Source organism: Melospiza georgiana, chromosome 26 (genome assembly GCF_028018845.1).
Source record: "Melospiza georgiana isolate bMelGeo1 chromosome 26, bMelGeo1.pri, whole genome shotgun sequence".
Classification (NCBI taxonomy): Eukaryota; Metazoa; Chordata; class Aves; order Passeriformes; family Passerellidae; genus Melospiza; species Melospiza georgiana.
Window position 1 is genome coordinate 6,369,557 of NC_080455.1, and position 121,896 is coordinate 6,491,452.

The window sequence follows — 121,896 nt, forward strand, 5'->3', positions numbered from 1 at the left end:
TGAGGATGGGGATGAGGATGAGGATGAGGATGGGGATGAGATGAGGATGAGGATGAGGATGGGGATGAGATGAGGATGAGGATGAGGATGAGGATGAGGATGAGGATGAGGATGAGGATGAGGATGAGGATGAGGATGAGGATGGGGATGAGGATGGGGATGAGGATGAGGATGAGGACGAGGATCGGGGGGTGTCTCTGCCTCGTCGCGCTCGGTTTTGCCTCCGCTGTTTCTTTGGGCAGCAGCCAGGGCTCGTTGTTGTTATTTTTTTTTGGGGGGGGGGGGGTGAAAAGGAGGGGTCCCTCTGTGCCCCCCACCCCCGGCAGCCTGGGCTGGACTGGGGGGGTCCGGCCAGTGCAGCCCCCAAAGGGGAGCAGCGAGGCTCAGCCTGGGGGGGCTCGGTTGTTGTGCCCCCCCCCAATAATCAGGGCTGGGTGGGGGGCACAGAGAGACCCCCACAAACACAGGGGGTGCCCGGCTCTGTCTCGGGGCCGAAACTTGGTGGGAACAGGAGTTGGGGGGCAGCCGGCAGGAGTGGGGGACCCGCCGTGCACGGGGGGGGGCTCTGACACCCCCCCGGTACCGGGGCAGGGCTGGGGGGGCTCCGTGCCCCCTTTTGGGGCTCGGCACCGCCGCACCGAGCCGAGGGGGGACCCCGAACCAGCGCGGCTGGGGGGGCTCTGCCTGACCCCCATCCTCCCCTGCCGCCCTCGCTTGGGGTGTCCCGAGCACCCCCAGACCCAGCAGAGCCCCCCGCGCCCCCAGCCTGCCCTCCGTGCCCACATCTCCCGCAGCAGTCGGGGACGGGGGGCGCCCCGAGCCCCCCATGGGGCAGAGGGGAGTGGGGAGCCCCTCCCTGCGCGGGGGGTTTGGGGAGGGGGCTCAGCACCCCCCGTTAGAGCGGGGATGGGGGGGGGCGATGCCCACGGGGCTGTGCCATCGGCACGGGGTGACCTTGGGTGAGCTCTGCCCGCTGCCGTGCCTCAGTTTCCCTTTGCCGAACCAGGTCATGGGCTCGGGGGGGGCTGCAGAGGGGACCCCCAATCCATCCCCCGGCCCTGGGGTGCTGGGGGGGGCAGACACCAGCCATGAGTGACCCCCCCGCGTTGGCACCGCTCGCCTGGGGGGGTGGGGGTGGCAATGGCACCGCCGTGTCCCCCCCTGGATCTGTGGGGGTCCGGCAGGGCCGGGTCCCACCCTGGGGATGTTCTGGGGGGGCACAGGGGGGGCAGAGCTCCCTGCCCTACAGACACAGCCCGGGGAAGGGTTGGGTCGCTTTGGGGGTCCCCCCGGGCTGTGTACCCCACAAAACGACACCAAGGGTTGGGGTCCGTGCCAGGGTGCCAGGTCCGGGCAGTGCCATGTGTCCCCCGCACGGGGTGGGTGCTGTGGGTGTCCCCGCTGGGTGCTGGGGTGCCATCCCGGCGTGTCCCCGGTGCTCTGCAGCCCCCGGGCAGTGTCCCCGGGGTGCCACGGAACTGGGTCACCGCTGCCACCGCTGCCACCGGGGCACGCGGCTGTGTGGGGGGACAGGAGGTGGCCCCGGGCTCGGGTTCAGCTCTGGGGGTGCCAGGGGCAGCTCAGCCCCCAGCAGCAGTGCCAGGGGTGTCGGTGTGGGGGGCACAGCTCATCCCCCCTCCCCGGAGCCCCCCATGGTTCTGGTGAGGTTCCCATAAACAAAGGGGGGCGGCCCAGCTCAGCCACAGGGGTGCCCATGTGTGCCCCCCAGGCAGAGCTGTGCCCTCTGGGGGGGCTCCTGTGCCCCCCAGCCAGGGCTCTGCTGGCTCTGTGTCCCTCCAGCCCCAGCAGGAGCCCCCAGGCACGGGACAGGGCAGTGACACTGGGCTGGGTGTCTCTGTCCCCACGGGCTGGCTGTCCCTGTCCCCATCGTGCTGGCTGTCCCTGTCCCCATGAGCTGATGTCCCTGTCCCCATGGTCTGGATGTCCCTGTCCCCATGAGCTCGGTGTTCCTGTCCCCATCGTGCTGGGTGTCCCTGTCCCCATGGTCTGGCTGTCCCTGTCCCCATGAGCTGGGTGTCCCTGTCCCCATCGTGCTGGGTGTTCCTGTCCCCACAGACTGGCTGTCCCTGTCCCCATGAGCTGGGTGTCCCTGTCCCCTCAGCCCTGGCTGTCCCTGTCCCCTGGGCCCTGGCTGGTTCGGCTCCCAGTTAACCCAGTAACTGCTGCGCTGCCACCCTCGCTCCCCTGGCACCGCTGGGGCACGGCCGGGCCCTCCCGCCAGGCCCTGAGCTGGATGCAGATCCCTCTGCAGTGCCGGCTGCGGTTTGTGTCCCCAGACAAGCTGGAATATTTTTAATTAACCCTGCCAGTTTGGATGCGATTTCGTTCTTCAGCGGGCTGGGCTGCGCCGGGCCCTTGGAGCATCTCCCAAAGCCGGGGCCGGATCCCAGCTCCTGTCGGGGGGTTGGCACGGGGCACGGCGACACGGGCGCGGGGCAGGGACAGCGGGCATGGTGACACTGGCACCGCGCTGCTCAGGGTGGCTTTTCCTCGCTGTGCCAGGCCGGCAGGGTCGGGATGGTTTTGCTGTGGTGGCATCTGCTGCGTTTGGGGGGCATTAAAGAGTGGCAAAGCAAAGCAGGAGCGATCCCAGCTCCATGCAGGAGCCCAACCTGTTGGTGCCCATCGTGGATTGGCACCGGAGCCTCGGGATCTGCGTCCCAGGGAGCTCCGGGCTCTGCCCCCCGTGCCCAGGCTGGGGCTGGAGGTGGAACCAGAACAGGGCACCCCAAGGAGGCTCTGCAGCCCTGGCAGTGCCCGCCCCAGCAGCAAAGGGCACACGATGGCCTCGGTGCCATCCAGGGACCCCCAGGCTGTGGTGGCATCCCCCAGAAGGGGGTGATGAGGGGTTGGATTCCCTGGGTGAAGCAGGGGGTGAGGGAGAGCAGCGGGCTGGCACAGAGGAGCTCCCAGAGGGGCTGCCGTGTGCTAGCGGGATTTTGCTCCCTATTTAATTACAATTTTGTCAAATTGAAAAAAAAAAAAAAAAAAAAAAAGAGGGGGATAAAGAGATCCCTCTCGTGTCTGTGTGGCGGCTCCCAGCAGCCGGTTAATTAAACAGCAGCGCTGAAGCCACCGCTCCTGGAGAGCCCTGCCAGGCTGGGGCTTGGCACCGCACCCGGGCTCCAGTTGGGCCCAGTTCGGGCAGGTGGTGGCACGGCAGTGACAGTGGCAGTGGCAGTGGTGGCGGTGGCAGTGGTGGCGGTGGCAGTGGCAATGGCAGTGGCTGTGGTGACAGTGACAGTGGCAATGGCAGTGGCAGTGGTGGCGGTGGCAGTGGCAGTATCTGTGTCTGTGGCAGTGTTAGTGGCAGCAATGGTGGCAGTGGTGGCAGTGACAGTGGCAGTGTCTCTGTCTGTGGCTGTGGTGGTGGCTGTGGCAGTGACAGTGGCAGTGTCCTGTCAGTGCAGTAGCTGTCGCTGTGGCAGTGACAGTGGCAATGGATGTGGTGGCGGTGGCAGTGACTGTGGCTGTGGTGGCAGTGGTCCTGGCAGTGACAGTGGCAGTGGTGACAGTGTCAGTGGTGACGGTGGCAGTGGTGACGGTGGCAGTGTCGGTGGCAGTGGTGGCAGTGGTGACAGTGGCAGTGGTGACAGTGGCAGTGTCTGTGGTGACAGTGGCAGTGGTGGCAGTGTCTGTGGTGACAGTGGCAGTGTCGGTGACAGTGGCAGTGGTGACGGTGGCAGTGGTGTCAGTGGCTGTGGTGGCAGTGGTGACAGTGGCAGTGTCAGTGGCAGTGGTGATGGTGGCAGTGTCTGTGGTGGCAGTAGCAGTGGTGACAGTGGCAGTGGCTGTGGTGGCAGTGGCAGTGTCGGTGGCAGTGGTGACAGTGGCAGTGTCAGCGGCAGTGGCAGCGGTGTCGGTGGCAGTGTTGGTGACAGTGGCAGTGGTGACAGTGGCAGTGTCGGTGACAGTGGTGGCACTGTCGGTGTCGTGCCGATGCGCCGTGGCTAATCCTCACCCTTGCCGTGTAATCCCGCCCGCCGGGATAATCCCATCAAACCCGGAGCTCAGCGCCGCCTTTGGCGCCGGGGGGATCTGGGAGGGACACGGGAGGGGACACGGGAGGGACACGGAAGGGACACGGGATGGGACACGGGAGGGACACGGGAGGGACACGGGAGGGGACACGGGAGGGGACACGGGAGGGGACGCGGTGGCCCCGGGGCAGCGGTGGCTGCGGGAGGGACCGTGGGGGCTCCGGTGGGGAAACTGAGGCACGGAGCAGGAGCAGGAGCAGGAGCAGAGGGAGGCAGCCCCAGGGCGATGAGGAGGGTGGCACGGGTCACCCGGGTGGCACGGGTCACCCCGAGGGACGCGTGGAGGGAACCCCGCGGGCATTTCCGAGCGCCCCATCCATCGCCCCCGCCGGGAGAGCGGGAAGGGTCGGGGGGGAGCTCTGGGAGCTGGGATCCGTCCTCACCGTGTGCCCAGAATAACCCGGCCGTGCCAGGCTCCGTCCCGCGTGCCAGCCCTGCGTGTGCAGCCCCGGTCACACGCGGGACAGCCGTGAACACACCTGTGCATGTGTGACAGCTGTGAACACACCTGTGCACGTGTGACAGCCGTGAACACACCTGTGCATGTGTGATGTGTGACAGCCGTGAACACACCTGTGCACGTGTGACGTGTGACAGCCATGAACACACCTGTGCACGTGTGACACACAGCACCCCATTCACACCTACACACGCGTGACGCCCCCTGCACAGACACACCGGTGCCCGCGCGCTGCCACGCACAGGTGCCAGCTGGTGCCCACATTCCTGCGCGTGTGTCACCCGGTGCCTCCTGCCAGCCCTGCACACGCACGCTGGCAGTGACATGTGACACGTGTGACACCTGCTGTGCACACCCACACCCGCACACACGCACACACGGCACACACGCGTGGCACACGGTGACACCCCCCGCGCACACGTGCCACCTCCCCACACACAGATGGCACCTGGCACACCTGGCAGGGCCTGGCAGGGGACAGGGACGCCCTCGTGCCTGAGGCTTTTGGCGCCGGCGGTGGCGGTGGGGGTGGCAGTGGCAGTGGCAGTGACAGTGACAGTGGCAGTGGTGGCAGCAGTGGCAGTGACAGTGACAGTGCAGCAGTGGCAGTGGTGGCAGCAGTGGCAGTGGCAGTGGTGGCAGCGGTGACAGTGGCAGCAGTGGCAGCAGTGACAGTGACAGTGGCAGTGGCAGTGGTGGCAGCAGTGGCAGTGACGGTGACAGTGCAGCAGTGGCAGTGGTGGCAGCGGTGACAGTGGCAGCAGTGGCAGCAGTGGCAGTGACAGTGACAGTGGCAGTGGTGGCAGTGCCAGTGCCAGTGACAGTGTCAGTGACAGTGGCAGCGGTGGCAGCACCGCCAGGACGAGGAGCGGCTCCGGGGGCGGCTCGGCCGCTCGGACGTTCCGGCGAGGCGGCAGCGCGGAGGCGGCGCTGGGAACAATGGCCCTTTGTTCTGAGCCGCTGGCACCCCGGAGCCGGCCTGCATCCCAGCCTGCATCCTGCATCCTGCATCCCATCCTGCATCCCAGCCTGCATCCTGCATCCCATCCTGCATCCTGCATCCCAGAGCCTGCATCCTGCATCCCAGCCTGCATCCCATCCTGCATCCTGCATCCCATCCTGCATCCTGCATCCCGGAGCCTGCATCCTGCATCCCAGCCTGCATCCCAGAGCCTGCATCCTGCATCCCAGAGCCTGCATCCTGCATCCCATCCTGCATCCCAGAGCCTGCATCCTGCATCCCATCCTGCATCCCAGAGCCTGCATCCCATCCTGCATCCTGCATCCTGCATCCCAGCCTGCATCCCAGCCTGCATCCTGCATCCTGCATCCCAGAGCCTGCATCCTGCATCCCAGCCTGCATCCCAGCCTGCATCCCAGCCTGCATCCTGCATCCCATCCTGCATCCCAGCCTGAATCCTATCCTGCATCCTGCATCCCAGAGCCTGCATCCTATCCTGCATCCCAGAGCCTGAATCCTGCATCCCACAGCCCTGCCTGCATCCCAGAGCCTGCATCCTGCATCCCATCCTGCATCCCATCCTGCATCCCACAGCCCGGCCTGCATCCTATGCCCTGACCTGCATCCCACTCCATACCTTGGCCTGCATCCCAGTCTGCATCCCATCCCACATCCCACCCTGTGTCCCCTAACCCAGCCTGCATCCTCCATCCCTCCCTCCATCCCTCCCTCCATCCCATCCTCCACCCCATCCTCCATCCCATCCTCCATCCCATCCTCCATCCCATCCTCCACCCCATCCTCCACCCCATCCTCCATCCCTCCCTCCATCCCATCCTCCATCCCATCCTCCACCCCATCCTCCATCCCATCCTCCATCCCATCCTCCATCCCATCCTCCACCCCATCCTCCATCCCATCCTCCATCCCTCCCTCCATCCCATCCTCCATCCCTCCCTCCATCCCATCCTCCATCCCTCCCTCCATCCCATCCTCCATCCCTCCCTCCATCCCATCCTCCATCCTCCATCCCATCCTCCATCCCTCCCTCCATCCCATCCTCCCTCCCTCCCTCCATCCCATCCTCCATCCCTCCCTCCATCCCATCCTCCCTCCCTCCCTCCATCCCTCCCTCCATCCCATCCTCCATCCCATCCTCCATCCCATCCTCCATCCCATCCTCCATCCTTTCCTCCATCCCATCCTCCCTCCCTCCCTCCATCCCATCCTCCCTCCCTCCCTCCATCCCATCCTCCCCGCTGCCTCCAGCCCACGTCCCCCTGCACATCCCACATCCCCGCTCCATCTGCACATCCCCTGCACCCCCTGCACCCTCCTTCCTCCTCCTCCTCCTCCCCCCGTCCCCCAGCACTGCCAGGGCCCATCCCAGCCCCTCTGGGGGGCTCAGGGGCTGGGGGTCACCCCACAAACCCCCACCTGTCCCCAGGACAGAGCACACTTCCAAAACAGACAGCAGGATGGAGAGGGTGGGGAGGAGGAGCAGGAGGGTGAAGGCTCACGTGCTCTCACCCACACCTTGGCACCGGATGCCACTTGTCACTTTGTCACCCTCTGGGCACAGCAGGAGTGGCAGGAGGAGATTTGTCTCCTGTCCCGTCTGGTGTGCCCATCCCGGGTGTCCCTGGGAGGGCAGGAGGGCACCCTCAGTGCCACCTGCAGGGCCATCGTCACAGCAGGGGACAGCACTGGGTGACACTGAGGTGGCACTGAGGTGACCTGCCACCCCCAGCCCCTCTCTGCCCATGGAAGCCAGCAGATATTTCTATTTTAACTTATTTAAACACAAGTAGGAGTTTGAAGATAATCCCGATGGGAACTGCTGGTTCTGGGCCTGCAGAGTGGAGCAGCCCCATCGTCCCCAGCAGGGCAGCGTGGGTGACATGGGGAGGGGAGCTTGAATCCAACAAACCCCCAAAATCCCCCAAACCAGCTTGGTTAGGGATTAAAAACTGACCTGGCTTTGGGGCTGACCCTTGGTCCCAACCTCCCAGAGCCTCCCCCAGCTCCTGTGGCTCTGGGATGGGTGGGTTGGGATTGTGGGGCTGCTCCCGGAGCACTGGGGTGGCTTTGGGGTGGCTTTGGGGTGAATTTGGGACGGGTTTGGGGTGGGTTTGGGGTGATTTTGGTGAGTTTGGGGTGGGTTTGAGGTGGGTTCGGGGTAGGTTTGGGGTGGATTCACGGTGGTTTTGGGGTGGATTCAGAATGGGTTCGGGGTGGTTTTGGGGTGAGTCTGAGGTGGTTTTGGGCTGAATTTGGGACGGGTTTGGGGTGGGTCTGGGGTGAGTTTGGGGTGGGTTTGGGGTGGTTTTAGGATGGGTTTGGGGTGGTTTTGGAGTGGGTTTAGGTTGGGTTTGTGGTGAGTTTGGGATTAACTTGGGATGGGTTTCGGGTGGTTTTGGGATGGGTTTGTGGTGAGTTTGGGATTAATTTGGGGTGGATTTGGGTGGGTTTAGGGTGGTTTTGGGATGGGTTTGGGGTGGATTTGGGTGGGCTTGGGGTGGGTTCGGGATGGATTTGGGTGGGTTTGGGCTGGGTTCGGGATGGATTTGGGTGCCTGTGTGTTCCGTGGGTGCTGTGGGTGTGTTCAGCAGCCTCCCATGCCCGGAATGCCGGGGCTCCCTGTCCTGCTGTGATTGCAGGGTTCCCTGAGCCGGATGTAAACACTGCAGGTGTTGTTGTTGCAGCGGGGCTGAGCCGGGAGCTGCTGCCCCTCAGGGATCCCTCAGGGGAGGGGACACTGGGGGACTGTGGCACCCTGGGGACGGGGACTCCATCGGGAGGTGACAGGAGCCCCCGGGGACAGGGACGGGACAGCGGAGGTGCCATCCAGGACTGGCATGGCTCTGGGCGGGGGTTCCAGGGCGGTGCCAGGCTGGGGCAGGAACAGGGGGTTCCCTCTTCCCTCCCCAAAGGGGAACTGAGGCACGAGGCCGGAGGAGGTGACTCGGAGCTGCTCCTGTCACCGCCCTGGGGCCATGCGGGTGGCAAAGAGGGGTGGCAGGGTGACACCGAGGGGACCCCGCCAGGGCACAGAGCCCCTGGGGTGGCACAGGACCAGGGTGAGTGCCCTGGGGACAGTGGGAATGAAGGGAATGGGTGAAGTGGGGCTTTGGGGACAGGGGGGATGAGAGCAATGGGTGTTTCGCAGGGACAGGAGGGTCAGGCGTGTGCCTGCCCTTTGGGGACAAGGGGGGTGACAGTTTTTGGGGGGACAGGGGGGGATGTGTGGCTTGGGGAGAGCAGCAGGACGCGGGAGGATCCTGTCCCGTGGAACTGAGGGGGACAAGGGGACAAAAGCAGTGAACTGGGGGGACAACAGGGGACAATGGCTGTGAATTGGGGAGGGGGGACACACAGCCCTCCGTCTGCCACCCCCTCTGTCCCCCCCCCCGCTCCCCGGGGTTTATTTCGGCGTGACGCGTGATCCTCCTCGCTAGGAAACCGTTCTTAATATGCAGATGAGCCTGGATTTAATATGCAAATCACCATGCGGCTCTGGCCGGCCACCAGCGCCGGCGGCCGCCGGAGGGGACGTGTCGGGGCACCCATGGGTGGCACCCGGGGGGCATCGAGGGGGCTCCCAGCGACCGGGGCCACCCCTGGGCACCCACGGTGGGCGACAAAGCCGCCCAAGGTGACCGCGGGGTCCGCACCGTCCCAGTGCCCTTGGTCGCCGGTGGTGGCCTGGGGGGCTCGGAGCTTGTGTCCTCACCCGGGGGGCGATGGGGAGGGGACAGCGACAAGGGACAGGGGACAGCGACAAGGGACAAGGGACAAGGGACAAGGGACAAGGGACGGGGAGCGGGGCTATAAACGGCAGCTGTAAGCGGAGCCGGTAACCGGAGCGGGAGGCCCGGGGGGACATTTGAGCCGCCGGCGGGGCCGGGGAAGCGCCAAGGTAAACGGTGGGTGCTGTGTGCCCCCCCGGTGACCCCCGCGGCCCTGGCACCGCCCGGGGACCCCCCCGGTGCTGCTGCTGCCCCGAGCTCTGGGCAGCTCCCGGCTCTGGGGGTGCTGCCCGCAAAGGGGGGACCCTCGGCAGGGGACGGGGACGGGGACAGGGGCAGGGACGGGACGAGGCCAGCGCGCCGTGCCAGGTGGCCGGGGTGACATTTGCTCCGGCCCCGCCGTGGGGACAGCTGCTTCCTGGCTCTGCCATCCGAACCGGGCCCGGAACGGAAACCGGGGGGGCTCAGCCCCCCGGCCCCGGCGGCAGCTGGCACTGGGGAGGGGGCAGCGCTTGGGGGGGCTCTGCTGGTGACCCCCAAACCCTCCGTGGCGATGGGGGTGGCGCTGTGTGACCCCAGAGAGCGAGCGCCTTTTGGGGGGCTGGAGCATGTGGGGGGGGGGGGGGGGTGTAAATGCCTCATTAGCATAACTAATTACCGATTTCTTCTTGGCGTTGGGCGCCTCCTGAAGGAAACGACCCCAAAATCCGGCATTAGACGGACGGAGAGGGATGCGGATATTGAGGTTACAGCAGGGAGGGGAGTCCCAAAAAGCTGAATTTTCAGGGATTTCATTGTTGGTGCGCTGCGCCTTTGCCACCCCCCATCCCTCAGGGTACCCCCCCTTGCCAGATCGTCCCCTTCCCAACGTCCCCCCCATTCTTCAGTGTCCCCCCCATTCTCCAGTGTCCCCTCTTCTGCACTGTCCCCCCCTTTCCCATTGTCCCCCGTGTTTCCCGGGCTGTGTCCCCCTTCCCTGGTGTCCCTCCCTTCTCGGTGTCCCCCCCATTCCCGGCGTGTCCCCCCCTCTTTCGCACTGCCCTCCCAAGGGCTTTATGACAATGGGGGACCCTTGGGGGTGTCCCCGCTGTCCGTCTGTCCCCGCTCCGTGTCCGGGGGGCTCTCAGGGTCCCTCCGTGCCGCTGTTTTCCCGCGGTGCCGCTCGGGGGGGGTCCCAGGGGTGCCCCCCCGGTGACAGCTGCCGGGGCGGGGGGGTTTGGTGGCTCCGGTTACGGTGACATCAGCCCTACCTTGGCACCTGGCGCGGGCGGGGGGCGCGGGCCCCCTCCCCGGGGGTCGCGGGGGGTTGGTGTGACAGCTGAGCGCCTCTCGGGGCGTCCTGGAGCGGGGGTGGCACACGGGACCCCCCCGGCAGCCCCGGGGACAGCGGTGACACCGCGCGGCGGCGGCGGAGGCGGCCGGAGCGGCTCAGGTGGGCAGAGAGCGGGGCTGGGGGGGCGGATGGCACGGGAGGGGCGCCCACCCCCCCGGGAAGGGACGGGAATGGGGGACCCCCGGCAGGGACACCCCTGGGTGGGATCAGAGATCCCGATGCGCTCAGAGCCGCGGGGATTGCAGCAAGAGGGGGACGCCGGGGCTGCCCCCCCCTTTCCTGCCCCATTCCCCGGTGCCGGGGGTCGCGGAGGTGCTGGGGAGGGGGGGTGGGACAGACCAAGCAGCTCCGCCCGCCCCCCGAAGTTTTGTGTGTGGGGCGAGGGCTGAGCGCGCTCTGCCGTGGGGAAACTGAGGCATGGAGCGGGGACGGGGATGAGGGACACACCCGGGGCCGCTCCCCCGCTCCGTGTCGGGGACACCCGAGTGGAGACCCCCCCTCACCCCCGGCACACCCGCCTGTGCCCCCGCGCTGCCTCAGTTTCCCCCCAGCCGCTCTGGGGATCGTCCCCCCGCTCCGCCGCCGCCATGAATGGGTCCCTGTTTGTCACCCCCCCCGTGGCCGTGCCCCCTCCCCGCCGTGCCCCCTCCTCCCCGTGCCCCCTCCTCCCCGTTGCCCCCTCCTCCCCGTGCCCCCTCCTCTCTCCGCTGCCTTTTCTTTCCCCGCACAATCGCGGGCATTTATGGCGCCGGAGGCTGCGCTCACCCCGCGCCGCTCGCTGTCCCCGCCCGCCCGGGCACGGTGGCACCGGAGCCCCGCTCGGGGTCCCCCCGAACCCCCCGGGGAGGATCCCCACCGAGCCCTGCCCTGCGGCGGCTTTTGGGGTCCCCCTTCACCCCTCCGGCTGTCGGTGCCGCTCTGTGACAAACCGGGCACAAATGGGCGTTTCCTGAGATTTGGGGACACCGTGGGGACACAGCCGGGTGTCACTGGGAGCTGTGGCACTGTGGGGACGGGTTTGGGTGGCCCGGGGTGGTGACACCCTGAGGATGGGGTCAGTTGTCCCCAGAGGGGCTGTGACACCGGGTCGGGGTCACCTCCTGGCCCGGGCTGTGACACAGCAGGGTCGGGGCCAGATGTCCCCGGGGGCTGTGGCACTGCCAGGGGACGGGTTGGGGACAGTGCTGGGTCTCACGGGGGGCCGGGGACACCGCGGAGGGGCTGGGGACGTGTCCTGTGACCCCCAGAGCCCACAGTGTCACCGTCTCGGTCCCCACAATGTCACCGTCCCGGTCCCCACAATGTCACCGTGCCCAACCCCACACAATGTCACCGTGCCCACTCCCCACAATGTCACCATGCCCGGTCCCCACAGTGTCACCGTGCCCGATCACCACAATGTCACCGTCCCAGTCCCCACAATGTCACTGTCCTCAACCCCACACAATGTCACTGTCCTGGTCCCCACAATGTCACCGTGCCTGGTCCCCACCATGTCACCATCCCGGTCCCCACAATGTCACCGTGCCCAACCCCACACAATGTCACCGTGCCCGATCCCCACAATGTCACTGTCCCGGTCCCCACAATGTCACCATCCCAGTCCCCACAATGTCACTGTCCCGGTCCCCACAATGTCACTGTCCCGGTCCCCACAATGTCACCATCCCAGTCCCCACAATGTCACCATCCCAGTCCCCACAATGTCACTGTCCCGGTCCCCACAATGTCACCGTGCCCAACCCCACACAATGTCACCGTGCCCGATCCCCACAATGTCACCATCCCGGTCCCCACCATGTCACTGTCCTCAACCCCACACAATGTCACCGTGCCCAGTCCCCACAATGTCACTGTCCCGCTCCCCACAATGTCACTGTCCCGCTCCCCACAATGTCACTGTCCCGGTCCCCACAATGTCACCGTCCCGGTCCCCACAATGTCACCATCCCCGGTCCCCACAATGTCACCGTCCCGGTCCCCACAATGTCACCATCCCAGTCCCCACAATGTCACCATCCCAGTCCCCACAATGTCACCGTCCCGGTCCCCACAATGTCACCATCCCAGTCCCCACAATGTCACCGTCCCGGTCCCCACAGTGTCACCATCCCGGTCCCCACAGTGTCACTGTCCCGCTCCCCACAATGTCACCGTCCCGGTCCCCGCGAGGGACGAGGGCGCCGCTTCGATCGCTCCCGCTGCCGGCTCCCATGGAATTAATGATCAATTAATTCCCTGCCCGGCTGCTGATTCCCCAGCCCCTCGGGGACGCGCGGCAGGGTGGGCACGGTGGCTCCATGGTGGGCATGAGGGGACACTGGCGGTGCCACCGGGGCCGTTGGGCTGTGGGGGATGCTGTGACACTGAGGCGTCCCCACAGGTCTCCCACGACATCCCGGTGCCATTTCGGGAGGGGGAAGAGCCTCTCCAGCTTCCCTCTTGTCCCCGTGTCCCCGTGTCCCCATGTCCCCATGTCCCCATGTCCCCATGTCCCCATGTCCCCATGTCCCCATGTCCCCGTGTCCCCGTGTCCCCATGTCCCCATGTCCCCGTGTCCCCATATCCCCATGTCCCCGTGTCCCCGTGTCCCCATGTCCCCATGTCCCCGTGTCCCCGTGTCCCCATGTCCCCATGTCCCTGTGTCCCCATGTCCCCGTGTCCCCATGTCCCCATGTCCCCGTGTCCCCATGTCCCCATGTCCCCATGTCCCCGTGTCCCCATGTCCCCATGTCCCCTGTCCCAATGTCCCCGTGTCCCCATGTCCCCATGTCCCCATGTCCCCGTGTCCCCATGTCCCCATGTCCCCATGTCCCCGTGTCCCCAGCCCCTTCCCCACGTTCTGCGGGTGACAAACCCCAGCGCGGCCCCGATGAGGGGAGGCACCCGCTGAGGGTTTGGGGTGCTCGGGGGGGCTCCCTGTGGGTGCCGCCCCCTCCCAGCCGCCCACCTGTGCCCGCAGGTGCCCTGGCAGGGCGGGGGCCACCATGGCACCCCCGGCCCGCGTGCCCCTGGTGCTGCTGCTGCTGCTGGCGGCCGAGAGGACGGCGAGGGGCACCTTCCCCGAGGAGCCCGGGCCCATCGCCACGGCCCCCCCGGACTGTGAGTGCCCCCCGGGGCTGGGGGCATGGGGGGCACTGGGCATGGGGGGGCACTGGGCACGAGGGGCACTGGGGCATGGGGGGCTGCACTGGGGCATGGGGGGCACTGGGGCACTGGGGGCACTGGGCACGGGGGGCACTGGGGCATGGGGGGCACTGGGGCACGGGGGGAACTGGGGCATGGGGGGCACTGGGCATGGGGGCACTGGGGCATGGGGGGCACTGGGGCATGGGGGGCACTGGGGCATGGAGGGCACTGGGCACGGGGGGAACTGGGGCATGGGGGGCACTGGGGCATGGGGGGCACTGGGGCATGGGGAGCACAGCCTGGCATGGAAAGGGAGAGGGGCTGGGGCACTGGGGGCACAGCCTGGCATGGAAAGGAAGAGGCCCTGGGGCACAGGGGGCACTGGGGCATGGGGGCACAGCTTGGCATGGAAAGGGAGAGGGGCTGGGGGGAATTGGGGTGAAGAGGGCACCCAAGAAGGAGTTTTGGAATAGGATAGGACAGCGCCAGGGCTGGGCACGGGGTGTTTTTGGGGGTACCTCTGGAAGGGGTTCTGGGGTGCTTTGGGGTCAAGGCAGGCGAGGGGCACTCGTGGGAAGGGATTTTGGGCTGGTGGCAGCAGGGAGGTGACCCGGGCTGTGTGGGGGTGCCCGTGTGACCCCCGTGCCCCCCCAGATGTGAAGCACTACCCCGTGTTCGTGGGGCACGGCGCCGCCCGCCCGGGGGGCCCCGAGATGGGGGGCACCCAGCGCCTCAACATCCAGCGCATGCTCAAGGTCAACAGGACCCTCTTCATCGGGGACAGGTCTGGGGCCGGCACCCCGAAACCTCCCTTCAATCATGGGGGGCACCCCACACCCCCCCCACTCCTCTCTGCTGGGGAGGAGCCTGCCTGGGGCACCCCAACCCTGCCAGGGGGCACTGGGGGGGTCACTGGCACTGACACTGCCCTGGTGATGGTCACTGTCCACCCCAGCACCCCAAACCTCCCTCAGTGCCCACCTCAGCACCCCAAACTTCCCTCACTGTCCATCCCAGCACCCCAAACCTCCCTCAGTGTCCACCCCAGCACCCCAAACCTCCCTCACTGTCCACCCCAGCACCCCAAACCTCCCTCAGTGTCCACCCCAGCACCCCAAACCTCCCTCACTGTCCACCCCAGCACCCCAAACCTCCCTCATTGTCCACCCCAGCACCCCAAACCTCCCTCACTGTCCACCCCAGCACCCCAAACCTCCCTCAGTGCCCACCCCAGCACCCCAAACCTTCCCGGGGTGGGTGGGGATGGATCCTGTAGCCCCAGTGCTGGGGGCACACCCCAGCTGGGGGGTGGTGACACCCGTGTCCCCCTCCCCAGGGACAATGTCTATCGGGTCAGCCTGGAGCCCAGCGGGGCTGCTGAGATGCGCTACCACCGGGTGAGTGCTGGGGGTCCAGGGGGTTCTGGGGGTCCCAGGGGGTTCTGGGGGTCCCGGGGAGCTCTGGGGGGTCTCAGGGGGGTCTCAGGGGGGTCTCAGGGGGTGCTGTTGCCTTGTCCCCGTCCCCACACTGCTTTTCCCCGCCCAGAAGCTGACGTGGCGCTCGAACCAGCACGACATCAGCATCTGCAGGATGAAGGGCAAGCACGAGGTACAGCTGTGGGGTCTGCACCCCTGGGGACCCTCCGTGGCCGTGTCACACCCTGTGCCCTCCCCAGTGTCACCTCCCCACTCCCTCCCAGCGGCTGAGTCACCGATTTATTGGCTGATTGGCTAAATTGGTTTGTAATTAATTATTTGGGGGCCAGAAATCCCATTGCCAGCTCCCGTATGTGCAGTTCTGGGGTGAGAACAGCCCCCCCAAGCCATCCCCCGGCAATGACGAGGGCCTGGGTGGGGTGCGGTGAGGTGAGGGGGGTTTTGGGGTGCTGAGGGTGACGGTCCCCTCTCCTGGCACAGGCAGAGTGCCGCAATTTCATCAAGGTGCTGCTGGTGAGGAACGAGAGCCTCCTGTTCGTCTGCGGCACCAACGCCTTCAACCCCGTCTGCGCCAACTACAGCGTGAGCCCCGGGAGGGGGCACCGTGAGGGAGGGGCTGGGGCCAGGGCAGGAGGGGGCACCCATGGGAGGGGTTTTGGGCACCCATGGGAAGGGTTTTGGGCACCCATGGGAAGGGTTTTGGGGTGAAGGCAGGAGGGAACACCCATGGGAAGGGTTTTGGGGTGAAGGCAGAAAGGGGCACCCATGGGAAGGTTTTTGGGGTCAGGGAAGTGTTTTGGGCACCCATGGGAAGGGTTTTGGGCACCCATGGGAAGGGTTTTGGGCACCCATGGGAAGGGTTTTGGGGTCAGGGAAGTGTTTTGGGCACCCATGGGAAGGGTTTTGGGCACCATGGGAAGGGTTTTGGGGTGAAGGCAGAAAGGAGCAACCATGGGAAGGGTTCGGGGGTCAGAGAAGGACAGAACACCCCTGGGAAGGGTTTTGGGGTCAGGGAAGAGTTTTGGGCACCCATGGGAAGGGTTTTGGGCACCCATGGGAAGGGTTTTGGGGTGAAGGCAGAAAGGGGCACCCACGGGAGGGCTCTGCAGCATCAACACCTTCAGCCCTGTCTGTGCCAGCTGCATCCAGAGCCCCCCTGGGCATGGGGACTCCGGGTGCCCCCGTGCCCGGTGCGTCCTCACGTCCCCCTGTCACCCGCTCTAGATGGACACGCTGGAGCCCGTCGGGGACAACATCAGCGGCATGGCCCGCTGTCCCTACGACCCCAAGCACGCCAACGTGGCCCTGTTCACAGGTCAGTGGTGGCACTGCCAGCGTCACGGCGGGCGCGGTGTCCCCAAACCCCGCTGACGCCTTGTCCCCTGCAGGGGGGATGCTCTTCACCGCCACGGTGACGGATTTCCTGGCCATCGACGCCGTCATCTACCGCAGCCTCGGGGACAGCCCCACCCTGCGCACCGTCAAACACGACTCCAAGTGGTTCAAAGGTGTGTCCCCACCCTGGGCCGTGCCAGGACAGGGCACGTGTCCCCTGTGACCCCCGCTGGGCCATCCCTGACCCTGCTGCCCCCGCAGAGCCCTACTTTGTGCACGCCGTGGAGTGGAGGAGCCACGTCTACTTCTTCTTCCGCGAGATCGCCATGGAGTTCAACTACCTGGAGAAGGTGGGACCTGTCCCGCTGGGAGGGGGATGCACAGAATGCACAGAATCCCCCAAATTCTCCCAAATGCACAGAATGCGCAGAACTCACAGAATGCACAGAATCCCCCAAATTCTCCCAAATGCACAGAATGCACAGAACTCACAGAATGCACAGAATCCCCCAAATTCTCCCAAATGCACAGAATGCGCAGAATTCCCCAAATTCTCCCAAATGAACAGAACGCACAGAATCCCCCAAATTCTCCCAAATGCACAGAATGCACAGAATTCCCCAAATTCTCCCAAATGCACAGAATGCACAGAATGCACAGAACTCACAGAATGCACAGAATTCCCCAAATTCTCCCAAATGCACAGAATGCACAGAATTCCCCAAATTCTCCCAAATGCGCAGAACTCACAGAATGCACAGAATCCCCCAAATTCTCCCAAATGCCCAGAACTCACAGAATGCACAGAATTCCCCAAATTCTCCCAAATGCACAGAACTCACAGAATGCACAGAATTCATAGAATCACTGGGTTGGAAGAGACCCTAAAGGTTGTTGAGTCCAACCCTGCCCCAACACCTCAACTCAACCCTGGCACCCAGTGCCACATCCAGGCTTTGTTAACACACCCAGGGATGGTGACTCCACCACTTTCCCAGGCAGAACATTCCAGAACTTTCCTGTAAAACACTTTTTTCCCAATATCCAACCTGCATTTCCCTTGGTGCTAGACGGTCCCACAGCTCCCTTCCAACCCGAACATTCTGGGATGCCCACAGGGACACCCAGGGTGGGGACAGGGACACAAGGGTTGGGTGGTGACGGGCGTCCCCCCGCAGGTGGTGGTGTCACGGGTGGCCCGGGTGTGCAAGAACGACATGGGGGGCTCGCAGCGGGTGCTGGAGAAGCAGTGGACGTCCTTCCTCAAGGCCCGGCTCAACTGCTCCGTGCCGGGCGATTCCCACTTCTACTTCAACGTCATCCAAGCCGTGACGGACATCCTGGAGCTGGATGGGCGCCCCGTGGTCCTGGCCGTGTTCTCCACGCCCACCAACAGGTCAGAGCCTCCTGTGCCCTGCCCAGACTGCCCGGGCTCAGCGGGTTCTGAGCTGGGTGCCAGCTGGGGGCTGCGTGGGATCAAAGCTGGATCCTGAGTGGGATTTTGGTGGAATCAAAGCTCGATCCTGACTCGGGTCTGGGTGGAATCAAAGCTGGATCCTGAGTGGGATCTGGGTGGGATCAAAGCTGATCCTGAGTGGGATCTGAGTGGAATCAAAGCTGGATCCTGAGTGGGATTTTGGTGGGATCAAAGCTGGGTCCTGAATGGGATCTGTGTGGGATCAAAGCTGGATCCTGAGTGGGATCTGGGCGGGATCAAAGCCGGATCCTGAGTGGGATCTGCGTGGAATCAAAGCTGGATCCTGAGTGGGATCTGGGTGGAATTAAAGCTGGATCCCAAGTGGGGTCTGGGCAGAATCAAAGCTGGATCCTGAGCGGAATCTGGACAGAATCATAGCTGGATCCTGAGTGGGATCTGGGCAGAATCCAAGCTGGATCCTGAGTGGGATCTGGGTGGGATCAAAGCTGGATCCTGAGTGGGATCTGGACAGAATCATAGCTGGATCCTGAGTGGGATCTGGACAGAATCAAAGCTGGATCCTGAGTGGGATCTGGGCGGAATCAAAGCTGGATCCTGAGTGGGATCTGGGTGGAATCAAAGCTGGATCCTGAGTGGAATCTGGGCGGAATCAAAGCTGGATCCTGAGTGGGATCTGTGTGGAATCAAAGCTGGATCCTGAGTGGGATCTGGGCGGGATCAAAGCCGGATCCTGAGTGGGATCTGGGTGGGATCAAAGCTGGATCCTGAGTGGGATCTGCGTGGGATCAAAGCTGGATCCTGCGTGGGATCTGGGATGGGTCCTGGACAGGAAATGGGCTCGTTTCCATTTGGGATGGGCAGGGCCCCTGGCACTCTCTGGGGCCTCCCCGTGCTCACCCCACAGCCGTGTCCCCACAGCATTCCCGGCTCCGCCGTCTGCGCCTTCGACATGACCCAGGTGGCCGCCGTGTTCGAGGGACGGTTCCGGGAGCAGAAATCACCCGAGTCCATCTGGACACCCGTGCCAGAGGACATGGTGCCAAAGCCACGGTGAGGGACAGGGCTGGGGACAGGGCTGGCAAGGACTGTCAGTGGCAGGGACAGTGGTGGGACTGGGGAAAGGAACAGGGATGGGGACAGGGACAGGGATGGGGACAGGGACAGGGATGGGGACAGGGACAGGGACAGGGATGGGGACAGGGATGACAACCATGGCAAATAGCAGCTGGGAAGGGGACAGGGGTGATGACAACCACAGTCAGCACCTGCTGAGAAGGGGACAGGCATGGGGACAGGGGCCAGTACCTGCTGAGAAAGGGACAGGGATGGGGACAGAGATGGGGACAGGGGTGATGATAACCATGGCCAGTGCCAGCTGGGAAGGGGACAGGGGTGATGACAACCACGGCCAGTACCAGCGGGGCTGGGGACAGGCTGGGGACAGCGCCACTGAGCCGTGCCCTGGCTGCAGGCCCGGCTGCTGCGCGTCCCCGGGGATGCGCTACAACTCCTCCAGCGCCTTCCCCGACGAGATCCTCAACTTCGTCAAGACGCACCCGCTGATGGACGAGGCGGTGCCAGCCCTGGGCAACGCCCCCTGGATCCTCCGCACCATGACCCGGTGGGTGCCCGGGGGGCTTGGGGACACTGGGAGGGCTGGAAGGGGCTGGGAGGGGCTGGCCAGAGCCTCCCGTGCTGCCTTTCCATGCTTGTGTCAGCGCTGGGAGCGCTGGGAGAGCTGATAAATCTCATACACTTTGCAGTCAAGATTGTCTCGTCCTAATTAAATCTGCCTTAATTGCTGCTTGATGGGGAATTAATCAAGCCGCGCTCTTGGGCCGCAGCCTCCCGCCGGCAGGGCAGCCGGGGCGTGAGCAGGAATGGGGACAGGGACAGGAATGGGGACAGGGACAGGAATGGGGACAGGGATGTGGGGCTGGATCTGGGGACACAGGGCTGGGGATGGGGACATGGAGATGGGGATGTGGGGCTGGGGGTCTCACTCTTTCCCCCTCCCTGGGACCCCTGGATTCCCCCACGCCCCAGCACTGCTCCCTCCCCCACGCAGGTACCAGCTCCGGAAGATCGTGGTGGACAACGCGGCGGGGCCGTGGGGCAACCACACCGTGGTGTTCCTGGGCTCCAGCACCGGCACCGTGCTCAAGTTCCTCATCCTGCCCAACGCCACCAGCAGCCCTGGGCCCGCTGCCCCCGGCAGCCAGAGCGTCTTCCTGGAGGAGTTTGAGACCTACCAGCCCGGGAGGTGAGTGCCAGGGTGCCAGGGGAAGGGGCAGCAAAAGGGGTGGGTGGGTGCTCAGATGGATGGATGGATAATGGAGGATGGATAATGGAGGATGGATGGATGGATGGATGGATGGATGGATGGATGGATGAGGGATGATGGATGGATGGATGGATGATGGATGGATGGATGGATGGATGGATGGATGGATGGATGGATGGATGGATGGATGGATGATGGATGGATGGATGGATGGATGGATGGATGGATGGATGGATGATGGATGGATGGATGATGGATGGATGGATGATGGATGGATGGATGATGGATGGATGGATGGATGGATGGATGGATGGATGATGGATGGATGGATGGATGGATGGATGATGGATGGATGGATGAGAGGGATGATGGATGGATGGATGGATGATGGATGGATGGATGGATGGATGGATGATGGATGGATGGATGATGGATGATGGATGGATGGATGATGGATGGATGGATGGATGATGGATGGATGGATGGATGGATGAGGGATGGATGGATGGATGGATGATGGATGGATAATGGATGGATGGATGGATGGATGGATGGATGGATGGATGGATGGATGATGGATGGATAATGGATGGATGGATGGATGGATGGATGGATGGATGGATGGATGGATAGATGGATGAGAGGGATGGATGATGGATGGATGATGGATGGATAATGGATGGATGGATGGATGGATGGATGGATGGATGGATGGATGGATGGATGATGGATGGATGGATGGATGATGGATGGATGATGGATGGATAATGGATGGATGGATGGATGGATGGATGGATGGATGGATGGATGGATGGATGGATGGATGGATGGATGAGGGATGGATGGATGGATGGATAATGGATGGATGGATGATGGATGGATGATGGATGGATGGAGGGATGCAAGGCTGGGGGGAATGGATGAGAAAGCCTCCTCTGGACTGGGCCAGGCTTTGGAGGGCCCCCCAGCACTGGGCCACGATGAGCTCTGCCCTGTCCCCAGGTGTGGCCGGGACACGGAGGACGAGCGGCGGCTCCTGGGGCTGGAGCTGGACAAGGCTGCGGGGTCCCTGCTGCTGGCCTTCCCCCCGTGCGTGGCCAGGGTGCCCGTGGCTCGCTGCCAGCAGCATTCGGGCTGCATGAAGTGAGTGCCTGGCGCGGGGAGCGTGCCTGGGGAAACTGAGGCACGGCACAGGCCGGGGTGCTGCGTTCCCCCATCAGGGCTGACCCTGACATCTCTGCTCCCTGCCAGGAACTGCCTGGGCAGCCGGGATCCCTACTGTGGCTGGACACCCGAGGGCTCCTGCATCTTCCTGGAGCCCAGCCCCAGGTAACGCTGCCAGGCCTGGGGACGTGTGGGGGACAGTGGTGTCCCCAGAGAGCTCCTGCAGCCCCCAACCAACTGACGGGAGCTGGGAGACCCTGCCGGGCCATTTGGGACCCACTAATGCCCCCAGTTTGTCCCCCCAGGGTGGCCTTCGAGCAGGACATCGCCGGCGGCAGCACATCCCACCTGGGCGAGTGCGAGGGTGAGTGCGGGGCCGCGCCGGGCTCGGGGACGCGGTGGCGGCGCCCGCGGGTCCCTGACGTGTCCCCCCCGCCAGGGCTGGTGACGGAGAGCTTCGTGGACGAGCCGGACGGGCTGGTGTCGGTGAACCTGCTGGTGATCTCCTCCGTGGCCGCCTTCGTTATCGGCGCCGTCATCTCCGGTTTCAGCGTGTGCTGGTTCGTCGGGCACCGGGACCGCAAGGAGCTGGCGCGGCGCAAGGACAAGGAGACGATCCTGGCGCACAGCGAGTCGGTGGTGAGCGTCAGCCGCCTGGGCGAGCGGCGGGCACGGGGAGCGCTGCTGGCCCCGCTCATGCCCAACGGGTGGCCCAAGGAGCTGGGCAAGGTCACCCAGCACGACCTGGACTCGGGGGTGCTGCCCACGCCGGAGCAGACCCCGCTGCAGCAGAAACGCTGCCCCGGAGCCCTCCAGAACTGCACCTGGGAGCAGAGCCACAACATCATCAACGCGGCCTTGCGGGACCCCGGAGGCGGCTCCGGCCCCGCGGGCACCGGGCGGGGGCACGGCGGCTCCGGCCGCCCCCCGAGGGGCATCCCCCTGTCCTGCCACGCCATCCTGGTGGACCAGGAGCTGGAGGCCGAACTCAGCGACTCCTCAGGTGACGGGCACTGGGCTCGAGACGCTCAGGAGGGGCCCCGCGCCCGGCAGCACCCGCCCGCCGGTGCCCGCCGCCAGCCCCGCAGCTCCTACGGCGATTTCGGGGGCACGCCGCGCCCCAGCCCCGAGCGCCGGCGGGTGGTGTCGGCACCCAGCGGGGACGGGGGAGACTTTACCGAGGGGCCGCCCTGGCACCCCGAGCAGCTGAACTTCAACGCCAACAACGGCACGGGCCGCCCCGGCGCCCACCTCAAGAGGAACCACACGTTCAACAGCGGCGAGGCGGCGGCGGGCGGCTACGGGCGGCACGGGACGGGCACCGGGCACCGGGCAGCGCGGGCACCGGGCACCCCGCGGCCGCTGATGGACCTGCAGCACCTCCTGCGCTACGGCGTGGAGCGGACTCCCTCGGGAAAATAGGGTGGCACCTGTGCGCGGCCCCCGGCCAGGACACTGATGGGGACCCGGCTCGCTGGGCACGGGGACGGGCACGGGCTGAGGTGCTGCGTGGGTGAGGGGGGACAGGCACCCCCTGGGTGCCCCCGATAGGGTTTGGGGGTGTCCCCGGCTGGCGTGGGGCAGCGCCCTGCGCTCCGGCTGCGTTGTTGTCCCTTTGCCGGGGTGGAGCGTCCAGCGCGTCCCCTCCCCAGGCCGGAGCCAGGGCCCGCAGCACCCTGGGGGCAGCAGGATGGACAGACGGACACGGGCACCGGGCTGGGCCCCCCAGCCCCGCAGCCCTGCAGTGGCACCCGGGGGTGCTTTGGTTGTGGTGATGGAACCTGGTGAGCGTTTTGGGGGCGGGGGGCTGGGGGCCCCCCGAGTGTGGCGATATCTGGGGATGGGGCACAATCCCACCCCCAGTCTGGGGTCAGCCCTTTCCCAGTGCCAGCCTGGGGGTTGCCCATCCTTCCCCCCCCCCCGGCACCCCCTCCTGGAAAGCACAGCCGGGGTGGGGGGCACGGCGGGGGGGTCCCCACCGAACCCACTCTCTGCTGGCAAAGGGTGCCCTTTCGGTGCCACCCCTGCCCGGCACCCACCCGGGGTGGCGTGTCGCGTCGCGGGGGAGTGGCAGGTCCCCAGGGGGTGGCAGGCTGTAAATAGGGCAGGGGGCGGCGGGAGCCCCCCCCCAGCGGCCATGCATGCGGCCGCCCGCGGGCTGTACCCCGCGGCCCCAATAAACACCCGGTTACCGGAGGCGACTCCCCCGCCGCCGCCTCGGCACCTTCTTCACCCCCCGGGAGGCGGGGAGGGGGGCACAGGGCTGGGGGGGCACAGGGTGGCACCCGCTCCGTGGGCACCCGCGCACCCAGCGCACCCACCCCCGCATGAGGGTCCCCACCCCACTTCCCCCACGAATCCCCTGGGCATAAGGCGGTGACGGTGCCCCTGCCCGTGCCATCCCACACCCCCCGTGTCCCCCGCCTGTCCCCTTTCCCGGCTGTCTCTCGCCCCACGATGCCACCCACGGGCGTCACCCGCGGCCCTCTGTCCCCGGCCTGAGCACCCTGAAGGGCTGGGGACAACTGGCACCCTGAGGTGGCACGGGAACACCTGGGGTGGGCACATCTGGCAAAGGGACACTTGAAGTGGCGTGGGCACGGCCGGCTTTGGGTTCCTTGGTGTTGGGGACGCCAATCATCGGGTCCCTTGGCGTGGGGACACCAGGCCTGGGGACATCTGCCGTGGGGACACCGGGCTGGTGGCTGTCGGGTCTCCTGGAGTTGGTTCACCTGGAATGGGGACGCTTGGAGAGGGTGGGGACAGCGGCCATTGAGTCCCTTGAGGAGGGAACGAGGGGCGAGGGCACACGTGGCGAGGGGACACCTGCGGTGGGGACACCGGGGGAGGGGACAACGGGGGCGGAGACACCTGGGGCGGGGGTGGGACACCGGCCACGGGGTCCCTCGGCGGGGGACACGTGAGAGGAGACCGGGGACCCGTTCCCGCCGCCCGGGCTGGGCTGTCCCCGCTGTCCCCGCTGTCCCCGCTGTCCCCGCTGTCCCCGGACCCCTCACGAGCGCGCCCCAACCCCAAGCCACGCCCCCGGGTCACGCCCACCAATCCTCATTGGCTGAGAGCCGGCCCCGCCCCTTCTCTGATTGGCTCCCGCCGCTCCCCGCGGTCCGGGCTGGGCGGGGCCCGGGGTCGCGATCTCGGCCGGGGGTCGCGACAGAACCCCACCCCCACCCCGTGAGTACCGGGCCCGGGGCTGGGCGGGAGCGGGAGGGCGGGAAACGGCGCCGGGGGCGTCCCGGGAGGCTCCGGGGGGGGCTCCGGGTGGTCCCGGGGGGAGTCCGGAGGTCCCCGGGGGCCGCCGGGGGGTGCGGGGGTGGTCGGGGGTCCCAAAGTCCCCGGAACACCCCAGGGACACCCCGAGAAACTCCGGGGAACAGCGCAGGGTCCCAGGGGAGCTGTCCCCCGCCGTGAGCTGCCCAAAGCCCCCCGAATCGCCCCCCGAATCCCCCCAGAACTCGTCCCCGGAGAGCGCAGGGCCGGGCCAGGGGGGACCCCAAAGGGCGGAGGGGCTGCCGGGGGTCCCGGGGGGCTGTCGGGGGTCCGGGGGGGCTGCCGGGGTCTGGATGGGCTGTCGGGGGTCCGGGGGGGCTGCCGGGGTGTGGATGGGCTGCCGGGGGTCCTGGGGGGCTGCCGGGGCTCGGTGCCCTGCCGGGGCTGCCCCGGCCGAGGCGGCGCTGACGGGCGGCACGTCCCCATCCCCAGCGCGGGATTGCGACAGACCCGTCCCGTCTGACCTCGCTGAATCACCCAAAAACCCCTCCCCGGCGCAAAGAGAGGGTGGGGATCCCAAGAGGAGCTGAGGGGAGCCGGTCCCCCCCGTCTCCTGCCAGGGGAGGAGGGCAACCCCATCCCAAAACCCCTCTCAGACCCCTCAAAACAGCCCCAAGAGCCCCCCAGAACCCGCCGGCCGCTCCCACTGCGGTGATGAGCTGGTGGCTCTCAGGGAGCAGGGGCTGGGGGGTGCTGGGGGTGTCATCCACGGGGGGGGGGGTCCCCACCAGTCTCACCCACCCACGGCCCCCCAAATCTCCCCCCGAAATCTCCCTCTCCTTGCTCCAGCCGCCGCTGCCATGTCGGCCGAGAGCGCCGCGGTGCCGGCCGAGCCCGGGCCGGACGCACAGGTACGGGGGCACGGAGGGTTCGGGGGGCTGCAGGTGGCTCTGGGGACCCCATGTCATTGTCCCCCACCCCCCCCAGAGCGTGGTGAGCCGCGTGGGCAGCCTGCCCCTGGTGAGCTGTGCCTGCGGGGCCGTGGCCGCGGCCTACGGGCGCGCCAAGGAGCGGCACCCGAGCGTGGGCTCCGTCTGCAGCGCGGCCGAGAGCGGCCTGAGGACCCTGAGAGCGGCGGCCGCCAGCGGGGCCCGGCCCCTCCTCACCCGGCTGGAGCCCCAGAGTGAGTGCGGGGCCGGGGGAACCCCAAAACTGGCCGAGGAACCAGAGAGGGAGGACCTGGTTTCACATCTCCAGTTTGTATGGGCAGTGAATAAACACAGGGCTGTGCAAGCCGGAGGGTTGGAGGGGAAGCACCCCACAGGTTTTGGGGTACCCCAAACCCTGGCCTGGCACAGCTCCTGCGAGCAGCAGGATGCTGAACTCACCTCTTTGCACATCCCCAGTTTCCACCGCCAACAAGCTGGCCTGCAGAGGGCTGGACAAGCTGGAGGAGAAGCTGCCCGTGCTGCATCAGCCCCCCGAGAGGGTAATGCCACCCAGGGGGCACGGGCAGGGCTCCGGGGTGGCTGAGCAGCGGGCACGAGCTGTCATTGAGCCGTCCCCTGCAGGTGGTGGCCGGGACCAGGGCGCTGGTGTCGGGCACGGTGAGCGGGGTGGCAGCGAGGACGCGCTCGGCGCTCGGGGCCGTGGTTGGCACCCGCGTGGGGCGGCTGCTGGCCTCGGGCGTGGGCACCGTGCTGGGCCAGTCAGAGCAGCTGCTGGATCGGTACCTCCCCGGGATGGACCGGGAGCTGGGTGAGTGCCCACCATGCCCAAACCTCCCAGTGCCAAGCCCTCCTGGGGCCCTCACCCTGGCATTGGCCGTGCATGGTGGTGGTCCCACAGCGGTGCCAGTGAGGCCACCGTGACCCCAGGCAGGGGCCAGTCCCTGTCTGAAGGACACGGGATGGCACCGGGTGAACTCTCACCTGGAAACCCAAGAGCAAATATAGTCCCGTGTGCCCGCCTGGGTATTTATAGCTTGGCACTGGGTGACATTAGCAGAGCTGGCCCCATGTCACAGCTGAGCTGACCGCAGAGGCCACCTGGCGCTCAGGGTGGCATCTCCACATGACCTGGTGGCCAAGCATCCTGTGGGTGCTCACACTGGGCTCCAGTGCCCAGCACAGGATGGCCCAGCCACGCTGCCCTCACCCCTGCTCCCACAGTGGCAGCGGCAGCAGGCACGGAGGCGACCACGGGCACGGAGGCGACCACAGGCACGGAGGCGACCACGGGCACGGAGGTGATCAGGGGCACGGAGGTAACCATGGGCACAAAGGTTACCAGGGGCACGGAGGTGGCCACAGGGACAGAGGTGACCACGGGCACGGAGGTGGCCCCGCAGGAGCGGCAGAGGCGCTGGCAGAGCTACTTTGTCCGCGTGGGCTCCCTGTCGGCCAGGCTGCCCCACCGGGCCCTGCGGCGCTCGCTGGGCGACCTGCAGCGGGCACGGCTCCGTGCCCAGCGGCTCCTGGGCCAGCTCCACCACGTCATCCGGCTGGTAAGGGTGGGGCAGGGACCGTGCCAGCCCCGTGCCGGCCCCGGGCACCCCCAGGCGTGCTCCCACCTGGCTGAACCTCCCCCCAGATCGAGGAGGGGCAGCAGGGCACGGACGGGCCCTGGCACAGCGCCCGGGAGCACCTGCACCAGCTGTGGCTGGAGTGGAGCCAGCAGGACGCGGTGCCCATGGAGGACGGCGAGGTACGGGCTGGAGGGACCGGGGGGGACAGATGGCACCATCTGGAGAGGGTGGGGACAGCGGCCATTGAGTCCCTGCAGGTGGGGACACGTGGCGAGGGGACACCTGGGGTGGGGACACCTGGAGCAGGGGTGGAGCAGCAGCCACGGAGTCCAGCTGTGGATCCATCCAGCTGTGGGTCCATCCAGATGTGGCTCCATCCAGCTGTGGGTCCATCCAGCCATGGAGTCCAGTTGTGAGTCCTTTCAGCTGTGGATCCATCCAGCTGTGGATCCATCCATCTATGGAGTCCAGCTATGGGTCCATCCAGCTGTGGGTCCATTCAGTTGTGGATCCATCTAGCAGTGGGTCCATCCAGCTACGGAGTCCAGCAGTGGGTCCATCCAGCTGTGGCTCCATCCAGCTGTGGCTCCATCCAGGCAGGGCTGGGGTCCATCCAGCAGTGGCTCCATCCAGCAGTGGCTCCATCCAGCTATGGAGTCCAGCTGTGGCTCCATCCAGCTGTGGCTCCATCCAGCCATGGAGTCCAGCTGTGGCTCCATCCAGCTGTGGCTCCATCCAGCTATGGAGTCCAGCTATGGATCCATCCAGCTGTGGGTCCATCCAGCAGTGGGTCCATCCAGCTGTGGCTCCATCCAGCTATGGAGTCCAGCTGCGGCTCCATCCAGCTGTGGCTCCATCCAGGCAGGGCTGGGGCCCATCACCCCCAGCCCCGCTGCCCTCTGCCCACCCCGCAGGTGGAGGCTCGGACTCTGGCCATGCTCCAGGGGCTCCTGCAGCAGCTCCACGCCGCCTGCTCCCACCTGGCAGCGGGCGCACGGGCGTTCCCCAGCAGCGTGCAGGAGACGGCGGCACACGTCCGGCACGGCGTGGAGGGCGTGCAGGCCTCCCTGGGCAGTGCCCGCTCCTTGCGGGAGCTGTCGGGGCCGGTGCTGGCGCGGAGCAGGGAGGCGGTGACGCGGGCACAGCTCGGCCTCGAGGGGCTGCTGGAGCACGTGGGGCAGCACACGCCCCTGCCCTGGCTCCTGGGGCCCTTCGCCCCCGCGCTGGTGGAGTACCCGGAGGACGCCCCGGTGGACATGTCCAAGTGGGAGGGCTGCGTCACCGCGGGGGGCACGCGCCGGGTGCCCGCTGCCCCCCAGCTCTGCGGCCGCCACTGAGGTGTTGCCGAGCGGGGGCACCCGCCCGGGGGCATGAGCCCCAATGCCATCAGGAACGAGGGGGTGACGGAGCTGGTGACCCGGCGTGGGAGCCCATTGCCCCTCCTGTGGGGATGGTGGCGCGTGGAGGACGCGGCGTGAGCCCGTCTGGGATCCAGCGCTGCCCTAAGCCCCGGGAATACTGGAATTTTGTGTCTTAACAGCTTCAAACCGGTTTAAAGAGGAAGAAAACAACTTTTTTGGCCTTAAAATGACTCAGAGCCTGCAGTGCTGTGGCAGAGCCGCCGTGCCGGGCTCACGGGGGGCTCTGAACGGGCGGCAGAGCCGGGGGCGCCCCCGAGGGGGCTCAATAAGGGGGTGCCAGGGTGGGACAGTGGGACGGGGTTCCCTGGGGTACTGGGACAGAGGGTGGCACAAGGTGCCAGGACACCTGGACTGGACTGTGCCCCGCGGCCGTGTGGCACTGAACTTTGTCCCACTTGTCACCGTGGAGGGGCTGGGCCGGCCCGGGGTATCCCCGACGTCACAAGCGCAGCAGGGTCACAGCACCCGCGGGGCGACACCGGGAGCTCCGGGACCGTCCATCGTCCCGCCGGGGCCAGCCTGACCAACTCCACCGGGCCAGGTGTGCGGGAGCACCGGGAGCACCGGGAGCACCGGGAGCCCCGGGCTTGGGAGGGTCGGGGCGGGTCTGTCCCGGGGATCGGTGCCACGGAGGGGCGGGGGTTCTGTGGTTCCGGGCTCGGGGTGTCACTGCAGAGCGGTCCCGGGGCTGTCCGGTCCCGGGGGGCTCAGTGCAGCCCAGTCTCGGGGATCCGGTACCGGGGGGGTCAGTGCAGCACCGACCGAGGAACGGGGGGGTCCCGGGGGGCTCAGTGCAGCCCAGTCCCGGCGGATCGGTGCCGGGGACTCGGTGCAGGCGGTTCCCGGGGGTTCGCTGCCCTCCCGTTCCCGGGGGTTCGCTACCCTCCCGTTCCCCGCCGGTCGCTGCTCCCGGTCCGCCCCGGGCCGGCCCCGCTGGGCGGCCCCGGTCACATGCGCTCGGGGCGGGCTCCGGGCTATAAAGGGCGGCGGGGAGGAGCGGGCCGAGCCCGGAGCCGAACCGAGCGGAGCAGGACCGACCCCAGCCGCCAGCGGTGAGCACGATCCGGGGCCGGCCCGCGATCCTGGTTCCGATCGCGATCCCGGTGCCGGTTCCGATCTCGATTCCGGTTTCGATCGCGATCTCGGTCCTGTTCCCGATCGCGATCCCCGTCCTGTTCCCGATGGCAATCCCGCTCCCGCTCCCGGTCTCAATCCCGGTCCCGATCGCGATCCCGGTTCCGATCCCGCCTGTGATCCCGACCGTGGTCCCGGTCCCGGTCCCCCGGACCCCCCTGTTCCGGGATTTCCCAACCGCGTGGGAGCTGCCCCGTTCCGGGGGCGGTAACGTGGGGCAGGAGGGGCAGGAGGGGGCGCTGGGGGGGCCTGGCCCCGCTCACGGTCCCGTCTGTGCCCCCAGACCCACCATGGCCACCAGCGAGCCCACGCCGGCGCAGCCCAAGGCAGAGGAGCAGCAGGTGAGTGCGGGCAGGGCGGGGGATTTGGGGACAACCCACGGGGTCCCTGTTTGGAGCCGGGGATCGGGGTTCTCCCACCCTCCGATGGGCTTGGAGAGCCACGGGAGCGCCCCCAAAACTACCCCCGGGCTGGTGGGAACACGCACCACACCCTGTGAGATTTGGGGGTCCCTCAGCCCCACGCTCACGCTGAGCCCTTGCGGCCCCCAGAGCATCGGGACACGCGTGGCCAACCTGCCCCTGGTGAGCTCAGCTTACGACATGGTGTCCTCCGCCTACACCTGCACCAAGGAGAGCCACCCCTACGTGCGCTCCGTCTGCGATGTGGCTGAGAAGGGCGTGAGGACGCTGACGGCGGCAGCGGTGAGCGGGGCCCAGCCCCTCCTCACCCGGCTGGAGCCCCAGAGTGAGTGCAGCGAGAGGGGCAGCGCCCCATGGGGATGGGGGACCCCAAAAGTGGCTCTCACTGAGCTCTCGTGAGGAGCCAGGAGAGGCGGGACCTGGTTTTGTGTCTCTGGTTTGTGTGGCTGAGGGGTAAAGAGCTGGAGAAGCTGGAAGATGTGGGGGCAGCACACCCTGAGTTTTGGGGTGATGGAAAATTGGGCCTGGCAGATCTCCTGCAGGGCAGCAGGGCGCTAAACCCACCTCCTCTTCCAATTCCAGTTTCTTCCGCCAATGAATTGGCCTGCAAAGGGCTGGACAAGCTGGAGGAGAAGCTGCCCATCCTGCAGCAGCCCCCCCAGAAGGTACCAGGGTGGGCTGGGCTGGGCTGGGGAGCACACCTGGGCCCCCCCCAGTGCTTAACAGAGCTTTGTGTGTCTGCCCAGATCGTCTCAGACACCAAACTGCTGGTGACCTCCACGGTGACGGGGGCCAGGGATGTGCTGACCAGCACCGTGGCCGGGGCCAGGGATGCAGTGTCCAGCAGAATGGCTGGGGCTAAAGATGCAGTGTCCAGCACGGTGTCTGGGGCCAGGGATGCAGTGTCCAGCACGGTGTCTGGGGCCAGGGATGCAGTGGCCGGAGCCAGGGATGCAGTGTCCAGCACCGTGACCGGGGCCAAGGACGCGGTGGCCAGCCGAGTGACCGGTGTGATGGACATGACCAAGGGGGCAGTGCAGGGTGGCGTGGAGATGACCAGGTCAGCGGTCAGCAGCGGTGTCAGCACCGTGGGCCAGATGGTGGCCAGCAGGGTGGACTCCGTGCTGGGCAAGTCGGAGGAGCTGGTGGACCATTACCTGCCCATGACAGATGGGGAGCTGGGTGAGCGGCTGATCCCAACCCTACAGGAGGGTGGGCAGAGCCTGGGCAGAGCAGGGGAGGCTCTGAGGGGTGCTGATGGTGCTGCTGCACCCCCTGAGCAGCTCCCGTCCCACAGCCCAGCTGGCCACGGCCGTGGAGGGCTTCGGGCCGGAGCAGCAGCGGCAGCAGCAGAGCTACTTCGTGCGCCTGGGCTCCCTGTCCAGCAAGGTGCGGCAGCGAGCGCTCCAGCACTCCCTGAGCAAACTGCAGAGCTCCCGCCAGAGCTGCCAGGACCTGCTGGCCCAGCTCCAGCGCACCCTCGACCTGGTAAGACCCGGCCCCGTGCCCCCTGTGCCACCCCGGGGTGTGCCCCCGTGGTGCCCTCACCCAGCCGGGCTGTGCCCCTCTGCCAGGTGGAGACCCTGAAGCAAGGCGTGGACCAGAAGCTGCAGGGAGGGCAGGAGAAGCTGCAGCAGCTGTGGCTGGAGTGGAGCAAGAAGCAGCCGGATGGTGGCAAGGACCAGGTGCCACCGGAGGTAGGAGCGGGGCACGGGGTGCCCGGGGTGACCAAGGCGTCCCCAGGGCCTCACCCGCCGTGTCCCCCCGCAGGCGGTGGAGTCGGGCACGGTGAGCATGCTGCAGGGCCTGAGCCAGCAGCTGCAGAGCTCCTGCCAGCCGCTGGTGAGCAGCCTGCAGGGCCTCCCCGCCGCCGTGCAGGACAAGGCGGGGCAGGTGCGGCACAACGTGGAGGGGCTGCGGGCGGCGCTGGGCTCGCTCCGCTCCCTGCAGGACGCGACGGGCCCCGTGCTGGCCCGGGCCCGCGACCACGCCGCCCAAGCCCGGCTGCTGATGGACGAGCTGGTGGAACAAGTGGCCTTCAACACCCCCCTGACGTGGCTGGTGGGACCCTTCGCCCCCTCGGGCAAGCGCCCGGTGGAGCCGGAGGCGGAGTAGCGATGCTGGGCTGCTTCCCTCCCCAGAAAGCCTCGTTGGGAGTCTTTGCTACACGCCCCTCACCTTGTGCCTGTCTCTGTGGGGACCCTCCTGCCTGCCCCAGCTCTGTCACTTGTCCCCTTGCTGGGGACCTGCAGTTGTGTGCCTTGGCTGCCCCAAGTGCCTCTTGGGGGTCCCCCGTGTCCTCGGTGCCTTCAGACTCTCACCCTTGTAGGGTCACAACAGCACAAGCAGCAATAAACTCTGGTTAGTTTTGCACTCGACTGAGGTTTCTTTGGGGGTGTGGGAGGGAGGAATTGGGCTCTGGAGGAACAACCCCCTCCCCAGGAGCTGGGGACCCCCATGTCCTGAGCCCCCACTCCCCAGCCTGTCCCTGCCCCTGGGAGGAGAGGAGCTGACAGTGGGATCAGGAGCGGGGTCCTGGAGGGAACCTCCCACTTCCAGCACTTGGGCAAGAGGCACTGGGGATGGTTTGGGCTTTGTTTAGGTCTTGTTTACGGAGCGAGTGTGAAATCAGCCCTGGAAAAAGCCAAAGCCGAGTGTCCCCAGGGCAGAGTTACTGCAGCCTGCAGGGGAGGGGGGTCGGGGCATCCTCGCCCGGGGCTCGGGCACAAAGAGCAGGCGGCGCCGGGCGGGGCCGGGAGCTCTTTATTGGACTCTGACAAAAGCTCGGGAGCCTTGCAACACAGCAAAACCACTGAGCTGCTGCCCAGCAGGGGCAGGATGGTGCCAGGCTCACACCCTTTTCACCCTTATTTTACCCCAAGGAGTTGGTGCCCAGCCCTGCTGCCACTCCTGGGGCAGAGGGATCCAATTCCAGCAGCTGCCTCTGGATGGAGAGAGGATTGTGATGGTGGGGAAAGGGGCTTGGAGCAGCTCCTGAGTGCCTGACCCTGGTCAGAGGGAATTTGGGGATCCATGGGGTGTTCTCCAGCCCTGGGCAGGGGGTTGAGGTTCTCCCCTCGTCCCAGCCTCAAGAAAGACACACTGGGGGTCCTTGTGCTTTTCATTAGAAAACCCTTTATATTCATTTCATGTCGGTTGAAATCACAAGAAATTAGGTAGGAGGGGAAAAAAAAAAACAAAAAACAAAACGAAAATTAAAAACAGGGGAGGGGGGAGGGGACAAATACAGACACCAGCACAGCCCCCCCGCGGGTGCTGCCTCCGCAGGGACGGGACACGGGACACGGGACACGACCAAGGACATCGGCTACGGTGGGACAGAGGGAAGTGACTCAGGCAGGAGATGAGGCAGAGGCTGCTCTCCCTTCACAGCCTCTCCTCCTCCTCCTCCTCCACGTGGGAGCTGCTTCCTCAGCTCTCCTCCTCCTCCTCATCCGCAGCCTCCAACTCCCCGCGAGCTCGCTCCGGCCCGGCCTTGGGATAGTCCTGGACACTGCTGGGGGAGAGCAGGGGCAGGGAGAGCTCAGCCCCACGCCCCTCTGCCTCCCCTGGCCCCTCTCCCACATCCCAGCTCCTTGCCAAGCTGGGAGAACCCTTTCACAACCCACAGGATGTCCCCAAACGATCCCTGCAGCCCCCAGCCCCCCACACTCACTTGTTGTGGGGCTCCTCTGTGGGTGCCTCCAGCTCCACAGCTCCTGGCCCTTGGCTCTTGTCCTTCTCCTCTGTGCCCTCTGACTTTTGGGACAGGGATTCTCCATTCACAGGACCTGACAGGTCTGAAGGGAAGAGAGAGAGGCTCAGGCTCTTGGACCCCCTCGTGGACTGAGGATCCATGACCACAGACACGGGTGGACCCCAGTACTGGCCTGACCCCCACAGCTGCAGGAAGGGCCCCAAAACCTCCATCCCCCAGCCCAGAGACACCATCAGGGTGGATTTTCCCTGTCAGTTCCTCTGGGAAGGCTCTTGCAGCATCACCAGGACGGCCCCAGGCAGAGACCTGGCTCCGAGGGTGGAAGATCCCAGTCACCACTCCCTGTGCAACAGCCTGAGCCAGTGTCCAAGGACATCTCCACATTCCTCCATGCCTGGACCAGAGCTCAGGCTGGCAGGGAGGAGCTGTCCTGAGCCAAAAAGCAGCAGGGGAGGCCCCCAGAGCCCGGGCGTGGGGTTTGAGGTTTGCCCTCTGCTCTCACTGCATTCACCATCCAACCCTTTCCCTCTCCTGGCACTGCAGCAAAGCAGGGCCTGGAGGTGCTGATCCCTCCACCACGAGGCCAAGAGCCACCTCCCCATGTCCTGTGTCCCCAGCAGGACAGGGCATGCCCCGAGGAGGGGGCTGTGACCTGCCCAGACAGGGCAGGGATGCTCAGGGATGCCCAGGAACGTTACCAGCATTTGTCTCCTCTTCCCCCTTCTCATTCCGTGTCTCTGCTCCCGACAGCTTCTCCTGGCCCTTCTCTGCCTCCCCCTTGTCCTTCTCAGGCCCAGCTTTGTTGGCTTTCTGCATGGATTCCATCTTTGGTCCCAGCACACGCGACTTCAACCGGGTGTAGACTTCGGCCGCCTTTTCCATCACGTCCTTGTTGGCTTTGTAGCGCCGGATCTGCCCCGGGAGGAGGAGGAGGAGGAGGAGGAGGAGGAGGGAGCCCCTTAGAGCTGGGCCAGGCAGGCTCCCTGCTCGCCCCAGGGAGGCCTCAGCCCTCTGCTCTACCTTCTTGAGTGTAGCCACCACATCCGTGTGCTTCTGGAGGATGTGGGAAGTGACCTGCAGCGTGCCCAGCTCCTCGAGCGCGTTCAGACACCGCTTGATGTCCTGCAGGGGTGGCAGCGGGGTCAGGAGCTGCCCTGGGGGCACCTGGGGCCTCCCAGCACCCCCAAAGGGAGGAGGAGGAGCATTCCTGGGCACCACAGCAGGGCAAGCATGAGCAGGAATGTCCCAGGCCGGGCACTCACCGGGTTATCCACCTTCAGCGCAAACTTGATCTCGCTGTGAAGTTTCTGCAGTTTCTCCTCCACTGTGGGCTCTGGAGCAGACAGAGAGACACAGCTCGAGATGTCAGGGCACCAGCAGAGCCCAGGGTCTGCTCTGGGGCCTGGAATCACTCCCAGGCAGGGCTTTGTGTCCTCCTGCACTTTCAAAGCTGAGCTCAGCCCCAGGAATGTCTCTGGAGAGGATGTGCCAAGACAGGGAGGGGATGCAGGGAAGTGATCAAAGCAGTGCTGGGAAAAACCCTGGCACGACCTCACTGATCCCTCCCTGTCCCAGGGATGGGGGAACCAACCCTGAAGCCCTCTCCTCTCTCTCCTCCCCTCTGTGATGGGAAGCAGTGGGTTTCTCACCCTTTTTCTTCTCCACCCTCCTTTCAGGGATCGGGTCGGATTTCTTCCGGCCTCGTTCCACTTTGAGAGGTCTGCGTGAAGGGAAGGAAAAAGGGAAGATGGCTGTGGTGATCCCTCTGCCCAGCACTGGGCTAACAAGGGGGATGGCACTGGCTGGAGCATCCAAGACCCCTCCACGCTGGTCACAGCTCCCCTGTGCCCCAGCTTCCCAGGAATGCAGACAGGAAAAGCCCCACGAGAAAGAAAACACCACGAGCGTCATCCTGGTAACCCCCAACAGCTCCTGCAGCCCCTTCAGCTCAGGAGGAGGGGAGGAACAGGCCCGGCCCCTCTGCAGGTGCTGCAGCCCCAGGAGCCCCATGCCCACCCCGGGGTGCCAGGGCTGGAGCTGTGCAGGACCAGCCCCATTGCCAGGAGGGAAGGGGAGGGAGCGAGGTGTGGAAATGCTGACTTGTTCCGTGGCTTCTCCTCTGCTCGGCCCCTCTTCTCCTTCTGGCTTGGTTTCCTTGACAACTCCGAGGGCTGTTTCTTCGCCGGCTTCTTTACCTTGGAGGAGAGAACAATGCAGGGAGAGCAGCAGAGCCCTCCCTGCTGCAGCACAGACAGAGCCACAGCCACGCCACAATGGCACCTGTGGCCACCCCATTGCCATGGCACAGCATCACCCCATGGCACACAGTCACCCTACATGCTCCCAAAAGCTCCAGGGAGACAGTGCAGCAAACCCCCTGACTGTGGTGGAAGAGCATCTTGGAGATCACAGAATGGTTTGGGCTGGGAGGGAACACAAAGCTCACCCCGCCCCACCCGTGTCATGGGCAGGGACACAGGGACACCTTCCACTGTCCCAGGGTGCTCCAAACCCTGTGCAACCTGGTCTTGGACACTTCCAGGGATGGAGCAGCCACAGCTGCTCTGGGCACCCTGTGCCAGATGTGAGACCCACAGCTGGATGAGGCATCCTGGGCCAGGGGAAGAGCTCCCACTCCACGGATGGATACAACCCTTCCCAACACCACGTGGGCAGCTGCAGGCTAACCCAGGACCACTCCTGCAGGTCCCTGATGGCCTGACAGGGAGGTGACAGATTGTCCATCCACCCCAGGCCCCACAGCTCTGCACTCACCTCCTTCTCCTGCTCCAGCTCAGAGTCCGAGGAGGACGGAGCCTTGGCCCGGCCCCTCCGGCCCTTTTTGGCCGCTTCATCCTCGGCGCTGCTGTCCGAGTCCGAGTGCACCTCCTCGCCCTTCTCTGCCTTCTCCTTCCTCTTCTCCTTCTCCTCCTTCTCCTGCTCCCGGAGCCGCCGGATCTCCTCCTCCTGCTCCCTCTTCCTCTTCTCCTCCAGCTCCCGCCGCCGCTCCTCGTCGCGCCTCTTCCACTCGCTGATGCGATCCACGTCGCTGTCGCTGTCACTGCCAGGACAGGGCAGGCTGGGACCCCTGCGTGACCCCCGGCCCAGCCCGAGGGTGGCACTGTCCCTGCTGAGCTCACCTGTCACTGCTGGAGCTGCTGGGGACACGCTCTGGCTTCGGTTTCCTGCCCCGGGGCTTGGGAGGGGGTTTCTCAGCTGCAAGACAACAGGGACACGTTCAGCAGGAGCCCTGCAGGTCTATCTGTTAAAGCAGCCCCGAGCTCCAGAAGCAGAGGGGCTCTAGGATGTGCCCAGGATTTGGGATGGAGCCCCAGAGCCTTGGGAATGCCACAGTCCCGTGCTGAGGTGGTGGCAGGAGCAGGAGGAGCCCCAGGGTACCTGGCTTGCGGCCCCGTGGCGCCTTTTTCACCGACACATCCGAGTCCGAGTCCGAGTCCGACTTGGTCATGTCCATGGTGGCATTGCCCATCTCCAGATCCGAGTCCACTTTGGAGTCAGAGTCAGAGCCAGACTCCACTTTCTGCAGGCAGAGAGCAGGGCTGGGATGGAGGGTGGCTGTGGGGTGGCACTGCCCCAGCCCCAGCAACACCCCCAAACCCAGCACCCAGAGCCCCCACAGGTCACCAAGTGCTCAGTGAGGTCCCTCCAGGTGCTCCAGCCCAGGACACAGCCCCGTCACTCCCCCCTCCCCACAGTGCAGACCCTGGCTCCTCTCCAGCCTTCCTCAGATTTGGGGTCCTTTACCTTCTTCTTCCTCCCCGCTGCTGGCATCCTGCGTGGAGCCCTGGCCACTGGCTTCTTTTCAGGAGTGAAATCCTGGAGGAAAACAGGAATATGAGGAAATGTGGAACAGTGTCACCATGGAATCAAGCCAGTCAGGTTCCCTCCAGCCTCTGCCCCACTCCCATAAGGATGTTCTCCCCACAACCCTCCCAGTGTATCCCAAAATCCTCTCACCTGGTCACTGTTTTTTTCCGACTCAGAAGATGTTTCTGAGTTCTCCTCTTCTGTGACAGAGGGGCTGCCCTGATCCAAGTCACTGGAGGATTTCCGAGGCCGTTTTGTCACAGGCATCTGGCAAAGGAGAGGTGACAAGGTGAGAGAAGCCCATTCCTTCTCCATCCTCCCTGGAAAGCAAATGCTTCCTGGGAAGGGCTTTCTCCAACTCTTCCCAACGGGCCCTGCAAGAGCTGCACTCACATCTGCAGCCCTGGATCCTCCTCCAAGCTGCAAACCCAGCCAGGATAGGCATCCCACAGGCACCATGAGACAGCTGCGAGACCCCCAAACCACGCTGAGCCCCATTTCCCACTGGAGAACCCAGAGGCAGTTGGTTTCTCCATCACTTCTGCTGAGGTGGCTTCAAGGCAAGCTCCGTGATGGAGCCACAGTGTCCCCTGGCTGGGCCACCCTCCTGTCCCCAGCCCACACTCACTTTCATGGCCAGGGATTTCCTCTTGAGCCCGCTGTGGTCGCTGCCTCGCTCCGAGTCCTCGTCGCTGTCCACCTTGTCCGTGGGCCCCGGGGCCATGGCAGAGTCGTCGTCGTCGTCCCCGGGGTCGCTGCCCGCCATGGGGTCGTTGTCGGGGACATCGCTGTCCGAGGAGCTCGCGGGCTAAAGGCAGCAGAGGACAGCGGGGTTAGGGGGGCTCTGGGGCATTTGGGGGGCCAGGAGAGGGCAGAGAGGGGGGCACCAAGGGTGGGGAGTGGAGGAGGGCAGAGCTGGGAGTGCAGAGCAGCGCAGGGCAGCCTCCCCTCCCAGCACGGATCCCTGCGGAGCAGCCCCGGATAACGGCACCGACCCTGCCTGGGGAGCGCTGCCCCCTTCCCACAGCCCCACAGAGAGCACCAGTGACACACTGCTGGCATGCTGCTGCCTCACTGCCCTCTGCCCCCCGTCCTCACGCCCTGCCAAAACCCCTGGAGCAGCCTGGAGCTGGGAGCAGAGCCCAGCCCTCCTCTGCCCTGACGGCGCCAGACAAGCCGGGGTGCCCGGGTTCAGCCTCTCCTTCCACCTCCACTCGGATCAGGCCTCTTCCTGTGCTCCTCACACACTTTCCCCATGGGAAAGGTCCACACAAGGAGTCCAGGTGCTCTTCCCACAGGGATCTCCTGTGTCCTGCTCCCTGAAGGTCTTCTTGTTTCTCCAGGTTCCTCGCACAGGACATCACACCCCAACTTCATCTTCTGGGCTGCTCCTCTGTGTGTGGCAGCACTGACATTCCCAGAGCTGAGTTCTTCCAGCTGCTGGGAAGCCTCTCCTCATCCTTGGCTGTGTCTGGCACCTCGCTTCACTCAGGTCTCAAAGCCAAGGAAACTTCAGTGTCTTCTCCTGCTCCTTTTGCCCACAGGATGCAGTGGGTGTTGGTGAACCCTCAGCCTTGCTGGGTCCCTCATGGGTCCCTGATGGGAGTTCCCAGCAGATTTCTGGCCATGGCAGGTGGTGCCTCCCTCACCATCACCAATCTCCAGGTTTTCAAGCACCTCCACAGCTTCACCTTACCCTACATCCAGTTTTGGGTGGAACATTTCCCAATCCCTGCCCCTCAAACCAGACCCTCACTCCTGCCCGGCCATGGCACTGCCTGGGGGGCTCATTCCCTGCACCTGCTGACCTCCAGGGACCACCAGGATCTTGCTGCCCAACCTACAAACCTTCCTCTGCCTCTTCAGCCCCACGGCCTACAAAGCTGACGCCTCCTGTGATGATCTTTACAGAATAAACTGGATCCCAATTATGGTCATGAGATGCTCCTACAAGAAGTTGACAAAGAGCTGTTCCCTGGCCCAGCTCGCTCCAAATCCTGCTGGAGGGCTCAGGAACCTCAGGAATGGATGGAGAAGGGGACTTCCCAACAGTCCACAAGCAGATCCAGGAGCCAGGGACAAGCAAGCCTCAAGTTCTTGCTCTGACAACAAAATCTCCGTGATTTTGGGCAAGCAGCACAAAGCACAACCCCAGTTCCACAGTGACAACGGGGCAGAAGCGCCTTCCTCCAGAGCAAGTGGGAACTTCCAGTGCTCCTGGAAGCCTGAGGGAAACCCCTCCATGGAGGAAGATGAGGAGAGCAGACTCCCTGAGGAAGGGAGAGGGCAGGCAAGCAGAGGGCAGCTAATTCCACCCCAAGGAAGCCAAGCTGGAAGCTGGAAGCAATCGGCACAGCAGCGAGGAGAAGCAGAGACAGGAGGAGCGACTCGGGGGGACTGAGGGGCCGCAGCCCCAGGCCCTGCCCAGCCCACACTCACCGCAGGGGCACTGTAACTGGCGTGGGGGTTGTTCTGGATTTCCCACAAGCCCTCGTTGAAGCCTTTTCTCTTGTTTGGTTTCCCGTATTTGTCTTTGTATTTTTCGTAAGGGAACAGATCTTTAGGGCCCAAGAAGGCGCTGGAGAGAGACAAAGCAGAGGTGAGGCCGGAGCGGAGGCAGAGCCCGGCGGGGGGAGCGAGGCAGCGCTTACGTCTCGTGGGTGCCGAAGAAGAAGATGGGGTACTTGTTCGGGGGGGGTTTCACGGCGCCGTCCGCGATGTCATCGATCTGAAAGGAAACCCAAAGCACCAGGAGGTCAGAGACAGCCGTGACGCGTCCTCAGCCCCGGCAAGCGGCGTCGGGTCCGGCACCCGCTTGGAGCCAAGCGCGGCAGGAAAGCACCCGGACGGGGCCCTGGCTACGGGTCCGAGTCCCTGCGGGGTTTCTACCAGAGAAACGGGAAGGATCCGGCACCGAGGTCTTGTGGGCAACGCGGGCCTTGTGCTACTCCCCCGGGGTCGGTGGCCGGGCCCGGCAGCGCGGGCGGGGGCGATGGACGAGCGGCCGCAGGGTCCGTCCTGGCTGCAGGCCCCGCTGCCGGCCAGACACCCCCGTCTTCTGTGCTCCGGGCGTCTGGGCCGTGGGCAGGGAGAGCCTCGGGGTGAGCAGGGGGTGCTGGGGAGGTCTTCGGGGCGGGGGGACCCTTCCCCAGAAAGCAAGCGAGCTAAAGCAGAGGGGCTGTCCTGGCGGGAGCGGCAGTCCCGGTCTCTCGGCGAGGTGCAGCCAAGCGGTGTCAGCTCCGGCCCCCTGAGCTCCCCGAGCCCGCACGGTTCCACCTGCCAGTCTCTTCCCATCCGAGGGCAGTGTGGGAACCTGCCGTGCCCTCGCTGCTCCCCACAGAGCCCCCAAGCACCCCCCAGCTGAGCACATCCCAAAGCAGCTCCCGCTGTCGTGGAGCACCGCGGCACGACGCTGTCACCCGGCCGGTGGCACCAGCTGTCCCCCTCCCCAAAGGCTGCAGCATCCCAAATAACCCCCCCAAAGCGCAGCAGCACCCGCTAATCCCGCACCGTGAGCGCTCACAGCAGCCTCCCGTCCATGTCACACAGTGTCCTCACAGTGTCCCCTCGCTGTCCCCAACAAGGGACAGAAGCCCAGGCCCCCCAGTGCAGTGCTGAGCTCCCATCCCGACATGAGTTCCCATAGGGGATCTCTGAGCCGGTGCTGGACCCCAATCCCAGCACAGCCGCTCATGTGGGGTCCCCATTCCGGTACAGGACACCCCATTCCAGTACTGGGCCCCCATGCCAGTGGAGGGGCTGGAATGGGAGCTCCCATCCCAGAACGGGACACCCCGCACCGGTACCGGGCCCCATCCCAGTACAGGACATCGCAATCCGGTACAGGTGCTGGGGGGTGACCCCACATCCCGGTCTGTGTGCTGGGACGGGTCCCTCAGGCCACCACCGGCTCCGTGACAGACACCGACCTGGGTCCCCCGTCCCGAACGGGACACCCATCTGCAGCCGGTACAGAGCCTCCTATCCCGGTACAGGTACCGTTACAGCATGTCCACCCCGGTACCAGCTCCCCGTCCCCGTACGGGTCCCGTTATGGCATCTCCATCCCGGTACGTGTTCCCACACCGGTACCGTGCCCCCATCCCGGTGCGGGATCCCCATCCCGGTACAGGTACCGTTATGGCATCTCCATCCCGGCAGGGGCCTCCGCTCCGGGGACAAGGCTCGGTACGCGTCCCCATCACGTCTCGGGTACCCCCTCCCGATCCCGCCCCCATCCCGGTCCGGGACCCCCGCCCCCCTCCCGCTCCGTCCCCCCGCGGCGCGGCCCCGCGGTCTCACCCGGGCCGGCCAGTGCGGGTAGCCCTTCATCTTGGCGAAGACGAGGTCCCCGGGTTTGAAGCTGTGTGGCATGGCGGCACCGGGGGGCGCGGCGGGCGCGGGGGGCACCGGGCGCGGGCAGGCCCAGCCCAGGCCGCGGCAGCACCGGGCAGGCGGCGGGGGCGGCCCGCACCGCACGGCACGCAGGATGTCCCGCCCTCGGTCGCGACCGCGCCGCCCATTGGCTCCACCGCACGTCGCTCAGTCTACCCGACCAATAGGAGCGAGGCGGTGGCTCGGCGGGATAACGGGATTGGGCCGCGCCGCCGGAGGCGCCGAAGCGGGGGGCGCTGGGGGGCGGGGGGGCGATGGGGATGGGGACAAGGCCGGAGGGGGGACAGGGATGGGGACAAGGATTGGAATTGGGACCCATAGGGGGGCTGGGGACTATGGGAGGGTGACAGCGCTTAGGGGGACAAGGGTGTGGGGACAGGGTCAGGGCTATGGGTGGGACAAACGCTGATCCTGCCCCATCCACTGCCCCCAGCTCAGCCCCCAGCCTGGAGATGTGGCTCCTGGCCCTGGGGCCATCCTGGGACTCCAAACTCATTCTGGACAGCTGAGGGTGGTGGGTGGCCATGTCTCTGGCCCAGGACAGGGCCACCAGGAGAGTCACTGGGGCCTCATGGGGGGAATCTGACCCAGCGGGTTCCAAAGTCGGGCTGAGCCTGGCTAAGCTGGAGCAAACACTGTGCAGCTGGCCTGGGAGCTGCACTGGGGCTTAACCCGCTTTTAACCCAAACTGGCTTCTCTGCAAGGTCATGGAAAGGAAAACAGTCCCTGCCCACACTGGGCTGCAAAACCCAAACCACAGCCCTGATTCTGGGGAGAAACTCCTTATTCCCGGGGGCTTGGGGGGAGGTGTGTGAGGAGGGAAAATCGTGAAGGTGCTGCGGGGGTGTTGGGAGTGCTCCCTGTCACACTGTGAGTGAGGCCTCGCTCCTGCCAGGCTGTGCCACGTCCCTGCTGTGCCACATCCCATCCATGCTGCATCCTGACCATGCCACATCCAGTCCGTGCCATATTCTGGCCTTGCCGTGCCCCAGCTGTGCCGTGTCCCAGCTGTGCCGTGTCCCAGCTGTGCCACATTTCGGGCTGTGCCACATCCTGGCCGTGCTGTATCCCAGCTCTGCCACATCCCAGCAGCGTCAGGGCTCTCTCTGTACATTCCCCTCAGCCTGTCCTGTGCCATGGAGGTGTCACTGGAGGGCAGGTCCGTGTCTCAGTCTGGGACTCCCACTGGCGATGCCGGTGCGTGTCCAGCCTTCATCCAGGTGCTCCTGGCTCTCGGTGCCACCGGAGGGGCAGTGCCAGGTGCCGACAGCCCCGTTCGGAGTGGGGTCCGCCCGATGCCGAGAGTCGCAGCCCCTTCCTCGGCTGCGAGTGTCCCGTGTCCCAGAGGAGGGGGAGCAGGAGCTGTGCCGTGGAAATGAACCCGTAAAACACGCGGGGATGTTCACTGTGTGCATCCTCAGGTTCGGAGCCCTCGGTCGATCTCCCAGGGATGGGAGACACGAGGCTCCTTGTCCGTGAGCTTTACCCGGCTGTGTCCCAGCTCCGGGGCTGCCCGTTTGCCCTGCTTTGCTCACACCGGGGCTGCTCCCGGGGTGCGGCGAGCTGAGGCTGTTCCGTGGGGCCGCGGGTGCAGGTTTGGGGGGGAGTTCTGGGGCGCTCTGGGCTCCGTGAGGCTCCGTGGGTGCCGCCGGGGCTCCAGGGATGCAACCGGGGCTCTGTGGAGGTCCCGCTCCGGGATCCGTGAGTCCCGCTCTGGGGTCCGTAGGTCCCGCTCCGGGGTCCGTGGGTCCCGCGGGTCCCTCTCCGGGTTCCGTGGGTCCCGCAGCCCCCGGTGATGCCGGTGCCGGTGTCCCTCGCCCCCCCGCCGCCCGAGCGGGGCCGGTCCCGCCCCGTTCCGGTGACGGCGCGGGCGGGCCGGAAGCGCGGGGGGGGCGCGGCGGCCCCGCTCCCATCCCGGTACTGCTCCCGTCCCGGTGCTGTTCCTGTCCCGGTGCTCCTCCCGTTCCGGCCCGGTCCCATCCCGGCACCGCCATGCGCAAGTTCTTCCAGGAGATCAAGGCCGACCTGAAGTTCAAGACAGCGGGGCCCGGGCAGAAGCTCTCGGAGCCGTCCCGGTACGGGCTGGGGGGACCCTCCGGTTACGCCACCGCCGGTAACGCCATCCCCGGGCACCCTCCGCGGCCGGTACCGCCCGCCCTGGGCCCGGTACCTGCCCGGGGCACGAGGGGCACGCGGGGAGGGAGCGGTGACAGCGCCGGGCCCGAGCGCCGCTTCCCCCGTGCCCGCGGTGCCGCCGGCGGCTGGGCGCGCACGGGCGGACCCGAGCCGTGTCCTCCGTGCCAGGGCCCCCCGGGAGAAGCCGAAAGCCGAGGTGGCCCCGAAGCCCCGGCAGGCCCCGACGGATGAGGCGCAGAGGGCGGCGGCCGCGGCGCTGGCCCGGCTGGAGGTGAAGCCCAAGGCAGGAAAGGCTCCGTCCGCGTCGCAGGAGGCCATCAGGAACCAGGGTAGGAGCGGCCGCGGGAATCGCGGCTGGAAAAGCGCCCGGGGACGGCTCCCCGTCCTGCCTGTTTAGGGGCAGCTGACCGGGAAATGGGGTCATGCGCAGCCCTGGGCTGGGACGCCACACCTGGGCAGGTGTTTGCTTCCCAGGGCAGCGCTGAGCTGTCCAAAAGGCTCTGGAATGTGTTGAGCCTCCACTCCAACCGAGGTTTGTGTGTTGTAGTGAGGAAAGAGCTGATGGCCGAGGCAGCTGCCAGCGAGAAGGGGCTCTCCATGGAGGAAAAGGTGAGGGAGATGCTGCCGTTCCCTGCTAAGCCCCCCTTGGGGCTGCTCTCCTTATCCTGAGAGGATTTATAAACATAATCTCCACCAAAACCTCCCCGTGCTCAGTTTGGTTTCATCTCCTTCAGGAGCAGGAGGAGGAAGGGGCTGCTGCTCCCTCTGTCTCAGGGGTTTATTTCATCTGCCCCTTGACTGGTACTGTTGTGAGGAAAGACCAGAAGGAGAAGCAGGTCCGAGAAGCCATCCAGGCAGTGAGTGCTTCCCTTCAAACTCCTTCCCTTCCCTCTTCAAACTCCTTTTTGTGCTGCGGGTCCCCTTCAGCAGTGACCTTGCCAACTCTCCACCTCCTTCGTGTAAAATCTCCCCCAGGACAATTTCACTTTACCTGTTCAATCATCTCTAGCCCAGCAAATGGGGAACAATTGAGCTGGGCTGGGGTCAGCTCCTCCCTGAGCAGCTTCTCTCCCTCTCCCCCAGTATTTCTCCGTGGACCCGGTGGCTGCTTCCATCATGGAGATCCACACCTTCAACAAGGACCGGGAGAAGGTCCGGCTGTGCGTGGAGACCATGGCCAAGTGAGTGTCACCGAGGGCACGGGCAGCTCATCCCTTCCCTGCTGGGTTTGCTTGCTCTGCTTCTAGCAAAGTCATTTTTTCGGAAGAAAATGGAACTCCTGAACCACCCAATTTGACAGTTGACCTGGAGGAGTTGGTCCCACTAATCCAAGAGGCTTGGGAGCTGCTGGTTGTTCAGTTTGGCCCCAAAACATTTATGTATTTTATTTTCCTGGGTTTCTCAGCTTTTTTCCTCTGTGAGGTCTCTCTTTTCTCTCTGACCTTGGAGGGTCCTGCTTTGATCCAGGCAGTGCATTCCTCTTCCTGCAGGTACCTGGATAACATCTATCTCCATCCAGAGGAGGAGAAATACCGGAAAATCAAACTGCAGAACAAGGTGTTTCAGGTGAGCTCAGGCTCCACAGCTGTTCAGCTTTGGAAAGCCCTTGCTTGGAGCAAACTCCACCTAAATTCTGTCCTTTTCTTCCAGGAGAGGATAAGCTGCTTGGAAGGGACACACAAATTTTTCCAGGCTGTCGGGTTTGAGACAAAAACACTGCCTGTTCCAGGACAAGGCAAGAACTCATTAATGTGGAGTCAGGGGGAGTTTGGGGGATGCTGGGGGCAGCTCTGCTTGCTGACAGCTCCACAGAGGTCATTCCTCCGAGGCTGGAACAAAAACACCCTCTGAGCCTGCACATTCCTTGTCCCAGTGTGACATTTCCTCGTCCCCATGTCACTGCCCCAAAGACCAAGAGCCTCACGCCCCATCCTTGCGTTTTTCAGAGACCACGGAGGAGTTCTACGTGCTGAAGGAGGAGGTGCTGGGCAGGCTGGAAGACCTGAGGGAGCACAAGGAGCAGCTGCTGAGCTCGGAGCCCGTGCGGGCGCAGCTGCACCGGCAGCTGGCCGTGTTCCACCCCTCGCCCGCGGCCGCGCGCTTCGAGCTGCCCCACGACTTCTTCAGCCTCACTGCAGAGGAGCTGCGCCGCGAGCAGCGGCTCCGGTGAGGGCTCGGGGCACAGCAGCAGGGCCAGGGCACAGCAGCTGGTGGCTCTCCTTGGGCACTACGAGGGTCTGTGCCCGCAGGACAGAGGCGGTGGAGAAGGCGTCGATGCTGAGGACCAGAGCCATGCGCGAGAAGGACGAGCAGAGGGAGATGAGGAAGTACAACTACACGCTGCTGAGGGTGCGCTTCCCCGATGGATACATCCTCCAGGGTAAGGGGGACTCCTCAGCCCTTCCTTCGGGCACCTCCAGAAGCTGCTGAGGCTCCTTGGAGTGTAAGGAGGAGGTGCTGAGTGCAGCTGGTGGGATAAACCGCCCCAAAACCACAGCTGGGTAATGTTTCCCCATGAACTCTTCCCACCTCCAAACCCTCTCCCTGCTCAGGGTTGGGATTTTAAGCCAGGATTGGACAGAGAGGGAAGAATCTCAAGGCATCATTAATTAAAGTCTGCTCTTCCCAAGCTGGACTCATTAGATCAGAGTGTGACAGCAGCCAGCGTGAGGCTGCCTGTGTGATGTCAGACTGTACAACAGCATAAATCCTCTTCAAATTTTCCTGCAGAACTCTGGAAATCATTTCAGGCTACCCCAGCTCTTTGTTACAGGCTGGCAGGGGCTCCCAACAATTGAGTATTTTTCTTTGGGGATTCTGCTTTTATAGTTTTCAGTTAAATCAGGCTGGCTGTGTGGCAGGGAAGTCGTTGATCAAGTCAGCATCAGTGGGTGAAGCCCCACGGAACCGACCACAAAAGGTTAGATTTTGGTAAATGCCAGACTCTCTCACCTTGTTTTCTCATGGCAGGGACTTTTTATGCCCGAGAATCAGTGTCTGTGCTCTACAACTTTGTGAGAGAAGCACTCAGAGATGACTGGCTGCCCTTTGAGCTCCTGGGACCTGGAGGTCTCAAACTGACTGATGAGAACTTGGCCTTCAATGAATGTGGGTTGGTGAGTGAAAAAAATTATTGTTGGTACCTTCCAGAGCATCTTGAGGCTGTCAGAGACTTCTGCTGCTCAGAGCTGGGGGGGAAGTTTGTGTTCTTTTAGAGCCCCAAGTTGTGCTCTGCCCCCTCATTTGAAGCACAAAGGAGTTAACCTGGGGGCTTGGAGGTGTGGAGGGAAGTGCAGGGTCCTCCTCCTGGAGCACAGAGCTGTCAGGGGCTGGGAAAGAGGGAAGGCAGCGATGGTGAGGGAGGGCATGAACAGAAAGCCCAAATTAGCATCCCCTAAAAGGAGCTGCTGGCAGAATCCAGCCTTGTCCTTCTCAGTCTGAGCAGTCCCAGCTTTGTGAATGCTCACAAGCTGTTCCACACTCAGGAGCAGAGCAATGTGGGAGTGCCCAGGGATGCACAAGCTGGGGCAGCGGGAGGTGTCCCTGCCCCAGGCAGGGGTGGCACTGGGTGGCTCTCGGGACTCCTGGCACCCTCCCCTGGCTGTGCTCAGTGCTGCTGTCGTGCCCAGGTGCCCTCGGCCCTGCTGAGCCTGGCCTGGGACGCCGCGGTCATGGCGGACGTGGAGGCGGCGGCGGCGGAGGAGCAGCGCAGCCCCCTCAGGCCCGAGCTGCTGGCCAGGGCCCAGCCCCTGTCCTGAAATAAAGGGCAGAGCCTCCAGTGCTGCTGGCTTTGGACTGGTCCCTCCTTTTGCCGAGACTGCTGGAGGTGGCTTTGGTCGGCTCTGCGCAGGGGCCGGGCCCTGCTGTCCCCTCCCAGCCCCAGACTCACAGGGGGCCCCGCCAGCGGCTCCTCCCTGGGGCTGCCAACACCCAACTGGAGCAGGGACTGCCCGAGGTGTTCCCGAGGCAGTGGTGGAGCAGGGATGAGGGGCTGGTAAGGCTGGATGACCAGCCTGAGCCTGGGGAAGGGGCTGGGCGTAGAGCTCAGCTTCCCGTTCTGCTTCTGCGTGCACTGTAACTCCTACTGGGGAGAAGCTACTTGGATAAAGTTACACTTAGTCTGATTAAATGGAATTATTTAAAGACTCGGTCCTGATCCCAGTTGCTTGAGTTGCATTGCTGTTGTAGGTTTGAGATGCCAAACCAGTCTGTGCTGGGGCTGGCACTGGTGTTAGTGGGGCAGCATCACCCCCTTGTCCCTTCAGAGAGTGACAGCAGGGAACAGCCACTGCTGCTGCCCAGGGGAAGATAACAAACCTGAAATTACAGACAATCTTTTAAAGAAGTAACTGATAACTCACCAGTTGTATAAAGCTGAAAGCCCCAGCAAGTTTGTCCTGTGTGTCACCAAGTTTGATGCCAGCTCAGTCCTTTAATACCTCAAGCAGAGTTTTCCTGTGGGACAGAGCCCAGCTCTGATGCAGACAAGAGACTGAGAATCTAGCCCTGACCTCTCCAGCCTGTCCCAAAATAAGAGAAACAAAGCATTTTTCCCTCTTCCAAAGGTAAAGCCCTGCTGCTGTTCTCTGGAGCAAGTAAGACCACAAACAGGATGGTACAAGAGCATAAATTCATATATAATTGTACATCATTTATACCCAAGGCCACGCTGTACAACATTATGAACAGTCATTCCCCAGTGGCATCACAATAAGCTTATTCCAAAATCCCTCAGCTACTTTTAGAGATAACTTAGATACCTTCCATTACAAAGAAGTATCAAAATTTCAATAATGCTTTATTAAGGACAGATTAATATGCAGTATTAAAAAAAAAAAAAAAGCTAAAAAGCTAAAGCTAAAAATTTAAGCTTCCATCTGGTCTGAAGCAGAACAAAGTGCTGTCTTCTCTTTACAAGAAATGTGGAATACTTTCAAGTATCTTCGTCAAAGATACACAAGGTTTAAAACTTTCTAGCTCATTCTACATACATACAGAGGAGTTAGTAGCATTAAAGTCTCAAATTGTATTAGATGGGCTGACCATGCTGCTGTCCTGGTGAGCAGCTCTTGTGCCACTGGATTCTGAAGCTGTGGAACCTGCAAAGGAGAGAATGTGTTTGGTTTGTTTTTATAAATATCCTCATTAATCCAGTAAAATTTGACTACTTTATGTGTTATCTGTCTTAGCTTCCTGCATCTGTTGTGAGTCTCCTTTTCAACACTATTTAAACACTGGTTTTAATACTGGCTTCGTATTTAATATCACCAATCCAGAATAAAAAAAAAATCACTTCAACCATAAAAAGGATTTTTCTAATCTTTTCAGTGCTTTAGAGTCAGGCAGAGCCAAACAAACAGAGCTGCTTGTGTGTCAGCAGAGCCTGAGGGAGGGAAGCTGCTCAGTGGCATCCTCAGAACAAGAGGGGACGAACCTGAGGCGAGGGTTTCATCTCAGAGCCTGGTAATAAGCAAAAGCAGCTTAAGATTAAAGCCAGGCTCCTTGTCAAGCAGTCCCAACGTCTGTTTTGGGAGGGGAGAGGAGCTCAGAGAGGAAGGAGAGCCCAGATAATGCCTGGAATGGGTCAAACACTCCAGAATTTCTGTGCACGAGTCCTTATCTGCCGGAGGAGCTGCCCAACACAAACCACTTTCCTCAGAGCAGGTTGGGAGAGCTCCATTGTGAGCAGCAAGAAAAGAGCCCAGAGCTTTGGAAGGCACAGCACGTGCTTGGAGTCAGCTCACTGATCTGTGTGATCACGGCCAAAAGCTCCTGGAGATGAAAGGAGCTGCTGCACATCCTCCTGCCAGCGTGGCCTGAAAGGAGAGGCTGCAGCACGGGGGCTTTGAAGCCATTTCCAAGGGATAACTGGGACACAAACACGAGCAAGTGCTCAGATTGTGGCTGCAGCAGAGGGGTGATAACCCAGCCCCTGGCAGGCTGGGAGGGCTCTGCATGCCCCAGAGGGCAGCAAGGTTTGCCATCGTTTGCCAGTGGATGTGCTGGCACTGCCCCAGTGCTCACCTGTGCCCCCAGGAACAGGCAGGTGACCCTGGCTGCTCACAGGGGGCTTTGTGTGAGACAAAAAGGGGAGGAGGAGGGCAGAAAAGGCAAGAGCAGCTTAGAGAGGGCCATAAATAGCAAAGAAACATCTTTTAAAAGAGGATAAAAAGCAGCAGTATCTGGAATAAGATATCTATAGAGATAAAAGCCCAAGGAATGGTGAAAAGGGCAGAAAAAAAACAAGTTTAGGGAGTCCTGCTCCCTTGGTACCCATCTCCCTCTTCCCACCTTTTCCTGGCTGTACATCCACAATCATGCAGTCATCATCTTCCTCATCTTCCTCAGTGTCTGCCTGAAATCCATCCATCTCTGCAGCCTGGAGGGAAAGAGCAGGTACCAGGTGTGAGCCAGGAGGTGCCACAGTTGGCACAGGCAGTGCTGGGCACCCTCTGGGCAGGTGGGCACATCTGGAGGGGAGGAAATCTGCAATCCCCAGCTCCACGAGCCGGGACCTGTGACAGGAGGGCTCAGTGCAGTGGCACACAGAGTGGGAAAGGGGCCAAGCTCTGCTCCAGGATCCTTCCCTCTTACACAACTGCTGAGCTGCCCCCGCAGCACAGGCAGCTCGGGCTCCACGGCAATCTGACTCTAGCTGCATTTGTGGAAGGGAAATCTCTCCCCCCTCTGTTTATTATTTTCATAGAATCACAGACTCATAAGGGTCAGAGAGTCCAACTGCTCCCCAGCATTGCCCTGTCCCCAAGTGCCACCACTGCCCTGTCCCCAGGTGCCACATCCCCAAGGATTTTAAATCCCTGCAGGGCTGGGGGCTCCAGCTGTGCCCAGGGCTTTACCACCCTTTCCATGAAGGAATTTTCTCAATATCCAACCCAAACCCCCCCTGGCACAGCTTGGGGCTGTTCCCTCTTGTCCTGCTGTCCCCTGGCTGTGCCCTCCTGGCAGGAGCTGTGCAGAGCCACAAGATCCCCTCTGAGCCTCCTCTCCTCCAGGCTGAGCCCCTTTGGATGTGCTCTCCCTTCTGAAGATGGAGAATTCATGTTGCTTGTCAGGTTTGGACCTTGCTCTGCCCTGTCTCCTCCTCCTCTTTGCCAATCAGCTTTTATTCAGGGAGTGGTGCCAGCTCTTCCCTTGCTGCCCAGGTTTCCTGCCATGGGAAAAGCCCAAATTCCCCATTTGGAATGGAGAACAGAGCCCCAGGAGTGACACAAACCAAAGCTGCCCAGCTGGGAGGCTCTGTTGAGTTTTGTTTTTTTTTCCTCCAGCTGGAACTGGAATGAAAATCCTGATCCCCATCCCCTAAAAAACCCTTCCAAGCCAAGAAAATTTTCAATTTCCATCTTTCAATAAAGTGCCAGCTCTCAAAATGCAATCCCTCCTACACGTGGGCAGGTACTGCCCACTTCAGCACCCAGTTTTTCTCTTATGTAAGAGCACCTTGACTCACACAAGCCCTGGTGTGAGCTCCCCAGCACAGAAACACGTGCCAGAGTGGGGATCTGGCAGCTCCCAGCATTGCCAGGCTCTCCCCGTGCCCCAGCCTGGCTCTCAACACCTGATTGAGACATCAGCCATGAAAAGCTTCTGGGGCTGTGACACCTCTGCTCGGAGCTGCACCTCCCCAGCACAGCTCTGAGGAGCTTTGAAGCATTCAGGCTGGTGATGTAATTCTCCTAAAAGCCTTTGTTTTGCTATTTCTGCTCCCTTATAAGCTGAATTTCCAGTGGGTGCCAAGCAGAGACTTTTATCTCTGCCTTTATTTAGTGTACAAGAAAAAACCCAAGCAGATGGAGTTTGGGGGCTGAGCAGCTTCTCACAAGTCTCTGATCTCTATCAATACCTGAATGCTGAGCTTTTTCAGTAGAAAAGCCAAAAAAGCCAAGAATAAATTGGGAAGGCAAAGCATAAAAAGCATCAAAAGCCTCATCTGTGGTCCATGGGAGGGGGGGTGGAACAAAATCAGCTTTTAGGTCCCTCCCAACCCAAACCATTCTGGGGCTCTTTCCCGAGCTGGTGCACAGGGAAGGAGGAATAAATCCACTGGCAGGGATTTCAAACCCTGCCCTGCCTGGGGGATTGGAAGCCAGAGGTTGGTAACCCCAATTTCCAGCACCTAAAGCCTCCACAGAGCATCCCAAGCTTTGTGGGGACCCAAATGTGGCTCCTCCAGGGCCTGAAGGGACCAAGAGGAAACACAGAGAGAGACTTTGGGCAAGGGATGGAGCGACAGGACACAGGGAATGGCTCCCACTGCCAGGGGGCAGGGCTGGATGGGATTTTGGGAAGGAATTCCTCCCTGGGATGGTGGGGAGGGGCTGGGATGGAGTTCCCAGAGCAGCTGTGGCTGCCCCTGGATCCCTGGCAGTGCCCAAGGCCAGTGGGAGGTGTCCCTGCCATGGCAGGGGTGGCACTGGGTGGGGTTTAAGGTCCCTCCCAAGCCAAACCATTCTGGAATTCCATGCTCCCATTTTTCAGTCATGATGAGGCTCCAGCACTACCTGTGGTCGCCCTGAAAAGCAGAAGCAACAACAGGAAAACCACAACACAGCTCCCAGGCAGCAAGCACTGCAATTCCACCTCATTTTGTCCCTATGAGTTATTGTATTTTTAAACCAGCTCTTGAAATTCAGCTTTATGTGTGTCAGGATGAGCTGGAGCCTTTACAGACTGCTCTGGGCTGAGTTGCAGCACTTGGGAACCACACTTAATCCCTTCACATGCAACTGCTGTAAGTCATCAGCCCGGGCTGCTGTACATCTGGCAGCCACAGGCATACATAAAACCTGCACACAAATTACACCCAGCTGTAAAACCAAGGCCAAGCAGCCTCTCCAAGCATTCACAGCTTGGATGCAATCAGTGCCAAACAGCAGAGAATGGAGGAACAGCAGGAGAGCAACGTTTCGAATGGAACAGAGAGTCCAAGCTGCAGACACACAAAAGAAACCCATCTCTTTAGCCCCAGCATTCCACTCCTTTCCCCATAAAAAGGGTCTGACAGTGTGCAGGACAGTGGCTGGAGGTAACAGGCTGAGCTGGGGGGTGCACACACCCCCAGCACCCCTCACTGGGGCACAAGGAACTCACCTGCTCAGCGCCCCGAGGCCTCTTCATGAACTTGGTGATGGACATGCTTCCCATGGCCTTCCTCTTGGCTGCCAGGGGGGTGGGCTGGGGCACGGGCACTCCTGGCACGCCGCCCCCCTCCTCCTTGCCCGCGCAGGGCACCTGGGTGACGTAGCTCCACTGGCAGGGCACGGGCAGCTGCTCCTGGCCGAAGCTGCGCAGCACCTCGGCGTGCACGTACCAGCACATCCTGAACTCGGGCCTCTTCTCGTACACGGAGCTCTCCGAGATGATCCTCTTGAGCCTGGCCTTGGAGGGCACGCCGCTGTCCTCGCCCGCCCCGGCCTCCGGGGGGCTCCTGGCGGCGAGGCTGAAGCGTCCCTGGCGGCAGCACTCCTGGAACTCCTGGATGATCACCCTGCTCCCGTGCACGTTGCCGTGCAGCAGCGGCAGCAGCTGGGCCAGGACTGCGGGGGAACGGCACAGAAAGGGTTAAAGGTGGGGAAGAAATCGGCACAGAATGGGTTAAAGGTGGGGAAGAAATCGGCACAGAATGGGTTAAAGGTGGGGAAGAAATCAGCACAGAAAGGGTTAAAGGTGGGGAAGAAATCAGCACAGGTACTCCCCAGAGCTGGCCCAGGATTGTGAGAGAAAGGTGGCACAGAATGGGTTAAAGGTGGGAAAGAAATCAGCACAGAATGGGTTAAAGGTGGGGAAGAAATCAGCACAGGTACTCCAGAGCTGGCCCAGGATTGCAGGGGAGAAAGTGGCACAGAATGGGTTAAAAGTTGGGAAAGGTTTGGGATGGAAATCAGCACAGGCACTAACTACAGAGCTGACCCAGCACTGTGGGGGCAAGGTGGCACAGAATGGGTTAAAAGTGGGAAACTACAGGGAGAGAAATCAGCATGGGCACTTGCAGACTGCAGGGGAAAAGTGGCACAGGGTGGGTTAAAGGTGGGGAAGAAATCAGCACAGAATGGGTTAAAGGTGGGAAAGAAATCAGCACAGGTACTCCAGAGCTGGCCCAGGACTGCAGGGAGCAAAGTGGCACAGAGAGGGTTAAAGGTGGGCAATCAGGGGGAAAACACCAGCGTTGGTTTTAGAGATGGAAGCCCAGAGAAGCTGGGGGTGCCCCATGTGTGGAAGGCTCCAAGGTGAGCTTGGATGGGGTTTGGAGCAAGTGGAAGAAGCTGGATGGTCTTTAAGGTGTCCCCCAACCCACTCTGGGATTCCATGACTGTAACAGCAGCTAGACCTGATGTAGAAACAACAGCCTGGAGTGAAATCCCCACCCCCTGCTTGGCCTTTATGTGAGTTATTCACAGCCCTGTGTTAATCAGGTGCAGGAAAAGCTCAGGACTGGAACCAAACACAGAAACCAAACAATTTCCCCCAAACAACAAACAGGCTCAGGCTCATCCTAAATCTGAGCTTGCTCAAGTCTGGTTGGCTTTAGTTCCTAGATTTCCCAGAGCAAGACTTTTTGGAGAGGCAGTGCCAGAAAAGTCCTTTCCAAGAGCTCTCAGAGATTCCTTGGATTCCAGCCCTGTCACAAACAGGTCACTCTGAATGCAGCACTCACTAATCCCCCACTCCCTCCAAAGCAGAGCACAGCACTGTGGAAGCACTGCTCAGCCCTTCAGGTCTTACTTTGCTGATCTTTTGCTCTTTTTTTGCTACATTTCTGTGTCTGCTGCTCCTCCTCTGGCACAGGTGGATCCAGGACACAGGCTGTGAACTGCTGGAGCACCTTCAGGTCGGGGTTGGTGCCGTTGTCCTTTGCTGCCCTGTCCCAGACACAGCCAATCTTCACAGGCTGCAGGACATGGAACCTCTTCCCCTTGGCTATCAGCTCATCCCACTCCTTTGCTTTCAGCTTCTGACGAACCTTCTGGTTCTCTGGGTCACCCTCCTGCAGCCACAGGGGACAAAGGGCTCGTTACAGCCACGCCAGGATGAAAAAGGAGCTTTTAAAAGGCAGCTTTGCCTCGTGTTCCCTGAGCCACGAACTGTGCAGGCACAGAGCACGTGCTGCCCTCCCCTGCCAGTATTGACATGGCACAGTTCACTGGAAACAGATGGCAACTCGGGGACAGCCAGCTGCCTTACCTCTGTCACACCTTCATCTTCAGATAGGTACCCATGGGGTACAAAAAACCCATCGTCCTCATCTTCATCCTCTCCCTCCTCTTCGTCATCCTACAGACAAATGGGTTAGAGTTAGAACCACACCCAGTGGAAGTGGTTCCTGATTTTATTCAGCATGCAGGATCCTCACCTCTTCACTATGGGAGAGACTTTCCCCTGGCTCCTCCTCCTCCCACTCTTCATCACTGTCCACTTCATAGTCCAGCAGTTTCTGCAAGAAATGCCAACATTTCTGTCCATCAGCACCAAACCCAGACTGGGCTTTCAGAGGGAACAAAATGGCTCAGAAATGCCAGGGAAGCAGAGAACTTGGCCAAGCACATTCACTTCTAGAGCACAAAGGATGCAGCAGGCTGAGGTGCTTACAGTGTCCTTGGACCACGGGTTCCTGGCACGGATCAGGGAGGTTCTCTTGTTCCAGGTGCCCCAGTAGGCAGGACGGTGATTCTCACTGAACTGCAGGAGCTTCATCCTGCCAAACTTCTCCCTCTCAGGAACAGCATCTGCCTGGCAGCTCTCCACCACCACCACGTCACTGGGAACACAGGGGAAGGTGGCTGAGCCCCACTGAGCAGCTCCAGCCTTCCCTCCTCTCCAATCCTCAAACCCTCTCTGCAGTTCATTTCGTAAACCAGAAGCAAAGCAAGCCCTCGAGTGCAGACTGACCTGTTGACACTGTCACTGCTGTCACTGACCAAAGTGGGCCCAGTTTTTCGTGGTTTGCGACATTTTAGATCCTTCAAGAAAGAATCTTCAGCATTCTGGGCGTGCAGGAGCTTGTCCAGCTGTTCCAGGTCCTCTGGTTCCAGGGCCACACGGCTGAGGGGGGCTAAGACCATGTTCTCCTTAATTTCAAAAGGAGCAAACTTGCCACAGGAGCCAGCAAGGGTCTGAAACATCAAGTGAGGAATGTCAGGGTTTGGACACTGAGAAGCTGCAGCACCAACACATGCAAGGAACACCTGCTGTTGAGGTGTTGTCTGAGGTGAAGATTTAGGTTAAGTGAAGATTAAGTTAAGCCCTTCCTGTCCAAGACTCCAGATCTTCCAGGCAGTGCAGAAGACAGAGCTGAGATTCACTGAACCAACCACAAATGTCTTCTGTAGCCTCTGCTCTGGGCATTTTCTCAAAATCCTTTGCACTTTTGGGACCAGGAAATTAAGAAAAAACAATATTTTGACTACCTAAGAAGCTGTAAGGGGCAGCTGAGAAGGAAATCAGGGTATTTTTGTTAGGAACAACTGTGAGAGACCAACACACAGAGGCACAGCAGTCCCTCACCTTGGGGGCTTGTGGAGTCTTTGGTTTCTGGAAGAACCTGGTGATCTCTGCTTTCTGGGCATTGATGCGCTGCAATGAGAACCCAAATGCAAATGTGAGGTGGGACAAAGCTCTGGAATGCCAGGTGAGCTCATCTCATGCATGACTCAACTTCAAACGAGGCACAAAGCAAAGTTCAGGCAGTCAGCAGCTCCTGTGACTCAACAGAAGCTCTGATTGTCCTCCCTGGCACCAGCAGGGCTCCAGTGGCACTGCCAGGGCACAGGTCACCTGTGGCCATTCAGAAACACACACAGAGAGGGAAAAAGCAAAGGAGGGCTGAAAGGAACAGGTAAAACCTGCATGGAGCAGCCCCAGCAGGTCAGGGGGACAGGCTGCACACAAAGGAACCTGCTCCACCATTTCACCCCAGAAGGAATTTAGAGACAAGCCAGAGAAAACATTTTTACCTTTTCTTCCTCCTTTAACCGTTTCTCCTCTTCCTTCTTTCTCTTCTCCTCAAGTTTTGCCCTTGAAAACAAAGATCATGTGAATTGTCACACATCAGGAAGGGTGAAGAGGAGGTGGGAAGCCCCAGACCCCACCACGAGGATCATCTGTCAACCCAGCCAAGAAGCACACTTGGTGAAGTGCAGAGGGGACTTTGTTCATTCCTTGCAGAGCAAATATTGACCCATTTCAAGTTCATGGGCTGCCTCCCTCAGGTTTCTCTCAATGCCAGGGAGTTCCAGGGGTTCCCAAGTCCCAGTAACTTCCTCCACAAACAGCCCAAGGGAGCCAGGTCAGGAGGGGAAGCTCAGGGCACTGCTGGGATGGGGGCACAGAGTCCCTCAGGATTTCAGAGCCAACCCCCTGACCCCAGGCCCGTGCTGCTGGAGCAGGACAGGGAAAGAGGGGATGGAAATCAGCACAGGGACCCCCAGGGGCTGCACAAGCCCAGGCACTCACTCCAGAGCCTCCTGCCTCTCCTTGCGCTTCTCCTCCTTCACTCGCAGCTTCTCAGCTTTCTCCTTCTCCTCCTTTTCCTTCTTTTCCCTCCTTTCTCTCTCCTTCAACTCCTTCTCTTCCTCTTTCCTCTTCTTGGCCTCCTCTTTGGCTCGTTCCTTCGCAGCTTTTGCCTCTTCCTTGAGCCTGCCCTTCTCCTCCCTCTCTGCCTGCAGCTTCTGGAGCTTGTCCGCACGCTCCTGGTCCTGGGGCACAAAGGGGACACTCAGAACTGCAGCTCTGTGCTCCCAAAACTGCTGAAAATCAGCATTTATTGCTCAGAAAGGAGGCTGGGCCCACCCAGTGCTTGACCTGCAGCATCACAAAATATCCTGGAATGGGAAGGACCCTCATTTTCCCCCAGGAATGCAGGTGGGAGCACATCCACAGCCCCCCCTGCCTCAGCTGAGCTTCCCTGGGCTGCCTCTCTGAAAGCTTTAATTATTCCTTTCCCTTAGCAAAAGAAAAAAAGGTATTTTCATTTCTCTAAGCATCAAAGAAAGCTTTGTATTGAGTCATCTTCATTACCACAGTGGCATTATGGAAAATTAGATGGGAATTAAAAAATCGTAATTATTCCCTTATTTAATAGGAGATTTCAGATTCTTTCCAAAATATTTCCCCCTGAGCAAAGCTTTTCATGCTGTGGTGTCATTACAGGGCTACAGTGGTGTCACTTCTACAAGTGAATTTGAGCTGGTTTGACATCACAAACCCACCAGGATTTTCTGACTGTTTCCACAAGCACAGGAATCACTTCGATGATCCTTGTGGGTCCCCCCCAGCTGGGCTATTCCATGATCTCAGGGAATAAAGTCATTCTCCAAACCCCAGATTGTGGAGCTTATCCCTTGTTTTCTTCTATTCCAGATCATCAGACATCACCAGTGCCCTGAGATTGTTCAAGGGGCACTCTGGGAACAGATTTTATTGCAAGTGTTGCCTTTTATGGTGTTTCCTGCCAAAACAACTGCAATTCCCACCGTGGCTGTGCTGACACAAAGGAGGAAAATGTCAAATTAAAGAGAAAAAGCTTTTCTGTGCTGCAGGCACCAGTGATGTCACCAGGAAAGGAGGATCTGCCTGTGCCCAGACACTCCCAACTCCTCCCTGGGTATTTTCAGTTTTCTTTTATTGATTTCACATCTCTCCTTGTCAACATCAAGGCTTCCTTGAGCAGTGTCACAACACAAATAACTGCAGAAAGCCACCAACAGCCAAATGGTGCCAATGGCAAGGAAACAACACTGTCAGCCTGAGTCATGGAATGTGCAGGGTGCTGGTGTGAAGCTGACAGCTCACTGGTGGCTCTGCTTCATTCCCAGCATCATTTTTAGCTTCCATTCTCCTTTCCCTCCCTCCCATCCCTGCTATTTTTAACACAGCTATAGAAAGAGAAGAAAACAACAGATTGGAATTCTATATGGGGCACTGGGAAAGGCTGCAAAGCTTTGTAACTACAACTTACATAAAACACACGAGTTTATAAACAAGCCACTGAGAGACACACAATTCCTGAGCACAAACCTTCCCAGTGCAGATAAAAACAAACCAAAAAAGCCCAATTCCTGCAGCACTGACCCTTCAGCCTCCATGAGTGGCAGCAGAGTTTGCTGAGGAGCTGCACCCAAGCAAACAGAACCTGGAGCTTGAGCATTCCCAGTGGTGGCATCCAGTGGTGACATCTAGGAAGCCACAGAGTGCCCCATTTCCCTTGTGTATTAATAAAATCAGAACCTAAATCTTGGGGCTTCAATCTCTCCCCAAAGAGCCCAAAATGCAGCCAGGGCTCCATTCAGGAGCTCTGGAAAGAGCCAAGCACTTTAAGTGCCTGCATTAAAGGTTTTTCCATGCTCCTCAGGGTAAGGAAAAATGGCAAAAGAGATGTTGCAGCTGGGCTGAGATAAAAGGCAAAGCCTTTGTTGGGGAGGTTTGGGTGTCAGGGAAATGCCTTACTCTTTGCAATCTCAGCTTCTCCTTCTCTGCTGAACTTCTGTGGAATTTCTGAGGTACCTGGAATTACAAAGTGCAAGTTTTAGAGGAGATCCTGAGGGACAGGATCCCTGCAGATCCCATCCAGTCACCCCAATTTCCCCCAGAGCAGGGAATGAGGGCCCACAAAGGAACATCCAAATCCCCCAGAGCAGGGAATGAGGACACAGGTCAGGAATATCCAAATCCCCTGAGCAGGGAATGAGGACACAGGTCAGGAATATCCAACCTCCCCACTCCCACCCCAGCCTGGATCCACCTCCTGTCCCCCTGAACAAACCCCTCTGGTCCCCCTCAGCCCTACAGGACCCTTTGCAAGGGGACACCACACCAGGGGAGCTGCTCTGAACCACAGGGGACATGGCAAACTCAATTCCTTCCAGCAAAACTTATATTTGTTTGGGTTGTTTTCTGGTTTTTTTTTTTTTTGTAGCCACCTATCTTGCTGTGATATTTAGCTGTAACTTTATAAACACAAGGACCGTTTTCCACATTTTAACATTTTCTTGTGTTGTCATCACAGTCCACTTGATCTTCCACCAGTAACAGCTCGCTGACCCTAAATTCCAGTCAGGGCACATTTCTCATCTATCTTTTATTTATGGGGGAAGAAAAAAATTATGGTTTTATGCATAGGACCGTCGTTCATAGACTGGTTAAAGGCCTAATTTGTCAATATTTCAGCACACTGTGACTTGATTTACTGGATCCCCCTCCTCCTGCTGCCATTCACAGCATCACATTTAAATTGTGATTAACAGGCTAACACCACCCAACTGCTTTATTTTCTATATTTATCTGACAGAAAACAGGAGTTCTGTCAAGTGGGGGCTTCAGCTCCTCAGGGCTGTTTCCTCCCAGGAAAACAAAGCTCCCAGCTGCACAGCTTTGGGGTACAAACCCTCATTTTGGGGAGCAGCACAGGAGCAAATCCAGCCCCACTGGCAGTGCTGGATTACACCAGGAGTGCTTCCTGCTGTTCTGCTACACTGCAAATTCTTCATGCCTGCTGGAGTGTGTCTGTTTATTTTAGAGAGGGAAGATGGGGAGTTTTCACAGAGGAGGAATTAATTGATCACTTGACCTGATAAACACAACAGAAGGACTGGGAGAACCATCCCCGTGGTGTTTGAGCCACCTGAGCAGGTGCTGCCACCCTTGGAGGCTTCTCTGTCCAAACTGCCCCAAAAATCAGGGTGGCTGAAACTCAGGTGAGCAAAAACCCCCTCACCCAGAGCTTTGTGATGGAACCCCAGAATGATTTGGATTGGGAGAGACCTTAGAGCCCACTCAGTGCCACCCCTGCCCTGGGGCACGTGCCACTGTGCCAGGCTGCTCCAATGCCCACCCAGCCTGGCCTTGGGCACTGCCAGGGATGAGGCAGGAGAGCAGAAATTCAGAGCTGGAAAAGCATCTGCACTGGCTGCTCTGGGGGGAACACCCTCACAGGAATCCCAGCAGCCCTGAGGAGGAAGAAACAGAGCTTGGGAAGAACCACCTGAACACACAACTGCTGCTCCTAAAACACCAAGCCCCAAGTGGGCATTTCACCAAAGAAATGTAACTACAGCAGCAGCCAGAAGCAGGGAGGATCAAGGATTTAGAGATCCCAAGGGATAACAATTCAGTAATTAACTGGTAATGAATCCCCAGCACTTTCCTGCCCTCCTCAGTGCCCCCCTCACCCTGCTCCCCAGAAGCCCAGGAAGCCAAGCAGCACGAAGCAGAGCAGACCCACCTTCCTGGCAGGCGTGGAGGCAGCCAGGGGGCTGCTGCTGCTGCCCTTGCTCTGTGCCAGGAGCTCGGGGGAGCCCCCAGAGCTCAGGGAGGAGTTGGTCAGTCCCGAGTCCCCCTCGTGGGACGACTCCAGGGCCTCGCTCTCCGACGAGGCCGCCTGGGGGCACTTCAGGCTCATGATGTCCTCCAGCAGCACCACGGGCACCTTCCCCTCAAAGAGCACATCCTTCAGTTCTCCCTGAGAGCCTCTCCTGCCTGCTGCATCCTGGCAGGCCGTGGGGCTGGAGCGTGGGGGGCTCCCAGCTCCTGCAGCTGCACGGGGCCCCTCGGTCCCCACAGAGTCACCTGCTGGGCTGCTCTGCACGGGGCTCAGGCAGCCCAGCCCCTTTCCTATGGTGCCATTGCTCACAGCAGCTGTAGAATCCACGGCCCCCCGCTCTGTGCTGTCCCCAGGTCCGTGGGCAGGGCCCCTGGAGGGGTCAGGAGCACCCCCAGGGTCCCTCGTGTCACCTCCTGGGGTTTTCTGGATAAAATGGTCCAAGGGACCCTTCCCGTTCACGAGGTTTGGAGTCAAGTTCCTGTCGGAGCCCAGCTGGCAGTCGTTCTCCACATTGTCCAGGGAGGCACCTGAGGCATCCAGGGAGGGATCCTGGCTGGCAGCAAAAGCACCCGGGGAGCTCTTGACTTTTTTGACTTCTGAGCCGACATCGAGATTCTCCTTTGGCACAGGATTGAGGCGCTTGAAGGGCAGCCGGGCTGCAAGAACAACACCAGGTCAGAGGCAGGAAACACCAAAGGCTCTCACCCATTCTGGAGCACACTGAAAACTGAGATGAGCCGCTTCGAGAATATTTAATCACAACCAAGCCAGTGTATTTGATAAAATACAGGTGTGGGATGTTCTTAATGTGTGCTGGATGAGAGACACTCCCTTACCTTGGACGAGCTTCCGTGGAGGAACAGCAGCTTTGTCTCTGCACTCCATGGCTACGGGAGAAAACGACAAATCAGCACTTGTGGTTGCTCCCAGCGAGCTGTTGCCTCCCCGGGACGGCTGAGGGAGGACAAAGGGGTCCCAGTGTCACCCCCAAGCCAAAGGAACCCCCGACCCAGCGGGTCCCGCAGCCACCCCGTCCCCCGCACACTGTCCTGGGGCAGGAGCGTCCCCAGCAGCGTGTGCCCGCACCCAGGGGGATGCGAGGAGGGAATTCCCGCCTGTGAGGGTGGGCAGGCCTGGCACAGGTGCCCAGATCAGCCCTGGCTGCCCCTGGATCCTGGCAGTGCCCGGGCCCGGCTGCAGCACCCGGGCTGTCCCTGCCCATGGCACGGCTGGCACGGGATGGGCTCTCGGATCGCTCCCCACCCAAACCGCCCTGTGCCTGCACGAGTGCGGCTGCAGGGCGGGCCCGGGCCCAGCCCCGGGGCGCGGCGGCAGCTCCGGCACCTCCTTTGTTACCCCGGGCAGGCCCCGCGCACCCCGCGGCCCAACCGCCGCCGGAAACACCGCGCGCCCCGGCCGCGCCGCACCCCCAGCCCGGCCCTACCTGTGGCGGCGGCGGCGGGCGCGGCTCGCGGCGGTGCCGGGCGGCGGCGGCCGACCCTGAAGCGGCCCGGCCCGCGCAGCCCCCGCCGCTCCGGGCCCGGTCCCGCCCGGCCCGTCCCGCTCGTACTTGGCGGGAGCCGGGGCGACCCCGCGTCCCGCGCCGCTGATTGGCCGAGCGCGCCCCACGTGACCCGCCCAGCCACACTCCCCGCTGCGTCTCGCCTTTGGATTGGCCGCCGGCGTGAGGGCCGCTGATTGGCGGAGGGGGCTGTCGGTCTGGCGCGCTGCAGGCGCTGATTGGGTGGCTTTGTAAAGGGACGGTGGGGCGCCGCTGGGTCCCTGTGCCTGGGCCCGAGGCCTGCCCGCTCGCCGGGCGGGACCGATGCCGCGGGGGACCGGAGTGGCCTGTCCGCAGCAGCGGGCGGAGGGGGCGGAGCCAGCACTGCCGCCCGCCGCGCCGCTACGGGCATTGAGCCAACGCGCGAAATGGCGGCGGCTCCGGCGGCCAATCAGCGCCGGCCGCTGCGAGGCGCAGGCGCAGTGGCTGTCTCAAGGGATGCTGGGAGTAGTAGTTTTCCATTTGGAGTGTCTGCTGCCCCATTTTCCCCCTAGCCCTATGGCGGCGGTCCCAACCCGGTTGTCCCCGTGTCGCACACGCGGTCCGCTCCCCACAGAATCATTCAGGAGAAAGACACGGCTGCATCACAGCCATCTCCCGATATGACCGCCAGTCCCGCGTGTCGCGACAGAACGACTCTATCGCCGCTCAGTCGGTTCCGCCCGGCCGGCAGGGGGCGCGCTGCGCTGGCGGCGCTCGGGCCGGGCCGCTCGGTGGTGGCGGCCGGGGGGGGCGGGGCCGGGCGGCGGCGGAAGCGGCGGCGGGGACGGGCCGGGCTGGGACGGGCGGAGCGTCCAGAGGCTCCCGAGGCTCCCGCCGCCCCCGTTGCAGGTCCCGCCGCCCGCACACCGGCTCCCCGCCGCCACCGGGCCAGGCACCGGCACCGGCACCATGTCGGTGGCGGGGCTGAAGAAGCAGTTCTACAAAGCCACCCAGGTGAGACACCGGCACCTCGCGCCCGTTCCCGCCGCCGTTAGGCTCCGGGGAGGCCGCTGTTCCCTTGGCGGTTCGGAGAAGCCGCTGCTGCCCCGGCCGTGCCCGCTCCCCGCCGTTATCCCGTGCCGGGATCCCGGAGCTGGGCCCGCCGGGCATCCCCCGGTACCCCCGGTATCTCCCGGTGAGGCTCCCAGGGCTCGCTGCGGGCCGTGAGCGGAGCTCAGCAGCCGGGAAGGGCCCGGTTTGGGGGAGCTGTTCTCCGGTGGGACCGGGGCACGGAAGCTCCGGGGGGAGCGGCGGGTGCGGGGCCGGTGACACCGCGGGGATCCCGGGGGTGCTTCCCTTTCCCTAAACCGGGACAGATCCGGCCCTAAACCGGGACAGATCCAACCCTAAACCGGGACGGATCCTGCCCTAAACCGGGACGGATCCAGCCCTAAACCGGCCGGGAGAGGCGGAGGGAGCCCCGGGAGCAGCGGCCCCGGTAACCCCGGGCAGCTCCCGGTTCGTGCGGGGCTGGGGAGCCCCGGAGGTTCGGGAATCGCGGCCAGGACGGAGGAGCTCGTTCGGCCTTGGAGCTCTTCCCTCGGGTTCCCCGCCCTGGAGGTGCCCAAGGCCGGGCTGGAGCGGCCTGGCGCGGTGCAGGGGATGTTCCACGGACAGGAATATTCCATATTCCGCAATTCCCTGCGGGAATGAGCCCCGCACAGGGCTCACGAACTCCTTTCCCTCTCCCAAAACGAGGGGAGACCATCCCCAATCCCGCCGAGCAGAATTCCCCTTCCCAGCGCTTCCTGTTCGCAGCCGTGAGCTTTTGTTGGAGCATTTTGGGAACGGTTCAGGAATCCCAAATCCCCCTCTGCTGCTGCTGCTTTCCTGCCCCTGGTTTGAATTCCAGATGAATTTGGCACGGGTGGTGTTTTCCATCCCTGAATTTAAACCCTCGCAGCTCATCCCACCCCTGTGTGCGGCGTGTGTCGCCTTCCTCCTCGGCTCTGTTTCCCCGAAATCCATTTCATTTACCCAGCAAAGCAAGAGAACAAATTCCTGAAGTCATCCTCCAACCCCTTTCCCACCAGACCCATCCTGGGGTGCTGTTTTGGGTGTTTTTCCACAACTTCCATGGGGAAAAGTCGTGCTGGGGGCTCGCTGTGGGAGGATTTTGCTGTGCTGGGTGCCAGGAGGTGGAAACCCCTCGGTGACTCAGGACTAGCGTGTTCCTAAGCCCAAAAATATCATTTTGAACCCCAGATGAAGCAGTTTTTTTTTGAGGAATTGCAAATTGCCACCCCTTGCAGTGGTGTCCATGACTTGGGGATGCTCTGACTGGAAACTGGAACTCACTGGTTCCAGTTTGGCCATTTTATTTGTCTCCCCCTTCCTTCCCTTTCCCCCCTTTCTCCCCTGTGGTCCCACTCAGCCCTTGGCTGAAGGAGAGCAGGATTAGTTATTTTTTTGGCTCCCTCCAAGCCATCAGAAGCTGCCAAAGCCCAACATGTGGAAGATCTTTCCTAAAACGTTACGTTTGTTCCACGTCTGTCCTCAATTGAGGGCAAGCAGAGCCAGGAGCGGGGTCTGCAGGGACCCCAGAGGGTTTGGGGTCCCTGTCCAGGATCCAGGGGGAGCAGGGCTTGGCTCCTGGGGCTCCTCCATGTAATTCCTGCAAGCCCACGTCTCCCCTGGGTGAGGCAGCCGGGCGCCCACACGCAGGAGAGAGCCTGGAGTATCCTGGATTAAAAAAGAAAATAAATAAAATAAAATAAATCTGAGTCGTGCTGGCAAATGCTGCAGATGGGAAGCAGCTCTGAGTGTGTCCAGAACAGGTTCTGCCTGTTCGCAGCAAACTGTTCTCTAAAAAAAAAAATAAAAAAAAAAATAAAGATGTTTCTGGAGGAAACATCCTGAGGAAGGGGGAGAAAGAAACAGCAGCAGCAGCTTGGAGCTGGGAACAGGGTGGGAAGTGCCTGGTCCAAGGTTCCATCCAGCCTGGGATTCACAGGGACCTTCTGGTGTGCAGACAGCTTCCTTTGCACCTTTTGGGTTTCGTACAAACTGCTGGGAATCCTCAAATCCTGCAAATCCTCGCAGGCCGTGGGCAGGACAGCGTTCCTGGGGAATCCTGAGGGGTGGGAGCAGCAGCAGGGCTGGGGGGATCCTGGGGTTCCTGCCTCGCCTGGAGCAGGAGCAGGGGCAGGGGATGCAGGGATGGGTCTGTGCTGCTCACCTGGAGCAGGAGCAGCTCTCTGGGGATGCAGGAATGGTCTGTGCTGCTCACCTGGAACTCTCTGGGGATACAGGGATGGTCTGTGCTGCTCACCTGGACCTGGAGGAGCTCCCTGGGGATGCAAGAATGGTCTGTGCTGCTCACCTGGAACAGGAGAGGCTCTCTGGGATGCGGGGATGGGTCTGTGCTGCTCACCTGGACCTGGAGGAGCTCTCTGGGGATGGGGAAATGCAGAAATGGGTCTGTGCAGCTCACCTGGAGCTCTCTGGGGATGCAGGGATGGGTCTGTGCTGCTCACCTGGAACAGGAGAGGCTCTCTGGGATGCAGGGATGGTCTGTGCTGCTCACCTGGAGCTCTCTGGGGATGCAGGAATGGGTCTGTGCTGCTCACCTGGAGCAGGAGCAGCTCTCTGGGGATGGGGAAATGCAGAAATGGGTCTGTGCTGCTCACCTGGAACTCTCTGGGGATACAGGGATGGTCTGTGCTGCTCACCTGGACCTGGAGGAGCTCTCTGGGGATGCAGAAATGGGTCTGTGCTGCTCACCTGGAGCTCTCTGGGGACAGGAGAATGCAGGGATGGGTCTGTGCTGCTCACCTGGAGCTCTTTGGGGTCAGGGAATGCAGAAATGGGTCTGTGCTGCTCACCTGGAACAGGAGAGGCTCTCTGGGATGCAGGGATGGTCTGTGCTGCTCACCTGGAGCTCTCTGGGAACAGGCAATGCAGGGATGGTCTGTGCTGCCCTTCCCAGGGCCCAGCTGTGGTGGGAGCTCTGGGATTCCCAGCACAGCTGCTGAGGGTGCTGCCCTGGAGCCCAGCAGGGTTTGGGGTGGAGGAGAGCTCAGGGCTCAGCTCCTTTCAGTGCCCAGGGCCGGGTGGGGCAGTGGCAGGGCTGGGACAGGATGGGATTAAGGTGCCCTCCATTCCAAACTGGATGAACGTGCTCCCAAGGCCTGTGTGAGCTGAGCCTAAACCCTGCCAGGCCTGCCTGGCCTCAGGAGCTCGGGCTGGCCCAAGCCACAGCCCAGCCTCCTCCTCCTCCTCCTCACCCAGAGCCGTTTTCCAGAAGGGGAAAAGGCGAGTGCTAATTAAATCTCAGCAGCCACACACACACACATTTCCCTGTGTTTGATGACGGCTCCCAGGGTTTCCAGGGGTATTTTTGGCCACAAAGAGCCCCTTGCTGCCTGGGCCAGCAGGGAGAGCTTTCCTTGCCCTGGGAGCTCCCTCCAGGTGCTGCTGTGGGCTGGGGATGTGCTGCTGTGTGACACTGAGGGACAGCTGCAGCTGCCACGGAGGGCATTTCCCCTTTTTCTTGGCCTTTGTGGTCATTCATTGCTCTTGGTGCTGCTGAACTGGGGTTTCCTTCACTTCTCCCTGGCTTTCCTGTCTTCCTTCCTCAGCCCAGGTTCCCTCTGTGCTCTGCTTTCGCACGTGGGATTTTTCTTCCCTTTCCCAGGTGAACCTTTCAAAAACTCCTCTTTTTTTTTTGGTTCATTTTGGTTTTTTTTTTTTTTTTTTGCTACTAACTCAGCCATGCTCCCATTGGCCTCTGCAGGCTTTCTCTTGGAGGTGCCTTTGGGGTAGTTTGGGCAGGAAGGGACCTTAAAGCTCATCCCATTCCATGGGCAGGGACAGCTTGCACTGCCCCAGAGTGCTCCAAGCCTTGGGTACTTGCAGGGCCAGGAGTGCTTGGAGGTGCCCCAGGTCCTGGAGAATCCATCAGGAGGGTCTGGGTTGCTCCAGCCTCCAAGAAAAGCCTCAATCCCCCCTACTCCCAGGGCGGATTGCAGGGATGGGGCAGCCCCAGCATCTCTGGGGAGCTGTGCCAGGGCCTGGGCAGCCTGTGAGCAAAGAGGGGAGCAGGGAGTTCCTGTGGGAGGGATTTGGCAGCATCAGCCTCTAAGCTCCTTATCTGTACATGGGAATTTGGACTGGGAAGTTGAGGGATTTTTTTTTTTTTGCTGATTCCTGCCAGCCTGGAGCCTCCTGCCAACCTCTGTCCCACGGCACTGGTGTTGCTGTGTTAACATTAACCTGGGCTGCATTGCCCTGCCTCTCCTGGGTTTATCTTTCCACATTAATCTGCTCCTGAGGCTGGGGCAAAGCTGGATTTGCTGGGGTGGCATCCTGCAGCTCTGCCAGGGAACAAGTGACAGGAGGGAGGAACGGCCTCGGTGAGGCTGAAATTTGATATTAATGCAAATTTTTCCATGGAAAAGCTTGTCAGGCAGTGGAACAGGCTGCCCAGGGCAATGAGAGTCCCCGTCCCTGAAGTGTGGATGTGGCCCTTGGGGACTCAGTGGCCAGCCTGGTGCTGGGCTGGACTCAGGGCTCCTAAAGCTCCTTTCCAGCATTGCCCATCCATGACTCCACGTGTGGCAGGTGGAGAGCAGAGGCTGAGTGTCCCCAAACCTCCTGGAGACAGGGATGAGGTGCCAGGGCATCCCCTCAGGGCACTCACAGAGGTGCTTGTGCCACATCCAAGGGAACACCAGGATGATTTCCTGTGGATTCCCTCTCCTTTTCCTGGCTGATTTCCATCAAATTCTGTCCCTGCTCTGGCTGGTCAATCATTGCTGGAGTGAGCAGCCCCAGAACCAAGCAACTTTCATTTTTCCAGGATTGTTTCTCTGCAGAGTTTGCTATAAATCGGCTTTCCCCCACCACCTTTTAAGGTTGTTTTTGCAGACAATAACAGGAGCTCTGATTCCTGGAAGGCAGAGGCAGAAAGGAGAGCTGGGGAAGTGCAGCTCTCCATATCCTGCCCCAGAACCAAGCAGCTTTCATTTTTCCAGGATTGTTTCTCTGCAGAGTTTCTTATATAAATTGGCTTTTCCCCCACCTTTTAGGGTCGTTTTTGCAGACAATAACAGGAGCTCTGGTTCCTGGAAGGCAGAGGCAGAAAGCAGAGCTGGGGAAGTGCAGCTCTCCATATCCTGCCCTGTTTGCTCCCCTTCCTGTGGCTGATGTCAGCCAGGGAAAGTGTTATCCTGTGCCTGCAGCTGGGGGAATCTGGGCTCGGGGCAGGAGCTGTGACTCAGGGATGCTGAATCCACGTGGTGAAATGCTGGATTTATCCAGCTGCCTGCACAGGGGATGCTTCCTGCCTGAGCAAAAGGAAATCCTTCCTCCCCCTTTTCCCTGCCACTGCTTTGCTTTCCTCCTGGGAAAGAGCAAGATGGGGATGAGCTCAGGCAGCCTGGCCTGCCTTGCAAAAGCTGATTCATTTCTTCAGCACTTTATTTTTTTTTTTTTTCCCTCCTTCTTCCTCCTCTCCCCCATCCCTGTGGGAAAACCTCAGGCAGCTCCTCCCAGTGCCAAAAGTGGTGCCTGCAGGGCTGTGAGGGGCTGATCCCGCCGGATCCCTCCCAGGCAGGATGGAGAGCCCCTGAAAAAGCCCAGAAATGAAAGAAATCCCTAATCCAGATGGTTTTGGCCGTGTAATTCCAGCTGAACTCGTTCACATCCCAGCCTTGGGTGTTTCATAACTCTGAGGTTGCTGTTCCTGCTCCCCCCCGTCCCTGACTGCACGGATTCAGCCAGCCTGGGCTGTGATGCACCGAGTGGGAGCAGGCAGCAGGCTGAGCCTGCCTTTTCCCGTGGATCTGCTCCCTCTGGGCTGTGCCATGGCTGTGTCTCAGCTTCCCTCCCTGCATCAGATGGGAAAGATCCAGCTCGTGGCCCTGGGAGAGCCCCAGAGCGTCCCAGAGCTTCCCTTTCCCTGAGCTGCTCCATGACAGGACCTAGTGCAGGATCCAGCCCATCCTGGCCTCTCCCTGGGCTCACAAAAATGATAATTAATATATTTTTACAGATTTCTTGTTCCCCTCAGCCCCATCCCTGCAGTCAGTGATCCCAGGGCTTTCAGGAAAGGTTCCTCTGGCAGGAAAGTCCTGGCCCAGACTCAGAGCTGGGGCTTCCTCCCTTGCTTTTGGGGCTGGGAGTGCCTGGAGGTGCCCCAGGTCCTGGAGAATCCATCAGCAGAGTCTGGGTTGCTCCTGCCTCCAAGAAAAGCCTTAACCCCCCTCCCAGCATTGCCACCAATAGCTAATTAATAGAAGCAGCCCTTTTAAAGCCATTGGGAATTTTAGGATCTCCTAATGCCTGGCTATTAATAAAGTTCATGGTACTGTCACTAATTAAATTGCTTTTCTGCTCCAAAGGAGAAAAAAAAGATGAGTTAAACATCTCCATAATGAAATTCTGTCTTTGAGACAGAAGGTTAAATTTGCATGATTAAAGCTTTTAAAGGGCTTTTCCTAATTGAGAAAATGCTTCATAATTCATACTAGAGCCTGAAAACCCGGCTGCACCCCCTGGCTGGGCCAGACTTTATTCCCCAGTGATAATTTATTAACCACTTTCCTGACCAAATCTGGTTTGGCATCCCAGGATTGGCTGCATTTGAACTTAATTTTCCCACTTTCATGATGAAAAAGGCAGAAGAAGGGTAAACAATTATCCACACCCGAAGCAGATCCCTCCAGGAGAAGGTGCTGGGTTGTTTTGGGTTTTTTTTCCTGATTTTCTTCCCTGGTTTAGGAACCATCTTTTGCTGCTGCTGTGAGTGTGAGGGAGCAGGGGCAGCACAAATGCAGAGTGCCAGATGTTGGAGGAGCTCCTGTCCCAGTAAAGCTCCTCCTGATTGCGCTGGGAGAGGTAGAAAGGGCAAAAGCTGTGTCCTTTTGTGCCTGCCTGGGATAAAACATCATCCAAATGTCATCTCCCAGCATTTCTGGGCCACCCCTGGCAGTGCCTGCAGGGCAGGAGGGCCACAGTGATGCCACAGTGATGCCACAGTGATGCCACAGCGATGCCAAGTGCTGGGGGGGGATTTTATCCCAATTAAACCATCCCAAAATGAGTCTCAGTGTGCAGTCAGGGAAGAACCAGATCCAGCAGCACCTTGGATGGGCTGGAAGCTTCCAGAAGCCCTGGGACGTGGGGAAGGCCCTGGGGCAGCTCTGGAGGAGCTGATGCAGGAGTTTAATCCAACCCTGGCAGCCTTAGGGGTGCTGGGGCCGCTCCTTCCCACTCTCCCTTTCCTTAGGATGCTGTGCTGTGCTCTGATAGCCACAGAGCCTTTCCTAGAATTCAAAGGAACGAGGAAAACGAGTGTTTACAGTGTCCTCAGCCACTTGTGTCCCCTTTGATGTGTGAGCCCTGCTCCCCGTGTGGGACGTGCTCTCCCACCCAGCCCACACCAGGAGCAGGACTTTGCCTTCCTCTGGGGGGATTTGGAGCTTTTCTGATGTCCCTGATGGCTCTAGAGCCATGTCACCATCTCTGTGTGTCCCCCCAGCCTGGATTGCTCCCATTGTCCTGCAAATCCAGAGGTTTTCTGGCTCCTTCCCAGCTCCTGACTTGCCTCCTGCTGTATCCTCGCTTTGGGTGATCCCAGCACCTCAGGGAGGTGTTTCTCCTGCTTTTCACAGGGAGCAGAGATCCCTTGTGCTGCTTGGTGTGTTCTCTCCAGGGATTTACAGCTGTCCACACCCTCATTTTCCCCTTGTTTTTTTGGGAGATCCCTCAGAGCACCTTGTGCAGCACAAGGCTGCTGCGTGCTCCTCCTGAAAAGGAGGAAAAGGTGGGGAAAAACGAGGATTGCCGTTCCTGGGAGGCTCTTTTAGTGCTTTGCACTTTCCTATCCCATCTCAGGAGCAGCTCCAAGGCTGCAGGGTGAGGAGCCTGTGCTGCCCCAGCTGCTGGGGCCAGGTGGAGCTGCCCAGGAGCGATGGCTCAGCAGCTGTGGGAGGGCCAGGCTGTGATTCCCTGCGCCAGGCTGTGCAGGAAGTCTGGGTGCAAGGCCACTATTCCGTGTTTCCCCTCGATTTACTGAACTTCCTCTCAATTGCTGAAATCGCTGGAAGCCTCTGAGGGGAGATCACTGCTGGGAGAGAGGAGCTGCTGCTGCTGCTGTGTTTGTGTTTTCCCTGGAATTTGACCCAATTCCATGATTTTTTTTATTTTTTTTTTTCCCAGCTGAGTAGAAATTGTGTCTGGTTTGGTTCAGAGCATGTGAGAAATAATAACAGGAGAAAACAGGCTGCTGGGAGGTGCCCCCATGCCTCCAGCACGGGCATTCCAACACTCCTGTGGAAACCTTGGCTTGTGCCCTTCTCTGTCTCCTGCTGGAAGAAGGAGCTGGGGGATCACCCCAATGAGCAGGGAGCTCCCAGGCAGGGTCTGGGCTCTGCCCTGCAGCCCAGGAGAGCAGGAATTGAATTGGCAGAGCCAGGAAGGAGCAGCTGCATTGCAGAGCATCCTCCCGGTGCCCTTGGCTGGCCCGGCCCCGGGGCTGCTGCTGCTGCTGCTGCAATCCCGGGTTTGCCTTTAATTCCCGCTGTCCTCGTTCCTGCAGCCCATCTGCTGGATGGAGATGAGTCACCCGAGCCCGAGGAGGAGGAGGAGGAGGAGGGCTGGCAGGTGGCTCCTGGAAAGCTGCCTGTGCCCGTGCAGCTCTTCCCTGCCCGTTCCATGGGATAAGATTACAGCCCGAGGTCACTGGGAAGCCTTTCCTCCTCTGCAGAGGGAAGGGAAGGAGCTGCTCATTGTTCCAGCCTGACCTTCCTGCTGCAGATCAAGGAATTCCTGTGGTGCTGCAGGGAGGGAGGGAGGGATCCCAGGCTCAGCTGCTGGGGGGGTGGGAGGCTCGGGGTGTTCCGAGCCACGTTTTCCCTCAGCACGTGTCTGGAGGCAGCCGAGCACCCCCGGTGCCTTGGCACGAGTCCTTGCCAAGGCAGAGACTCCCTGGTCCATCATGGGGCTCATCCCCAGCTCTTGGGGGCAAGGCTCAGCCAGGACAGGCCTGTCGTGAAGGTGGGAATGGGAAATCACAGGGAAGGAGCTGCAGCAGAGGGCTGAGAGTTGGGGAATGGGGTGCAAATGTCCCTGGGAGCTGTTTGTGTGGAAAACCAGACAGTGGAGGGGCTGCTGGAGTGTCCAGGCGTCCCCAGGCAGGTCAGATCCATGGGGGTGACATTGGGAGGCAGCAGCAGGGTGTGCTCAGAGGGGCTGGAGCCTGAGAGCAGCCGTTCCTCCTCTTGCTCTGCTTTGCCAGGAGGGGATGTGAAAAATCCCAGAGTGGTTTGGGTTGGAAGGGACCTTGAAGGTCACAGAGCCCCCCCCTGCCGTGGCAGGGACACCCTGGACTGTGCCAGGCTGCTCCAGGCCCTGGCCTTGGGCAGTGCCAGGGATGGGGCAGCCTCTGGGAACTCGGGGTGTGCCTCCCTCTCCCAAGGCTGCAGGGAATTGTTCCTCCCCTCCTCTGCACAACAAACACTGGGATCTGTTTTCTTCTGCTCAAAGTAGGTCAGGAGTTGCTCAGATCAGGGTGAGCTGTGCTGTGGGTGTGCCCAGCTCACCCCAGCCCGGGCTGCCTGCTGCTCTGGGGCAGGCACGGGGCTGGGATCTGGGATGGGATCCAGGGATGGGATCCTGAAATGGGATCCTGGGATAGACTGAGCTTAACAGGGCTGGGATCCTGGGATGGGATCTGGGATGGGATCTGGGATGGGATCCAGGGATGGGATCTGGGATGGGATCCTGGGATGGGATCTGGGATGGGATCCTGGGATGGGATCCTGGGATGGGATCCTGGGATGGGATCTGGGATGGGATCCTGGGATGGGATCTGGGATGGGATCCGGGATGGGATCCGGGATGGGATCTGGGATGGGATCCAGGATGGGATCCTGGGATGGGATCTGGGATGGGATCTGGGATGGGATCTGGGATGGGATCCAGGGATGGGATCCTGGGATGGGATCCTGGGCTGGGATCCAGGGATGGGATCCAGGGATGGGATCCTGGGATGGGATCTGGGATGGGATCTGGGATGGGATCTGGGATGGGATCCAGGGATGGGATCCTGGGATGGGATCCTGGGCTGGGATCCAGGGATGGGATCCAGGGATGGGATCCTGGGATGGGATCTGGGATGGGATCTGGGATGGGATCCAGGGATGGGATCCTGGGATGGGATCCTGGGCTGGGATCCAGGGATGGGATCCAGGGATGGGATCTGGGATGGGATCTGGGATGGGATCCAGGGATGGGATCCAGGGATGGGATCTGGGATGGGATCCTGGGATGGGATCCAGGGATGGGATCTGGGATGGGATCTGGGATGGGATCCGGGATGGGTTGGGATCCTGGAATAGACACAGCCCAGCAAGGCTGGGATCCTGGGACAGGCTGAGCCCAGTAAGGCTGGGATCCAGGGCTGGGATCCTGGGACAGGCTGAGCTTAACAGGGCTGGGATCCTGGGATGGGATCCTGGGTTGGGATCCTGGGATGGGATCCTTGCATAGGCTGAGCCCAGCAAGGTTTGGATCCTGGGATGGGCTGATCTCACCAGGGCTGGGATCCTGGGCTGGGATCCTTGGATAGGCTGATCCCACCAGGGCTGGGATCCAGGGCTGGGATCCTGGGATAGGCACAGCTTTGGTCCAGGGATGGGCTGATCCCACCAGGGCTGGGACCCCAGGACGGCCCAGGACCCTCCCAGGACCCTCCCAGGACCAGCTGGTTCTGCAGGGAGCTCCATGGAGCCGTGTGGGGCACTCCAGGAGAGCCCCCAGGCTTTTCCAGGCCGGTGAGTTTTTCCAGGAGGTTTGGGACCTTTCCAGCCCTGCCACTGCCCAGCCCCACTGGCTGGGTGGCTGAAGGCCTTTGCTGTGCTCCCAAGCCCTCACACACACGCGGGGCTGGGCAGGGTCACCTTGGCTCTGCAGGATGATGGGGATGACCCAGAATGAAGCTGGATGCCAGGGAGTCACACCCTGCTCATTTAGCTTCCATGGAGCATCCCACAAATTAAACTGGGCACCAGCAATCCCATTTAACCCTGGCTCTCTTCACTCCTTCTCCTGTGCCAAACTTGGGGGGTTCAGAACATTCCCACCCCTTTTTCCCTGGGTTTGTGGGCTGGCTTTCTGCCCTGGGCTGGGATGAAGGCAGCCAGGGTAGAGCTGCTCCTCTGTTTGCTCATCTCTGGGTTTGTTTTTGTATTTCTTGAGGGGAACTCGCTGTTGGGAGGGTGGAGGGGAGGAAGAGGAAGGCTTTGATACCCCAGAGTCTGCAGGAATGAGGTTTTCAGTCGACTGTAGGGAACTGTTTTGATTGCAAGGATGGCAAATGTTTGATGTGTTATAAATAGGGCTGACTGCGATGGAAAAAAGAAAGTGAGTTTAAAAAAAAACCCTGATTTTTGGGTTTCTCTTGGTGTGTTTTGCCTGTCTGAGGCTGAGGGAATTAGGGATAATTTTCCGTTTTAAAATATTTAAAGGCTGGAGAGCAAAATACCAAAATCTGTGAAATCCCGTGGGGAAGCTGGTGATTAGCAGAGAGTAACAGAGACTTGTGCTCCCTCATCCATGGGCTGGGCAGATGAGACCTGCAGGGTGGATGTGCTGGAATCTGCCCCTCTCCAGCTTTCCAGGAGCTCTTTGGCTGCTGCCACCTTCCCAGGTTTAATCAGGGATTTTGCTGATGGTGCAGCCCAAAAATCACCTTTTATTCTCCACGTCTTTCCCACCTCTCCAGCTGGCACTGCCCAGCTCTGCTCCCAAAATCTCTCCTGATCCTCCCTGCTCCTGGATTTAGCCCAGCACACCCCAGCCCAGCTGCCAGGGGAGTCCCTGTGCATCCCTCCTTGCCCTTTTCCATGCACACACACCATTCCTGCCTCTCCCCTGGCCACCCTGGCTCTTTCCAACAATGGTTCTTTCATTCCTGAGATCTTCCCCCGCACAAGGGGAGGTCGGGATTGTTCCCATTCCCACGGCCCTGCCAAGGAATCTGCAGGAATCCCCTGTGAGCTGCAGAACAAAGCTGTGGAGAGGGGCTGTGGCCAATCCCTGTGGATGAGCCCTGCCAAGGAATCTGACATGGAATCTGAAGGAATCTGAAGGAATCTGCAGGAATTCCCCCTGAGCTGCAAAACAAAGCTGTGGAGAGGGGATGGAGCAGCTTTGGATGGACAGGGGCTGTGGCCAATCCCTGTGGATGAGCCCTGCCAAGGAATCTGCTGTGGAATCTGAAGGAATCTGCCAAAGAATCTGAAGGAATCTGCAGGAATCTGCCATGGAATCTGAAGGAATCTGAAGGAATCTGCCAAGGAATCTGCAGGAATCCCCCCTGAGCTCCAAAACAAAGCTGTGCAGTGAGGTTGGAGCATCCTTGGCTGGACAGGGCCCATCTCCAATCCCTCTGGATGAGCCCTGCCAAGGAATCTGCCAAAGAATCTGAAGGAATCTGCCAAAGAATCTGAAGGAATCTGCCATGGAATCTGCAGGAATCTGCCATGGAATCTGCCATGGAATCTGAAGGAATCTGCAGGAATCTGCCATGGAATCTGCAGGAATCTGCTATGGAATCTGAAGGAATCTGCCATGGAATCTGAGGGAATCTGCAGGAATCTGCCATGGAATCTGAAGGAATCTGCAGGAATCCCCCCCAAGCTCCAAAACAAAGCTGTGGAGAGGGGCTGGAGCATCCTTGCCTGGACAGGGGCTGTGTCCAGTCCCTGTGGATGAGCCCTGCCAAGAAATCTGAAGGAATCTGAAGGAATCTGCCAAGGAATGTGCAAGAATCCCCCCTAAGCTCCAAAACAAAGCTGTGCAGTGTGGCTGGAGCATCCTTGGCTGGACAGGGGCCGTGTCCAGTCCCTGTGGATGAGCTCTCCTGAGGACGAGCCTGGCTGGGTGCTGAGCTCCCAGGAATGCTGAGGCAGTGCTCCCATCCCAGGCTGGCGCTGTCTGAGCACACTGGGGCTGTGACATTTTGCTGAAGTGAGGGGCGGGAGCTCCTGGCTCTCAGCTGGCTGCCCCAGCCCTCAGCTCAGTTGTGGAATTCCAGGTGAAATCCCTGCCAGGAGCAGCCAAGCAGGAGCAGATGGTATCTGCCCAGTGCCAGCTGCAGCGCCCTGGGCCAATATTTGCTCTGGGAGGTGTTTGGCCAAAGGCTCCAGCTCTCACTGCTCCCAGGGTGAACCCCTTGGAGGTTTCCCATCCACAGACCAGGGAGGCCAGACTTGTTCTGCTCTTCCACTCCCAGGGAATGTTTGGTTTGGTTTGGTTTTGGTTTTTAACCATTCCCATGTCTGCCCTCATCCTTTCCCAGTCTGGCTTCAGGAGAGGTGAGATCCCAGCTGGGGGGAGCAGGGATGTAACCCAAACCTTCTCCTGGCTGCTCAGGAGATCAAAATGCAGAAAAATTGTCAGCACATCCTCCAAAAAGCCCCATAGCTGCTTGCTGGGGGAAGGGCTGCTGGAATCTGCAGCACCAGCATTCCTCCAGCTGCCTTCCTTAGGCCAGGCAATGGATGGATAAACCTTTCCTCCTTTCCTTTCCTTTCCTTTCCTTTCCTTTCCTTTCCTTTCCTTTCCTTTCCTTTCCTTTCCTTTCCTTTCCTTTCCTTTCCTTTCCTTTCCTTTCCTTTCCTTTCCTTTCCTTTCCTTTCCTTTCCTTTCCTTTCCTTTCCTTTCCTTTCCTTTCCTTTCCTTTCCTTTCCTTTCCTTTCCTTTCCTTTTTCCTTTCCTTTCCATTCCTTTCCATTCCATTCCATTCCATTCCATTCCATTCCATTCCATTCCATTCCATTCCATTCGCCTCCCCTGAGTGTGCTGAGGCTCCCCAGGTTAAACAAGAAGCTCATCCAGGCTCATGTCTGGGGGATCTGTGTTGGTTTCTCTCCCTTCCTGGTGGGTTTGGGGGTGTGGGGATGGGGTCCCTCCTCCTTTCCTCCCATGCTGACTCCTCCCACTTTAATTAGAGCCAGCAGGGAGAGAACCTCAATCTCATTATTCCCTCCCAGCAGGGCAGCAGCAGCATTTCTTGGATGTCAAAAGGAGATTAAATTAGTCTAGAAATGAGGGGGTTTTGCTTCCTTCTCTTCTCTGGGCTCTCCAGAGGGTGTGGAGCCTCCAGAATCACTGTGGTGATGGGTTCTGCCAGCCTGGCACGCAGGCCCCTCAGAGCAGAGTCCTGCCAGGGGTTATTTACAGCTTCCCAGGCCACAAATCCAGGCTGAAAAGCGGGATTGGAACTGCTTGGATGGCTGCACCCTTCCCAGGTGTGTTGGGAGCAGTGCAGGCTGCCAGGGCTGTGACCTCAGTGCAAGGGATCTCCGTTCTGGCTGTGGTGGATTCCTGGCAGGGGACAGGGGTGGCAGCTGGGGCCGAGCTGTGCCCTGCTGAGCCTGTCCTGGCAGGCCTGGCAGCTGCTCCTGGCACCTTCTCCAGGCTCGAGGGAGAAGCGTGCCTGCCCAGCTCGGGGCTGGGGCGTGGAGCAGGCAGCCAAGGAAGGCAGGAAATCACACTCAGAGGGGTTCTGGGGGTGATGGGATCCCCTGGAGCTGATTCTGAGGGCTGGGCATGGCAGGGAGCAGGGATTGAGAGCAGGGATTGAGAGCAGGGAATGGGAGCAGGGATTGAGAGCAGGGATTGGGGAGCAGGGATTGAGGAGCAGGGATTGAGAGCAGGGAATGGGGAGCAGGGATTGAGAGCAGGGATTGGGGAGCAGGAATGGGGAGCAGGGATTGAGAGCAGGGATTGGGGAGCAGGGATTGGGGAGCAGGGATTGAGAGCAGGGAATGGGGAGCAGGGATTGAGAGCAGGGATTGGGGAGCAGGGATTGGGGAGCAGGGATTGAGAGCAGGGAATGGGGAGCAGGGATTGAGAGCAGGGAATGGGGATTGAGAGCAGGGAATGGGAGCAGGGGATTGGGGATTGAGAGCAGGGAATAGAGCAGAGATTGCCCCAGCCTGGTCACTCTGGCTGTGTCGTCTGTCCCTTACCAGAGGGTTCAAGTAAAGAGTGAAATCCAGAGCTGGGTTAACAAAGACAGCTTTCCTTTCTCTTTTTCCCTATCTCTTTTTTCCCCTTCCCTTCCCTTCCCTTCCCTTCCCTTCCCTTCCCTTCCCTTCCCTTCCCTCCCTTCCCTTCCCTTCCCTTCCTTCCCTTCCTCCCTTCCCTTCCCTTCCCTTCCCTTCCCTTCCTTCCCTTCCCTTCCCTTCCCTTCCCTTCCCTTCCCTTCCCTTCCCTTCCCTTCCCTTCCCTTCCCTTCCCTTCCCTTCCCTTCCCTTCCCTTCCCTTCCCTCCTTCCCTTCCCTTCCCTTCCCTTCCCTTCCTTCCCTTCCCTTCCCTTCCCTTCCCTTCCTTCCCTTCCCTTCCCTTCCCTTCCCTTCCCTGTGGCTGCTTTGGTGTCTCCAGGTGCTTCTGAACCTGGACAATTCCCTAAATCATCCCTCCCCCTCTTCCTCAGAAAACATCCAGCCCCATTTTGTATCCTCAGGGGAGCAGGAGTGTTCCAGAGGAAGAAAGCCTCGATAAAAATCAAACATTTGATGTTGGAGTAAACAAACCCGATTGTTCCTTCAGATCTGGAGTTTTCAGCACAAACAGGAGGAATCCTGGCAATGCCCGGGGCAGGCCTGGAGCCCTGGCAGCCAGTGCCAGGTTTCCCAGACCACTTTGGATGTCTGGATGGGGAATTTGCTGTTGTTTGGGGCAAAATAATCACAGATTGCTCCCTGACAGGAGGGTGGAGCCAGGTGGGGTCGGGCTCTGCTCCCAGGGAGCAGCAGGACAAGAGGAAACGGCCTCACATTGCACGCAGGGAAGGTTTAGGTTGGAAATCAGGGGAAATCTGTTCATGGAAGGGTGGCCAGGCATTGGCACAGCTGCACAGAGCAGTGCTGGAGTCCCCATGCCTGGAGGTGCCCAGAAATCACACAGATGTGGCACCTGGGGACGTGGGTTGCAGGTGAACGTGGTCAGGCTCAGTGATGGACCTCAGCCATTCCATGGCTCCAGTTTTGGCCCATTCCCCAATTTGTCCTGCCTCCCCAGGCAGTGCAGGGGCTGGCAAGGGAACATTTCCCTGCCTGGGCTGCAGAGGATGGACAGAAGGACACTTTGGGGGGGTTTTGGGGGGCATTGGTCACCCCTGGGCAGGGAATGCTGCGGGTCAGGGGCTGGGGCTGTTCTTGGGCTGAGGGATCCCCTCAAGAGGCTGCTGAGCCTTCCCATGCAATGAGCCCTGACTTCCCAGCCTGTCAAACGTCTCCTCTGACAATTCCAGCCCCTGACCCTGATCCCCAGCTGCCTCAGCAGTTCAGAGTGGTGGCTGTGCTCTCCCCACAGGCTCTCCTGTGCTGCCTGCTGGGAGCTGAGTGCGTTCATTCCCTGTTTACTTGGATTTTGCTGTGTGTGAAACCGAGTTCCTTGGCTCCAAACGGAGCTGAGAGACGTTTGTGCTGCTTGTTTTTTCCAGCAGGCGTTGGAGTTGGAGCCGTGGGCTGGGATTTAGGGAGCTCTGGAGCTCCTGGTGGGTGAGGAACATCCTGGCTGAGCCAAGCTTTGGGTGCTCGGGGATGTTTGGGGGTTTGGTGGGGTATTTTTTGAGGGGCTTTGGGCAGTTCCTGCTGCCTCCTTTCTCTTGCAGGTGCTGTGTGGACCCTCCCTGTTCCCATTCTGTCCCAGGGAATTGCTCCTTGAGGTGGGAAGGGTCAATCAGTGCCTGATCCTCCTCCCTTTCCTTTCCCACAGCTGGTCAGCGAGAAGGTCGGAGGGGCCGAAGGGACCAAGTTAGATGATGACTTCAAGGAGATGGAAAAGGTGAGTGGGGAAGCAGAGGAATCCCCCAAATCACCCCGTGGCTCCTGTGGGATTGGCTGAATCCCTGAGCTGACCCTCACTGGGCTCTTGTCTCTCCTGCAGAAAGTGGACGTGACCAGCAAGGCTGTCACAGAAGTCCTGACCAGAACCATTGAGTACCTCCAGCCCAACCCAGGTGAGGGCCTGCACCTGCCCTGTCCCCTTCCCAGGGAAAGGGGGAGCTCAGGGAGATCCCTTTTGCTCCAGGTTTGGAGCAGGGTACCCCTCTTGCCCTGAATCCAGATGCAGCTTTTGCCTCAGACTCAGAGGGGCCCTAAGGGGACCCTTTTTTCTCAGAATGTCCAGGAAAAGTGGGCTGGGCTGGGAAGGGGTGGCTGGCTCTGTCAGCCCTGCATCCTTCCAGCCAGCTGCTCCAGAGAGCACTCCAGGGACCTGGGAGGGCTGGGGAAGCTCCTTTGGCTTTCCCTATCCAAGCAGTGGGGAACTATTTTTGCTTTGTGTCTCGGAAAAGAACCGAGGGATGTTCCTGGGGGATGGAGACAGTGGAGCCTCTTGGCTTTGGGTGTAGCAGGGGGGGAACAAACCTGCTGAGGGCTGCAGGGAATGCAGAGGGGGCAGAGGCTGAGGTGTTTGTGTGGCAGCTTCCAGAGCCAAGCTCACCATGCTCAACACCATGTCCAAGATCCGCGGGCAGGTGAAGAACCCCGGCTACCCCCAGTCCGAGGGGCTGCTGGGGGAGTGCATGATCCGCTATGGGAAGGAGCTGGGAGAGGATTCCAACTTTGGTGAGTGCCCCCTGGGCCTGGGAGGGGAGTGGGGCAGGCTGCTGGTTCACTGCTGAGCTGGCACTCTGAATTCTGGAAGGGTTTGGGTGAGCTTTGTGGCACTGAACTGTGCGTGGGGCTTAAAGGGGTTCAGAAACTTCCAGAGGGAGGAGACTGCAAGGGAAAGAGGGGAGGTTTAGATGGGATATTGGGAAGAATTCCTGCCTGTGAGGAGGGTCAGGCCCTGGCACAGGGTACCCAGAGCAGCAGCGGCTGCCCCTGGATCCCTGGAAGTGCCCAAGGCCAGGCTGGAGCAACCTGGGACAGTGGAAGGTGGGAGTGGGTGGGCTTTAAGCTCCTTCCGTTCCATCCCAAATCATTCTGTGATCCCAGGTATCCTGGATGCCAATCCACTTTCTTATTAAACACTGAGATAAATTTGTATAAAATAAAAACTTCCCTCTGAGCTGAGCAGCGAAGCAGGAACGGGACAGAGCAAGACTGGGAGTTTCACACAGCTCTGAAGGATCCCTTCCAACCCAAACCTTGCTGTGGTTCCATAGGGAGGCTGAAGCCAAGAAATCTTCTGGCTGTTCCTTGGAGCCACGTGTGGCTGGCAGGGAGGAGGGGGTGAAGCCTTTTGGTGACATCAGTTTTAATCCCCTGGAACCCGGGCCAGGCACGTGATGGCCCCCTGGCAGCACAGCTGGCCCTGCCAGGCCAGGGAGGAGCTGCCTTGCCTCAGGAAAATTAAAAACCTCTGGCTGCTCTTGGAACTGACAGAGGGTTTTGGAGATCCTCCCTGGCCAGCTCAGAGCTCTGCATCAGTCCTGGCTCACAGGGACTGAGGAGAGCGAGGGAAGGAAGCTTTTAGGAGAGCACAGCAAACTCTATTTCCTTAATGGCCTCCTTAAAGCAGCACTGAGGACTCCATCCCTCCCTTCCAGGTTATTCAGAGTTATTACAATTGAAAGAACACTTCTGGTCTATTGATTTTTCCAGCTGGACAGTGGAGAGATGTTTTCCCTTGACCCTCTCTCTCACTCCTGTATTTTCCCGTGTTCATGCTCTGCTGCAATTGTTGTTTTGCCAAAGCTGCACGGGAATCATTTCATCTCTAAGCGTTTCCTCTGCACTAAAAAGCCAGCACTGATTATGCTTTGCTGCAAGCCTGCCTGGCTTAAGTGCCAGAGTGGCCAGAGCCTGAGGAAAGGATGGCACTGAACAGGTTTCAGTGAGTGACACTGAGCTCTGGGGCTGCCCCAGGCCAGCTTGGAGCAACCTGGCACGGCTGAAGGTGGCACTGGATGGGCTCTAGGGTCCTTCCAAGCCAAAGCACGCCAGGATTGTGGGACACACGAGAAGGGAGAAGGAGGGGATGTGAGGCAGGTCCCTGGGCTGGGCTGTGTTTGATGCCCTGTCCCTGTCCCTGTCCCTGCAGGGGACGCGCTCCTGGACGCCGGCGAGTCCATGAAGCGCCTGGCGGAGGTGAAGGACTCGCTGGACATCGAGGTCAAACAGAACTTCATTGATCCCCTGCAGAACCTGTGTGACAAGGACCTGAAGGAGATCCAGGTAACCCCCCCTGTGCTCTGCTCTGCCCTCATCTCCCTGCTCTCTCTTTGGCTGCTGCTCTGCAGTGCTGGGAGCAGGGGCTGCCAGGAATTGCCTGCACTCTGTGTGTGTTTTACCCCTCTAGACTCTCTGGAATTTCCTCCCTGCTCCTCCTGAGCAGCCCAAAAGGCTGCATGCAGCTTGCAATGGTTCTCCATTTGCCATGTTTGATGGTGCCGTGGGAATACATCCCAGCACTCCTTCTGGGCTTGCTGAATTGGGCTCCTAGTGCTGGGAGCTTCCAGATGGGATCAATTTGGGCTCCAAGCTCTGAGCAAGCTCCTCTCAGGAATCTACTCAGCATCCCAAGGAGCCCTCTGGGGTCTCCCTGGGAGAACAGGGAGCTCAGCAGCTCCCAGTGCTGCACACAGACAAGTGCAGGCCCTGTAACAGGATCCATCCCAACCTCCAGTTCCTGAGGGAGTCTTCACTGTCACTGCTGTCCTGGCTGAAATAACCACCAAGTTACCTCAGTGCCTGTCTGTACCCACTTCCATGGGGCTGCTTTAAACATCCCTGCCCTAAGATCCAGGAGTGCAGTGCCCAGAGCCCCCATTCCTGCTGTCCAGAGATCCCTGCAGCTCCTGGGGAGCTGAAAGGAGCAGCAGAGCTCTTCACCCTCCCAAAAAGCTTCTGTGGGGAGCAGACCTGGAATGGAAAGGCTCTGGAATTGTTCCTCAATGGAAAGGGTCTGGAATCATTCCCCCATCACACCCCAGGGCCTCTGTCCCACCTGGAGCAAAGGTGGGAGCCCCAGGAGATCAGGTTTCTGACACCAGTGAACTCAGCCTGTAACTGGAGCTGCCCTCCCAAGCTTGTGGCTTCTCCCTCTTCCCTGCTCTCTCCATCCTCCCCAGCACCACCTCAAGAAGCTGGAGGGGAGGCGCCTGGACTTCGACTACAAGAAGAAGCGGCAGGGCAAGATCCCCGACGAGGAGCTGCGCCAGGCCATGGAGAAGTTTGAGGAGTCCAAGGAAGTGGCAGAGACCAGCATGCACAACCTCCTGGAGACAGATGTGAGCGTGGGAGGGCACAGCTGGGGCCTTCTGTGTCCCTGGGGTGGCATCTCCTGAGGGAGGCACTGATTGCACACCGGTTTCCACTTCTCCCGAGTGTGGTTCTGCTCTGGGAAAGCCCAGAGCTGACAGCACAGAGCTTTGCTCAACCCCTGACCCAGCTCTGCCTGGCACCAAACAGGCTCCTCTTGGGGTGCTGGGGCATCATGTAGGGAGGTAACCCATCTGGGAAGGGTTTGGGAGGGATTTCCCAGCTGGCAAAGCCAGAGTGGCAGGAATGGGCTCTGTCCTGGCAATCCCAGAGCTCCTCCTGGGCTGCCCACGGCTGCCCCAGGGCTGTGCAGGGCTGTGCAGCTGTGGGCAGGTGCTGATGCCAGCCTGCTGTTGCCCAGATCGAGCAGGTGAGCCAGCTGTCAGCCCTGGTGGATGCCCAGCTGGATTACCACAGGCAGGCCGTGCAGATCCTGGACGAGCTGGCCGAGAAGCTCAAACGCAGGTGAGTCCCCGTGGAATCCCCTGAGCCCCCCTGGAATCACAGAATGCCACAGGGGTGGGGTGGGAAGGGACCTTGGGGCTCACAGAGAAGGGACACCTTCACCAGCCCAGGTTGCTGTGAGCCCTGTCCGAGCTGGCCTTGATAAAGCCAATTCCTTTGGGTTTTCCAGGTGGGATTTGGATTTAGTTGGGTGTTTGATCCAGCCCAGATCCTGGCTGAGGAAGGCTCGTCCCACCTCTCCTTCCTCAGCCTCTGGCAGTGCTGCTCTTCCCTCCTGGGAGCAGCTGCAGAGTGGATCCCGTGCCTGCCCTGAGTTGGGAGGAGCTGGGAGGACCCTGCCAAGTCTGAGCTTCCAAACTACAGCACGAGTGTCCTCTGCTGGCCCGAATTCCTGAGCATTCCCCAGCAAAACCCAGCATGCGTGGGCCCTGTCCAAGGGCAGATCCCAAACCCCGAGGAAATCCCACCTTCCAAAGGCTCCAGCACGGGGGTTGTGCAAATCCCAGTCTCCAAAGCCCTTCCTGCCCTGTGCAGCCCCCAGGGGGATAAACACCATGTTGTTCCACTCCTCATTGCACTGAGCCTCTTTTCCTTCCCCTCTCCCAGGATGAGGGAGGCCTCCTCCCGTCCCAAGAGGGAATACAAACCCAAGCCCAGGGAGACCTACGACTTCAGGGAGCCTGACCAGTCCAACGGGGGCTTCTCCTGCACCCCCACCCCCAAAGCCTCAGGTAACCTTGTCCCAGGTGTTGCCTGGTGCCTCTGGAGCAGCCTCCCAGGGAAGGAGGGCGGCTGCTCTGCCTGCACAGGATGTTCCTGCTGTGCTGGAGGCTCCTGCACGAGCCCGTGGCTCTGGAAAACGTCAGGAATGCCTCCAGATGGGGCTCTTTTCTCCTGGGACCCAGGAGCCTTTGCTGTGTTGGCTTTGGGGATGTGCCAGAGGGGTCTCCAGCCTGGGCCTCTCGCTGTCAGTGCCAGACAGGAAAGCGAAGCCTCCATTCCTCCCTCCTTCCTTGTCTTCCCTCCCGCTGCCTCCCTCCCTCCCTCCCTGATCCTGGTGGGTTCCTAACAGCATGGGGGCCCTGCTGTTGCTGCTGACAGACCCCTGTGGGCCCTGCCTGTCCCTGTCTCCCGTGGTTTAAGCATGTCTCTCTTTTGTTTGGAAGCAGCTTCCACCTCTTTCCGGTCGGACAAGCCGTCCCGGGCCTCCGTCAGGAGTATCCGTGAGTTTCCTCCCTCTGCACTGCTCCCCGTGTGTCCCCCCCTGGCTGCTCCTCCCTGCTGCTGCTGCTCCTTGGAGCTGCTCATCCCTCTGTGCTGAGCCTGAGCTGAGCCCTGAATTAACCCAGCCATGCCCCAGGGGGATTTTTTGGGGGTTTTGCACCTCCAAAAATGGGACCTGGCTCGCCCGGAGGAGCTGCAGCAGCTCCCAGCACCCAGACATGTCCTGCTCCCCTGGGATCAACACCAGGCATGTCCTGATCCCCAGGGATCAACACCCAGGCATGTCCTGCTCCCCAGGGATCAGCACCCAGGCATGTCCTGCTCCCCAGGGATCAACACCAGGCATGTCCTGCTCCCCTGGGATCAGCTCCCAGACATGTCCTGCTCCCCTGGGATCAGCACCCAGGCATGTCCTGATCCCCAGGGATCAACACCAGGCATGTCCTGGTCCCCTGGGATCAACACCAGCATGTCCTGGTCCCCAGGGATCAGCACCCAGACATGTCCTGATCCCCAGGGATCAGCTCCCAGGCATGTCCTGCTCCCCTGGGATCAGCACCCACCCAGGCATGTCCTGATCCCCAGGGATCAGCACCCAGGCATGTCCTGCTCCCCTGGGATCAGCACCAGGCATGTCCTGGTCCCCAGGGATCAACACCAGGCATGTCCTGATCCTCAGGGATCAGCACCCACCCAGGCATGTCCTGATCCCCTGGGATCAGCACCCACCCAGGCATGTCCTGCTCCCCTGGGATCAGCACCAGACATGTCCTGCTCCCCAGGGATCAGCACCCACCCAGGCATGTCCTGCTCCCCAGGGATCAGCACCCAGGCATGTCCTGATCCCCAGGGATCAACACCCAGGCATGTCCTGATCCCCAGGGATCAGCACCAGCCATGTCCTGGTCCCCTGGAATCAGCACCCAGACATGTCCTGCTCCCCTGGGATCAACACCAGGCATGTCCTGATCCCCAGGGATCAGCTCCCAGGCATGTCCTGATCCCCTGGGATCAACACCCAGGCATGTCCTGGTCCCCAGGGATCAACACCAGTCATGTCCTGGTCTCCTGGGATCAGCTCCCAGACATGTCCTGCTGCCCTGGGATCAGCACCCAGGCATGTCCTGCTGCCCTGGGATCAGCTCCCAGGCATGTCCTGCTCCCCTGGGATCAGGTGCTTTCCCAGAGACATCAGACACCTCAAGGATTTCCCTGTTCTCACAAGCACCCAGCCTGGATCTCTCCCATCCTGCTCCCCATGTCCCTGTGGAAGGCTGGAGGGAGGAGGCAGAGCCTCAGCTCACAGAGTCTGTGGGGTGATGTGGGGTCTGTGGTTCCTCCTGCAGCAGCCTGGGATGCTGGGGCTTGGAGCTGCTGTGCTGGGCAGGAGCCTGGAGCAGGGCCGTGGTGGTGGGGCCAGCCTGGTGCTTTGGGCAGTTCTCTCAAGGCCATCAGTGTCTGGCTGCTGCTTGTGGTGATTTCTGAGTGCTCCTCCCATGCTGGGCCCTCCCTGCTGTGGGTCCTGGAATCATGGAATGGTTTGGGCTGGGAGGGACCTTCAAGACCATCTCATTCCATGGGCAGGGACACCTTGCAGTGTCCCAGGCTGCCCCAAGCCCTGTCCAGCCTGGCCTGGGACACTGCCAGGGGTGTGCCCTTGCTGCCATTCCCTTGCCCTGGCTGGGACAGCCCCAGCACAGTGGGGAGGGCTGGGGGGTCCTGCAGGTCTCTCTGAGCTCCGTCCCTTCCCACTGGGATTCTCCCAGCCCCAAAGCTGAGCCCCAAAATGCCAGCGCACAGTGAGCAGCAGGAAATCCCCCAGAAAATCCCTTTGCAGCCTAAAGGTGATGCTTAACTCCTGGAGCTGAGCCGGGGGATGAGATTTTGGGCTTCTCCTGACTTTTGAGGGGCTGCTCGTGGATTTGGAGCCCTGTGGCCAGGGAGGCAGCTGCTGTGCTGTCCCCCTCAGGTGAGGGGTGATCCCATCAGAGTCCCACTTCATGTCCAATGTCACCACCGGGCTCCAGGGCAGGCTCTCAGCTCTCAGCTCGTCCGTGATCCCTGTGAGGTTGGGATTCAGGAGCAGCTCTTGGCTCTGGAGGCAGTGTGGGGCCTGCAGGAGCAGTGAGGGGCACTGGAGCCATCCCTGCCGGTCCCGGCTGGGTGCAGAGCCCGTGGCAGGAGTGCCCGGTGTGCCAGGGCACCGTAGGGCGCTGCTGACGTGTCCCCACTGTCCCCGCAGCCCCCCTGGACCAGCCCTGCTGCAAAGCCCTCTACGACTTCGAGCCCGAGAACGACGGCGAGCTGGGCTTCAAGGAGGGCGACATCATCACCCTGACGAACCAGATCGACGAGAACTGGTACGAGGGGATGATCCACGGCCAGTCCGGCTTCTTCCCGCTCAACTACGTGGAAGTGCTGGTCCCGCTACCTCAGTGAGCGTCCCGAGCTCCATTCCAGCCCCAGCCCCGCCTCCCGCCTCCCCTCGGGGCCAGGCGCTACCAGGGAACAAACCAGAAGGGTCCCACGGCCCCTTCCCCCCGTCAATTTGGTTATTTTCTTTTTTTTGTCCTTTTTTTTTTTTCTTTTTTTTTTTTTTTTTTTTTTTGTCCTTCTGGTGCTTGAACTTCGGTACTTTGTGCGCCCCCAGCCCCGGCCGTGCTGCTGGCACTGCCCTGTCCCTGTCCCTGTCCACTTCCCATCTTTCCTGTGGGTCCAGCGCGTGGGTGAGGCAGGGAGCACAGCCAGGATGTGTCCTGGGCACAGGGGGCACAGCCAGGATGTGTCCTGGGCACAAGTGGCATAGCCAGGATGTGTCCTGGGCACAGGGGGCACAGCCAGGATGTGTCCTGGGCACAGGGGGCACAGCCAGGATGTGTCCTGGGCACAAGTGGCACAGCCAGGATGTGTCCTGGGCACAGAGGTGACCTCAGTGGCACAGCCAGGATGTGTTCTGGGCACAAGTGGCATAGCCAGGATGTGTCCTGGGCACAGAGGTGACCCCAGTGGCACAGCCAGGATGTGTACTGGGCACAGGGGGCACAGCCAGGATGTGTCCTGGGCACAAGTGGCACAGCCAAGATGTGTCCTGGGCACAGAGGTGACCCCAGTGGCACAGCCAGGATGTGTCCTGGGCACAGAGGTGACCTCAGTGGCACAGCCAGGATGTGTTCTGGGCACAAGTGGCATAGCCAGGATGTGTCCTGGGCACAGAGGTGACCCCAGTGGCACAGCCAGGATGTGTCCTGGGCACAGAGGTGACCCCAGTGGCACAGCCAGGATGTGTTCTGGGCACAAGTGGCATAGCCAGGATGTGTCCTGGGCACAGAGGTGACCCCAGTGGCACAGCCAGGATGTGTCCTGGCACAGGGATGGCCCCAGGGCAGGGCAGCCCCAGTCCCACCCTCCCGCCCCAGCCAACACCGCCCCTGGCCCCACAAATCGCAGAGGGATCAGGGGAGGGGAGCTGGGGAACAGCAACACTAAAACAGCCAGAGAACACTAACACAGCCCTGCAGGGCAGGAGCTGAGCCCTGCCCGGGCTTTGGAGCCATCCCTGGGGCTCAGAGCCATCCCTGCCCACCCTGCAGGGACAGCAGGGATGTCCCCTGCCCGCCTGGCCCCCTCCCCACTGAGCTCAACCCCATGATGGGGGGCTGCTCCTTCTGCCCATGTTTTTTTCATGGACCTCAGGCTTTTCCTGCTCCACACTCTCCCAAGCCAGTCCCACCTGCAGGATCACCTGGAAGGGGAGGAACTGGGCCACAGCCCAGGGTATCTGTGTGATGGGACAGAGCTTGTGGCTCCTCTGCCCTTCCTGGGAATCCCTCCTGTGGCTGTGGCTGGAGCTCACCTGGCCCTCAGGTGCCTTCCCTGCACCCCCAGCCACCCTCCTTGCAACTGCTCTGCCCCTGCATTGCTGGGAGAAGGGATGGTTCATCTCAGTGGCACCTCTGCCAGCCCTTCTCCCTCTGCTGTGCTTTCCCTGGCCAGGGCGTGGGCATGGGGTGGGCACGGGGTTGGCATGGGGGGCTGCAGGGCAGCGTGTGCTGGGCCCTGTGGTTTCTCTTGCTGCAAAAGTGGGTGCTGCCCCTCGTGGGGCTGGGATGGGCCCTGCTGTGAGCCCCAGCTGTGCAGGGCTGTGCTGCAGCACCCCTGTCCCTGCAGCACCTCTGTCCTGCAGCTCTGTGAGCCCCAGCTGTGCAGGGCTGTGCTGCAGCATCCCTGTTCCTGCAGCACCACTGTCCTGCAGCTCTGTGAGCCCCAGCTGTGCCCCAGCTGTGCAGGGCTGTGCTGCAGCTCTGTGTCCCTGCAGCACCCCTGTCCCTGTCCCTGTCCCTGTCCCTGCTGCTCCTGCCCCGTTCTCTGTAAGGATTTGGTCCGTGCATGTCCACGTGTGTCTGACCCCCCCCAGCAGTGACCCCGGCCCCGGGGGGGGCACAGGGCAGCCCCCCCTGCTCCCAGCAGGGCAGGGAGCCCATGGGACCGGAGTGCTGGGGGCCCTTCCCGCTGTCCCCTCCCCGCTGGGGGACGCTGGCTCCCGCTCAGGTGGATTGAAATTGAAATGCGTTCTGTCAGCTGGGACACCTCGCTAGGTCTAGTTTTGGGGTTTGTTTTTGTTTTTGGTTTTGTTTTGGTTTTTTTTTTTTTTTTTTTAATGGTTTCTCCTGGTTTTTAGGGGGAAAAATGATGACCCACAATTCTTGACTTGTATCTCTGAATGAAAGTATTAAATGTTTTCTTCTTTCTAAGGGCTGCCTTGTGGAGTCAGGGAATGGCTCAGGTTGGATGGGACCTGGAAGGTCGTGGGCAGGGACACCTCCCACTGTGCCAGGCTGCTCCAGCGCCCATCCAGCCTGGCCTTGGGCACTGCCGGGGATCCAGGGACAGCCACAGCTGTGCCCACCCTCCCAGGGAGGAATCCCCTCGCACATCCCCTAGTCCAGGCCACGGCAGAGCCACCTGTCAGGAACCGCTCTTTAATCAAACTACCACTTCCACAAACCACCGAGCCACAGAGCCCGCGGGCACGGCCGCCCCTGGGGCAGGGCGGGCTCCGGGGCGCTCCGGGAGCTGCCCCGGGCGGGCCCGGGAGAGCCCCGGGGCTGCGAGCCCCGCCCGGGCTGCGGGAGGCGCCTGGTCCCAGCGAGGGGCCGCGGGCCCTCACCCGCTGAGCTTCAGCAGGCTGAAGATCTGCTCCAGGACGTGGCTGAAGCTCTGGTCTTTGGGGGTGCGGGAGGCCAGGGAGCCCTGAGAGGGGGGATCCCCGCTTGATTCCAGCGCAGGGAACAGCAAAGCCCCCTGCCCCGCTAGCCCTTCCCACCTTCAGCTTGTCCAGGTAGGTCTGATCCTGACTCCACAGCTCCTGGAACTTCACCAGGTCGGGGGCTCCCTTGTAGAACTCCACCAGCAGCGTCTGGAGGGGGGACAGAGAGGCAGCGGGCCTGGGGGTGCCCCAAAGCCAGGCAGGGGGACCCCAAACCTGCAGCACCAGTGGGGGCTGGAGAAGGGACTGCCACCATCAGCAGGGCTAAGGGCAGGATGGGGACAGGTGGTGGGGCCCCAGCCTGCCCCCAGTGGGCTCGGGGGGGGGTTTGGGGGTCCCCACCCCTCTCTCACCATCTCCTGCACGACGTCGTTGGTGAGGAATCCGTCCTGGATGTAGGTGACCTCCACATCCATGGGGATCCCGTAGTCGTTGGGCCGTTGCTGTGGGATGGGCGAGCCAGGCAGGGGTCACCCCACAGCTCTGGCACCTGGCACCACCCTGGGGGCACCCGAGGATGCCGGATGGGGGGACCCCACCCCAAATCCTCCCCCACTTTACCTCTGGCGGCGGCATCACCCAGAAGGGCGCGATTTTGGACTCCACGCCAGGGTTGCCGTGGTAGAAGGGCCCTGTGGGCACAGAGGGAGCTGGCACAGGGGGGTGGCAGCAGCCCCGGCCCCGGGCAGCCCCTGGGGGGCTCACGTACCGCAGATGAGCCCCAGGCAGGGCTGGAAGCCGTTGCCGCTGCCCTGCAGTTTGAGCTGATAATCCATCTGCGCGTCGATGTCGTGCAGGGACGGCAGCGCCGGCCCGAAGGGGTGGCTGTGGTACCACCCCACCAGCGACAGCCCCCGCAGGAACAGGCTCTGGCAGATCTGGGGGGGCACAAACCGTGGGTGCGGAGCCTCCAGAGCCCCCAGAGCCCCCCAGGCTGGATCTGCCCCTCACCTCCTCCTCCACTGCGCCCGCGGCTTCGGCGTCGCCCAGGCGGGTCCGGCAGGGGAAGGCCCGAAGCACGGTCAGCACTGCGGGGACACGGGGCTGGTGACACCCCCGGGCCACGGCAGGGCCGCCCCCACCCCCCGGACCCCACCTACGCTGGGTGTTGGTGTCCCAGCGCCCCCCCAGGTACCCCACCACTTCGCTCCGCGTCAGGTGGCTGTGGAAATCCTAAAGGAAAAGGTTAAAATCGGCGGTTTAGCACGAAAATAATGGCACAAGGGACACCCCGCTGGCTGCAGGTGTCCCCAGCGCCATCGGCGATGTCCCGGCCTGGGGAGGGGACGCACCAGGAGCAGGAGGACGTTGCTGGAGATGGCCACGTTGAAGGGCTGGAATTTGTTGATGGCGGCAAAGGAGGTCACCTCCACCAGGGTCTGGGGGTTCCTGGAAGAGCCACGGCCGCGCTGTCCCCGCTGTCCCCGCTGTCCCCGGCCCTGCCCCGCGGTCCCCTCGGTGTCCCTACCTGGCCGAGTCGCGGGTGCCCAGGGTGCAGTAGCGGACGGGCACCCGGGGTTTCACCTCCAGCCTTTTCCCCGCGCTGCCTCCATCTGCCAAGGACACGGTCCGGTCACCGCGGCCGGGCCGCCCGGGCCCCCCGGCACCCCCTCGGCAGCTCACCCGTCCCCGCCGGCTCCGCCGGGCCCTTCCCCTGCTGCTTCTTGCTCCTCTCCTCCGGCCTTTTGGGAGCCGCCGGCTCCGGCACCGCCAGCCGACCCTCCCTGGCCGCCTCCTCCTCCTCATCCTCGGGCAGCTCCTCCTCCTCGCCCTCGCTGGCCAAGCTCTGCGGGCACACGGGGCTGGCACCCAGCTCGCCCCGCACGCTGGGGGTGCCGGGGGGAGGCGAGCCCGCTCCCACCTCGTCGGGGGGCGGCACGTTGGGCTGGTGCTTGCGCAGCCAGGCCGCCTTGTACTGGTCCAGCTTCTGGCCCTTGTAGCGCACCGAGGCCCAGCCGCAGCCCGACTTCTTGGCGGGGTTCACCAGGCGCTTGCAGTGCGTGGCCCAGGCGCTGGGCGAGTTGAACACCTGCCCCGTCTCCTGCCAGGTGATCGTCCCGTCCGAGCCCAGGTCCCCCACGAACTTCTTGCCCTGGGGACAATGGCGGGAGTCACGTCCCCTTGTCCCCATTACTTCTCTCTCAGCTTCATCACTCTGTCCCTTGTCCTCATCCCACATCCCCTGTGCTCATCCTGCGTCCTGTTTCCCTTCCTTTTCCCTGTCCCATGTCTCCTGCCCCATCTCTGTCTCCTGCCCCATCTCTGTCTCCTGTCCCACCTCTGTTTCTTGTCCCTCTTCTTATTTCCAGTGCCCATCCCTGTTCCCTGTCCCCATCCCTCTCCCTGTCCCCATTCCTCTCCCTTGTCCCCATCCCTCTCCCTGTCTCCATCTCTCTCGCTGTCCCCATTCCTCTCCCTTGTCCCCATCCCTCTCCCTCTCTCCATCCCTCTCCCTTGTCCCCATCCATGTCCCTGTCCCCTGTCCCCTGTCCCTGTGCCCAGGCTCACCAGGTAGTAGATGGACAGGACGCCCCTGCCCGGCTCCAGGAGCCCGTCTCGGAGCAGGACCCTCAGGGTGATGCCCCTGCGGGTCAGCACCGCTCCCCGGGCCGCCCCCGCCGCCTTGGCCACCTCCGGCTCGGCCTCGGCCTCGTCCAGCCCCGGCTCCAGCTCATCCTCATCCTCCTCCAGCCCCTCGTCCCCGCCGGGGGAGGCGGCCGCGAGCGCTGCGGGGGGGACACGGTGTGACAGCGCCCCGGGTGTCCCCCAGAGCTCCCTCGGGTCCCCCCTTGGTTTCTGCCTGCGGACGGGGACACGGGGACAGGGACGCGCAGGGACACAAGCGCGGAGGGGACACACGGACATGGAGGGGCAGGACACGGGGACAGGAGGACTGGGGGGTGGGAGGGGGGACACTGACACGGGGACAGGGGGGTGAGGGCACAGGAGGGTGGCAGTGAAGGGCTGCGGGCGCGGGCACACGGCTGGCGGGGACGGGGACGGGCTGAGGGGCGCGGGGCCGGGATGTCCCCCCCGCGGGAGCGCGCTCGGGCAGGTGCACGCGCGTGCCCCGGGTGTACGGGAGCGGGGGGCAGTGACCGGTGCGCGTCCCCGGCCGGGGCGCGTGTCCGTGCGCGCGTGTCCGGTTCCCGCTGCGTGCCCGGTACGGGCTGCCCGCTGCGCGCCCGTTGTGCGCGTGCTCGGTACGTGTCCGGTGCCCGGTGCGTGCCCGGTGCGTGTGCGATTCCCCGTTCCCCGTTCCCCGTTCCCGGTTCCCGGAGCCGGTGCCCGGTGCGCCCCCGCCCCCCGGTACCTGCCATGCTCCGCTCCCGCCGCTCCCGCCGCTCCCGCCTCCCCCCGGTGCGCGCGGCGGCGGCGGCGGCGACACGTGATGGGGCGGCCCCGGGCGCCCCGCCCCGCCCGGGGGGGCGAGGGGACACCGGCACCGGGGGGGGGAACGGGGGGGACGGGACAGCCCCGCACCTGCAGCACCGGCGGGGGGACACGGGGACTCAGCCCCGCGCTGACACACGGACACCCCCCCACACACACACACCCACCGGCGGGACCCCGGCCCCGGGAACGGGAACGGGGGGACATCGGCACCGGCACCGGGCGGGGAACGGGCAGGAACCGGCCGGGCTCGGCCCCGCACCTGCCGCTCCGGGCGGGGACTGGGGGGGCTCAGCCCGCGCCGGTCACGGACCCCCAGCCCGGCCGGGACCCCCGGGAGGGGCACGGGGACACCGGCACCGGGAGCGGGAACGGGGGCCTGTCGGGGCGCACCTGCTGCGTGCGAGGGGAGGGACTCGGGGGCTCGGCCCCGCACCGGGGATGCCCCGGCCCCGCCGGGACTCCCCCCCGCCGCCCTTCGCCCCGCGCCGGGCGGGGCCGGTACCGGGAACTGCGGGCGGCGACTCCTGCGCGGCGGCGGGGATGGAGCGGCCGGTGCCGCTGCCCCGGGGGACCCGGCCCCGCGCCCGGCACTACTACGAGGGATTCGTGGAGATGCGGGGGCCAGGTGATCAGGTGGGCGACACCGCCGGGACCGACCCCGGTACCCCCGGGACCGACCCCGGTACCCCCGGGACCGAGCGCCAGGAGCGACCCTCGGGGGTACCCGGGGACCCCGGGACCGCACCCGGCACTCCTGGGCACTGTCCCCCCCGGGACCACCGGCTGTGCTCCCTGCCGAGCCCGGTGCCGATGCCAGTGCTGGCTCCCGGTGCCGTTTCCCTGTTCCCGGTGCCTTTTGCCTGTTCCCGGTACAATTTCCCTGTTCCCGGTGCCGTTTCCCTGTTCCCGGTGCCGATTCTCTGTTCCCGGCACAATTTCCCTGTTCCCGGTTCCCGGTTCCCGGTGCGGAGCTGAGCCCGTCCCTCCCCGCAGGGCTACCGGAGGGTCTGGGCCGGGCTGCGGGGGCTCCAACTCGCCTTCTACAGCGGGCCCCGGGACCAGGAGGTACCGGGGCTCCTCCGGACGGGACCCCCCGAGGCTGGGGACACCCCCGGGCTGGGACCCCTCAGGGTGGGACCCCCAGGACAAGAACCCTCGGGTGGGACTGGGGGGGGCTCCCCCAAACCGGGACCTCTGGGATCTGCTGGGGCTGGGACCCCCAAGATTGGCACCCCTCCATCCTCCTGCCCGTGCCCTGGAGATACCCCTGGGGCAGGATCCCCCCAGGGTGGGACCCCTGTGCCCCCTGCCCAATCTGGGACTGGTGAACCCCCCCAGGATTGGGGACCCGTCCCCATAAACCCCCCTGGGCAGGGCCCCCCGAGGATGGGACCTTCAGGGGACACTGGGGGGACCCTGCTGAGGGTGGGGGTGTCCCTGGGCCGGGGGTCCCACCCTTGGGTGCCCCCAGCCCCTGGAGCTGCTGGACCTGGGCGAGCTGGTGACCGTGCAGGCCAAGGACGGGCTGCTCATCCTCAGGCTGAGGGGACAAGAGGTGACAATGAAGGTGAGGGGCAGCCGGGGGGCAATGGGGGTACCTGGAGGGGGGATCTGGGGGTACAGAGGGGACACGATTTCAGGATTGGGGGGACAGGGTTTTGGGACAGGGGCTGCAGGGGGTAAGGGAAGGATTTAGGGACACGGGATTTTGGGACTGGGGAGACTGGAGAGCACAGCGGAAGGACTTGGGGGTACAAGGGATGGCGGGTTTGGGGATTTGGGGCCAGGTTTAGGCTTAGGAGACCTGTGTGGGGCACAAGGGACAGGGCACAGGCCACCCTCACGTCCCTGTGTCCCCTGGCAGATGAAGAGCTGGGAGATGCAGGAGATGTGGCGGGGATTCATCCTGATCATGGCCAAGGTGGGTGCGGCGCTGCCCGGGGCTCCGGGGGTGACAGGGACCCCTCAGTGCCACCTGCCCGTGTCCCCCCGCAGATGAGGATGCCCCCGGACCTGGCGCTGCTGCCCGGACACATCTCCCAGCTGCTGGAGGCTCTGAGGGAGGAGCAGCAGCGCAGGGGCACCTCCGTGTGTCCGGCCACCCCCGTGTCACCGGCCAGCTCTGTGACCCCGGCCACCCCCGTGTCACCGACCACCCCCGTGTCACCGGCCAGCTCTGTGACCCCGGCCACCCCCGTGTCACCGGCCACCCCCGTGTCACCGGCCAGCTCTGTGACCCCGGCCACCCCCGTGTCACCGACCAGCCCCGTGTCACCGACCACCTCCGTGTCACCGACCACTGCCGTGTCACCGATCACCTCCGTGACCCCGGCCAGCCTCGTGTCCCCCAGCCCCTCTGAGCCGTGAGTTGGGGGTGTCGGGGCTGGGGGGGTCCCAATCCTCCCTGGGGACCAGCACGGCCCAGCTTGGGTGGCCCAGTGTGGCTGGGCAGGGCTGGGGGTGACAGTGGGGGGTCCCCAATGCAGGGTATGGCTGTGGTGACATTGGGGGGTGCCCAATGCAGGGTATGGCTGTGGTGACATTGAGGGGTCCCCAATGCAGGGGATGGCTGTGGTGACATTGGGAGGTCCCCAATGCAGGGTATGGCTGTGGTGACATTGTGGGGCTCCCCAATGCAGGGTATGGCTGTGGTGACATTGGGGGGGGTCCCCAGGACAGGGTATGGCTGTGGTGACATTGGGGGGTCCCCAGGACAGGGTTTGGGGTGACAGTGGGGGGGTCCCCAATGCAGGGTACGGCTGTGGTGACATTGGGGGGTCCCCAATGCAGGGGATGGCTGTGGTGACATTGGGGGGTCCCCAGGGTCCCCAGCTGTTTTTTCCAGGTGACTCGAGCCGAGGCTGAGCTGCTGCTGGAGCTGAGCGCGCCCGGGGGGAATCTCCTGCTGCGGCCCGGGGGACACGGCCAGGGCGTCTCGGTCACCACGCGGCAGGAGCTGAGCGGGTCCGTGCCGGGGACACGGGGACACCGGGGACACCGGGGACACCGGGGACACCGGGGAGGGGGTGGCTCGGAGTGAGGGTCCCCATGGGGTGCGGGGTCCCAGGGTGAACGGGAACCCTCGGGGAGTCCTGGTTCGGTGGGTGGCCCCAGGGGACGGTCCCTGTGTGAGGGGCGTCCCGCGGGCTGTGAGTGCCCCACAAAGGGGGTGCCCAGCCCCTGAGCCCCCCGACCCGCAGGAGAGCGGTGCTGAAGCACTACAGGGTGAAGAGGGAGCCCCGGGGTTACCTCATCGACCTGGAGAGCCCGGTGAGTGCCACGGGACAGGGCGGGGCTGGCCCTGGGGACAGGGACCCCAACCCCGGGCACCCCCTGAGCCCCCGAACACCCCCCTGGTCCTGGGCACAGGGACCCCAACCCCGGGCACCCCCCTGGTCCTGGGGACAGGGACCCCAACCCCGGGCACCCCCCAGAGCCACCAGGGTGGGACCCTTGGGGTCACCCGAGGGACTGGCACCGTGTGAGCTGTGCCAGCCCAGGGCTGGGCACCCCCAGGGTGGCACCAAGGGGCTGGGGTCCCCCGAGGGCTGGGGCTCAAGGACCTGGCACCCCCAAAGGAAGGGACAGGGGAGCCCCTCGTGTTTGGGATCCCTGGGCCCTTTGGGACCCCCGAAGAGCTGCAGCCAAGGCCGTGGGACCCCCACGCGGGGCGCGGGGCGGAGGGCAGGGCATGGGGGGCACAAGGGGGGTCCCCGAGTGAGCCCCGCGTGTCCCCAGCACCGCTGCTCGTCGCTGGCAGACGTGGTGCAGTTCTTCGTGCGGAGGAGCGAGGGCAGCCTGCGGCCCCTGGAGCCCGAGTACAGCTCCCAGCTGGGTGGGCACGGCTGGGGGGCACGGGGGGCTGGGGGGCACTGCTGGGGGGCCGGGGGACACTGCTGGGGTGTCAGGGGATGCTATTGGGGTGTCGGGGAACACTGCTGGGGTGCTGGGGGGCATTATTTGGTATCGAGGGGACACTATTGGGGTGTCGGGGACACTGCTGGGGTGTGGGGGGATGCTATTGGGGTGTTCGGGACACTATTGGGGTGGTCGGGGGACATTATTGGGTGGTCGGGGGACACTATTGGGGTGTCGGGGGGCACTGCTGGGCTGTCAGGGGATGCTATTGTGGTGTCGGGGGACATTATTGGGGTGTTCAGGACACTATTGGGGTGTCGGGGGGCACTGCTGGGGTGTTGGGGGACACTATTGGGGTGTCGGGGGATGCTATTGGGGTGTCGGGGGGCACTGCTGGGGTGTCAAGGGACACTACTGGGGTGTTGGGGGACACTATTGGCGTGTCGGGGGATGCCATTGTGGTGTCAGGGGACATTATTGGGGTGTTGGGGACACTATTGGGGTGTCGGGGGACATTATTGGGTGGTCGGGGGACACTATTGGGGTGTTGGGGGACACTGCTGGGGTGTCGGGGGATGCTATTGTGGTGTCAGGGGACATTATTGGGGTGTTGGGGACACTATTGGGGTGTCGGGAGCAGCCGTGGGAGGCTGGGGGGTGTCTGGGGGGCTCTGCAGAGTTGGGGGGCAGAGCTGCCGGGGTGCCTCAGCCTGGGGGGGCTCAGGGGGGTCTGGGGGTGTCGGAGGGTCCGTGACCCCCCCCGCTCTGCCCCAGAGTTCGTGCCCATAGAGGGGGACCCTGCCCCGGCTGCAGCCGTGCCCAGGGCGGCCCCGAGGAGGGGCAGGAGCCCCCCGGGTCTGGGGCTGGTGCCCGAGCAGCAGCTCTACATGAACGACCCCGGTGAGGCCGCCCGGGACTGCAGGGAGGGGAGGGGAGGGGGCACCCCCACACCGAGACCCCCCGGCCCCGCTGGCACCCCCCAACACAATGAGGGGACACGGTGATGGGGCACGGGGGTGGCAGCATGGGGACACCGGGTCCTGTCACCGCCTCGGGGGGCAATGGGGAGGAGTGGGGGGGTTCCGGGGGGTTCCTGGGGGCACGGGAGGGGGATTCTGGGTTCTCTGCCAGGTGCTCACGGCCCCCCCTTCCCTGGCACAGGCAGGAGCCAGGAGGTGCTCAGGGAGCTGCGCAGGAAGCTGCAGCAGCGCCGGGCTCAGTGATGGGGACACGCTGGGGACACGCTGGGGACACCCCCTTGGTACCAGCAGGGGCAGCGGGACCCCCTCACCCTCAGGGAAAGCTGTCCCCGGTGTCCCCGGTGTCCCCAGTGTCCCCAGTGTCCCCAGTGTCCCCGGTGTCCCCGGTGTCCCCAGTGTCCCCAGTGTCCCCGGTGTCCCCAGTGTCCCCAGTGTCCCCAGAGTCCCCAGTGTCCCCGGTGTCCCCGGTGTCCCCAGAGTCCCCAGTGTCCCCGGGCCTGCGGTGACACTGCTTTGGGAACCCCCCTCACGTTTGTAAATAAAGAACCCCGTGCCCACCCAGCCCTGTCCTGCTCCTGGCACCCTGGGGGTGTCCCAGGGACCCCGAATGCCCCCCGTGCCCCATCCACGGCCAGCTCACACCTACATCCCAATTTATTCTCCAGGCCAGAAGCAGCTCTCGGTGCTGGGGGGGCAACGAGCCCCGTGACACGGGGGGCACGGAGTGGGGGGGCCGTGGGCAGCCCCGGGGCTGGCAGCGCCCGGCGGGCAGTGCTGGGGCTGGCAGAGCCCCTGGGCAGCGCTGGGGGTGGCAGGGGGGTACATTCAGTGCTGTGCCCAGCTCAGGGCAGGCTGGAGCTGCTGGCGGTGCTGTTGCGCTTCTGCAGGCACCGCACGGCGCTGGGCACCTGCAGGCCCGAGGTCACCTGGAAGCTGCCACACCACACCTGGGGGCACGGCGCGGGCTCAGGGGGCTGCGGGCAGCCTGGCAGCCCCCCGGGACCCCCGGGACCCCCCCCTTACCATGAAGGCCGGCAGCACGGGCTGTGTGAACTTGGCCTTGAAGGTGTGGAGCAGCTGCTTGGTGCGGGCGTTGTAGAAGGACAGGAAACCTGTGGGGATGGGGCACAGGTGGGCACGGGGTGGGCACAGCCCTGGCACAGTGCCCGGGGTGGTGACAATGGCCACGTGGTGACAATGGAGGTGACAATGGCCACGTGGTGACAATGGTGGTGGCGATGCCCATGGTGATCATTTGTGTCCATGCTGGAGTATGGACATGCTGGTGCCCATGGAGGTGACAATGCCCATGGTGGTGACAATGTCCACACCAGTACCCATGGAGATGCCAATGCCCAGGGAGGTGCCAATGCCCATGGAGGTGCCAATGCCCAGGGAACTGCCAATGCCCATGGAGGTTCCAATGCCCATGGAGGTACCAATGCCCAGGGAGGTGCCAATGCCCAGGGAACTGCCAATGCCCATGGAGGTGCCAATGCCCAGGGAACTGCCAATGCCCATGGAGGTTCCAATGCCCATGGAGGTACCAATGCCCAGGGAAGTGCCAATGCCCATGGAGGTGCCAATGCCCATGGAGGTTCCAATGCCCAGGGAGGTGCCAATGCCCACGGAGGTGCCAATGCCCATGGAGGTGCCAATGCCCATGGAGGTTCCAATGCCCAGGGAGGTGCCAATGCCCATGGAGGTGCCAATGCCCATGGAGGTTCCAATGCCCATTGAGGTGCCAATGCCCAGGAAGGTGCCAATGCCCATGGAGGTGCCAATGCCCAGGGAGGTGCCAGCCCAGCCCAGCCCAGCCCCACCTTCATGGAAGTTGCAGTAGACGCCGATGCAGTCGGGCACGGGCACGTCGAGCGCCTTGGCCTTGTTGTTGTGCTTGGCGCTGAAGCTGACCTGCAGCCAGTTGTTGAGGTGCAGGCACCACGACGCCGGGGTCTTGCCCAGCTGGTCGAACTTGCCCAGGCTGCGGTAGGCCACGCCCACGCCGAAGGCTTTGCTGTCGCGGTCGTAGCGCACCTCCCAGTAGTGCTCGTCCCCATCGATCAGGGTGTCCCCTGGGCACCAGCAGGGTGTCCCCTGGGACCAGGGTGTCCCCTGGGCACCAGCAGGGTGTGCCCTGGGACCAGGGTGTCCCCTGGGCACGGCCACGGCTCTGCCGCGCCCTGTGCCCACCCTGCCAAGGGTGTCCCCCTGCTCCCCTGGGTGCCTCCTGTACTCTGGATCCCTCTGTGCCCCCTCCTCACCCGCACTCTTGGGTGCCCCCTCCTCAGTCACAGCCCTGGGTGCCCAAATCCCCACACGCCTGGGTGTCCCAGTGCCCCACACTGCGTGCCCAGGCCCCCACAGCCCTGGGTGCCCCCTCCTCAGTCACAGCCCTGGGTGCCCAAATCCCCCAGCCCAGGTGCCCAAATCCCCCAGCTCGAGTGCCCCTCTCACCCAGCACCATTGGCTGCCCAAACCCCCCCAGTCCAGGTGCCCAAATCCCCCAGGCCAGGTGCCCCAGTGCCCCCCATCCTGGGTGCCCAAACCCTCCAGCCTGGGTGCCCAAACCCCCATAGCCCTGGGTGCCCCAGTGCCCCACACCGGCTGCACAAACACCCCATCCCGGGTGCCCCTCTCACCCAGCACCCCCGGGTGTCCAAATCCCCCAGGCCTGGTACCCCAGTGCCCCCTATCCTGGGTGCCCAAAACCCCATCCCGGGTGCCCAAACCCCCGTGCCCCTGGGTGCCCAAAGCCCCATAGCCCTGGGTGCCCAAAGCCGCATGCCCCTGGGTGCCCCTCTCACCCAGCACCGTGTAGGACTCCGCAGTGAAGCGATCGCGGCCCCCGCGGCCCAGGGACATCCTCTTGGGCGACTGCACCACCCTGGCACGCGGGGACAGGGCAGGTTGGCACTGCCAGGCCCAGGGGCCGTGCAGGGGGGCCCGGGGGCGGCGTTACCTGGCAGGGGAGTTGGCAGGGGAGGCCGTCCTGCCCTTGCCATCCTTCTCACGAGCCTTGACGTCCTGCAGCTTCCCGCCCGTGGCGTCCCACTCCACGCTCAGCTCCTCCACCCGCAGGTTCTGGTGGCACGTGCTGGCGTCCAGCCGGAACATGAACGCTGGGGACAGCCCCTGTCAGCGGTGCCCGGGCCCCCGGCACCCCACAGGGCTGGCACGGGGGGCACGCGGGCACCCCCCGGACCCACCTCTGGTCTCCAGAGTGACCGGCTCCGAGAACTCGCCCGCCACCGCCTTGTTACACGCCCGCACCCGAAAATTCATGTACTTCATGTCAAACTTCAGCCCTGCGGGCACAGCGGGGTCACCAGGAGGGCACCGCCACCCCCGCGTGCCCTGCAGAGCCTGGGGCGGCCCCGGCACCCCGTGCCCTCACCGGTGAGGGTGTACTCGGTGCCCTTGATGCCCTCGATGACCATCCAGGGCTGGTCCTCCTTGGCACGGGGGGGCCCCTCGAAGTTGGTCCTGCGGTACTCCAGCACGTAGTGGTCGATCTTGCTGTCGTCGTCGGGCATCCTCCAGGCCAGGGTCACACAGTTATCGGCCACCAGCGACTCGGCCAGGTCGATCTCGGGGGCGCTGGGCACTGCCCGCAGGAGCAGCCGTGCCAGTGTCCCCCCTCCCTGCCGCTCAGGGGTTCCCCAGCACTCCCGGGCACCCCCAGGGCACCCCACGAGCTCAGCGAGTCACAGACCTCAGCGTGGCACCCCCGGCACCCAGAGACCCCCGCTGCCCCCCTGGGCACAGCACCCAAACCCCTCATCCTGCCCCCATCCCTGGCGCCATCCCGACACCGTGCCAGCCTCCCCGGTGCCCTGCCCCGTGCCCCCGTGCCCCCCTGCCCTGGCAGTACCTGGCAGGAAGGCCAGGGCCTGCAGCAGGCGCCGCTCCTGGGCGAAATCCACCATCAGGTGGCTCATGTTGTCACTGACCTTGGCCTTGAGCGACAGCCGGAAGGCCGGGGCCATCGTCACACTGTGCCAGGACAGGGACAGGGCTCAGGGGGGCCGGGCACGCCCCTGCCCTGCTGGGCCCTGGGGAGGGTGGGCACGGCCACCCCAGCACCAACAGGGCACCCCAGCACCAACAGGGCGCCCCAGCACCCTCGGGACCAGCCCTGTGCGGCCCTGGCTGGGAGGAGGAGGAGGAGGAGGAGGAGGGGGATGAGGAGGAGGAGGAGGAGGAGGAGGAGGAGGAGGAGGAGGATGAAGGTTAGTGGGTGGGGGGCTCGGGGGGGGCCGTACCTATCCTTGATCTGTTTGGCCGCCTTGTGAGCGCAGGGGGAAAGAGGAGGAGAAAAAAGCAGCAGTGAGGCAGCAGAGCCGGGCACAGGGGGCACATGCGGGACCTGTACCAGCTGTGGCACCCAGCGGGACAGCATCCCTGCATCCCACAGCATCCCTGGGCATCCCTGAGCATCCCTGCATCCCACAGCATCCCTGCATCCCACAGCATCCCACAGCATCCCTGGGCATCCCACAGCATCCCTGGGCATCCCTGCATCCCACAGCATCCCACAGCATCCCAGAGCATCCCTGCATCCCACAGCATCCCACAGCATCCCAGAGCTTCCCTGAGCATCCCTGAGCATCCCACAGCATCCCTGCATCCCACAGCATCCCACAGCATCCCAGAGCATCCCTGCATCCCACAGCATCCCTGGGCATCCCTGAGCATCCCTGCATCCCACAGCATCCCACAGCATCCCAGAGCATCCCTGCACCCCACAGCATCCCACAGCATCCCCGAATCCCAGAGCACCCCTGCATCCCGCAGTGGTTCCCCTGGCACAGCACCCCTGCACCCCTCTGGCACAGCACCCCTGGCACAGCACCCTTTGTGCCCCGTGGCCCTGCCATGGTGCCCCTCTGCATCACCCTGGTGTCACCCCGGGTGTCCCCTCTCCCACCCAGGCACAGCCAGCCCAGACAGAAAAAGGGTGCCAAGCCCAGGGTGGCATCGAGCGGGTGGCAAGGGGGGGTCAGGACACCCCCAGCGTGGGGACAGCAGGGCAGGGCCACCCCTGGCACCGCGGGCACCCACCTGGGAGAAGTCTTGGTGGTTGGCCGTGCCCAGGGCCTGGTTGGCCACCTCCAGCAGCTCCTCGGAGCTCTCCAGGGCCTTGGAGCACGCCACGAGCTGGGCCTGCCCGGGAGGGAGGGCAGAGCTGGGGGGCTCTGGGATGGGTGGGGTCCAGGCTGGGGGGCTCTGGGCTGGATGGGGTTCAGGCTGGGGGGCTCTGGGCTGGGGGGCTCTGGGCTGGGCAGGTCCTGGGACAGGGGGGCCCTGGGATGGGGGGGTCCCGAGCCAGGGGGATTCCAGGCCAGGGGAGTTTCAAGCCTGGGGGGCTCTGGGCTGGGGGCTCCAGGCAAGGAGGGGGATCCAGGCTGGGCAGGCTCTGGGCTAGAGTGGGCTCCAGGCCAGGGGGGGCTCTGGGGCTGAGGGGTTCCAGGCCAGGGGGGCTCCAGGCCATGGGGGCTCCGAGCTTGGAGGGCTCCAGGCCAGGGGGGCTCCAGGCTGGGGGGCTCCAGGCCAGAGGGGCTCCAGGTTGGGGGGGCTCCAGGCCAGAGGGGCTCTGGGACAGCGTGGCCTCCGTGCTGGGTCTCACCTGCAGCTCGTAGGTGCGGCTGGCTCGCTCCTGCTTGATCTTCATCACCATGTCCTCCTTGAGCTCGTCCAGCAGCGCGTAGAGCGACTGGAACTCGGCCTCCAGGTCCTGCTGCGCCCGCGCCGAGTTGGCCTGGGCACAACGGCGGGGCCTGAGCGGGGGCGGCCCCGCGGGGCCCCGGGGAGCGCGGGGGGCGGCCGGGGCTACCTCCACGTTCTGGAGCATCTGCTTGAGGGAGTAGATGAAGTTCTGGATCTCCTCATTCTTCACGGCGAGCGTGGTGATGATCTTGCGCAGAGACTCCTGCCCGGCGCCCTGCAGCGGCCGTCAGTGCCCGCGGGGCCCGCGCTGCCCCCGAGGCCCGGCCCGCCGTGCCAGGCTGTGCCGTGCCAGGCTGTGCCAGGCTGTGCCGGGCCGTGCCAGACTGTGCCAGACCGTGCCGGGCCGTGCCAGGCGCCGCGGGGACCCGGCCGGGCTGCCCGGCATGGCGGGGCCATGACTTGGCAGTGTGAGTGTGAGTGTGAGTGTGAGTGTGAGTGTGAGTGTGCCAGCCCCGAGCCCCCCGCTCCCCTCTGTGCCCCCCCCCAGCCCTCCTGCACCCCTCCAGCGCCACCCTGAACCCCTCAGCCCTCCATCCATCCATCCTCCACACCTGCGCTCCTCATCCCTGCTTCTCCATCCCCTCTTCCTCTCTTCCTTCCTTGCTCTTCCTCTCATCCCTCCATCCCCACTTCCTCCATCCCTCCTTCGTCTCTTCCTTCCTCTTCCTCCATCCCTTCCTCCTTCCCACCCCTCCATCCCCACTTCCTCCATCCCTCCGGCCCTTCCTTCATCTCTCCCTCTCCATCCCTCCTCCCTCCCTCCCTCCCTCCACCCGTCCATCCCCTCTCCCTCCAACCCTCCCTCGCTCCATCCTCCATCCCGCCCGCCCCTCCCGCTCCATCCCCTCACTCCCGGCTCTCCCGGTCGCTGCTCGGTGCCCCGGTTCCTGCCGCCGGTGCCGGGGGCTGCGGGCCGTACCTGGTCGCCCATTCCGGGCCGGCCCCGCCGCGCTCGGCCCCGCCGACACCAACAAAGGGGGAGCGGCGCCCCCGCCCCGCCCCCGGGCCCCGCCCCGCTCCCGGCCCCGCCCCGCGCCCCGGGGCACGATGGGAGTTGTAGTCCGGGGGGGAGGCTGCGACCCCCGCGCGTGGGGAGCCGAGGGGAGGGGTGGGACATTGTCCCGCGGGGGGGACGGTGGGGACACGGTCACAGTGAGGGGGGTCCCAGATCAGGAAGTCTGAGCCCCCCCCAGCCCACTCGGGGCAGGAGGGGCTCCCCTGCTTGGGGGGGTCAGAGGAAATCCCACGGGGCTCCCCCCAGGCTGGAGCGGGGCCAGGATCAAAGGGGAGCCTGAGGAGGTGCTGGCACCTGTCCTCGCTCTGGATGGTGTCCCATATCCCTGTCCCCATCACTGTCCCCATCCCTGAACAAATCCTTGTCCCCAATCACATCACTGTCCCCATTCCTGTCCCTTTCCCTCTCCCTGTCCCCATGCCCATCCCAGTCCAAATCCCTGTCCCCATCACTGTCCCCATCCCTGTCCCCAATGGCATCATTGTCCCCATTCCTGTCCCCATCTCTGTCCAAATCCCTGTCCCATATCCCTGTCCCCATCCTGAACAAATCCCTGTCTCCAATCGCATCACTGTCCCCATTTGTGCGCCATCACTGTCCCTATTCCTGTCCCCATCCTTGTCCAAATCCCTGTCCCCAATCGCATCCCTGTCCCCATCCCTGCCCCCATTCCTGTCCCTTTCCTTCTCCCTGTCCCCATCCCCATCCCTGTCCAAATCCCTGTCCCCATCATTGTCCCCATCCCTGTCCCCATCATTGTCCCCATCCCTGTCCCCATCCCTGCCCAAATCCCTGTCCCCATCATTGTCCCCATCCCTGTCCCCATCCCTGCCCAAATCTCCATCCCCAGCCCGCCCCCATGTCCCCATCTCTCCCCTGCTCTGGTGCCACTCTCTGTCCCTGTCACCTCCCCCCTTCACAGGGCCGGAAGCCACAGCGTCACAGGAGCTGGCCCGGGTGGCGCAGGGCCAGGAGGCTTTGGGGACAGGCACAGCGTGGGGCTGGGACCCCTTGGGGACACAGCCCCTCGAGGGGGTGGCTGGGCTGGCCCCGGACGGGGGATGTGGCAGCTCGGGGTCCTCATCCCCCTCCTTGGAGGTGAGTGGGGGACAAGGCTGGCTGGGGGACAGTGGGGACAGCGGGCACAGTGGGGACAGCGGGGACAGTTAGGACAGCGCCTGGGACCCTGTGGCGGTGCTGTGGGGTTGGGGACAGGCCACCCAGGGGACAACGGGGGGGCACAGGGCTCAGGCTGGCCCCCGTGTGACACCAGGGGTGAGGGGGGGACATCTGTCCTGGGAGGGAGACCAGAGAGGGGCTGGGGACACAGAGTGGGGGACAGACATGGGGACAGAGTGGGTGACACGGCTGTGGCAGGGGTGGACAGGATGGAACCGGTGGGGGGTACACAGCATCAGTGGGGACAGGAAGGTGACAGTGGTGGGGGACAGGATGGGGTGTGTGGTCGGAGGTGACAAGGACGCGTGGGCAGCGAGCCTGGAGCGTTCCTGTCCCCCGTCCCCCGGGTGTCCTGGGGTGCCATCCATCCCCCTGTGAGCCCGGCTGTCCCCACAGCGGGCGCCCTGCGGGTGACCCAGGAGCCGGCCGAGCTGCAGGTGGCCGCGGGTGACACGGTGGCCCTGCAGTGCCAGGTGGAGGTGGCCGAGGGCGAGGTCCTGCTGCGGATGGAGTGGCTGCGGGACGGGGGGCTCGGGGCGCTCTGTGCCACCCGCCTGCGCCTCGGCACCCCCCTGTCCCCGCCGCTCTGTGCCCCGAGGGGGGCACGGCTGGCCTGGCACCCCCCCCGGGCCACCCTCAGCCTCCCGCAGGTGCGGAGCAGCGACAGCGGGCGCTACCTGTGCCGGGTGACCCTGGAGATCCCGCGGCACGACACGGCCACCGGCAACGGCACCGAGCTCCGCGTCAGCCCCGGTACCGCGGGGACAGCGGGGACAGCGGGGGGACACGGGAGGTGGCACCGCCGAGGGGCTTGGGGGGTCACTGAGGGTCCCCAGCACGGTGGGCGGGGTCCTTTGGGGGAGATTCTGGGGGGGGTTTGGGTGGCCACAGTGAGGGGGGACAGGAACAGGGACAGGGACAGGGACGGGGACAGGAACATCTCTGACTCTTTCCCCTCACCGCAGCGGCTCTCGGAGGACATCAGCCAGGTAACTGTGTCCCCTCTGTCTCCCCCCTGTCCCTGCTGTGCCCTCCACCCCGGCACCCCCGGTGTCCCCGGGCAGGGGTGACCCTGGCTGTGCTTGCAGCTCTGCTCTGGGCGCTCCTGGCGGGCCTGGGGAGCCTGGGGGGCATCGTCCTTCTCCTGGGGCTGGCCCTGCTCTGCCAGCGCGGCTGTCACAGGAGCCCAGGTCAGCCTGTCCCCAATCCCCTCCCCGACACCCAAACGCCCCCGTGCCCGCCTGCCCCACGTCCCCCTGACCCCAAACCCCCCTGCTTGTGCCCCACTCCGGGCACCCCGTGTGTCCCCCGAGGGCGCTGGCTGACAGCAGTGACCCCCACCAGGCGCTGTGCACCCCGACTCGCCCATCTACCTGAACGTGGGGTCCCCCTCGGCGCGGGGCCCCCCAAAGCCGCCGCCCCCCCAGCCGGAGATCAGCCCGTACCAGGTGGAGCCGCAGCGGGCACGGGGCCCTCCCCTGCCCCCCCGGCCCTGAGGGCGCCTCACAGCCTCCCCCGGCTCTGCCTTCCTCAGGAAACCCCCCAAAAAAGGTGTTTGGCAGCATCCTGTCAGCCGGCTCGGTGTGCTCTGTGTGCCCCCGCCCCCAGGCCATCCGCTGCCATCGCTGCCATCCGGTGCCATCGCTGCCACCCGCTGCCATCCGGTGCCCCACGGGCCACAGCGTGTGGGCAGCTCGTGGTCACTGTGCCACAGGGCTGACAGGGACCCCTCGTTCAGGGGAAGCCACTCTGCTGTCCCTTGGACTCCATGGTGTCACCCAGAACCCGAGGGATGTGCTGGGGGTGGGAATCACAGACCCCCCCCCCAGAGTGGCAATGCCACCACCTTGTCCTGCCTTCTCCAGGGATAGCGCAGAGCTGAGTGCCCAGATGCACCAGAGGGACCCATTCCTGTCCCTGTTCCTGTCCCCATTTCAGTCCCTGTCCCCATCCCCATCCCTATCCATGTCCCTCTCCCTGTCTTAGCCTCCCATCCCATCCCATCACCCCATTATCCCATTATCCCATCCCCATCCCATCCCATCCCATCATCCTATCCCTGTCCCCATCCCATCCATCCCATCCATCCCATCCCATCCCATCCCATTCCATCATCCCATCCCATCATCCTATCCCCATCCCATCCCATCCCATCCATCCCATCCATCCCATCCCATCCCATCCATCCCATCCATCCCATCCCATCCCATCCCATCCCATCCCATCCCATCATCCTATCCCCATCCCACCCCATCCCATCCCATCCCATCATCCTATCCCTGTCCCCATCCCATCCATCCCATCCATCCCATCCATCCCATCCCATCCCATCCATCCCATCCCATCCCATCCCATCCCATCCCATCCCATCCCACCCCATCCCATCCATCCCATCCCATCCCATCCATCCCATCCCATCCCATCCCATCCCATCCCATCCCATCCCATCCCATCCCATCCCATCCCATCCCATCCCATCCCATCCCATCCCATCCCATCCCATCCCATCCCATCCATCCCATCCATCCCATCCCATCCCATCCCATCCCATCCCATCCCATCCCATCCATCCCATCCATCCCATCCATCCCATCCCATCCCATCCCATCCCATCCCATCCCATCCCATCCCATCCCATCCCATCCCATCCCATCCCATCCATCCCATCCCATCCCATCCCATCCCATCCCATCCCATCCCATCCCATCCCATCCCATCCCATCCCATCCCATCCCATCCCATCATCCCATCCCATCATCCTATCCCCATCCCATCCCATCCCATCCCATCCCATCCCTTTCTCCGCCCTGTCCCCACTCCCGTCCCCTTTCTCTGTCCCCACCCCTGTCCCGAATGCCCCCGTGCCCACATGCCCAGATCCCGCTCGGAGGCAGCACAGCATCCCCAGCCCGGTGGGACAGGGCGGTTTAATGGGGCGGGGGGCGCGGGCGGGGGTCCCGGGCTCACAGGGGCTGCACGGCCACGGGGTAGAGCAGGGACAGGTGGCGGGCACCGCGCACGGGCAGCGCCCGCGCCGTGTAGTGCCCCACGGCCGCCGGCACCGACGGGAAGGCGGCCCCGGCCCGGCCCAGCGTGAAGTGCTGCTCCCGGGTCCGCGTCAGCTTCACGTGCACGAAACCCTGGCTGCTCCTGCGGGACAACGGGAGAATGGGATAACGGGATAACGGGAATGAGGTGTGGGATAACGGGAGAATGGGATAACGGGAATGAGGTGTGGGATAACGGGAGAACGGGATAACGGGAATGAGGTGTGGGATAACGGGATAACGGGATAACGGGATAACGGGAATGAGGTGTGGGATAACAGGAGAACGGGATAACGGGATAACGGGAATGAGGTGTGGGATAACGGGAGAACGGGATAACGGGATAACGGGAATGAGGTGTGGGATAACGGGAGAATGGGATAACGGGAATGAGGTGTGGGATAACGGGAGAACGGGATAATGGGATAACGGGAATGAGGTGTGGGATAACGGGAGAACGGGATAACGGGATAACGGGAATGAGGTGTGGGATAACGGGATAACGGGATAACGGGATAATGGGAATGAGGTGTGGGATAACGGGAGATGGGATAACGGGATAACGGGAATGAGGTGTGGGAGAACGGGAGAACGGGATAACGGGATAACGGGAATGAGGTGTGGGATAACGGGAGAACGGGATAACGGGATAACGGGAATGAGGTGTGGGACAACAGGAGAACGGGAGAATGGGAAATGAGGCACGGGAATGGGATAATGGGATAACAGGAGATGAGGCACAGGAACGGGATAACGGGAAATGAGGCATGGAAACGGGATAACGGGAAAACGGGATAACGGGAACAAGAATGGGAACAGGAGCGGGAACGGGATAATGGGATAACGGGAAATGAGGCACGGGAACGGGATAACAGGAGAATGGGAATAGGAATGGGAACAGGAATGGGAATGGGATAACGGGAACAGGAACGGGAATGGGATAACAGGAAATGAGGCATGGGAACAGGATAATGGGATAACGGGATAACGGGATAATGGGATAATGGGATGGAATGGGATGGGATTGGGATGGGATTGGGATGGGATTAGGATGGGATTGGGATGGGATTGGGATGGGATAATGTGATGGGGTAAAATGGGGATTGGGATAAAGTAGGGATCTGGACAGGGATGAGGATGGGGACAGGGATGAGGAGGCTGGGACAGGGAGGGTGACAGGGACAGGGATGGGAATGGGGACGGGAATGGGAATAGGGGTGAGGACTGGGGTGGAGATTGGGGCACAGATGTGGACAGCAATGGGGATGAGGTCAGGAATGGGGACCCCATCCAGAGCAGGGGCAGGGGCTGGCACTACCCAGCTCACCTCCAGCCTGTGCCATGCATGGGGACACACCAACACATCCCCACTGGGGCTGGCACAGCCAAACATGGATCCAGCCCCACTCCCAGCCTGGCACGGCCCTTGGCACGGCTGTGCCCGTGTCCCTGCTCACCTGAGGGACAGCGAGTAGTCCTCGGGGCTGGTCTCGCAGTCGCGCACCAGGAAGCTGCCCTCGCGGCACAGCGCCAGCAGCGTCTCTGCGCCCGCCCGCCCGATGGCGCCGTGGTACCAGCTGGGCACAGCGGGGTCACACGGGCACGCCCCGGGCCATGGGGGACCCAACCACACCATGGGGCACACCCTGGGCCACGGGGCACCCCCTGGGCCATGAGGCCACCCAGCCATGCCATGGAGCACCCAAACACACCACAGGGCACCCAACTATGCCATGGGCCACCCAACCATGCTATGGGGTACCCAAACATCCTGTGGGGCACCCAACCACACCATGGGGCACCAAACCATGCCATGGGGCACCTAACCACACCATAGGGCACCCAACCACACTATGGGACACCAAACCATGTCATGGGCTACCCAACCATGCTGTGGGGCACCCAGCCATGCCATGGGGCACCCAACTATCCCATAGGGCACCCAAGAATCCTATGGGGCACCCAACCATGCTATGGCCCACCCAACATGCCATGGAGCACCCAACCCCATGGGATTCACCCACGCCACTGGCCCCTCCACACCCCTATGTCAAAGGGCCCAACCACACCAAGGGACACCCACAAGGAGCCAGCCCTGGGGACCTTCCCCGGCGGGTTTGTCCCCGTTTGTCACACGCTGTGTGACCGGGACGCCCCCAGACTCACGCCTGCTTCTCCAGGGGCAGCGAGGTGTCCACGTGCCCGGGGCTGGGGGGGCAGGCGGGCCGGGGGCCGCGGGGGGAGCGGGGCAGTGCCCGGGACAGGCTGGGGGAGCGCTCGGGGCTCTCAAACTGCACTGCGGGGACAGAGGGGCGTCACCGGCTCAAAGGGATATCCCAGAGCGGCTCTGTGCCGCCCTGGTGTCCCATTGCTGGGGACAGGGTGCTCTGGGGGGTGCCCATGGCGGTGCGGGGTGTCGGGGTGGCAGGGGGACATGGCGGGGGGGACCCCAGGATGCTGGGGGATGCTGAGATCCAGGTCCGATACCCATGGAAGCTGCGGGATGTGGGGTTGGGGGACCCTGGGGGTGTCCCCACAAGGAGGAGGGAGCCAGGAGCAGCGCCCACCCCGAGGTGGCACCCGGGGCCGCCGTCACCTGCGAACGCCCGTGAGATGTGATCCTTCTTCCACTCCCAGGGCTGGTCGTACTCGTCGGCCGGGCGCTCGTCGTCGCGGGGGAGGCGGCTCTGGCGGGCCGGGGGTGCCCCCGGGCCGTCCCCGGCCGTGTCCCACTCCTCGGAGGGGGTGTCGTACAGCTGGGCACCCCGGCGCGGCCGCACCCGCCGGGCCTCGCCCTGCCGCGGGCACCCTGCGGATGGGGAACGGGCAACAGGGCCGTGGGAGCGCCCGGGACCCCCGCGGGGGCGCTGGGGGGGCCCGGGGTGTCACCACCCACCTGTGGCCTCCTCGTCGCAGCCGCCCTCGGGCGCCGGGTCCTGCTCGCCCTCGAAGGGCTCCGAGTACTCGCTCTCACCTGGGCCCTGGGTGGGGGGTTTGGGGTGGGACGGGACCCCCACTGCCCCCCCCGGTCCCGGGGTGCCCCCACGGGACCCTTGGGGCTCCCACACCCCGGCACGGGTGTCCCCAGCCCCGTGCCCGCTCCCGCCCACCCGGTCCCTTTGTCCCCCAGCCCCTCTCCCCTTCTCCCCTTCCCCCTCTCCCGGTGCCTCCATCACCCCCGGCCGCCCCCCAGTTCCCCCTCCGGTGACCCCGGCTGCCCCCCGGCCGCCCCGCTGCCCCCCGGCCCCTTGGCTCTGCCCCGTTCCCGGTTCCCGCTCTCCCGGTCCTCAATCCCGGCCGCTTTGGCTCCCCGTCCCCGCTCCCCGTCTCGCCCATCCCCGTTCTCTGTGTCCCCCCATCCCCTCCGCTCCTCACCCCCCCGCTCACACCTGCCCGACCCCCCCGCTCCTCCCGGTACCCCCCGTTCCCCTTCTCCAGCCCCCCCGTTCCTCCGCCGCCCTCCCCGCTCCTGGCGCTTGGCCGCGGCTCCCGCCCGGTGCCCGCCGGTGCCCCCCGGTGCCCGCCGGTGCCCGCCGGTGCCGTACCTGCTGCAGGCGGCGGGGGCCGCCCCCCGGGCCCGCGCCCCCCACCCGCACGAGGCGGTGGCGCGGGGAGGCGGCGGCGGTACCGGGGGGGCCCCCGGGCCCGCTGTAGTCGGGCTGGGGCGGGCGCGGCGGGGAGCGCCGGGCCCCCCGGCCCAGGTACTCCCGGAGCCACTTGGCCATGGCGGGGAGCGGCACCGGGACGGCCGGCACCCAGCGGCGGCACCGGGACCCGCCGGGACCCCCCCCCCGCCGCCGCCGCCGCCGCCGCCGGAGCCGCTTTGTGTCGCCGCCGCGCGCGGCGCGGACCGGAGCCCCCGGAACCCCCCCGCGCCCGCCTCGCCGGGGGCACCGGCACGGGGGGGGGCGAGACCACCGGGGGGACGGCGGCAAGGACGGCGAGGGCGGGAGCCCGAGAGGCGGGGGGCACCGGGACCGTGACACGGCGGGACCCCCAGAGGCGGGGGGGGCACCGGGACCGTGACACGGCGGGACCCGAGAGGCGGGGGGGGGCACCGGGACCGTGACACGGCGGGACCCCCCAGTGACACCGGGCGGGCCCTCCCCGGTCACAGCGGGAAATGGGGGGACCCCCCCAGAGCCCAGCGATGGATCCACACGGGGCTGGGGGCTGCAGGGCTTTGGGGGGAGCGAGGACCCCCCAATCTCCGTCACCCACCCGGGGAGCTCCGGGGGGCTCTGCTCGCCCCCGGCCGCGGGGTTTGGGGGGGCTCAGGCACCGCACGGGGGGCAGGAGGTTGGGACCCCCCTCAGCCCTGCCCCGAGTCCCCTCCTGGCATTGTCTGTGCCCAGAACAAAGGTTCCTCTCCCTGGGGTCCCTTTTTGGGTCCCTACTCTCGGGGTCCCTTTTTGGGGTCCTGCCTGGTGCTGGGGGTGATGACAGCTGGGCACTGGGGGACACATCTGGGGGGACACGGCCTGAGACCCCCCCTCACGCCCCCCCAGCCCCTGCTGAGCCCAGTGGCCAGCATTAATATTTGAGGAGGTTAATTAAGGCATGTGCACAGAATGCTAATTGGGATGGGGGGGGGCTGGGTTTCTGTCCAGCTCTCCCTGACGCCCCAGAGCCCCCCCCGGGCCCCCCAACCCCTCTGTGAGGGCGTTAATTAACCAGAGGCTGCTCAGCAATTAGAGGGGGTGCCTTGATGAGAGGGAAGTTGATGGCCATGGGTGAGGAGAGCCCCACTCGGGGTGGGTGGGCACTGGGTGCGGGGTCCCTGTCACGGGGGTGGGTGGGGGTCCCACAGTGCCCATGTACAAATCAGTCTCTGATGAAGATGAAGCTCTGGGATGAAGCTCGGATCTGGCTCTGCCTGATCCCATTTATTCTGGAGTGTGGCTGCTGGAACGTGAGGATGGCTTTGTCCCCGAGCTCCTGGGGACATCTGGGGGAGCTGCTGGTGGCAGGACAGCCCTGTCCCCGCACCGAGGGGCTGCAGGAGCCCCCGGGGGTGTGCAAAGGTGGCACCTGACACACCCTGGGAGGGGAAGAGGGGCACTGAGCACCCACCTTCCCTCTGGAAGTTCAGCCCCAAGGTCCCCTTCCTGCTGAAGGGGAGTCAGGACACCCCAAACCCAACCTGGGCACGGTCACTGAGGGGCAGTGAGGGCAGTGGCACCCCCAGAATGGACACAGCAGAGTCTTGTGCAGCCCTGGCCTTGCAAACACATCCTGGGAGCAGGGCTGGGGCCCAGCAGCGCTGCTGCAGGGAAACACCTTCCCTGCACTGCTGCTGCTGCTGCTGCAGGGCTGGAGGTGACAACAGCGCTGGCCGGGACCCCTCGGGCCCCTGGGGGCGCTTCCAGAGCAGCAGGAGCGGGGACAGCCCCGTCCCTGCCCCGTCCCTGCCCCGTCCCCGCTGTCCCCGCTGTCCCCTCAGTCGCTGGTGCTGTCCTCGCTGTCCGAGTAGGCTCCCAACAAACCCAGTGAGGACGTGGCTGCTGCTGCTGCTGCTGGAAGGGAGCCTGGAAAGGGAGGGAGGGAGAGGATCCGGTCAGGTCCAGCCTCCCCGGGGCAGCCTCGGGAGATCCCGGGTGGAGCCGCATCCCTGGATGGACCCTGAGCTCAGGGAGGATCCATCAGGGGATAAAACAGCTCCTGGCTTTAAACAGCTCCTGCAGCCCTCGGCTGAGCCCCACTCCTCTACTCTGAGGGAAACACCGAGGTCTGGGACCCCCTTTCTCCCTCCACAGCCCCCCGGGAGGCTCCAGACCCTGGGAAGGGAGAGAGGAGCCAGCTCTGGGCTCCCACCGCCCCAGGGCACAGCGGCCTGGGGCACGAGGCTGGGGGAGCCCAGGCACAAGGGGACACCTCCAAAAGCTGTCCCTCCCCAGGGATGCCCCAAGGGCAGAGGAACTCACTAAGCCAAAGGCTCAGAATCAACCAGCCCAGAACAAATCCGTCCCCCATGTCCTTCCCCAAACCCACGGCTCCCCTGGCTTGCTGGAAAAACCTTCCAGCTTGTTTTGTGGTCCTTAAAGCTTCCCAGCTCCAGCAGTGAGGCTGGATTTATCACCAGGCCCCAAACCAAAGCAGTTCTCCTGCTGTTCCACCCCTATCTATCTCACTGTTGTGACGTCCCCAGGGCTGTATCTGCTGTTTTGGAGCTCCTGGCCTTGCCAATCTGTCCCCAAGGCCGTGGCTGAGAGCCAAGAGCCAGGAGGGAGAATCATCCTCACCAGGAAGCTCCTGGAAATGGGGACAACCCCCTGTTGTCACAGGAAACCCCTGGAAATGGGGACAACCCCCTGTTGTCCCACCAGCCCACCAGAGAGCCCAGCCCAGGCTCTGAGCACGGTGCCAACCCCACCCAGGAGGTGCCAGAGCCCCCCAGGGCCCAGCCAGGGCAGGTACCAGTGCTGGCCGTGGTGCCTCTGGTTTCCATCCCGTTTTCCAGGGCAGGATCTGCCTTCTCCTTCTCCTTCTCCTTCTCCTTCTCCTTCTCCTTCTCCTTCTCCTTCTCCTTCTCCTTCTCCTTCTCCTTCTCCTTCTCCTTCCTGCGGGCCACCAGCCCTGCCAGCTGGGCCTTGGTGCTCAGCTTGCCCACGCTGCGCTCCCAGCTCTCCATCCTGGGCCTCTTGCTCTGGGGCTGGGGGCCCTGTGGGCACAGCCAGGGTCAGGGGGCTCCGGCTTGGAGGGGATTTTGGGGATAAAAGCAGCAGGGACACGAGGAGAGGGGGCTGAGGGGGGATTCTGCCCCTGCAGGGATGGCACAGGACAAAAGGGGATGTGGATCTGCAAAGCTGCCCCTGGAGATCCATGTCCCACTGGCAGAGAGCTAAAGCCAGCCTTGGGATGGCCCTGGGATGCTGAGGAGGCAGAGAAAAGAATCTTAAAGGACCTTAAAGCCCATCCAGTCCCACCTTTCACTATCTTAGGTGGCTCTGAGCCCCGTTCAACCTGACCTTGGACACTTCCAGCCACAGCTTCTCTGGAAATCTGCTCCAAAGTCTCCTGAAACCCAATCCAACCCTCCCCTGCCTCAGTTCCAGCCCATTCTCCCGTGTCCTATCCCTCCCTGCAGGGTAGAAGTTGTTTTCTCTGTGTTTTATCAGCTCCTTTCAAGGCCACTGAGCAGCCCTGGGTGCCTGCAGGTGCCCAGCCATGGACCCAGTGAGTCTGGGTGCCCTGGGCACAGGGATTAGTGCCAGGCCAGGGAGCACGGCTGGGATTAACCCCAGGCACGGCAGCTTTGATCCAGCCCAGCAGCCCTGGGGCAGGGAGGCCAGCAGGGGGAGGGCAGGGCTGTTTGCTGGGATAATCCCTCCCTCCAGCTCTTTTGTTCTGCCTGAATCCAAAGCCCGGCCCAGAGCACTGAAAGCCTGCCTGGAGCAGCAGCAGGGCCCAGCAGAGCTGCTCTTCCCGAGGAAGGGAGGGTGGGGACAGCGTGGGGACAGCTCCATGCCTGCCTTTGTCACCAGCTCAGCCTGGAATGCCCAAAGCTCTCTGGCTCCTCTCAGCCCAGCGCACAGGCACTCGGCCTTTGGGAGCTGCTCAGGCGTGACACCGGCCCGGTGTCACCCACACGGGGACACAATGGGCACACACAGAGCCCCAGGACAGAGCAGAGGGGCTGGGGAGGGCAGGGCAGGCCGTGCCCCTCTCACCTCCTGCAGGATGTCCGTGGGTTTGCTCTGGGCCGTGGGGTTGGGGTGAGCTTTGGTTGGCTCCTCGTCGGAGTCGGAATCCTCCAGGAGGCGCCGGTTCTGGGCCTGCTCCAGCATGGCCCTGCTGGGACACGGGAGGGCTGGGGCTGCATCCACCCCTCTGCCAGGCCCTGCTGGCTCCAGGGCAGCTGGGGACAGCACAGGAGCCTCGGGATCCCCCTTCCCAAGGGGCTCTGTGCCAGCCTGAGGGGTGGCAGCACTGGGAACCCCCACCAGCCCAGAGCAGGGACTCTGCCCTTCCCAGAGGATTGGAACCCCCCAACAGCCCAGACCCCACAGGATCCCAGCCTGGCTGGGTGGGAAGGACCCCCCACACTCCTTCCCCCTGACCACTCTGCCAGGACAGGCTGGGATCTCCTCCCAGCCCCAAATCCTGGTCACTCATTGCCCCTCTCCCAGCCCAGCCTGGCTCATGGCACCCCCAGCCCTCTCACTTCATCTCCTGCTCGTCCTCCTCCTGCTCCCTGCGCCTCTGCTCCTCCTCCAGCTCCTTGTACTGCTTCAGCATGGCCTCAAAGTCCACGTTGGCCTGCCGCTGGTTGAGCTCCTTCAGCTCCTGCAGGTTCTCCAGGACCTCCATCTCCAGCTTGGAGTCCTTGGTCCGGTTCTCCAGGACCTGGGTGGGAGAAGTTGGGATATTTGAGGCAGCAGAGCCTGATAGGAACTTCCAACACCTCCCCACAAGAGGATCCTCCTCATCCTCATTTGTGGGTAGAACAGGACAGCCTGAATGGCTGCAAAGTCACTGCTGGGGCAGGGGGGGGGTCAGGCAGAGTGGCAGAGGTTTCCTGCACTCCTTGTACCTTCATGGGATTGTTGAGCTCCTCCTCTTCCCTCTCCTTCTGCATCCTCTTCTCCTCCTCCTCCAGGAGCTTCTCTGCCTGGAAGTTCCTGGTGGCCCCGTGCTCCATGGTGTAATCTGTGTTCTCGGGGTCTGTCTGAGGGGGAACAGCAGCAGCACAAGCACTGAGGGTGGGGATCCTGCTCCAGAAACCCCAGAGCCACCCCAGAGCCACACAACCCCAGCCCTATGAACTGGGCAAGGGCTGATCCAGCCAAAACCCCACTCTGAGACTCAGCTGCTGTGGTTGTGTGGTTCCCCAAACCCACCACACTCTTTAATACATTCACCAGAAATTCTCAAATCAGTGAACAAAACAAACCACTCCATCAGCCTTTGCTGGGCAGGAGTCAGGGGATCATGGAACACCCTGAGCTGGAAGGGACAGCAGCTCCTGCCTCTGAGTGGGACAACCCCACCAAGCCCACTGTCCAAGGGCTCCTGGCAGCCCCCATTCCCTGGGGGAATTCAATCCACCACCATGGGGGGAAAAACCTTTCCCTGATCTCCATCCTACCATCCTGGGGGGAAAACCTTTCCCTGATCTCCATCCCACCATCCTGGGGGGAAAACCTTGCCTTGATCTCCATCCCACCATCCTGGGGGAAAAACCTTCCCCTGATCTCCATCCCACAATCTTGGGGGGAAAACCTTTCCCTGATCTCCATCCCACAATCTTGGGGGGAAAAACCTTCCCCTGATCTCCATCCCACCATCCTGGGGGAAAACCTTCCCCTGATCTCCATCCTACCATCCTGAGGGGAAAAACCTCTCCTTAATCTTCATCCCACACCCCTGGGGGAAAACCTTCCCCTGATCTCCATGCCTGGCACAGCTCCAGCCTCTCCCTGGTGTTGAATTTGCAGCAAACCCCAACGAGGGGAGAGATGAGTGAATCTGACTCCATGTTCTTAGAAGGCTGGTTTATTATTTGGTTTATTATTTTATCATCTATATTATATTAAAGAATGCTGACTAAAGAATAGGGAAATGATATAGACAGAAGGCTTGACAAGAATGACAATGAAAATTTGTGACTCCTTCCAGAGTCCCAAACAGCTGGCTGTGATTGGTCATTAAATAAAAACAATTCACATGAAACCAACCAATCACTTGTTGGATAAAAAAATTTCGAAAACGCATTCCAAAGCAGCAAAACACAGGAGAAGCAAATGAGATAATTATTGTTTTCATTTTTCTCTGAGGCTTCTCAGCTTCCCAGGAGAGAAATCCTGGCAAAGGGGATTTTTCAGAAAATGTGACAGTGACACCCCGGGATGCTGAGGCCAGGCTGACCCTGGAGGTGATCTCAGCCAGGCAAGGAGAGCCTGGGGCTCAGGGGGGCTCACCTTGGGGGTGATCTCAGCCAGCCTGGGGCTCAGGGGGGCTCACCTTGAACGTGATCTCAGCCAGACACCGAGTGCACTTGATGTAGAAGCGGAAGATGGGCAGCCCCAGGTAGGACTCGTTCTGCACCGTCTCCTTGCGGGCGTTGAACTTCTTGCCCTTGTAGATGTACTCCCCACACGTCTTGCACCTGGCCAGCGGCAGGGACACGTCCTCAGGGGGCGCAGGGAGGGTGTGGGGGGGTTTTGGGATCGCCAGCATGAAGGAGGGATTGAGAATCTGACTCTGTGTCCCTGCTCCTGGGTGGCTGTTGAGGCCATTCCAACCCATCCCAACCCATCCCAGGGGTGACCCAATTATTCCAGGAGTGACCCCACAGTCCCAGGAGTGACCCCACAGCTCCAGGGCTGCTCTCACCTCATGTTGAAGGGGGCCATGAGCCTCACCACGTACTGCCGGTCCTTGGGCAGCTTCAGCTTTGGGATCTTGGCCGGATCAAAGTCCGGGGGGTAATATTTCTGTGGAGAGAGGAGATTTGCAGGTTCTAGAAATGTTTCTATGGACGCAGAGCAGATTTGGGGGTTCTGAGAGTGTTTCTGTGGACGCAGAGTGGATCTGGGAATGCTGGAGCACCGGGAATCTCCTCACTCCCCACAGCTCAGACAGGAGGCTGCAGCCAGGTGGGGCTCGGGCTCTGCTGCCAGGGAACAGCAGCAGGATGAGAGGAAGCGGCCCCAGCGGGATTTAAACCGGACACCGGGAATTCCCTCATGGGAAGGGTTGGTAAATTCTGAATGAGGTGCCCGGGGGGCTCTGGAGTCTCCATCCCTGGAGGTGCCCGAGCACGGCCTGGACGGGCACGCGGCGCTCGGGGCTGGGGACAGGGCGGGCACCGGGCACCGCTGGGACTCGGTCCCGGGGCTTTTCCAGCCTCAGTGATCCCGGGATCTCGAGCGACTCCCGAACCAACCGGGACTCCCCAGAGCCCTCGGGGAGCCCTCCCCGGGCCCAGACCGGCTCGGGACGCTCCCGCGGCCTCTCTGACGGGGATTTTTCTCCAACTCACGTTCAGCACTTTCCGTTCCGACATCGCTGCGGCTTCTCCCGGTCCCCGGTGCTGCCGGTGCTGCCCCCGCGCTCCTCACCGCTTCCGGGTGTGGCCCGCCCCCTCCGCCGCTCATTGGCGCAGCGAGCCGCGGCCTCCCGCTCCTCGCTTGTTATTGGCTGATCCAGCTGCCTGTCAAAGGATCCGCCCACGGCTGTTGTACAACCCAGCCCAGAGTCCGCTGGAAAGCCGCGACCTCACAAGGGGTTCCGCACACTCTTGGGTCCTGGCGGGGGGCTGTCATTCGGCTGGGGGACCCCGGGGCTGCGGTCTGGGGCTGGGGAAACTCGGCGTTCTCACAGCAACATGGACATCCCGTGTGGGCCCCGGTCTCCCCTGATCTCCCCTGACACGTACTCATCATGTAGCTAACACTCCCCAAACCGTCTGGTTTGTGTTTAAAATGTCACTTTCTTTCCAAAAACCAAGGACTCTGAGTCCTGTTGAATTTG

At 62.6% G+C, this 121,896-nt stretch overlaps 14 protein-coding genes across 28 annotated transcripts; 8 read left to right on the forward strand and 6 right to left on the reverse strand.

Annotated features, from left to right (window-relative positions):
* Positions 1-13,531: 13,531 nt before the first annotated feature.
* SEMA6B (semaphorin 6B) lies at positions 13,532-23,553 on the forward strand. The gene is made up of 16 exons (XM_058041041.1): positions 13,532-13,666; positions 14,348-14,477; positions 15,030-15,090; positions 15,239-15,301; positions 15,610-15,711; positions 16,354-16,444; positions 16,518-16,637; positions 16,726-16,814; positions 17,643-17,860; positions 18,821-18,952; positions 19,374-19,523; positions 19,971-20,165; positions 21,189-21,329; positions 21,438-21,515; positions 21,656-21,714; positions 21,790-23,553. The coding sequence occupies exons 1-16, from the start codon at positions 13,552-13,554 to the stop codon at positions 22,770-22,772; spliced, it is 2,727 nt and encodes a 908-aa protein (XP_057897024.1). The 5' UTR covers positions 13,532-13,551; the 3' UTR covers positions 22,773-23,553.
* Positions 23,554-25,399: 1,846 nt separating this feature from the next.
* Positions 25,400-28,677, forward strand: LOC131093762 (perilipin-3-like). Its single transcript, XM_058041086.1, has 7 exons — positions 25,400-25,489; positions 25,566-25,761; positions 25,985-26,067; positions 26,150-26,336; positions 26,750-27,084; positions 27,171-27,284; positions 28,020-28,677. Exons 1-7 carry the CDS (start codon positions 25,439-25,441, stop codon positions 28,440-28,442), a joined length of 1,389 nt encoding a protein of 462 aa, XP_057897069.1. The 5' UTR covers positions 25,400-25,438; the 3' UTR covers positions 28,443-28,677.
* An 818-nt stretch (positions 28,678-29,495) lies between these two features.
* Positions 29,496-32,443, forward strand: LOC131093749 (perilipin-3-like). The gene is made up of 8 exons (XM_058041064.1): positions 29,496-29,578; positions 29,944-30,001; positions 30,212-30,407; positions 30,665-30,747; positions 30,829-31,264; positions 31,380-31,570; positions 31,657-31,779; positions 31,853-32,443. Exons 2-8 carry the CDS (start codon positions 29,951-29,953, stop codon positions 32,195-32,197), a joined length of 1,425 nt encoding a protein of 474 aa, XP_057897047.1. The 5' UTR covers positions 29,496-29,578; positions 29,944-29,950; the 3' UTR covers positions 32,198-32,443.
* Positions 32,444-33,194: 751 nt separating this feature from the next.
* Positions 33,195-42,062, reverse strand: HDGFL2 (HDGF like 2). 4 transcript variants are annotated; one of them, XM_058041053.1, is made up of 16 exons: positions 41,931-42,062; positions 40,280-40,356; positions 40,068-40,206; positions 38,257-38,436; positions 37,779-37,895; positions 37,566-37,637; positions 37,200-37,341; positions 36,941-37,016; positions 36,576-36,861; positions 35,901-35,995; positions 35,450-35,520; positions 35,063-35,133; positions 34,821-34,922; positions 34,499-34,712; positions 33,759-33,882; positions 33,195-33,596 (listed from the first exon to the last, which is right to left on the reverse strand). In XM_058041053.1, exons 1-16 carry the CDS (start codon positions 42,000-42,002, stop codon positions 33,515-33,517), a joined length of 1,920 nt encoding a protein of 639 aa, XP_057897036.1. In that variant the 5' UTR covers positions 42,003-42,062; the 3' UTR covers positions 33,195-33,514. The 4 variants fall into 4 exon arrangements, with proteins under 4 accessions (XP_057897036.1, XP_057897035.1, XP_057897038.1 ...); XM_058041052.1 differs by having other exon boundaries at positions 33,195-33,599; XM_058041055.1 differs by lacking the exons at positions 40,068-40,206; positions 40,280-40,356.
* A 1,842-nt stretch (positions 42,063-43,904) lies between these two features.
* On the forward strand, positions 43,905-48,315 carry UBXN6 (UBX domain protein 6). The gene is made up of 11 exons (XM_058041066.1): positions 43,905-44,098; positions 44,328-44,488; positions 44,707-44,768; positions 44,894-45,016; positions 45,243-45,340; positions 45,650-45,725; positions 45,810-45,894; positions 46,106-46,325; positions 46,409-46,539; positions 47,130-47,275; positions 47,789-48,315. Exons 1-11 carry the CDS (start codon positions 44,016-44,018, stop codon positions 47,915-47,917), a joined length of 1,314 nt encoding a protein of 437 aa, XP_057897049.1. The 5' UTR covers positions 43,905-44,015; the 3' UTR covers positions 47,918-48,315.
* Positions 48,316-49,178: 863 nt separating this feature from the next.
* On the reverse strand, positions 49,179-62,971 carry CHAF1A (chromatin assembly factor 1 subunit A). Its single transcript, XM_058041046.1, has 15 exons — positions 62,936-62,971; positions 62,328-62,378; positions 61,393-62,147; positions 59,619-59,675; positions 57,627-57,868; positions 57,128-57,188; positions 56,679-56,747; positions 56,064-56,287; positions 55,764-55,932; positions 55,528-55,608; positions 55,359-55,448; positions 54,900-55,161; positions 53,268-53,713; positions 50,451-50,538; positions 49,179-49,258 (listed from the first exon to the last, which is right to left on the reverse strand). The coding sequence occupies exons 2-15, from the start codon at positions 62,374-62,376 to the stop codon at positions 49,179-49,181; spliced, it is 2,673 nt and encodes an 890-aa protein (XP_057897029.1). The 5' UTR covers positions 62,377-62,378; positions 62,936-62,971.
* Positions 62,972-63,824: 853 nt separating this feature from the next.
* SH3GL1 (SH3 domain containing GRB2 like 1, endophilin A2) lies at positions 63,825-90,701 on the forward strand. Of its 8 annotated transcripts, none has more exons than XR_009115606.1 (11): positions 63,825-63,988; positions 80,768-80,836; positions 80,939-81,011; positions 81,478-81,621; positions 83,042-83,175; positions 84,072-84,230; positions 84,623-84,726; positions 85,333-85,457; positions 85,896-85,949; positions 88,193-89,247; positions 89,279-90,701. XR_009115606.1 is itself a non-coding variant. In XM_058041071.1 (10 exons), the coding sequence occupies exons 1-10, from the start codon at positions 63,944-63,946 to the stop codon at positions 88,387-88,389; spliced, it is 1,104 nt and encodes a 367-aa protein (XP_057897054.1). In that variant the 5' UTR covers positions 63,825-63,943; the 3' UTR covers positions 88,390-90,701. The 8 variants fall into 8 exon arrangements, 3 of the variants coding, with proteins under 3 accessions (XP_057897054.1, XP_057897055.1, XP_057897053.1); XR_009115607.1 differs by having other exon boundaries at positions 88,193-89,017; positions 89,091-90,701; XR_009115610.1 differs by having other exon boundaries at positions 88,193-89,017.
* On the forward strand, positions 86,047-88,285 carry LOC131093756 (uncharacterized). Of its 2 annotated transcripts, none has more exons than XM_058041076.1 (2): positions 86,047-86,786; positions 87,068-88,285. In XM_058041076.1, exons 1-2 carry the CDS (start codon positions 86,078-86,080, stop codon positions 87,268-87,270), a joined length of 912 nt encoding a protein of 303 aa, XP_057897059.1. In that variant the 5' UTR covers positions 86,047-86,077; the 3' UTR covers positions 87,271-88,285. The 2 variants fall into 2 exon arrangements, with proteins under 2 accessions (XP_057897059.1, XP_057897057.1); XM_058041074.1 differs by having other exon boundaries at positions 86,047-86,387; positions 86,482-88,285.
* A 331-nt stretch (positions 90,702-91,032) lies between the features above and the next one.
* MPND (MPN domain containing) lies at positions 91,033-94,542 on the reverse strand. Of its 3 annotated transcripts, XM_058041061.1 has the most exons (13): positions 94,530-94,542; positions 93,725-93,942; positions 93,078-93,308; positions 92,840-93,002; positions 92,685-92,769; positions 92,509-92,605; positions 92,317-92,389; positions 92,168-92,244; positions 91,926-92,094; positions 91,778-91,848; positions 91,570-91,659; positions 91,274-91,432; positions 91,033-91,200 (listed from the first exon to the last, which is right to left on the reverse strand). In XM_058041061.1, the coding sequence occupies exons 1-13, from the start codon at positions 94,534-94,536 to the stop codon at positions 91,114-91,116; spliced, it is 1,527 nt and encodes a 508-aa protein (XP_057897044.1). In that variant the 5' UTR covers positions 94,537-94,542; the 3' UTR covers positions 91,033-91,113. The 3 variants fall into 3 exon arrangements, with proteins under 3 accessions (XP_057897044.1, XP_057897042.1, XP_057897041.1); XM_058041059.1 differs by having other exon boundaries at positions 91,274-91,366; positions 92,168-92,389; XM_058041058.1 differs by having other exon boundaries at positions 91,274-91,366; positions 92,840-93,308.
* STAP2 (signal transducing adaptor family member 2) lies at positions 94,535-99,742 on the forward strand. Its single transcript, XM_058040634.1, has 10 exons — positions 94,535-95,245; positions 95,606-95,677; positions 96,084-96,179; positions 96,477-96,533; positions 96,608-96,975; positions 97,436-97,576; positions 97,813-97,882; positions 98,351-98,447; positions 99,245-99,370; positions 99,632-99,742. Exons 1-10 carry the CDS (start codon positions 94,535-94,537, stop codon positions 99,691-99,693), a joined length of 1,800 nt encoding a protein of 599 aa, XP_057896617.1. The 3' UTR covers positions 99,694-99,742.
* Positions 99,743-100,089: 347 nt separating this feature from the next.
* Positions 100,090-106,153, reverse strand: FSD1 (fibronectin type III and SPRY domain containing 1). Its single transcript, XM_058041063.1, has 13 exons — positions 106,100-106,153; positions 105,287-105,394; positions 105,080-105,211; positions 104,515-104,616; positions 103,716-103,738; positions 103,325-103,446; positions 102,848-103,057; positions 102,660-102,758; positions 102,413-102,572; positions 102,258-102,337; positions 101,274-101,525; positions 100,474-100,562; positions 100,090-100,397 (listed from the first exon to the last, which is right to left on the reverse strand). Exons 1-13 carry the CDS (start codon positions 106,109-106,111, stop codon positions 100,293-100,295), a joined length of 1,494 nt encoding a protein of 497 aa, XP_057897046.1. The 5' UTR covers positions 106,112-106,153; the 3' UTR covers positions 100,090-100,292.
* Positions 106,154-107,256: 1,103 nt separating this feature from the next.
* Positions 107,257-108,870, forward strand: TMIGD2 (transmembrane and immunoglobulin domain containing 2). The gene is made up of 4 exons (XM_058040635.1): positions 107,257-107,293; positions 107,771-108,127; positions 108,463-108,564; positions 108,719-108,870. The coding sequence occupies exons 1-4, from the start codon at positions 107,257-107,259 to the stop codon at positions 108,868-108,870; spliced, it is 648 nt and encodes a 215-aa protein (XP_057896618.1).
* Positions 108,871-110,337: 1,467 nt separating this feature from the next.
* On the reverse strand, positions 110,338-114,146 carry SHD (Src homology 2 domain containing transforming protein D). The gene is made up of 6 exons (XM_058041080.1): positions 113,967-114,146; positions 113,318-113,402; positions 113,018-113,230; positions 112,588-112,717; positions 111,879-111,998; positions 110,338-110,524 (listed from the first exon to the last, which is right to left on the reverse strand). Exons 1-6 carry the CDS (start codon positions 114,144-114,146, stop codon positions 110,338-110,340), a joined length of 915 nt encoding a protein of 304 aa, XP_057897063.1.
* A 1,067-nt stretch (positions 114,147-115,213) lies between these two features.
* YJU2 (YJU2 splicing factor homolog) lies at positions 115,214-121,494 on the reverse strand. 2 transcript variants are annotated; one of them, XM_058041078.1, is made up of 8 exons: positions 121,406-121,494; positions 120,757-120,857; positions 120,385-120,529; positions 118,955-119,089; positions 118,586-118,767; positions 118,092-118,212; positions 116,839-117,082; positions 115,214-115,949 (listed from the first exon to the last, which is right to left on the reverse strand). In XM_058041078.1, the coding sequence occupies exons 1-8, from the start codon at positions 121,427-121,429 to the stop codon at positions 115,861-115,863; spliced, it is 1,041 nt and encodes a 346-aa protein (XP_057897061.1). In that variant the 5' UTR covers positions 121,430-121,494; the 3' UTR covers positions 115,214-115,860. The 2 variants fall into 2 exon arrangements, with proteins under 2 accessions (XP_057897061.1, XP_057897060.1); XM_058041077.1 differs by having other exon boundaries at positions 118,092-118,215.
* Positions 121,495-121,896: the final 402 nt, after the last annotated feature.

What these genes read in the sequence shown, in the direction of transcription:
- SEMA6B (XM_058041041.1), top strand. Translation starts at nt 13,552, where the DNA reads ATGGCACCCCCGGCCCGCGTGCCCCTGGTGCTGCTGCTGCTGCTGGCG. An exon ending in CGCCACGGCCCCCCCGGACT is followed by an intron (nt 13,667 to 14,347) that starts GTGAGTGCCCCC and finishes GTGCCCCCCCAG; the next exon opens with ATGTGAAGCACTACCCCGTG. An exon ending in ACCCTCTTCATCGGGGACAG is followed by an intron (nt 14,478 to 15,029) that starts GTCTGGGGCCGG and finishes CCCCCTCCCCAG; the next exon opens with GGACAATGTCTATCGGGTCA.
- LOC131093762 (XM_058041086.1), top strand. Translation starts at nt 25,439, where the DNA reads ATGTCGGCCGAGAGCGCCGCGGTGCCGGCCGAGCCCGGGCCGGACGCA. An exon ending in TGCATCAGCCCCCCGAGAGG is followed by an intron (nt 26,068 to 26,149) that starts GTAATGCCACCC and finishes CGTCCCCTGCAG; the next exon opens with GTGGTGGCCGGGACCAGGGC. An exon ending in TGCCCATGGAGGACGGCGAG is followed by an intron (nt 27,285 to 28,019) that starts GTACGGGCTGGA and finishes CCCACCCCGCAG; the next exon opens with GTGGAGGCTCGGACTCTGGC.
- LOC131093749 (XM_058041064.1), top strand. Translation starts at nt 29,951, where the DNA reads ATGGCCACCAGCGAGCCCACGCCGGCGCAGCCCAAGGCAGAGGAGCAG. An exon ending in TGCAGCAGCCCCCCCAGAAG is followed by an intron (nt 30,748 to 30,828) that starts GTACCAGGGTGG and finishes GTGTCTGCCCAG; the next exon opens with ATCGTCTCAGACACCAAACT. An exon ending in TCCAGCGCACCCTCGACCTG is followed by an intron (nt 31,571 to 31,656) that starts GTAAGACCCGGC and finishes CCCCTCTGCCAG; the next exon opens with GTGGAGACCCTGAAGCAAGG.
- HDGFL2 (XM_058041052.1), bottom strand. Translation starts at nt 42,002, where the DNA reads ATGCCACACAGCTTCAAACCCGGGGACCTCGTCTTCGCCAAGATGAAG. An exon ending in GCCACGGGGCCGCAAGCCAG is followed by an intron (nt 37,017 to 37,199) that starts GTACCCTGGGGC and finishes GTTGTCTTGCAG; the next exon opens with CTGAGAAACCCCCTCCCAAG. An exon ending in GAGGAGAAGCCACGGAACAA is followed by an intron (nt 35,521 to 35,900) that starts GTCAGCATTTCC and finishes CCCTTCACGCAG; the next exon opens with ACCTCTCAAAGTGGAACGAG.
- UBXN6 (XM_058041066.1), top strand. Translation starts at nt 44,016, where the DNA reads ATGCGCAAGTTCTTCCAGGAGATCAAGGCCGACCTGAAGTTCAAGACA. An exon ending in GGCTCTCCATGGAGGAAAAG is followed by an intron (nt 44,769 to 44,893) that starts GTGAGGGAGATG and finishes CATCTCCTTCAG; the next exon opens with GAGCAGGAGGAGGAAGGGGC. An exon ending in TCCGAGAAGCCATCCAGGCA is followed by an intron (nt 45,017 to 45,242) that starts GTGAGTGCTTCC and finishes CCTCTCCCCCAG; the next exon opens with TATTTCTCCGTGGACCCGGT.
- CHAF1A (XM_058041046.1), bottom strand. Translation starts at nt 62,376, where the DNA reads ATGGAGTGCAGAGACAAAGCTGCTGTTCCTCCACGGAAGCTCGTCCAA. An exon ending in TCCACGGAAGCTCGTCCAAG is followed by an intron (nt 62,148 to 62,327) that starts GTAAGGGAGTGT and finishes TTGTTCTTGCAG; the next exon opens with CCCGGCTGCCCTTCAAGCGC. An exon ending in AGCAGTGACAGTGTCAACAG is followed by an intron (nt 55,933 to 56,063) that starts GTCAGTCTGCAC and finishes CTGTGTTCCCAG; the next exon opens with TGACGTGGTGGTGGTGGAGA.
- SH3GL1 (XM_058041070.1), top strand. Translation starts at nt 63,944, where the DNA reads ATGTCGGTGGCGGGGCTGAAGAAGCAGTTCTACAAAGCCACCCAG. An exon ending in GGGAGAGGATTCCAACTTTG is followed by an intron (nt 81,622 to 83,041) that starts GTGAGTGCCCCC and finishes CTGTCCCTGCAG; the next exon opens with GGGACGCGCTCCTGGACGCC. An exon ending in AGGACCTGAAGGAGATCCAG is followed by an intron (nt 83,176 to 84,071) that starts GTAACCCCCCCT and finishes CATCCTCCCCAG; the next exon opens with CACCACCTCAAGAAGCTGGA.
- LOC131093756 (XM_058041074.1), top strand. Translation starts at nt 86,552, where the DNA reads ATGTCCTGCTCCCCTGGGATCAGCACCAGGCATGTCCTGGTCCCCAGG.
- STAP2 (XM_058040634.1), top strand. Translation starts at nt 94,535, where the DNA reads ATGCTCCGCTCCCGCCGCTCCCGCCGCTCCCGCCTCCCCCCGGTGCGC. An exon ending in TCCCCCAGCCCCTCTGAGCC is followed by an intron (nt 96,976 to 97,435) that starts GTGAGTTGGGGG and finishes GGGGGTCCCCAG; the next exon opens with GGTCCCCAGCTGTTTTTTCC. An exon ending in GCTCTACATGAACGACCCCG is followed by an intron (nt 99,371 to 99,631) that starts GTGAGGCCGCCC and finishes TCCCTGGCACAG; the next exon opens with GCAGGAGCCAGGAGGTGCTC.
- MPND (XM_058041058.1), bottom strand. An exon ending in CGGGCGCAGTGGAGGAGGAG is followed by an intron (nt 92,095 to 92,167) that starts GTGAGGGGCAGA and finishes GTGCCCCCCCAG; the next exon opens with ATCTGCCAGAGCCTGTTCCT. An exon ending in CCTACCTGGACAAGCTGAAG is followed by an intron (nt 91,201 to 91,273) that starts GTGGGAAGGGCT and finishes CCCCCCTCTCAG; the next exon opens with GGCTCCCTGGCCTCCCGCAC.
- FSD1 (XM_058041063.1), bottom strand. An exon ending in AGATGCTCCAGAACGTGGAG is followed by an intron (nt 105,212 to 105,286) that starts GTAGCCCCGGCC and finishes CGTTGTGCCCAG; the next exon opens with GCCAACTCGGCGCGGGCGCA. An exon ending in GCCGCACCTACGAGCTGCAG is followed by an intron (nt 104,617 to 105,079) that starts GTGAGACCCAGC and finishes CCTCCCGGGCAG; the next exon opens with GCCCAGCTCGTGGCGTGCTC.
- TMIGD2 (XM_058040635.1), top strand. Translation starts at nt 107,257, where the DNA reads ATGTGGCAGCTCGGGGTCCTCATCCCCCTCCTTGGAG. An exon ending in CCTCATCCCCCTCCTTGGAG is followed by an intron (nt 107,294 to 107,770) that starts GTGAGTGGGGGA and finishes CTGTCCCCACAG; the next exon opens with CGGGCGCCCTGCGGGTGACC. An exon ending in CGAGCTCCGCGTCAGCCCCG is followed by an intron (nt 108,128 to 108,462) that starts GTACCGCGGGGA and finishes CTGTGCTTGCAG; the next exon opens with CTCTGCTCTGGGCGCTCCTG.
- SHD (XM_058041080.1), bottom strand. Translation starts at nt 114,146, where the DNA reads ATGGCCAAGTGGCTCCGGGAGTACCTGGGCCGGGGGGCCCGGCGCTCC. An exon ending in CTGCCCCTGGAGAAGCAGGC is followed by an intron (nt 111,999 to 112,587) that starts GTGAGTCTGGGG and finishes CGCTGTGCCCAG; the next exon opens with CTGGTACCACGGCGCCATCG. An exon ending in GACTACTCGCTGTCCCTCAG is followed by an intron (nt 110,525 to 111,878) that starts GTGAGCAGGGAC and finishes GTTGTCCCGCAG; the next exon opens with GAGCAGCCAGGGTTTCGTGC.
- YJU2 (XM_058041077.1), bottom strand. Translation starts at nt 121,429, where the DNA reads ATGTCGGAACGGAAAGTGCTGAAC. An exon ending in TGGCTGAGATCACGTTCAAG is followed by an intron (nt 119,090 to 120,384) that starts GTGAGCCCCCCT and finishes GTTCCCCCTCAG; the next exon opens with ACAGACCCCGAGAACACAGA. An exon ending in CCACGGACATCCTGCAGGAG is followed by an intron (nt 117,083 to 118,091) that starts GTGAGAGGGGCA and finishes CTGTGCCCACAG; the next exon opens with GGCCCCCAGCCCCAGAGCAA.